This window comes from Rhinichthys klamathensis, unplaced genomic scaffold (assembly GCF_029890125.1).
Source record: "Rhinichthys klamathensis goyatoka isolate OS25496 unplaced genomic scaffold, OSU_Roscu_1.1 h1tg000229l_1, whole genome shotgun sequence".
NCBI classification, from domain to species: domain Eukaryota; kingdom Metazoa; phylum Chordata; class Actinopteri; order Cypriniformes; family Leuciscidae; genus Rhinichthys; species Rhinichthys klamathensis.
This window is the reverse complement of record NW_026606753.1, coordinates 1,904,876-2,049,054: the sequence shown is the minus strand read 5'-3', so window position 1 is coordinate 2,049,054 and position 144,179 is coordinate 1,904,876. Positions and strand designations below refer to the sequence as shown.

Genomic DNA, 144,179 nt, shown 5'->3' with positions numbered 1-144,179 from the left:
GGTTAATAGTGATCTTTAGATCCTAAACTAAAGTGTTACATTTTTTAATTTTTAAAAAAAAAATCATATTGGGGGCTTAGCCCCCCTAAAATGAAAATCCTAGTGACGCCCCTGCTGTGAAATAAACTGTTAAAGGGGATTTAATGATGATGCACTAGTGATTGTACGTGGATTTGATCTTTAATGTACTTTTTTTTTTTTTACCAAGCAGCTGATATTGCCATAGCAACAGCAAGAAGCTATGGATAGTTATGGGAAGTCCGGCTCTTTTCAAAGAATCGGCGAGCTCGTTCGCGAACGACACATCACTAGTGGACTGCCGCAGCACCTGAGACGCGCTCTCTGCTCCTCACCACGGCGCGTCTCAGGTGCTGCGGTTATCACTCCGCCCAAGTAGCAGTGCTTCGCCTTCAGAGAATATAGTTCCCAGTATTTATACGGTTAAAATATGTCTGTGTCTCATGTGACTTTGTTTTTTGTACACTCTGTGACTATACAAATCACAACATGTAAATAGGAAAATGTTTGCGTTATTTTGTCACTTATTTGGATTAGTATGCTAGCTGCAACCATTTACATCCAGTCTTTGTGCTAAGCTAGGCTAGGCTAGTGCGTCAAACAGACTTATAGCACGCACGGAGATGAAAAAGGTATGTATGGACTTATCTAACTCTGGGGGATAAGGTGAATAGGCTAAAGTCCCAAAAAGTCGGAGTGTTCCTTTAAATATATGAATACTATTGTTTTGAATTAAGTAATGTTTGTGGTTCTTTAAACAGATAAGTTTAATTCTCCATTCTCAAATAATTTGATAGAAATTTCACAATATATTAAGTGTATTATAACAATTGGTTAGTCAAATACTAAATTCTTTTAGTGAAAAAATAAATAAATATAACTGTACATTTTAGACAAAATTAATTGTTGGATTTTTTTGTCAATTAACTCAACCAATCAAGTAAATGATATGCAGAGATTTTACTTAAGTTAATAAAGTTATTACTGTGATATTACTAAGCCACTGAATATTTTTTTAGATGGTACCCTACACATGTTACTATGGCTTAAATACTAGCATTCACATTTTTTTTACAATATACAACCACCAAAATGTTTTTGGCCTGAACAAGGTTGAAGTAGGCCTACCCTGATCGATATAATGTTCAGGTACCAGTAATAAAACCCTTACAAGTTGTCTCTGCTTATACATTTGCAGGAACACATTGTCCCATCTCTGCTGCATCATTTACGGTTAGTTCTGATTCAGACAGTGAGTAAGAGAGGGATTGTGTTAGCTTTTATTTGTATAGTGGACTGTTATCTTCATCTCTGAGGAGGACCTTGATCGGATAAATATCCTGCAGCAGTCAACAGTCCCTCACATCTCAAGGGTACACCACACAGATTTCAGGTCCAACATGGCCTCGTTAACGCATGTGGTTGCTTCCATCCTACTGCTGTCCACAATAACGTCAGCGGTGAGACACTGAGCGTTTTATTTTTATTATTGTAATAGTAAGTATGTTATAATGCCTTTTACTGATTGTCTTTTCTCCCTTTTTCACCTTAAGCAAATGAGAGGGGACTATTCACCGTCGCAAGATATGTGTAACCCAAATGATGGGTTTGTAAGTAGGGATTGTCTGATCTGGATTGTTTTAAGTTATAAACTCACAATTAAATTGCTAAATTGTAACTGTCATTGGTTTAACAGTCACTTTCCGTCCTTGCTTTCTCAGGGGAAATACTGCCCTACCACATGTGGAGTTGCTGATTACCTACAGAGGTACAAGCCTGATATGGACAGACAGCTGGATGAAATGGAACAGGATTTGGAGGAGATCGCGAACCTTACCAGAGGAGCACAGGACAAAGTGGTCTACCTGAAAGACTCAGAAACACAAGCACAAAAACAAGCACCAGGTAGCACAAATGTTCATTAATTATCGATTAACAAAAATGCAAAATGTGTACAGAGGTTACAGTTGTCTCGGATGAGCTTTTGAGATTTTTAAATCTGCTCCTGGGTTAATGCAGGTTTCTGTTATTTGAAAATTATAGAAAAGGGCCCTGAATGTCATGAAAATTGTCATGTGGTGTAAGCAAGTAGAACATATTTTTCTAACACCTTGAATACACATGAGTGTGTATGTGTGTGTCTTATTATAATTTTTTTTTTTTTAAGTAAATATAATGGTTTATTTATTTATTTATTTAAAATGTTCATCTTCATTCATTCATTCATAATACAGATTACGGGAGTCACACAACATAGCTGTTTACAACCCAATATTATATTAAATCTTAAAAGACTGACCTTTATTGTTAAATAACCTTAAATAACTTTATTGTTAAAAAACAATATAGATTGTTTCAAAGCAGCTTTACAGTGATGATAGGAAATAGATTGTTTTGGCTTTACAGCAGATCTAGAATAAAGTTATTGTCCTGCTAAATTTAGTTTTGATTGATTCACTTCCGTTGCAAAGATCATTGGTTATTAACTTAAGGGCCGCTAACACGACACCGTTCTAACAGAAAACCCTTAATGCACTCCGGCCCGTCCATTCGCACAACAACAGTGGCTCTGGTGGCTCGAGAACGCAAACCTTGAAATAGGTTCCAAGGTGCAAGCTTTGAAAAATTTTGAAAAACGTATCATCTCAGTGTAAAATCCAAGAACGCAAATCTGTGAAAACGCTGACGGCGTGCACATGGGTATTACGTGTTTAGTCTATAGGTATGCGCGTTTGAATCTATATCTTCATAATACAGAATTCTTTTGTTTTTTTGCTTGTCATAATTTATAAAACTTAATTTTAATACAGAAAGAAAAAAAGTGCTTATCATTGAATAGTCATTGTATGTGAATTGAATCTTTTAAATACATGTTAAACTTTACTTGATTTTCATGAGGTTAATCACAATCCTTTTGTCAGATACATACATCAAAAAATCTTCAAGCATGCTGGATGATGTACTGCGATTTGAGAAGAGCATTCTCGCTCAGGAAGATCAAATATAGTGAGCACTTTTCCTTGTTTTTTATACCACTTTTATTGTCCTGATAGTTTATTAAATGTCATTATATGAATCAATAGTCTTATTAAATGTACTTGTTTTTTAATTCCCCCTCCACAGTCAACTGCAGTCAATCCTACAGGCTAATGAGAAACGAATAACTGATTTAAAGCAGATGTCTCTCCAGCTGGACCAGTTGTGCAAAGAGCCCTGCAAAGACACTGTGGAGATTCAGACAGTCACAGGCAAAGGTAAAATCAGCATGTAAACATCTTAATGACAACTGACATGGTGAATTTACTTTACATATACGATCAGAGAGCTGAATTATACATGTGTACTTTTCCCCAGATTGTCAGGACATTGCAAACAAAGGTGGTAAGGTCAGTGGGCTCTACTATGTGAAACCAGCCAGGGCTCCTGAGGCGTTCCTGGTCTACTGTGAGATAGACAGCTTTGGACGTGGATGGACTGTACTTCAGAGGGTACGCAACACAACAGACAATGAACAGTGACTCAATTTCCTTAAAGCAAATGTAGAGATACATGATCGTTGGTGCCGTGACCCAGATGAGAGTGAGGTTTAGGGTGGTGAGTCCAGCTAGTAAGAGTTGTTCAGGTAAACTTCACTCCCCTGACCTCAAGAGGTGCACAAAAGACAAACTTTACATGCTTCTTACATCCTTTTTACCACACCTGCCTCCCATGCCGGTTGACGCTGGCTCTAATCCCACTTGATGTGGTGTGAGTAGGACCAGTTACAAATGCGTGCTACTTTATTGATCAATCAAAATGAATTGTATGTTTTCAGAGACGGGATGGCAGCGTTGACTTCAACAAAAAGTGGATTCAGTATAAGGAAGGCTTTGGGTACCTCTCACCAGATGACAGAACAGAGTTCTGGCTGGGGAATGAGAAGATACATCTGCTGTCGGTTCAGTCCAGCGTGCCTTATGTGCTAAGGATAGAGATGGTCGATTGGGAAGGCAACAAAAAGTAATGAACCATGGGAAAACATGAGTTTTTCTCACTCTTACTTAGGTTTGAAAGTGGAGTTCCACAATCATTTTATTTTTGCATTTGGAATACTTTTATCCAAATTGACTTTCTATGGTTTGGGTACAGGAATGGTGTTTCATATTGGACATCAATTTGGTGTCAAACCTAAGCAAGATTTATCCATGAATTCCAAATGCAAGCATTTTCTTTATCTGCAATTGTCAAACAGGACTTCGCTCCGCTAACAAAATTGATCTTTGTCAAGTGACATTTCATGAACTCTTCAGTCAGATCAAACACGCTGTTGAACATTAGGGTGCACAGCAATCAATAGGCTGAGTGTTTGTCACAAATTTTGTCTTGTAAAACTTGCCTTCTCAGGTATGCCGACTACGCCACTTTCAAACTTGGACCAGAAGTTGATGCATACCGCTTGACGTATGCTTATTACTTTGGCGGAGATGCTGGTGATGCCTTTGATGGTTACGACTTTGGCGACGATCCCAGTGACAAATTCTACACATCCCACAATGGCATGCAGTTCAGTACACCTGACAAAGACAATGACAAGTTCGGGGAACACTGTGCCTTGCAGGAAGGGTCTGGTTGGTGGATGAACCGCTGCCATGCTGCTCATCTCAATGGAAAATACTTCCAGGGTAAACCATTACACTCTTTTGTCTTCATAGGAGATAGTCTTCCTTCCAAAATCCATCAATATTATACTGATCTCATTACTTATGTATGGTTTCTGTCTTTACAGGTGGCAAGTACACAGAGAAAGACACACAGCATGGATATGACAATGGCATTATCTGGGCCACGTGGCACAGTCGCTGGTATTCTCTGAAGGAGACCACCATGAAGATCATTCCCATTAACAGAGTCGTTGCTGGAGGGCAGGAAAGCGGTGCCAAGCAATTTGGAGGTCTGGGAGACATTTAAAGACCTTACCAAAGCTCTCCCCATTGTTCTGAGATATCATTTTGTTTTTGTGAAGCAATTGTTGAAATACATGGGAATGACATGGGCAAAGTATTTTCAAGTGAGTGTAAACATGTCTATGGGTGTCTGATATTTTCCATTCTTCAAAAATTAGGTCTGCAAAAGCTTCGTACACAAGTCATGTTGGTCATGTTTTTAAGTTTGATCAACTCATTTAAAATGAAATGGTCTAATGCATTGCACCTGTCAATTAATTAATAAAAATTCTGTCTTTTGTAAATGAAAGGTATTCTGTAGTCCTCTTTACTTAATATAGTGATCACTGACAATGTAGGTGAAGTTAAAATTAAAATAGGTATATTATGTCACAAAGGTACACACATTTTATTTTCATTTTATATTTTAAAAACATAAATAAAACCTTCATAACAGAAAAATGGGTAACACTTTATTTTAATGTGTCCTTGTTACACAGGCTACATGTAATAACTGTTATAATACATTATACATAATTACAAGCAACTAACACTTAACCAAACCCTAAACCTAATTAATATTACTTTTAGTGTAATTACACTGTAATGAGTAGTTTCGTTAAAAAGGGTATCAAAATACGCTGTAAAAACTAGAAAATGTATTATTTCTTCTGTTTACCATTTTCTTTGCCTGTTACAAGCATACACCCTATTCAAAATGTGAACGTGGGAGTGTATCATTGTTTGTTATTCAGGTTTTGTGTAGGTGTGTTAACCAGGGGCGCGGCTCGAAATTTTGGGCCCTATGAAAGAATATGATCCCTACTGCACCCATTCTATTTATAAAATCCATTTCTGGGGGGCCCAAAAGTGTGTGGGCCCTTAGAATCGTCCTAACTTTTCCCCCCTTAGCGGCGCCCCTGGTGTTAACCTCTGTGTAGGAGTTGTGGACCACATGGTCAGTAAGTCAATATTGCCCCAGTTCTGTGATAGAACACCCTGATCAGGCTGTACTTCAAGCTCCCTGAATGATGCAAGGATTTCATCATCCCTGCTGTGGAGCATCAATCAATAAATACTGAGTCAGCTATTTCGACACAGGAAACAAGTGCCTTCTTGTTTGCATTGTGGTTTTGAATTTTTCCAGATCAGGCATAGCCTTATGTAACACTATCAGTCTTGATAAATGAAAATGTCTGGACAGTTTATTGCCATCAAGTTCATAGCAATGACTCTTTGTATCTCACCTATTATGAATCCATCATTAATGTTTTGATGGATTCATAATTTCCTCTCTAATGTTTTGCTTATATTAGGCGTAAACTGTCAAGACAAGGGGTAAGTTTAATCATTAGGTAATATGTGAATGATGATTATTACCTTCTTTTGTTGTACATGTATTCCCATTTTTATTAACCAATCATAAAAAAGGTGAGCTATTTGAATTATTTTACATGTAGCAAGATCATTTTAAACATTTTGTAATGCTGTTTGCTGAAATATTTGTCAGTTGGGCCACTGACACACTTTAAAGGTGCAATGTGTAAAAATTTTGAGTATCTATTAACAGAAATGCATATGACATCCATAACTATGTTTTCAGTGGTGTATAAAGAACTTACCTCAAACCCCATTGGGGACAAAAGTGGGCAAAATTATTTCGATTTTTTTTTTTTTAATACTTCCCTTGATCTGAGCGGTACAAGACTTGGTGACTTTTCCTAAGTTTGCCACCTGAACACACACACACACACACACACACAAAAAACCCTCCTTAATTGACCGTTCGCAGGCCCCTCCCACAAAACGGCCATTGTCCAATCACACATCATAGCAACCGTTACTATGTGAACAGGTCCGTCAAACATTGACTCCAAGCAAGATGGTGAAGCGGTGCGCCTACGGCGTTTGTAAATCGGACACTAGGTACCCCGAGAGATTGTCTCGAGGAGTTGTGTTCTTTCCGTTTCCAAAGCCAAAAACACAACGTGAGCGGTGCCTACAATGGATAAAACAGTGTGGACGGCCCCACTCCCAGTTAAATGTGTCGAACTTCATGGTTAACTCGCGTGTAGTCTCAGCCTCCCACGGAACGTTGGCTAAACGTCTGATGCATATGGTACACTTAACTGGAAACACTTCAGGAATGTTGAAGTCGTCATCTGATTGGTTGAATTTTATCGGATTTCCGGGGGGCGCGAGTGTCGCATTTTTTTTCGGTCCGCCCGGAAACAAAGCGCAGACGTGTGATTGTGGAAGAAAAACTGTTGTGTTTACATGAGTGACAATGAGCATTTATCAAGATCAGCTAAACGTAGGATTCTCAAAAGTATGCGCGGTTCACGGCATAGACTCTTGAAGTTTTCTTTTCCTTCTTTGATTTTCTATGCTGACTGACTTGTTGCACGCAGGTCTGTTGTTGTGGGGACATTCCCACGCACCGAAACGTGACGCTGAACGAAACGATCTGTAATTGGTTGTTTTACATGTCGGTCAAACGGCCTTATGGGCGGGCCTTGGCCAAAGAAAGCTGCTATGAATTCCAGACCTTCAGCCGTCAGTCTGAAGGTCTGGCTACGCGAGACTAACTCGCGTGCAGCTTGCGTGAGACTGAGACTAGTCAAAGAAACATAGAGAAACCAGATCAAGAGGATCCACAAAGGAATTACGTTTTCTAAAGGGTTGTTGTTAACATGATATTCTCAGGGGAAAATGAGTAGCAGTGAAGCACCCGTAGACTAACGTTACAGTGCACGTTCGCAACGGGGAAAGCATGAAGCTTACTTGACAACATCAGTTCATATATCAATATCGTAACGAATAGAAATAACCTTAAATAATATAACGTTATGGTTTTCTGTATCTTTCCGTCTCTTATGTTTAGTTACTTTTTAAACACGAAAATGGCATTCAGCATGACACGCAAGCGGTTGCCGTGGTAATGAACAACCTGCTTGTTAAAGCGAATAATCCTGTATCCGAGGCGAAATTACTAAATATGCAGCGCGAGTTATATATTTCTAACTCCAAACATTAGCCACTGAACCAGTTTATAAAAATCTTCTTCAAGGCTGTGCTGGTTGAATTTGAGGTAACAGGTCATGGGGTTTCTCAGATTTAGCTTGAGACCGGTATAAGCATTCGCCTCGATAGTAGTCGTGTCTCCTTCATTGCGTATTTTTATGTTTTGAATATATCCCTCCACTGCATACTGTGTAACCCCTTTTGCCTCGATCTGGAGGATATCGCTGAGGTATTGCTCCAAAAAAGGTCACTGACCCGCACGGGTATACCTCTTTCCGTCATGGCAATCTGTCGCGCTGGTCTTGTTTGACCATTTGTTTGACGAGCGTAGCAACAATAACTAGGGGGCGTGGCTTTTGCGAACGGTCAAATTGTTTGTTCGTGGACAAAAATGGGCACCCATAGGAATGAATGGGGAAAACTGTAATTCAGAGCATTCTTAATTACATACACACAAATGAAGGGCTGATCCTGTACAACATGGCAAAAACTCTCACTCATACCAAAGTCCTTTTAGGCAAGTCATGCCCCTCGGCCGCCATCTTAGCAACGCCTCCAGGCAGCTATTTCGGACTAACAAGACCAGGCTCCTATCTAAATGAATGGGCAGAGACCCAGAACTGCACTTTCACTGGTCACCGGGACATAAAAACTGCATGTATACAAACACTAATAAAATATGATAAAAATCGCTGAAAAAGTGTGATGACTTTGCCCCAAAATAAGGTTTAAAACGCCTTTTTCCCCACAGGTTATACTTTTACTGCGCATGCGCAAGGGTTCTCTCGCTCTCTGTCGTGCGCGCGCTACTGCTCGCTCGCTCTAGATTCCGGGAGATTTGAACTAATTTGCGGTCATCAGGGAGCCGCTATCAATCTGCGGGAGACTCCCGGAACTTCCGGGAGACTTGGGATGTCTGATATTTACACAACTAACACATCAAATCTGCCGCCTTTTCAAACAGTAACATATTTTCCGCTGTCGCAAACCTCAACTGTGCGCATGCGTCGGTGGAACCAGGCGATAGGCTTAAATGTTTTCCGGCTTGACTGTTAAAAGCAGACGATTGGCTTTCCAGCGGGAGGGGCGGGGCATGTGCATACAACCGCCATCTTTGGCGTTACGGGTTTTCCCTATATAGTTGTATTAAGGATTGGGGAAGTGGCATGTCTCTATATAAATAGTCTCTGCTCATACACATACACACACACACACAAACACACAAACAATGCATTCAATGAGCCTATGACAGAGCTGTTTTTTTTTTATCAAATAAAAACTCACTAACTCACACATACAAAAACAAAGAATTGAATGAGCCAATGTCTGACCATGTTTTTGGTATGATCCAATCATACACTTGGCTCATCCGACTCTCTAAATGACCTATACTTTGTCTTTTCCTTATAGCATGGTCATATTTATCTAAGCATATTTTGGCATCTTTGTATAGTCTCACCTATATATTTTTTTATTACAATTTTAACTTGTGATAGTCAAAAACTTAAGAGGTCAAATTAATTTTATACAGTGGTTCATAGAGTTCAGCCTATATGCAGCCATTGAGTACTATTAGCCACCTTGTGGCTATTGATTTTTTATTTATTTATTATTAATTTAATACCAATATAAGACACCAGATGCCAGCAAAGACACTTCATCTTTAGGTTTTAACTCTCGGAACTTTGTGGAATGGTATTTTTAATGTAGTTAAAGAAATATTAAATATAACATAAAAATAAGCATAATTTACATAGTAAAATGTGGTACTTTTAGAGGTAAATAAATTCATAAATACCCCCAAAATAAAAAAAACATATCCACCATAAATGGATAGTATAAATGTTATCGAAGACAGTGAACTAACATTTATAAAAAAAAAAAAAAAACATGGATCACACCTGAGACCTCTGTGCCCACATTTGTCCACGAACAAACAATTAAGGGCTTTTAAGTGAATAGGGCATGAGGGTTGATGTTTTTGATGATTACGGTTGATGAACCGTAATGTTTTTATTACCTTAGAATGAGACATTCATATCTACATAACCGCGGGCACCCCCTTCTATGAAGGTCGACATATTGTGACGTCATGTTTCTACTGTAGCCGACAGTGAACAAACAGCGCTACAGAGCGCATTTCGTCACTACCTTGAAAGAGAAGCAGCCGAAAGCTAGAAGCTAGCCCTAAACACCGTGAGTAGTGACTTTTCTTAGTTCTTCTCCCTCGCTGTGTTATGGCTTTGCTATGTGGGGATAAATGTGCTGGTTACGTTCGTGAGACAATCAGCTGATTAGTACTCTTTTCACTGACCGTAAAACAGTAACGTTACAGGAATCACCAACCCGTCGATCGCGGTCGACAAGTCGATCTTGGAAGCATTTTAAGTCGATCGCGAAGAGTTTTCAAAATCAGAGAAAAAAAGCCTATTGTGTGTAGTAACTTAAATGGTGTCTAGGGGATGCGGAGGCACGCGCACTGTTACAATCATGTCATCGCACCTTTGGGCTCACGTGGACACGTCGAGTTTAAACAAGGCTTTACGCTTTAACCAGCTCAGCCACAGCCCTACAGCATAACAGCTCATATTTAGCCAGCTAAACTTTTAATACTCTGTTAGAAAAAATATATAGTTGCATAGTTTCATGTGGTTCTTCTCCCTCGCTGTATTATGGGTTTGCTATGTGGGGAGAAATGTGCTGGTTACGTTTGTGAGATAATCAGCTGATTACTATTATTATATTATATATTAAGACCCTTGATCCTCACCTGACTATGACTTTGTAAACTTTATCCATGATGTGGTTTATAATGGACTGTGGTACAGAAACAGTGACAATGTTACACACTCTTGGCTTACTCTGGCCATTCTCTGCTGTCTCAGACGACGATATGTTTGTCCCGTTTTAGCCACCGTAGCTTCTTCGAAGGGGAGGGGTGAGCAGTGGGCTGAGCCCTTAGTGCAACTCGCAACCTAACCGCTAGATGTCACAAAAAAATACACACTGCACCTTTAAATCACAGCAACCATTTTGGAACAACTGCTTGACTTAAAGGGGAAATGAAGCAGTCAGTCAAGTTTACATAATTTACAAGATGGATTACCACTATAATCAAAAATTATATTAGAAACATGACAAATGTTAACATATAAAAGAAAAAAAAAACACCGTTATATCTTTCGAGCGGCAAGGGCGCCGCCATTGTGCAGTATTATAACTGGTGACGTCACGGGGTTGGTTGGCTCTGTGCTGAGTTCAGTAAAATACAGTGAAAGATGCATGTAAGCTGGTCGATCCAGAGAACAACTAACGTTAGGTACATTGTTAGCTAACAGCTGTAAGCATGAACTAGCTAATGATAACTTAGTGTTTAGCTAGTGAACTTTATTCCCAGCAAACAAGGACGTCCCCCGGACTTTTCAAACGTCCCCTTAGGTCCGCATTAGGTCCGCTTTGTAACGTTCCCGATCGGTCGTTCGGAGGACGTCCGCACTTGGTCCCATTTGTAACGTTCACTGACGGACATTCCGATGACGTTCGCATTTGGTCCGCTTTGTAACGTTCACTGAAGGACATTCCGATAACGTTTGCATTTGGTCCATTTTGTAACGTTCGCTGACGGACATTCCGATGACGTTCGCATTTGGTCCATTTTATAACGTTCGCTGACGGACGTTCTGATGACATTTGTCCGGGCCAGTTTGCGAACGTCCCTATTTCGTCCCTCACCTGGCATTTCCATGACAACACTTGCAAAATCCTGCCGCCCATGCGTTTGCCATCATCAACTGACACTTTGCAACTCAGACAAACGAATAATTAGACTAAAATATAAATGCAAATGTTTGCATTAATTGTAAAATTAAGTTCATGCTAAAAATGTTGTGTAAAAAAAGTGTTTTAATGTTAAGATAATAACTTTCATGTTACTTCATGTAAATTATATCACTAATTAAAGATGTAATAAAACCACGAGTCTGTTTTCACCCGTAATAATTTAAACATCAAAAACATGATAATTGATTCAATAGAATATGAGCTACAATTTATAAAGGCTATTCCACATGCACGAAGAAGTTGAATCCCAGGAGCTCTAAAAGAATGCATCGACTTCAAATGATGAATGCCGCCAAGGAAAACGTGAAGAATGAAAAATTTCTGGAAAGAAAGTGGAAAGTATACGGTAAGACAAATAACAGTATCCTAAACATTTACCTGTCAAACTGTTGGTCAGGCGAAGGTGACTGGTTTTATTAAAAATAATTTATTTTAGGAAAAATATTGTTCTAATTATTGCACTTAAAGGATAATTCCGGTATTTAACACTTTGAGTCTATTTTGTAGTTTGTTTTGGATGAACTAGAATGGTGGACTTAGAAATTTTGACGATGGGTCCTGTCTCGACTTTTTGACTATTTTAGAATCGCCTCTTGACCGCTTCAGAGTGGATGTCTATGGGCATGCTCAAACATGTCCTTAAAACAACCCTTAAAGGGCATATTGCAGGTTAGAGGACCCAACGAGTCAATGTATAGAAAAACAATGTAGTAATTAGATTTTCTTTAAAATATACTTATAAATACGTTACATTGGCTTCTGGAGTCGTTTTTGTGAGAGAATTTTACTTCCGCATCTGAAAATGGGCGTGACGTAACGGGCGGGAGAGCGGTCGATTCAAACCATTCAAACAACAGGAAAACAATGGATCGCAATGACATTTCGGACTTACTCGTATGACAGACCACGGATGACAGCCTTACAATTATGAGCCTGCTATGCTGCCGAGAGAGCAGGGACAGGCCAGGATTAATGTTAGACAGAACAACGGTCAGAGGAGAAACACATTATTGCAAAAGTATTATTATAAAAAAAACTTGTGTGGAGTGAGTGTGCGCAGCCGCAGTTTATTGCATCACTTAATCGCGTATTTTTGATTAGCCTAGCTGTCAGATACTGAGTAAACATTAAAAGAACAGGCCTATTCAATCTTCCCTGGATGTTTTTTTTAACGAAGAAATTAAATAATAGCAATCAGGAGAATGGAAGCAGCAATAAAAAAATGAGGACTAGTGCTGTCGGCAAAACATTATACCACTGCAATAAAAACTGCACTGCAACAAAAAGGTAAGGCATATGTGTTTTTATATTTAATGCCGTTCACTGTGAGTTTTAATTAATAGTGTAAGAGTTAATAGTGCATCGTTCATTCTGTTTGGTAAAATGTGAGGTGTATATCGTTCGGTAATGTCGTTGTTCTACATGCACAGAGGGGAATGCCATATTTGAAACGCCGCCACGGCAGGTGTCGTGGTGAGAGACCACTGCTAACTTATAGATATAGCCTATACACGTTCGCTAACGATATACATTGTGCTCACAATATTGTACAGATTATTACCATCGTATATCATTTAATAGCAAAGCTATTATTGGTCATCTAGGAGTATTGGAATTAACCAATAACAGAATAAACTATAAGCTTTGATCAGGCGCGTATGTCATGCTCATTAATATCCGTCCAGACTAACGTTACGTGATATAACTTAGCGTTTTCTCATCGAGAGACAGATAGATATTTTTATTCCTGATAGACACGTTTTTGTTCCTCCGATCTGGTGTACGCTACACACGATCGCATTTTTCGAAGCCGATGCAGAAGAGAAATCCTGTCTCTACAGCTGCACTAACCGCACACAGGCACGAAAGATATACAGCGCCGTCCCTTTACCATGACGATGATAAATTAAAATACAAAAACTACCGAAAACACTGATTCACGACCGCTCTTACTGACTTTTTTTTTTTAATTCGATGCCACAAGAACAAGAGGTTTTACATATTCACAATATCACATTAACATTAGCTGCCAGGAAATAAAAAATACAAAAAAAGTTTTACATAAAATCCTTTGCTTTCAAAGCATTACATGTTTTCATTGCTTTTTTGTTTTTAGTTTGTTCCAAAAGATGTACTGTGAAGTCATTTATAAAATGTGAAAAAAGCCCAATTCTTTTTATGTAGGCCCTATATGGTATTTTCCTAATAAAACAAATAACTGTATTATATGTTGTTCTTTACATTCCAAATTGTCATTCTGAGTATAAAAAAGCAAATTTACCAGCTCGTACTGAATACAAACCTATCTGCGCTGCTGAGGCTCCCTCCCTCTGGTGACGTAATATGACGCGATGTTGAAAAAAAAAAACTTTTTTATGAGCAGTCAAAGAAATGCTCACTTTATCTACTAAATTTGTGCCCTTATGTCGTTTTAAAACATTTTAAATCCTGCATTACCTTTTCATATGGTATTTTCTTACAAGGTTATATATTAATTTCGATTTTTTTTTTAACCTGCAATATGCTCTTTAACGTTCGTTTTCAAAACTGTGCAACTCACCGAGTGGTTAGTGGTGTTCGTTGATGTTCCAAAACAAGTAGCGTAGCGAAATACAGTTTCTGTCGTGTTTTATTTGCCATTTTTTAAAATCGCATTGATGTCTGCTGGAGGTCTCAGTGCTCGTTGATATTACTGCGCTACCGGAAACGGAAAGGGGTCTGTTTACATTTGGTTGTAGTCTTTTCACTCGGTTCTCCGTCTCTCAGAAGGCTAGCGTGAGCTGAGCAACTGCGGCAAAGTGGTTGTCGCCATCAAGTGGTCGGGAGTGTGCTCAAATATCGAGCGGAAGTTTATATGCGGTTGTGAGGTATCTGAAAAAATAGTTCCACTATAGCAAATAACACGGATTGAAAGCATACATTGCGCCGATATATTTGTTTCTAATCATCAACAAACACCACTAACCACTCGGTGAGTTGCACAGTTTTGAAAACGAACGTTAAGGGTTGTTTTAAGGACATGTTTGAGCATGCCCATAGACATCCACTCTGAAGCGGTCAGAGGCAATTCTAAAATAGTCAAAAAGTCGAGACAGGACCCATCGTCAAAATTTCTAAGTCCACCACTCTAGTTCATCCAAAACAAACTACAAAATAGACTCAAAGTGTTAAATACCGGAATTATCCTTTAAGACTGATAGCACATGCAGATCAAATAACTTTTTTTTTTTTTTTTTGGAGAAACAAGCAAGTGACGATCAAATCATAGGATCAAATGCACCTAAGCGAGTGACGTCATTCCTTATGTACGCGGTTTGTATCATTAGGTGTGTTCGACATCGGCTGCGGCTGGATGTAACTGATCGGCGAGAGTAGCCGCGTGCAGGCGGGGAGGAGCTGCAAACGGAGATGTGAAGTCGGACACTTTCTGGTTCCCGTAGTGACTGCTCACGTGGTGTTTGTATACTTTAGCACAGCTGAAGTGAAATAAATGCAATATTTGCCAAATACACAGATGTTTCAGAGACATTTTCATTCAATACTTTATGTACTGCTTCATACAGCGTTTGTTTGAACAAGAATAAAGTTCAACATAAGCCTACAGCTACTATCAATGAAGTGGAATCAACGTTTTTTAATCAGTTTTATTTTGATAAACATAACACAATACATCGCGACTACATGAAAAGAGTGTTTACTGTTATAAAAAAAACTGATTTGTGAGCTTTAGTGGAACTAAAGGTGTGAGAATAAACCGAATAAACACGAAACGCACGTGATCGTTGTCATGCGGTGAATCCGGCCAATCGTGGAACAGCTGTGTCGTCATCAGAGCTCGTGCAGCCCAGACTCAGAGCAGCCGCTCTTCAGAAGCTGCGCTGGCTGAGTTCTCCGGCTACTCTCGAATCGCTCTCGCGGTACTTTGATGGCATACGTCACAGTCACGTGGCGTCGGCGCTGTATCACGTCGGACAAAATTTCTAACCGGCATGCACTGCTTCAAGTCTGCCGCCGATCGGTCTGCGCAGAGCTGCATGAAGTCGAACAAGCCTACAGTCTATGGTTTGTATCCATGGCAACGCTCAGCTGCGTAGCGTAGTGACAGTTAACGGTCCTCCTCAGACGCAGCCTTGTATTTTCTCTGTCCGTCGTCTGTCTAAAGGTATTTTTAATTTTTAGGTAATTATAAATTAGTTACCATAACCACTGTCCGTCCCTTAACTGTCACCGTCCCACAGGTGGGACGTTTGCCATTATATTTTTAAAACAATAATATCTTAGTAAAATGTAACACGCCTCGCGGCTAGAACACAACCCCCACTCTCAAACTACGAAATATGCAGATGAGCATGAAGAAGGTGCACCGCTCTAAGATTTGGACCAGCGATCAGAAGACTAGACTCGCTCAAGAGACCGTGTGAACAACAAGGGGAAAGAATCAAGGACACACTTGAACTGCGTTAGAACAGGTAAGTATATTTCGAGGAATTAGTAAATAAAATAAAGAAATAGAAGAATGATAATAGGACAAGGCAGTAAAATTTCAAAACATTGTCACATAACTCAAAAGAGGAAAAATAATAAATAATCAGGAAGACGGCAAAAGTTTTGTTCTGGACAAGTGAAAGTGTGACTTCTTTACACTAGAGTTAAGTCCTATTTAGGTTCAAGCTAATAAATCTAATTTATTTTCCCTTTCTTTTATTTTTTTTATTTTTATTATATATATATATATATATATATATAAAGCTAATTTGACCTATTTATAGTATAATAATTTAGTTAATAGAATAATTTAATTCTAATTACAGTTAAACCTAATTTTAGCTATGTTTAAATCTAATTCTAGCTACAACTTTTTCACCCAATTACCCTTTAAATTCTCCTTTCAACTCTCGTTACCTTAGAAACAAAATAGGAAACAAATGAGAAAAAACAATACAATATTCAATCAGAATAAAAAAATATAAAAATGAAAATATAATAAAAATACAAAAGGACTTGAAACAATCAAAAAGAAATAACAGCAACGGGGAAAATTTGAAATCACACTAAGTCCAATTTAGTGCTCAACCAACAGTGTCAGTTATATCAGGTTACCGAATTTCAGCTTCAGTCTGATGATCCTTCCGCGAGATCCTTCTTCCGCAATTCAGGCTTAGTCAATACAGAAAAGAAACGTGTGCACAATCCTACCACTCAGCTCATTTCCTTGATTCAAGACTCAGTCCTTATATGGGCATGGCTCGCCAGTTCCCGCTCACAATGGCTTCCTTTCTGATGTGCAACGGGGACAATACACGTGCGAAATCTTCGTCAAACTCGTTCAGCATCCAGGAATGTGCAACGTCCGTCTCAGCAAATGAACATGGAAAGGGGAAATATAATAAAAGTGTCCAAAAAGAAAACAAGGGAAAGGGAGGGAAAAAAAAAAACCCAACCTTGCAAAAGACAAGGCCAAAGATACAATTAGTCATTTCTCTCAAAAATATACATCATTACAACATTTAACCTAAATATAAACACATTAAACATCTCTGACTTCAATTTCGTTTAACTTTTTAGCACATTAAATTCACATAAATGCACTGAGAGCAAGTTTCAAATGACGCGCTTAGGCCTCATCTGCTCGTATTAAATGTGCGTCACAATCGGCCATTAACTCATAGCTCGAATACACGACAAAATGTCGCCAGAATAATATCTGTTAACTGTTCAAAGTACTTTTAGCTCGGAAACATTAATTATTTGACCCATTCACGCAATATTTCTTCACATTTTAGACAAAATATTAACTCTTATAATCTCTTTTACATACGAATGCATATAACACTAGCATTTAATATTTAAACACTATTTAATCGACATTTAAACAAGGAAAACTCTTTGTGATAGAAAATATAATTATTTTGCTTACCAAGAGAACTCAATTTTTCGATTATGAAGGTTTTCAAAGGCAAACTCCTACTTTAGGCCCAAATCCTCTGCAGCCTAACGTGCAATCAGTCACACGTTCACCCGTACTCATTCACCGATGAAACTCAATCCTTACTTCAGTTTCAAAGTCTCTCAAAAGTTATTTCTCCAATACAACTGATAGTTATTCTCGGTTCTAATTAAAATTTCTTCTCTCTTCAGAATCGCACCATCCGCTTCTCAAGATCGCGCCATCTGCTCTCTCTCTCGCAAGGAGTGTTTCATCATCTTACGTTTTGGCTCCACCCATTAAGGCGGGGCTCATTCTCTGCTCATCAATTTAGAATAAAAATCTAAATGAATCTAAATTCATGCATTTTCTCATTTTTCCTCTTTCAAGATATTTAATAAAATAACTTTACATATATTCATGTTAAATGTCAGTGTCTTCTTTTTTTTCTTTTTTTCCCTTACGTCAACAATGTCTCTTTAGTAACCTGGGTTACACCCTCCCCTCTTGAATATATGCACGTCCCGCTGCATCTGCATATTTTTGGGGTTGAGTCACAACCACAGGCGCATCATCAATAGAAGCAGCATTCCTCTCCTCCAAAGTACTACTGAATGCTACACTCAGACCTTGCAACAGAGATTGAATCACTACGGTAAGTGGATTCCCTAACTGTGGATACTCAAGCCTTTTTGCGGGCCGTCGCTCTCTTTGCGAACGCCTGGGAATAACTCCTTCCTCGAACTCTGTGTCATTCTCTCGTTCACTCTGATCAACTCCAATATTCACAGTTTCACTCAGAACTGTATTCTCTTCAGTTCTACTCTCAACCTCACAATTAATTTCTGGTTCAGCCTCATGAGAAGGAAACTCAGAACAAAGATCAAATCCTGGCTCTTTCCTCACCGGAACCTCTGAATCAACACAACTAGATTCCATCTCAACAGGAGGAACTTCTACTTCTCCAGATTCAAGTAAGTTCTCTCTCACAGATTCCACTGGATGCTCCTCTGAGAATCTACAGGTAGGTATACTTTCTCGTACAGGTTCAACGGCAGGTAAATCAACTGAGACATTCTGAGGATTTTGGCAGGGTAAGTGCCCAGGGCTCACTAGAACTCGGGTTTCAAAATTCAACGTATCCCCACATACAGGATTAAAGAATTGATCAGTATCAGACCCATATTCACATTCAGACTCTGGTTCTTGTAAATCATCGTTACTCACACAAGCTCTAGTTCTGGGCTTGCGACCCTTTTTCTCAGATTGCTTCTCACATTGACCTGGTTGCAAAAATCCACAGGGCAACAACAAATCACGATGTACCGTCCTGAGAGGACCACTCTGCCCAACAGGTCGAATAGTGTACACCGGTAAGTCTCCCGCTCTCTTAACCACTACTTGAACACCTTGCTCCCACTTGTCAGCGAGCTTATGCTTCCCTCGCAACCTAACATTGCGCACCAGGACCCTGTCCCCTTCCTCCAAAGTAGAAACTACCACGCGTTTATCAAACCTTCCTTTGTTGCGCTCTGCTAACTTAACAGAGTTCCCCTTAGCTATCTCGTAGCTCTCTCGCAGTCGATCTTTCAAATCTTTCACGTATTGAGAATGCGATTTGACTGGAGCTTCTGCTGGTAGACCAAAAGCTAGATCCACTGGTAAGCGAGGCAATCGCCCAAACATGAGCTCATATGGAGCGTACCCGGTCGTGTCGTTGCGCGTACAATTGTATGCATGCACTAAGGGCTTCACGAACTCTTTCCATTTAGACTTTTTCTCATTCTCCAGCGTTCCCAACATTTGGAGAAGCGTCCGGTTGAAACGCTCTACCGGGTTACCTCTGGGGTGATAGGGCGTGGTTCGAGTTTTATGAATACCCGCAATATGACACAACTCCTTGATTGTACGGGATTCAAAATCAGGTCCTTGGTCACTATGTAGCTTCTCAGGAAACCCATAGTGCACCAAGAAGTTTTCCCACAGACATTTTGCGACGGTACGAGCTGTCTGGTTCTGAGTCGGTATCGCAACGGCGTATTTCGTAAAATGATCCGTGATGACTAATATATTCTTAGTGTTACTTTGATCTGGCTCTAGCGACAAGAAATCCATGCAGACCAACTCCAACGGCCTACTGGTCTTGATGCCGACCAAAGGAGCTGCTCTGTCTGGGGGTCTTTTTCTGCGAACGCAACGCTCACACGTCTTAATCTTCTTTTCAACAGTCTGAGACATCCTGGGCCAGAAGAATCTGGACCTCACCAAGTCTAGAGTTCTCTCAATACCTAAATGCCCCATGTCATCATGAAGGCTGCACAACACTAACTTCCTGAATCCAGCTGGCAACACTAACTGATATTGAGAGACTCCTTGTTCCTGTCTTCTCCTGTACAGCACTCCATTCCTTAGTTCAAGTCGACTCCATTCCCTCAACCACAATACCATTTCAGGTGTTTGACCCCTCAAAGTAACTGGCTTAGTCCCACTCTTCATCCACTCAATTATTACTTTAATCTCTGGATCTTTCCCTTGCCACTCTGCTAACTCCGCCTCTGAGAGATTGGGAAGGTCAGGTAGACCATGCTCAGCTTCGTGTCTTAACTCATTCGGCAAAGCATCGACACAATGAGTGAGGGACTCAACCAACGCAATTGAAGAGTGTGTCAACCCCAAACCTTCGGGTAAACCAATCACTTGATGTCGCTCACATATGGCTTTTACCACATCGGCCATGAGAACATCAGAGCTGTTTCCAGACTCCGCGAGGTGGTGAAGTGTAAACTGCCTGATCCTCTCCCTTTCTTTCTGGGAGACTAGGTCATCTAAAAGCTCACCGTGCGGACGCCGAGAAAGCCCGTCTGCGTCTTGATTCTGACTCCCAGCCCTATATTGGAGCTTAAATGTGTAGGTCGACAAACTAGACAACCAACGGTAACTGGTAGCGTCAAGTTTCGCGGAAGTCAACACGTACGTTAGGGGATTGCTGTCTGTTACAACCATGAAGTCTACACCATACAAATAATCATTGAATTTGGCTGTTACAGCCCACTTTAGTGCCAAAAATTCAAGCTTATGTGCTGGGTATTTTGCCTCACTTTTTGTCAGTCCCCTACTGGCGAACGCTATCACTCGCATCTGCCCATCTTGCTCCTGGTAAAGTGCCGCGCCAAGCCCTGTAGTACTGGCGTCGGTGTGGAGCGTATACGGAAGCTTAGGGTCAGCAAATCCCAAGATAGGAGCAGAGGTCAGTTTAGAAATGATAACATCAAAGGCATTCTGACATGCAATAGTCCAACGATCACCGAACTGCTCTTTAGTGTTAAAGTACTCACCCCCCTCTCGTTTTCCACTGCGGCCCCTACGAAGTGGAGGGTACCCTTCAGTGAGTCCCGTGAGAGGTTTGACTATCTTCGAGTAATCGCACACGAACCTTCTGTAGTACCCTGCAAAGCCTAAGAAAGCTCTCAACTCTTTCAAATTTGTGGGCCTTGGCCAAGTCTTTAGAGCTTCGATCTTAGCCGGGTCAGTCTTTACCCCATCCCTCGAGACAACATGCCCCAAATATTTTACTGATGTCTGGAAGAAACAGCATTTCTCAGGTGCCAACTTCAACCCATACTCTTTAAGCCGATCGAGGACCTGTACCAACCGCGACTCATGCTCTTCCAAGGTCTTTGAAAAGACTATCAAGTCATCAATAAAGACTAATACCTGCTTCCGGTGGAGATCACCCATACATCGCTCCATTAATCTTTGGAACGTACTTGGTGCATTTGTGATTCCCTGAGGCATCCTATTGAATTCCCAGAAACCAAGAGGGCACACGAAAGCAGTCTTGCACTTATCGGCCTCATTCATCTCAATTTGGTAGAACCCAGACTTTAAGTCAAGCACTGAGAACCACTTTGAACCCGTAAGTACCGAAAAGACTTCCTCTAAGTTGGGTAGAGCGTACGCGTCCTTGATCGTCTGGGAATTCAGTTTACGAAAATCGATGCAGAGCCGTACCGAGCCGTCTTTCTTTCGGACTACCACTATAGGCGAAGAAAAAGGAGATTCGGACTCACGAATAACTCCAGCAGTCATTAACTCCTGAAGATGCTTTCGAACAGCATCGATGTCTTGGGGGTGAATCGGACGTGCCCTATGCTTGAAAGGTGTCTCGTCAGTTAGTCTGATTTGGTGCTTCACTTGACCCGTACGACCAAAATCAAGATCGTGTAAAGAGAAAACTTCACGCATGGAATTCAAACGGTTTGAAATTCGCTCCTTCCAGTCTGAAGACAAAGGAGAATCTCCGAAATCAAAGGTAAGATTAGCAGAGGTGGGTGCTGGTGATTCTACTCCGCTAGGATTCTGGGCTGCGTTCTCTATCACTTTCTCTACAGCGTGTATCTCCGCAAGTACAGCTTTAGGAGGGATCGTTATGTCTGTCTGAGTGTCATTCTTAAGCAAAACTGACAGCTGAGAAAATCGTCTAGACGGCAATGCGTGTACACAGCTTGCAACTGAAAGACCGCTTAGTGATGGGGTTGACGGTGGTTCAAGAGTTACCCATTTCTCCATACAAGGCTCCCAAAGCTGAACATAACCATTCAGGACTACTGTGCTCCCGGCAGGCACAACCTCAGGGATACTCCCCATCAATTTCACATGCCCCAATGGCTCACTGCTAGCTTGTCTCCATCTTGCTTCAAGAACATTAAGCACTGCCTGATACCCATGGAGATTTGAACAAGGATTATTCTGCTTTTCTCTAATGCAGTGGCCATAAAGTACATCCAGGGAGTTGGTACCTACCAGAACTTGCGACAGACTCTTTAGATCCGGAACTACCAAAGCTAAGGTAGGGACTTCGACTTCTGCGCCTACAAACTCTTTCGGGAACTTCAAAGCCAGCTCGATGTAACCCAAATACGGCACGGCTTGCCCATTGGCCCCCTCTACCTCCAACAAATTTTCCAACGACTTCAGCGGGTGATCAGATAGATGTGACTCGTAGAACGACTGAGGAACTGTAGTAACTTGAGATCCTGTGTCTAGGAGACAATTTACTACTTTACCGCCGATAACGATCTGCGCAGTGCACTTTACTCCCACTAACCCCTCCGGCAGGTTCCTTAAAGGTATTTTATGCTGATTGTTCGCGACAGGTGCTTGCTTACCACACTTAGGGCGGGTTCTTTTACATCTCATCTCCGTATGCCCCACTACAGAGACGTCCCTTAGTTTAAAGGCAAAGAGGAATTCCCATGCATAGAGTCCCACTGAGCCTGTTGCTCTCTCAACTTACAGCGCTTTTCCTCAACTTTCAGGCGATTTACCGGATTATCGCAGGCAACAGCCAAATGGCCATCCTCTCCGCATCGAAAGCAATATCCGGGACGAGGTCGATTAGTCATTGGTTGGGCCCTTCTAACATCTCGGCCAGTATCGGTTTTCAACAAATTCTGAGGCGGAAAAATTTGAGGACTACCGGTCGCCCGAAAGTGATCTCTAGAATTCCTTTGAACAGCACTCTGAGCTTGCAGCTCAGCTACCTGTCGTCTTAAGTTAGCGACTTCTGAACTATCTGAATGTTCGCGCTTTACTTCTTGGGTCATGGAAACTCTCATGGCGGCTACCTGAGCGCGCAACTCTTCCACTACTCCCCTCAAAACGTTCAATTCTGCTTTCTCAGAGCATCCGCTCTGGCGTTTCTGATCTGGATTTCGACTTAGAGTAGCAAGTTGAACCTGAACATCTGCAAGTTGTTGTCTTAGAGAATCGCTTTCAGAAGTGCTAGCATTTGGTGCCTCATGTGAATATACTGACACTTGCTGAGTGGCCGCTCGTGGTTTCGGGTAAGCAACAGGAGTTTTCGACAACCCAAGATGCTTTCTCATTCGCTCTTCTTTAGAGGTACGCTTACTCTCCTCTGCTCGTATTAACACAACCAATTCAGCAAAAGTGGGTGGCCGGGTTCCGCTCTTCCCTAACTGAAGGCTGTCAATGAGACCATTATCCCAACATCCCCTCATAAACTGTTTCAAAAGACAACGGTCATGATCTCCCTCCGCGATGCCTCCCCTCTTAATCGTCGAACTTAGAAGAACTTGCAACCGGTGCAAGAAATCTGACGACTTTTCACCTTGGTTCTGTAAAGTGCCCATAAACTTGGCCAACAGTTCGTCACCATCCTCTACTGAACCATACACTGATTCTAGTAACTCAAGGTATACCGCAGGCAAAGCTGGAGGTCGCACATGCTTCACTACGTCTGCGGCAGGAGGCAATAAGCTATCTAAGATCCTACGTACCCTTTGTAAATCGGAAATGGCCGGATCACTTAACAGGAGCTCTACACTTACTCGCCAAGTGTCAAAATCAGGTTCATTTGGAGGGCGCGGGCACCTCCCTGAGAAATTCCTAAGGCGAACTGAGGTTTGCTGAAACATCGCAGCATCAGCCGACTTCACTATGTGCTCTACTACCATCCTTTGAATACCCGGTGGGTCTACAACGTTCATGGGGAAACCAGGGCTAGTAGTCACTGTGACACCATCAACAGTGGTCTCTGGATCTGGGGAGGCCATATGGGCCATCCGTCTCTTGGTTGGGCTTTTGGATTCTAAAATTCGCATCCCTACTGCTTCTGTATTGCTGAAATCATCACAGCTCACTTTTCGCGCTCTTTCTGGAGTACAGTTAGTGGAGTGAACTTCTTGGAGTTCGTCCAACTCCTCCTGAGACACATTTGAGAGAGGCTTTTCACTAGTCGTCTGGTTACAGACGCTAGCCAGAGCTCGTACCTGGAACATAACGCTTGGGTCCGAAAGGCATCCCAGAGTTAAGGGTAACATCGGCGTTAAGTTCAGCATCGCAGAGTTGTGAGCATACTCTACAATAGCCTGCTGATGGAACTCGGAAGTTTGGTCATCAATTATCAGATTGCTCTTAATTGAGCCGTACTTTTGCAAAAAGTTTACTAGCTCTTCGTCTACCTCGGTCAACGTGAGGCCTTTGACTATGATCGCATTTCCCACGTTCACGTTCTCTTTCTCTATGATCTCCATAACCACGATGTAAAGACAACACTCGGAAAAAACTGATTTCACGTCACAAATCTGCTTGTTTCCTGCCTCCCTTACCGGTTGCTAACTTGTTGCTAAGCAAAGGTCTCCTGGCTGGCTCGCCAACTTTCTGTAACACGCCTCGCGGCTAGAACACAACCCCCACTCTCAAACTACGAAATATGCAGATGAGCATGAAGAAGGTGCACCGCTCTAAGATTTGGACCAGCGATCAGAAGACTAGACTCGCTCAAGAGACCGTGTGAACAACAAGGGGAAAGAATCAAGGACACACTTGAACTGCGTTAGAACAGGTAAGTATATTTCGAGGAATTAGTAAATAAAATAAAGAAATAGAAGAATGATAATAGGACAAGGCAGTAAAATTTCAAAACATTGTCACATAACTCAAAAGAGGAAAAATAATAAATAATCAGGAAGACGGCAAAAGTTTTGTTCTGGACAAGTGAAAGTGTGACTTCTTTACACTAGAGTTAAGTCCTATTTAGGTTCAAGCTAATAAATCTAATTTATTTTCCCTTTCTTTTATTTTTTTTATTTTTATTATATATATATATATATATATATAAAGCTAATTTGACCTATTTATAGTATAATAATTTAGTTAATAGAATAATTTAATTCTAATTACAGTTAAACCTAATTTTAGCTATGTTTAAATCTAATTCTAGCTACAACTTTTTCACCCAATTACCCTTTAAATTCTCCTTTCAACTCTCGTTACCTTAGAAACAAAATAGGAAACAAATGAGAAAAAACAATACAATATTCAATCAGAATAAAAAAATATAAAAATGAAAATATAATAAAAATACAAAAGGACTTGAAACAATCAAAAAGAAATAACAGCAACGGGGAAAATTTGAAATCACACTAAGTCCAATTTAGTGCTCAACCAACAGTGTCAGTTATATCAGGTTACCGAATTTCAGCTTCAGTCTGATGATCCTTCCGCGAGATCCTTCTTCCGCAATTCAGGCTTAGTCAATACAGAAAAGAAACGTGTGCACAATCCTACCACTCAGCTCATTTCCTTGATTCAAGACTCAGTCCTTATATGGGCATGGCTCGCCAGTTCCCGCTCACAATGGCTTCCTTTCTGATGTGCAACGGGGACAATACACGTGCGAAATCTTCGTCAAACTCGTTCAGCATCCAGGAATGTGCAACGTCCGTCTCAGCAAATGAACATGGAAAGGGGAAATATAATAAAAGTGTCCAAAAAGAAAACAAGGGAAAGGGAGGGAAAAAAAAAAACCCAACCTTGCAAAAGACAAGGCCAAAGATACAATTAGTCATTTCTCTCAAAAATATACATCATTACAACATTTAACCTAAATATAAACACATTAAACATCTCTGACTTCAATTTCGTTTAACTTTTTAGCACATTAAATTCACATAAATGCACTGAGAGCAAGTTTCAAATGACGCGCTTAGGCCTCATCTGCTCGTATTAAATGTGCGTCACAATCGGCCATTAACTCATAGCTCGAATACACGACAAAATGTCGCCAGAATAATATCTGTTAACTGTTCAAAGTACTTTTAGCTCGGAAACATTAATTATTTGACCCATTCACGCAATATTTCTTCACATTTTAGACAAAATATTAACTCTTATAATCTCTTTTACATACGAATGCATATAACACTAGCATTTAATATTTAAACACTATTTAATCGACATTTAAACAAGGAAAACTCTTTGTGATAGAAAATATAATTATTTTGCTTACCAAGAGAACTCAATTTTTCGATTATGAAGGTTTTCAAAGGCAAACTCCTACTTTAGGCCCAAATCCTCTGCAGCCTAACGTGCAATCAGTCACACGTTCACCCGTACTCATTCACCGATGAAACTCAATCCTTACTTCAGTTTCAAAGTCTCTCAAAAGTTATTTCTCCAATACAACTGATAGTTATTCTCGGTTCTAATTAAAATTTCTTCTCTCTTCAGAATCGCACCATCCGCTTCTCAAGATCGCGCCATCTGCTCTCTCTCTCGCAAGGAGTGTTTCATCATCTTACGTTTTGGCTCCACCCATTAAGGCGGGGCTCATTCTCTGCTCATCAATTTAGAATAAAAATCTAAATGAATCTAAATTCATGCATTTTCTCATTTTTCCTCTTTCAAGATATTTAATAAAATAACTTTACATATATTCATGTTAAATGTCAGTGTCTTCTTTTTTTTCTTTTTTTCCCTTACGTCAACAATGTCTCTTTAGTAACCTGGGTTACAAAAAACCTTAAGTAATATTGACAAACTATATATCATTTGAAAGCTTACAATCTCTAGTTTCCATATTTGGTGATTGATTTTCAAAATAAATTACAGAGGAGCCGTAATTTATCAATTTGCAACAAGAATATTTTCATACTCCTAAGGCGTGTTCAGACCTTTATTTTGAAATAGCAATGAACATGAAAAATCATGAAAAAAATGTAGAAACCTAGTTTGTTTTCATGCCAAGAGTTCAAAAGATAGCATCCATTCAATTATTTTAGAAAAAAAGGTCTGAAAATGTTTTAAATATAAAGAAAAAAATAATAAATTCACCATTTGTGATGTGGCAGCGAGCTATGACGCACATGCGTGTTCTTTGTATGTGTTTATTAGAGGTTGAATTCATATCAAAATCTGCCAAACTTCCCATACTACTTCTGAATAGGATCTCTACTTCATAAATTGTATGAAAATTGTGGAAATAATGGTTCATATCCAGGGGTGCACATAACTTTTTCAGTGAGTTACTCAGGTGAGTACCAGGAGCTGGTGTTTGGTACTCACCCCATATGTAGAAGCTGTCAATCATGATGTCACATTCCCGGTTTTATAGCATCAAATAACTAACTAAAGACCAAACTTATTTTAAAAAACGAACACTTAAATTTACATCAGCGTGAATAAAACTACCTAAAATGACAGAAAACATCTTTGGAAATAATTATTTTGAAGTGTAATTTGATTGTTTAGTTTCCATCGCGTTCATTAGACTTCATGGTGAGGATTTTGAACAACTCACTGTCAGCGGTATTTTGTAAGTCAAAAATAGTCGATCTCCGAATGCAACTTAACAGGGAGGAGAGTAAAGATGGAAAGCTCCTAAAGCTTAGTTCCATTAAAAATTCACGGATAATTTGTTGTTTTGTCATAAGTGAAAAACAATATTGACCTTGTATTTGAAAAAGGATCCTCATAAGAAACAATACTAAAATTCAGAGTCAGTTCATTCGCATTCGGAGATCGACTATTTTTGACTGACAAAATGCCGGTGTTACTGTTCCGGCGGACACAGCTACAGTGAGTTGTTCAAAATCTTTCTTTTTAGTAAACTCTGTGTACACAAACAATGTTCTCAATGCTGGAGTTCATGTCCCCTGGTGATACTTTGAGCAAAGTTTCATGTTGTGTCGAGCCTTCTTAGTGTTTTAAAAATAGCAATTTTTGTTGCTATCATATACGTGCCCCTAGCTCTCCGAAAACGAAAATACGGTCAAACTTAAAAGTGGCGTTCCCATTCTAATTATGCTTTAAAACGAAAGTTTGCCTCGGGTAGATTAACAAAAAGACCCTAGGTTGCATTTTGGCGACAGTTACGCAAAGGCGCGTAGTAACAGAAGTGGCATTACGCATTCCTGATTTATGTCGCGCATGCGTACCTGCGTACCAGTTATGTGCACCCCTGTTCATATCACTCAAAACACATATGGAAATGGGGGCGCCCTTATATGGGCAGTAATGGAGTCTGGTTGTGACCTAGTGAAAAAGTTTGGTACTGCGCCCAAACAAAATCTTACTGAAAGCTCATTTTTTGAGATATCAACCTAAAATTTGAAACACAGCTTGTTCAGATTTTTGGCTTCGATTTTTCTGCAGTTTTAGAGTAGCCCAGGTTTTGAAAATATATATTTTATATAAAATATGAAGAATTAATTTTTTTACATTGTACATTTCCATAAACTCAAACTTCTATAACTTTTTTTCTGTTTCACTTTCTTAATTTATTTCACTTCTACATAAATCTGCCAAATGTCTTCTTTAAAACAAGACCAATCTTACGTCTATATTCCAAAGCATTCTTGAATTACAACCATTTATGTTCGAAATGTGCATTTTCATGTCAATTCAAAAAAAGGGGAGTGACAGTTAACAGGTTAAATTATATGAAAATGTTACCTTTTAAAACGTTTGCTGAAGTTGTCCGCACCGCTGATAACCGTTATGCCTCCTAGGGTTGCCAACTTTCTGAAATGGAAATAAGGAACGGGACGGGGGGGGGGGGGGGGGGGGATTCATACATTTTATATCATATTATAATGCAACTTATTAGGCCTATATATTTATAGAATAGCAAAGTAGGCAATATACAGGACTTAACCACATATATAAAGGCTATCATGATCATTTTGCCACAAATGAACCATGTATTTGTTTAGATTATAATACGTTTTATTTTTAACTTAAACAAATACAACATATAACATTCGAAACTCATCGGCTTAGACTGCATTTGAAGAAAAATAAACACAACAGTTTTCTGTAGCCTTGTGCGAACTTATTCAATAGAATTAGACTTCTAGAATGTTCTTTTCGGTGCAAAAAAATTGTAAAAAAAATTTTTAGAAGTTTTTCTTATCATAGCCTACAAATGTCTTCGGAAACACATTTTACTTGATTTACTGAAGCCTGTAAAATGCATTTGCAGCTGCACAGCTTGCACATTGAGCGTCTGGCTCGCTCAGGCTGCGCTGCGGCAACTGCACATCCAATGGCGCGGGCGCCTCTGACGTGCGACCAATGAGCCAACTCTACGTCATTACACGTCAGAGCCCGTCAAGGTGGCGCCAAGTCCCCGAATTTGCATGCAGCGGGTCTTCGTTCATTCATCATAGTCTGTCTGACATATATATTAGAAGTTATGCGTCTGTCATGGATTTGCACTGAATTGATTCTCAAAAATACGGAACAAAGTGCGTTCCGTATCAGTTCAATACGGAACAAGCCTTTTATGTGTCAAATACGGAACGATTCCGTATTATACGGAACGGTTGGCAACCCTATGCCTAACACTACGAAGCTAACGGTATGTAACGTTAGCTGAAATGAGACAACGTTATATTTCACTTGGATAAAATCATAACTGAATATGTTCATTTTGTTGTTTTAGGGCCAAAGGGGGAGAATTGCCATCGGATTAATCCCACAGCTGAGCTGACCGACAAACACACACACACACACACACACAGCTGCCAGCGCATTTGAAGACACATAACGTTATGTGAACTTCGTTTCAGCTGGAAACTTGGCAACTGGACCCGCAACTAGGGGTGGAACGGTACATGTATTCGTACCGAACCGAAACGGTACGGGCGTCACGGTTCAGTGCACGAATTTACACGGAGAATACACGGTATAAAAATAAATAAAACTCGCGTGAAAATTAATTAATGTAATGCGGAACTACTGTTAGATACGCGGGTTCTTTAGGGACACATAATCTGTACCATCGGCTTAGCTCTGAACGCGCGTTCACTTCAAACGTTGGCTTTATACGCGCGTCCTATTCGCTTTGGACTAGCGTCGAACTAGACGCGAATTTAACGCTCTATTCGCGTTTGGTGTGACCGCATAATGAACAGGCTGCGATGTCAACATTGCAATGCTGGAGTGTGTGTGTTTGTGTGTGAGAGAGAGAGGCGCGGCCGCGATCGAACAGTGGAAACATAAAAAACATACTCCGTCATTTTGTTCATACAGATCATTAAACCTGCAAAGTGTTTACTTATATTTGTGTATACTCGCAATAAAACACAACATTGTGCTTTTGTCACACTGTAAACTCTTGTCAAACTGTAACCTACAACTGTCACCCAACCAAAATCTCTCTCTCTCTCTCTCACACACACACACACACACACACACACACACACACACACACACACACACTGTTTTAAAAGCAAAACATATTTATCCAACTCCATTTCAAAACAGTCTGTGGGTCCCATCTTTTAGACATTCATCATATCGCATTGGTTTTCATTTCTTGTCCTCGGAGCACTAATCTTACACATTCTACATTGATTAAAAAAGAAAATCGAATGCGTTTTATTATTTTATACAGAAATCAATTATTTATAATTCAGATAAGAATAATGTTACATTGTTAATTAATAATGTTAATTAAAATTAAGGAAAACAAATATATTTATCTGAAATATAGCAAATTAATTTTAAATAAATTCAGGTACAATTACCAAACATATCGCAAGGTCTTTTTGTCTTTTTATTAATTTAATTAATAAACGAATTATATAAAACTATTGTCAGTGCACTACAAATAAACTGGTTCTATGCCTTTATTAATAAAACTTATTTAAAAAATACAATGCCTTCTGCATTTTTGTTTTGCTTTTCCCTCCATTGTACCGAAATCGTACCGAACCGTGGTGTCTGAACCGAGGTATGAACCGAACCGTGACTTCTGTGTACCGTTCCACCCCTACCCGCAACACACACGCACTTTTTTTTGTTTATGAAAATAAAACTATTTTTGTTTCCTGATATTCCTTGTTGTGTGTGTGTTCCTTGGTTGTTCGATTTTGTGTTATCAGACTAAAGGCCAATTTATACTTCTGCGTCGAGTGTACGCCGTAGTGTACGGCGTAGGCTACGCACGTAGGCGACGGCGTCATGAGCATTTATACTTCTGCGTTTAGGTCTGCGTTGCTCTGCAGTACAGCGCCGAAACGCTAGTTGGCGGCGGAGGGTTTTAATGTTCCACTGTGTTTAGATTCCTCGCGGCAAGAAGAAGAAGATTCCTCGCGGCTGTTTTGAGTTTAAGTTACTACAAGCAATGGCGACTGAAAGAGAGCAGATCATGTTGGAGTTGGAGCTTATCGAGGTGGAAAAGGTACATTTTTAGTTTTTTTAACAGTTTCGCTGTACTTAGAATTTAAAAATGGCGGGCGGTGCAGAAGAACACGCCGGAAATGCATAGGAGGAAACGCGATGCTACCAAGCCGACCAATCACAGATCTTGCGGTCCGCGTCGTCGCGACGTGTAGTTACATTTTTGAGGAGGTGCGCGTCAGGTTACGGCGAAGGGTACGGCGTATGGTACGCGTCTGTGCGTATGCTACGCCGTACCTACTGCGCGCACCCGACGCAGAAGTATAAATTGGCCTTAATGCTACACTATAAAAGGGTCTTAAGATGTTAAAAGGACTTCTAGTGAACGTTCCGTAAAGGTCCCCGAAATTAAAAATACCTTTAGACAGACGACGGACAGAGAAAATACAAGGCTGCGTCTGAGGAGGACCGTTAACTGTCACTACGCTACGCAGCTGAGCGTTGCCATGGATACAAACCATAGACTGTGATACAAACCGCGTACATAAGGAATGACGTCACTCGCTTAGGTGCATTTGATCCTATGATTCGATCGTCACTTGCTTGTTTCTCCAATTTTTTTGTGCTATTTGATCTGCATGTGCTATCAATAATTAGAATAATATTTTTCCTAAAATATATTATTTTTAATAAAACCAGTCACCTTCGCCTGACCAACAGTTTGACAGGTAAATGTTAAGGATACTTTTATTTGTCTTACCGTGTTACTTTCCACTTTCTTTCCAGCAATTTTTCATTCTTCACGTTTTCCTTGGCTGCATTCATCATTTGAAGTCGATGCATTCTTTTAGAGCTCCTGGGATTCAACCTCTTCGTGCATGTGGAATAGCCTTTATAAATAGCTCATATTCAATTGAATCAATTTCAATTGAATCAAGTTTTTGATGTTTAAATTATAACGGGTGAAAACAGACTCGTGGTTTTATTACATCTTTAATTAGTGATATAATTTACATGAAAGTTATTATCTTAACATTAAAACACTAACATTTTTAGCATGAACTTAATTTTACAATTAATGCAAATATTTGCATTTATATTTTAGTTTAATTATTCGTTTGTCTGAGTTGCAAAGTGTCAGTTGATGATGGCAAACGCATGGGCGACTGGATTTTGCAAGTGTTGTCATGGAAATGCCAGGTGAGGGACGAAATAGGGACGTTCGCAAACTGGCCCGGACAAATGTCCTCAGAACGTCCGTCAGCGAACGTTATAAAATGGACCAAATGCGAACGTTATCGGAATGTCCTTCAGCGAACGTTACAAAGCGGACCAAATGCGAACGTCATCGGAATGTCCGTCAGCGAACGTTACAAATGGGACCAAGTGCGGACGTCCTCCGAACGTCCGATCGGGAACGTTACAAAGTGGACCTAATGCGGACCTAAGGGGACGTTTGAAACGTCCGGGGGACGTCCCTTGTTTGCTGGGATGGGGGCGGGGGATGTCCCCACCAAAGCTGAGACCAAACCTACGCCCATGTGTTCAACTATAACTTCTTCATCGCTGGCAAACAATATGATAGATTTGCCGATTTGCTTTCACTAGACTGTACTGTAGGTCCACGGCCACTTCATCCAACGCTCTTGATGCTCTTAAATCTTCCTGTTACAACTCCCGAGTCGAGTGTGAATTGAAAGCGCTTAAGTGATTCAGTGCGTGCAGAAAACTGAACAGATCAAACAGATTCGCGAACCGATTTAGACAGATCTGCCAATTTGTTTGATGAAGTCTTTGAACAGAATCGACCAAAAAAAAGAGTGATGCATTTGCAGATTGAGCATCGCTCGTGCCCATAAAAAAGATACAGCCCAAATGGCCCAAATCTCGTTATATTAATGAATGATTCCACAGGACGATACATTCGATTTCATTTCATTCAGGTAATACATTTTACAACCAAACAGATTATTACGCCACGATAGCACGATCCATCTGCTGTCAAGACGCTGATCTTGACCATGGTGTTGACAAGAGACAGGAATATGATTGCAGACATCACGAACAATGTTTCCATGTGCAGTTTGTTAACGTTAGACGTCGTCTTTTTGTCTGGTACTAATAAAGTTCACTAGCTAAACACTAAGTTATCATTGGCTAGTTCATGCTTACAGCTGTTAGCTAACAATGACTGTACCTAACGTTAGTTGTTCGCTGGATCGACCAGCTTACATGCATCTTTCACTGTATTTTACTGAACTCAGCACAGAGCCAACCAACCCCGTGACGTCACCAGTTATAATACTGCACAATGGCGGCGCCCTTGCCGCTCGAAAGATATAACGGTGTTTCTTTTTTCTTTTATATGTTAACATTTGTCATGTTTCTTATATAATTTTTGATTATAGTGGTAATCCATCTTGTAAATTATGTAAACTTGACTGACTGCTTCATTTCCCCTTTAAAGGAGTAGTTCACTTTCAAATAAACATTTCCTTACAATTTACTCACCCCCATGTCATCCAACATGTCCAACTCTATTATTTACATAAATGAACCACGGTGAATACATTTAGACATATATTGTGAACCTTGTTTAGTTTTTAGGCAGTTGAATATAACTTTAAAAAAAGTCTGGTACAAACATTACTGCTGCTCATCAAACGGCAGCTGTCACAATTGCTAGGCGACAACAGTCCTCCGTAAGCAAACCAGTCCCATATAACAATGCTATGTCCGACCTTCAAAGGCGTGGCCTTAAGCCTTTAAATTGGGACACAGCACAAGACTAGAAGCCTCCAGGAACTGGGAAACACTGGTTTAGGTGATGTCTATACTTTAAAAATAAAAGTTTAAGAATAAAAAAAAAGTGAATAAAGTAAAAACCGTTTAAAATATTACTTTACTGTTTAAAACCTGATACACACAGCAGTATATAATGCACAAAAAATATTCTGTTTGAGAATGAGGGCACAAGAGGTTCAACTTTGTTCTTGAATTTATGCCTTTCATGAAATGATGATGATCAGTTCAATAGGATGAAAACAATGGGTTTTAAACTTAGGTTCTTTATTTTACAAAATGTTATGTCAGGAAATACAACATTTTTCCAGCCATGAGAGGTTTTTTCCTTTTTTTAAATTTCCAGGAATATGCTGTTAAAAAAAAAAAAAGTACATATGCAAAATTACATTTGTATTGTTATTCTGAGATCAGCAACAGTGCACAGATCCGAAATAGAACATTATTATTCTGTAGGATTTCTTGAAGTTCAGAATGAACAGATGGGCAGACTGTCACATAGACCTGCAAATGGTGTTTGGAGTAGACCGGGAAGAAACCTTTCCTCATGTATACAACCGCAATATTCATATTGTTATTTAGATGGGTAGAGCAAAGCAAAATGTCTCATCTGATCTCAAGTCTCCTGACTTCACTTAAATTGTTGTTTGTTTACACCTTAAGCAGACATTGCCATAGAAATCAGCCAGCTAAAATGTAACAAAAATGATTGAAAAAAAAAAAAAAAAAAAAAAACCTAAAATCTTTTTCTCTTCAGGATCTCAGGTTTCCAATTGACTGGGTGGGATTCTTCAGTCTGAAAGAAAAAAACATGTCCATCAATGAAAAATTAAAACTGAAAAATTGCAAAAATCACATCAAGGCAATTCTCTTCAATCTAGAATTAAAGTGTTGGAGAACTCTTCGAGGATTTTAAATTCACTATAACTTTTTTCCATCATAAACATTTAACAGTCAATGTGTTATTTTAATTAATTATTATACTTAGTTTTAAACAAGTATTCCTAGTGAACTGGGAACTTACAGCCGTTTCATCCTCTTTGTAGACCTTAATGGTTTTGTCAGCCTCTGCTGTTATGAGCCGACTCTCAGACTGATCAAACACGCATGCAAAAATCCCTGACTCGCTGTCCAGAGAACCGGGCTGCACAGCTGCATGAATCCTCTGGAAGTTGTAGCCAGTCCTCCAGTCCCACATGTGAATAGTTCCATTATCAGCTGATGTGAAAAACAATAGAAAGGAAAGTCAGAACAAGATGCAACAATTGAGGGACAAAAGTGAATAAAAAAAAGGCTGCTTTATGCCTTTCACTAACTACCCTTCGTCTCGTTCACGCGGACGACCATCATTGCTTGAGTTGCACGAGAGCCCACAACTGGCAGAACCCTTGCAATGGGTTTAAATGTAACATCCTAAGCCCTTGGTCACTTGGAATCTGCTATGGGTGAGATGTCGCAATCGTGTTGTATTGTGGTCTATGGATCTGCCTAAAGTATACATATCAGTAGACTCGCTCCCTCTGACAAAATTGAGTCGTCGAGGGTCTGTCCAAATAATCTTCCCTCATCCACTTGACGAAGCTGAACTCACTTCAAAGTAATTATGGAAGTTTGCAAGTATATGTGTATACTTATAAAGTGGAGTTAAATGCACCCCAGACAAGACAAAGGGGAAACAAATGTAGAAGATAAAATTCAATATGGTTTAAACACAATACATTTTTTTAGCATGACTGGCTTTGCAACATAAAAAGTTTGAAGGAGTATTTCACCTCCTGACACCAGAACACCATCTGAATTGACAGCCAGTGTGTTGATAATGGCATTGTGTCCTGAAAGATTTTGGATGAAGTTCCCATCAGGAAACTTCCACTGCTTAATGTTATCTGGAGAGCCAGAGGCAAAGGTGTACCTGTTGACGAGAGGATGTGATTTTAAAAAAACAAGAATACTTTGATCAGATCTGGGGAACTGGAACTCAGTTAGTGTGGGAGATAACCAACAATATATAACGATGATTTATTTGATTAGGGCCATACACTTTCTGTGATATGACAAACACAAACTGAATTAAATTGGACAAATTATGGCAAAAAAAAAAGGTCTTCAGTCAGAATATTACCAAAATAAAAGCTCTCTTTTAACTGGATGCATGAAAAAACAAAAAGCATTATGTAGTAAAATGTAATGTTCAATCTAAATACATTAATATAACTTTTTTTTAATAATAATTATATTAAATTATTGAAAGCAGCATCATATGTAGTATCATACTGTGCATGTTCCTTGCACACTGAGCCCGAAATTCTCGAACGTTAAAAAATAAATACGACCTCACGTTATGTCAATCACACTTACACACCGCCTCCTAAACTTTCGTCCGTCATAAAAAAAAAATCAGATTGGGTTCGATTTTCTGCGTTTTTCGACTCCATAGCAAGCATTTTAATAGGCGTTTAGACAATTCAGAGCCACCGAATGACGAATACGAAAAAACGCATACGAAAATTTCGGACTCAGTGTGCAAGGACCTTTACATGAGTATTTTTAAACTAACTGTCAGCACAGCTGTGATTTGGTCTTAGCCACTGTTGTTATTTTTAACTAAAACTATTACATTTTAGATGAAAAACTTAAACGCAAAATGTTGTTTTGACAAGTAAATGAGATAAGCTTAAATTTGAAGCACTAAAATTACAACTTAAAAATTAAGGCCTATATAAATATAAAGAAAACTAATAAAAAAGACAAAAGCACAAAACAATTTTTTTTTTATAAAAGACAAATATTAATAAATACTATACTATATGAACAATACTAAAATAACACTGATTTATACAGTGAAACTGCTGTAAAGCATGTTTGCAAAATTATGCTGTAAAGCTTGAATTGTAGAGCCATTGATCTGATAAATGAAATTTACGTTGTACATAATTTAAATAAACATTTTAGTTTGGTTTTTTTGTTAAAAATGAATGTTTTTTTTGTTAAATTAATGTTTTTTTACTGAATAAATTCAATTTAACAAAACACATCCAGTAAAAATTTAAATGTGGAATGGAAATGCAGATTATGGCAAGCTAAAAAAAATATGAGAAAAAAAAAAGTGCATTTCATAGGGCCTTAATTTATTACTTTATTCCGTTTACAGGTTTACCATTCGATTTATATTAGTTTACCATGTTTTTGAAAAAATAACTTTTTGTTCAACATACTGCCTGGGATGGAGCACCAACGCTCTGACAGACTTTTTGTGGTTAGTCAGTGTGGCTCTTGTCTTGCCAGCGATCAGATCCCAGAGTCTAATGGTGGTGTCATGACTTCCTAAAGACGGGATATAAAGCACATGAAACATGAATATAACCTAGAACAATACATGGTATTTCCATGAAAAATGCACCAGCAGCAGAAGTCTGTTTAAAAGGCAGAGTAAAAAAATAAAATGTATGCATACCTGTAATCACCTGTGGCTCGGCACTTTGACATTTGACTGTAGCCACTGTGTTGGTGTGTCCAGAAAGGGTGTGAACATTTGCCTTGGTCCTGATGTCCCAAACCTACCACACACAGAAAACATACATTACACTTTGCATAACATGTTCATGATCCGTTATAAAAAAAAAAAAGAAAAAAAAAAAAGTGTTATACTCTTGCTGTGGCATCTCGACTGCAGGTCACCAGTACGTCAATGGTAGGATGGAGGTCAAGGTCGTAGACTGCACTCAGATGACCGTGATAGTGCCTTATTACCTGTGGACAACACAAAACTCAAAATGTATCTATATCGGTCGGTATCTTTTAGGTAAAGCTTAAAATGAATGCACAATGTTTGTATTTGTATTTAAAGTTTGTACCTTGTTATACTCTAGATCCCAGCATTTAACCTGTTTGTCCTCCCCGCAGGAGAACAGGTAAGGGCTGCGTGTGCTGACGGCCACACCTCTCACCGTGCTGATGTGACCCGTTAGAGACAACTTCAGCTTACCGCTGGCAAGATCCCAGATCTGGCATTACAGAACAAAAGCTTAACACTATTCAGTGATGCATAATAAACAGAGATGCAATGCATCGGCCGATTGTTTAAAAACAGCCATTGATCAGGGCCAATTATATGTTCCAACTTGGAACCGTTTAAAAAATAACGATGCCATTGGAATTGTTTAGAAAATTTGTTTTTGATTCCGATCATCAGTTCCAAAAACGCGCAAGTTTTGGTCCATAGTGGCCACCGGATTTGTGGAAGTGCTTGCCGCGCCTGTTCTTTTGCAGCCATGGAGCACGGTAAGCGGCGCTCAAAAGTGTGGCTTTATTTCACCTTAATAAAGCCTGGGTCGGCACAGTGATTTTCATTTCACTTGAATACATATATAGATACGATTTGCGTGTGTACGTATTTGGTCCAGTGGCAGAATTTTTGCCACGCATGTCACAGGTTATGGGTTCTAATCCGCACTCGTATAGTTTTTTTTCTCATCAAAACCGAATGTGTTCATCAGTGGTTGTACATCAAGCAGGGAAACGTTTGTGTGCAATTTGTTTTGTGATTTCACTGGAACGAATATAGAGTCTCCGCAACGGATTGAAGCTCACGTCCGAGAGAAGACTGTGCTCGAGCCATAAGAGAACACTGTATCCGCACCACTGATCGCAGGCGGCAACGAGCACTTTGATCACTTAATTTAAAAAACACATTTTAGCACTAGATATCATCTTATTTAACAAAAGAACGAAATTAATGCTCTGCTAGTAAACTGGAGATTATTTATTTATTTCTAGTGGTACATCCATGCCGCGAGATGTTTTAAAAAGTGGTTTAACTGCGCAGGTCCACTGTCCCGTCGTCCTCGGGCAACCCTGCGCTAACCAACGTTAGTAACGTTACCTTGTCACAATCAGGTACGTGATTTTATATGGAGCTAATAATATGACAAAATGATTTGAATTTGAATTGTGTAAATTTGAATTATTTGCAAGTGTAATCTAACAAAATTGAATTTTAGGTGGTAGTTTAAACAGTTCTGAATTTGATTTTTATAAACGAATATTGAACATTTGAAATGTGACAAATTGAAAGGTTTTTATGGCTGAATTTTATAGACATGTATTTTCAAACAGCTAGTTTTTTTGTTCTGAATTCAAATACTGCAAATATTCAGTTTAAAAAAATACAGATTCAAGTTTTCAAGATGAAGAAATTCGGAACTTCAAATTCAGTTTTCTAAAATTCAATCTCAAAAATTCAGGTCTTACAGAAAGTGGGTCACAGGTCATCCACAGGGAAGAGTAGATGATCTCAGAAAAGTCGAACAGAGCATTTTGGTCCATTAGGGACTGCAGAAGGTTTCTTAAACATGAATGATTTTGTGTTTGTTAGGTAGCGTTCTCATCACGTGAGACATTTGTCTAAGCAGTCTCTGGTGTTTGTTTTAAAGTATATTTTGTGTAAAATTGATTAGAACGCCACCGTATCACCTACACAGACAGGACGCGAGCGGCGCGACGCAACGCAGTGCTTGAAGCGACTGTTGCAAAGAGCTGAGACTAGGTCACAAATAGGATGGGGAATCCGTGTGCTGTTGGAGATTTCACGGGTCGCGTCGCTCCGCTCGCGTCCGGGCTAGACAGCGTCGTACATGTAAGCATACGGTACGAGAGGGTGTGCTGTATCGTGAATACTACGCCAACCGAAGTGCTTGCAAGTTGCAACCCCTTCACGGCCGTTTCACACCGCATGCGTGAGCAGCACTTGAGCAGCGCGTCAGCGTAACTACATCGCCACTGCAGCTGCAGACGCGCGAGAGTATTCACGCTGGAAGCTTTTGTACAGTGTCACAGCAGCTCGGCTCCAAAGCTACATATATATGCGAGCAATTCTTTACAAAGAAGTTTTAGAAGTTGGTAATTTATAAAATTGATAGTCTTGAAAGTTTGTTATGGGGAGGTGTACAACATTCACATATAAATGTTAAACAACAAAACAACCCAGAAAAGAGCTCCAATATTCGTTTCAGTCATACTTTCGATATGTTTACAAGACTACAAAACATACACACACACAAAACCGCACACTTGGGTTTAGTTTGGGTTGTAGCTGTCTGTGTTACATAAACTAAAAGAAAGTTTAAATTATATATAATATTTTCTGGCTAGTTTACACTAGTTTTATATATAATACACCATTAATATATATATATATATATATATACATAAAATAAATATAATACACCATTATATTTATTTTAAATATAATATGTATATATATTTATATAATATATATTCACCCAAACTGAATAATTAAAAACAAGTTAAAACGGGTAGCCTAATCTTCTATAGGCCTAACTATTTTTTAGTCTTCATTTTCTTTTTTTTTTGCCAACTCAAGTTCTTGTTAAAACTCACTAGACATGCTTATTCTGTGCATTTTGGGCACTTTTTGTGTGAAATTTTGTCCATCAAAAGTGTATTCACTTTAATTGAGCATGGAGAAGTGCAGCAAAAACAGATCGACGCCGAAACCCCCGCTTCACCGCTGCTCACGCGCCGCTCCTGCTCGACGCTCACGCGCTGCTCCTGCTCCCGGTGTGGATGCACTCATTGATTAACATGCACGTGGAAAAAAATACGCGCTGCTCACGCATGCGGTGTGAAACGGCCGTCAGACGTGACTTATTCACGAGACAGCACTAGCCTTGAATACCTTATTGCTTTTCTAAAGCGATTACCACTCAATGATCATATTAAAGTTTTTTTTTTTAATTATTAGTGCAACTTTCATGAAGTAAAACCCCCAAAAGCCTACCTTCCGCTGGAAAAAAAATAGTCCCTGGCCGTGAACAGCAGCAAAAGTTAAAATATTTCACCTGTAATGTTAGATGGCGGCAAAGACCGTCTTTATTACGGAGTCAGTCATCAATCAGTAGAGAAGACTTTAATATTGAAGGACAATTGCATTAGGTAGGTAGGCTTATTGTAAGACATTTAATGGCTAATTCACACTCGTACCTTATGCTTACATGTACGAAGCAGTCTAGACCGGACGCGAGCGGAGCGACGCGACCCGTGAAATCCTCAACAGCACACGGATTCCCCATCCTATTTGTGACCTAGTCTCAGCTCTTTGCAACAGTCGCTTCAAGCACTGATGCGTCGCGCCGCGCCGCTCGCGTCCTGTCTGTGTAGGTGATACGGTGGCGTTCTAATCAATTTTACACAAAATATACTTTAAAACAAACACCAGAGACTGCTTAGACAAATGTCTCACGTGATGAGAACGCTACCTAACAAACACAAAATCATTCACCTTCTGCAGTCCCTAATGGACCAAAATGATCTGTTCGACTTTTCTGAGATCATCTACTCTTCCCTGTGGATGACCTGTGACCTACTTTCTGTAAGACCTGAACTTTTGAGTTTGAATTTTTGAGTTTGAATTTTAGAAAACTGAATCTGAGGTTCCGAATTTCTTCATCTTGAAAACTTGAATCTGTATTTTTTTAAACTGAATATTTGCAGTATTTGAATTCAGAACAAAAAACTAGCTGTTTGAAAATACATGTCTATAAAATTCAGCCATAAAAACCTTTCAATTTGTTAAATTTCAAATGTTCAATATTCGTTTAAAAAAATCAAATTCAGAACTATTTAAACTACCACCTAGAATTCAATTTTGTTAGATTACACTTGCAAATAATTCAAATTTACACAATTCTAGGGCTGACTTCTAATAGTCGAGGATTCGACGATTCGATTCGGAGAGGTCTGATTCGACTGTGAACCTCATAGTCGAATAATAGGGAAGTGTTATGTTACGTAACCAATAGGGGTGTATTATATTACCGTGAGACGACGGTTATAGGTGAACACCGTCATTAGAACACTACATAACCGCCAAAACCGTGCTATTCAAATATTTTTTACAAACATTTTTTATCATAGAGAATGTTTAAATACTAATATCATCTTATGAGGGAAGCGGAGGCGGAGTTAGTGGTGCATCGGAGGCTGAGTGCTGGAGATGATTCGGGAGAGGTCTGTGCCCCTTTACCGATCAGAGCGCGCGCTGACACGGAGTAAAGCCTTGTTTATACTCGACGCGTCCGTACGAGCGCGAAGGAGCGCGAAGGTGCGCACGGCAAAAAATGACGCGTTGGGTGCAAGACCGGCAAGACCCCATTTCGCTTGGCTGTGTGCACGGCTTTTTTGTAACAGCGCGCGCGACGCCGCATCCGAGGATTAACGACTTCAAGCCGAATCTGCCCGAGCATGTAGGCTACGTCTCACCGCACCGGCTCGCAGTTTGCGCGTCTAAATTGCAAAGTTCATTGCAAAGTTTTTTTGTTAAGGTTTTGTTTACTGTGTGTGATTTATTTAAAACAAAGCACGTTCATTGCAACGTTTTTTTTTTTTTTGTTAAGGATTCATTTAATGGAAAGCACATTCACTTCTAGTTGTCTTGCTGTTCATTTTAAATAAACGTAGAGCGAGTTGTCCTATAACAGACGAACAGTTATTCAACCGAACGTTCAGCTGCTATCTAAAAAAAAAAAAACGACTATCAGTCGACTACGGCAAAATCTAACGAATCAGATTCGACTATGAAAATCCTTAGTCGAAAACAGCCCTACACAATTCAAATTCAAATCATTTTGTCATATTATTAGCTCCATAATTGTAGTGTAACAAAGCACTTGACCAAATTGCTAATTGTGGTCAACAACAAAGTTACTGAAATTATTTTTTTCCCTCGTAGATGAATGTAGCGTAATGCAAATTGCCCACACTAGTAGCAGTCCTAATATTACTGTTTAGCCTATACATGTCCAGAGAGTCCAGACCAGGGTGCAAGTTCTGCATATATAAATTGTTTTTTGGTCTGGTGAAATTAGGAATGCCAGAGCCATTCCTGATTTTCTCCCACATGGGCTGCAGCTCCCAAAACTAAAACTCATTATTGAATCAAAATAAAATGTTCCTCTGTGAAATGAGCCTGTGACATGTTTTGACTCCACCCCTCAAATAATCGGAATCGAGATTGGAAAAAAACCCGGAAATCGAAAGGAAGAATCGGAATCAGAATCGTTCAAATCAAAACGATGCCCAACCTTAATCCTGTCAATCAAAAGGGTGTGGAAAAACATGTCAGACTGCAACTCATACTGTGAGGGAAGAAAATCTCTCGTGTTGAATTTAGGGAAAGTTAACGAGACAATAACGCTTTAACAGTTTAAAAAAATGGCGACGTTAAAGCAAGCTTTATTTGACCCTATGAATTAACCTGTAGTTCAAGCCAGGGTGCTCTTAAATGTGACGTGTCAGATCCGTTACTGAGGTAGTAGCGCCTCAGTTTAAGAACCAGTGCGGAGCACAAGTCTTTTTTTCTTCCACTTTAAGACAAATTATATCTAGAAAAAAAATGCATTAATATCAGAAGGTTTGTTGAAAGATACAGTACAACTTAACAAAATCCGTATCATGACTCGTGTAATCACTCAATCTGTTTCAACAGCGGAAAAACGTCAAAACAGCTTGTAAACAATATCACTTAATGTTGCATTTACCTCAGGAAAGTTATCCTGTGTGCACAGTTTTTTAGTTAGCTAGCTATAAAAACACTAGAGAAGAGCTTATTTACTGTTAATTATACATGCATGTTTGAATAAATTTGCCATGAAGTAGTATTATGAAATCTACCTTATGTGCAACTGAGGTCTATACAAACATGTCACCTTTTGAGTGTAAATATTATATCTGGAAATAAATAGCAGTTGAATATAACAGTAACAGCCCTGTTGTTAATTTTAACCTCTAATCTTATAGTGTGTACCAAATGAGAGTGTACTCTGTATAGTTTGCAGCATTATTTGGGAGAGATTTTTTATCCTCAAGTAAAATCAAACTATCGGTCTCAGCCAATATCATTCTGAATAATCGGCTAACGGCACCCTAGCTTGAACTACACGTGATTCATAGGGTCAAATAAAGCCTACATTAACGTCGCCATTTTTTAACTGTTAAAGCGTTATTGTCTCGTTAACTTGCCCTAAATTCAACACGAGAGATGTTCTTCCCACACAGTATGAGTTGCAGTCTGACACATACATACATACATACATTATATATATATATATATATATATATATATATATATATATATAAAAATCATGCAGCCCTAATCTGAAGTCACATAGATCACCTTTATTGTTCTGTCTGCTGATCCAGTCACAAACCACTGGTTTCCAGGCTCCACTGCTATAGATCTCACCCAGCCCAGATGGCCACTGATGACCTGAGAGACAACCAGAGAAGAACATCATTACCAATGAAACACCATCATTATAAACTGCCCTTTTGGACCTGTGCGATAATGGTCTTTAAAAATGGAAGCCACAGACATACAACATAACACGAAGCACAAACACAAATTTTCTATTCACGAGTACTCAGGAGTGATATGAACAAACATGCTGATTAACTCCTGGAGGTGGACAAAGCACTTACTCTGTACAGTTTCCATGGTGGATGCCACTGAGGTTTGGGCATGGTAGGAGCCTTTCTAGGCACCAGGCCAGAACTCTTTGTGCCTCCTTCCATAAGAGACTGCAACAGGAAAAGGAAAAGTTGATGCTTCATCTTTGTAATAATTTTGTACATCAGTATGTAGATGGTTGCAGTTTTTCAGTTTGTGAAGTTTAGGTAGCCTACTAAAATAAACATGGGATAAGGTCAGTTATCTCTCATTCATGAAATGACATGGAATCAAGGAAACAAGCTATCAAGAAACAAACAGAATTGAGTGGATGGAAGGTGCTTCTGATTTTTAAACAATTAAAATCATGTTCAGTAACTGAGAAAACTAATTAAAGTACATACAATTACGAAAACTTTTAAATGAAAACTGAAAATACAAAAATGAAAGGTGGTGCTCACCAGTGCGTGTTGTGGGGGGTGAGATCTCTCTGCACCTCCTGCATGTCTGTGGATATCCGCCACACTGGCTGCAGTTCGACTGGCTTCCTGCCTACAAAGCAAAGAAAAAAAAAAACTCAAAAGCCTATTTTACACTTTAATTGGTCTCAAAATGATCAAACAAGTGAACAGCACTAAATACAGGAGTAGAACAAGGTCCAAAATGTTTTGCGATTGAAACACTCAAACCACATTCAAAAACCCATGCGATTACATCACAATTACAGTGCAAACGCTAACGCACCCTTAAAGGGATTTTGTTTATCTTGAATTATCCACATATTAATTCACTTTTATCAGTTTAGGGCTGTGGATGGAAACCGAAACATCTCGTTTAAAAAGTTTTTTAATCAAGAACAGAGTAGGGGTGCATGATTAACCAAAATCATGATATTGCTTTAAGCAATTATTAAATTAATCAATATTAAAAATACATGTACTGGTTGTTTCATAGTGAAGCACGGCACCATGCTCTTTTACGGATGAGCAGCTCATGATCCGGTATTTTTAGTAGGAGTGCAACGGATCACAAAACAAGGATTAAATTACGTTTTTGAGTCACGGATCAGCAAAAAGAAAAGGAAAAAAAAACAGTGTTTTCTTTAAGTAAAAAATAGAAAGCAAAAAGTTCTTAAACCAATAACAAAAACTTCTAGCCGCCAAACTAATACATTTCAAACATTATTAAAGGCAAGTGTACAGTAACAAATTTTACATTTATTCATTTAGCAGATGCTTTTATCCAAAGCGACTTACAAATGAGAACAATGGAAGCAGTTAAACTAACAATAGAACAATATGCAGGTGCTATGACCCTTCCCAGTTTAATCTAACGCAGTAAGATTAAAAACTTTATTTTTTTAATAAAGTTAATAGATATAGGCCAAGAACAGAAGATAAAATGTTACTATTAATGGATCAAGTGTTGCCGAAATTAAGAACAAACTAAATTTCAAGCATAGATAATTGGCATGTGTAGCAAAAAGTTTGTTTTAGGCCCTGGAGATGGGTATTTTGAGAAAATTGTGTGTAAAATGGTAAATGGACTGCATTTATATAGCACTTTCACAGACCCAATGGCCACCAAAGCGCTTTACATATTGCCTCACATTCACCCATGCACTCACTCATTCATACACCGACGGTGGTGTCAGCCATGCAAGGCGCCATCCAGCTCGTCGGGAGACGCTGGGGTTAGGTGTCTTGCTCATGGACAACTCCACACTTGGTCAGGTGGAACCTGGGATTGAACCACCAACCTTCCGGTTTGTAGACAACCTACATGAACCTACATGAACCACTGCCGCCCCATGCGTATGCGTGTTTGTTCAAGCCATGGAAGTGCAAAAAAGCAACTCTCTCAATGCGCTACTCTCGCTGCCGGGCTCAGACCTAAAGCCCGTGTAAGCAAAGCCGCCTTTCAGACAGCATGTGATCCCAAATTCAGTTCTCCTTCACAGATTATAGAGCTTGAATGGTCAAAACCTTAGCATGTGTGAGTGAGTTGAGCACTTGAAAACAATGGTGCACTAGAAAGTGCAAATACAACAAGCACATCTATCCACGCTCAAGGTCAAAGGAATAAACTCCTTAAGTATACCTGGGCCTTTAAAAGAAAATGAGAGATTGTAGTTTGAAGTATTGGTGTTTAGCTTAGTACCTAGCTTGAGAGGGAGGAAGAGCCAAAGCCATGGAGTGAACACCTGCTTCACTGGGCATCTTCTGCATCTGTGTGTCTGCAGTGAGGGCCACTCCTGAAAACATAAAAAAAAAAAAAAAAAAAAAAAACTTGATTAGGCCTCGGAAGAAAATACAGTGTCAAATGCAGTTCAGCATCTAGGTTCTCAAGCTTAAAAGAAAGGACATTAAAAACCTCAAGTCTTACCTGGAGCAGATGGGTATGGATGAGTTCCCGTCACCAAGTAATCTGGACTAGTATCTGCATTAATAAAAGTAAAACAATTATGGCAAACTGATGAATCGATGTTGCAGATTTCACTAACAAATCTTTTAACCTGTTAACCGTCACCAGTGCGTGGGCGCTCTGAAGCGTTTTTTTTTTAAATAGTTCAAAGTTACTATCATATTTAATGTGATTAACTTGACAAACTATACATCATTAAAACGATATAAGACTCAAGTTTCAGTATTTGACCACTATTGTATTCTGTGAAACTTATAGTGACAGTTATGTCTTAATTTGTGTCAGGAGTTATGAAATACAAAAATGAGTCGTTACCTTTAATATGAATTATGAGCGTAAGCTGCTCTCATTCAGAAAAAAACTCCCGTGCGATCGTCATGACAGCGATTCACAAAACAACGTCCCTCAGGGCTTTTAGCTCAAACATGTGCAGATTTGGAGAAATATTGATAGATTCTCATAGGTTTACATCAGACTTCTATAGACAGGAATAATATTTATTGAATTTATACCCAAATGCGTCGATGTAATCATTTTGAGCGCTGTATACTCTGATGTACTGTGTTATCAATACTAACAGTCTGGGGCGCTGTTTGCACAGTAAAGTCCATATATGGATCACATGAAGAAGAGCCATAATCATGTGACATTCAGGAAGTCCTGACACATAAACAAAGCTATCCGAGATCGCTGTAAAGTGCAGATAAAGATGTTTTGAAGACAATAAACATGATTGCAATGATATTTGATTTACCTGTGTTCTTCGAGTCATGTCAGGTATTTTCATAATAATAGATTATATGTATAATGTAATGCTAATCGAGATAGACTTTCAAATTGTGCAGAATACAATAAAATAATATATTTTCTATCTGAAGCCAAATCAGATTACAGAAAGTTATTTAAAACACTTGACTTGCGCTATAAAGTAAGTTGGAGCACAAACATAGTTTTATTCTCATAAATTGTCGTGTATTGAGGGTGTGCTAAGCTAACATGCTAGCTAGTACTGAGCACCTGCTACCTAACTTCGATGTAATTTTTATGATTTTTTTTCTAAATAAGAATGCTTACTGAAATGTTTCGTTTTTCAAAAAGGGCGTTTGATACAGTTTCACTGTGAAGTGAGAACTTTTATAAAATAAATGAGGGATTGAAACAGTGTGAATTGCTAGTCGTTAGTGATTATAATGCAGACAAAAGAAAAGCATATTTAGAGCAATAAACAGGCTGGAGAGGTGTGAATATGTGCAGGGGAGCCTGAGACTGAATGGGACTCGTTTTTGCATCACAAAACAATAGAGGCAATAGACTGAATAGATGCTTATAAGATGACAATAAACACCAGTCTAATCAAAATAAAGTCATATGACATGATCTTGAAAAACATTGAACTAAATACAGAGTTTTAGACTTATCATCTTCAGATTTTAAATATAACATGGTTAGACATGTGGCTTTAGCTGCAGTGCATTTCTAGATTGCTACAATGCCAACTTCAATTTTATTTTCATGAAGATGTTTCATAAAAATAAATGTATAATAACTTTACAAAACTTTGAAGCTATTTATAACTATTTTTTTTTCATTATGACAATAATTAATTCTACATTTACAATAAACTTCCAGGTGTCAGCTTTCAAATGAGATCTTACTTGTGCTTTTAGTACAAAGGGTTCATGAACTGTATCTGTTTCAGTTTGGGAATGCCATATCTGGGGATTTTTCAAAAATGGGCTTGAAGCTTAACAGGTTAAGAGCTTCAATCACTAAAAAACAAAACAATATATCAAAGGCCAAAAAGAAAGAGACGTACCAGGCAGTGGGTATTGCGGCAAGCCATATGGATCAGAGGCATGGAGTGGCCCTTTGTCTCTGCCCTCTTTCAGCACAGGCATGTCTAACACAGGTCTGTACTCGGTTTTCATCTTCACTGCCATCTTCATTTTGAAGCTAAAAACATTTAAGGTACAAGTAATATTAACTAACATTGTTTACGCCACAATTAAAGAAGAAAAAAAACAAAGTAATCGCAACTTTCAATATCACAAAATTTCTTTATTTCTTCCCCCCAAACAACAGGAAGTTTACATCTCACAATTCTGACTTTTTTTAATTGCAAGTTTATAACTTGCATTTGTGTTTATAACTCAATTTACAACTCAACCGTGAGATTATATCTTGAAATTCTGACTTTTTTTTTAACAATTGCAGGAAAATTTCGAATTGTGAGATATAAGTAATTCGCAATTGGCTGGAACAGTTTGTTATGTTTCGTGGTGCGGGTTAGCCCAGTTTGTTTTTGTTGCCGTTTGTGGAACCTGGGGTGTCTGCAGAGACCGCGTTTCTTTACAGTGTGTTCAGGGGACAGGCAGCTAGCGGAGAGTGAGGAGATGTTTGCTGTATGTGACAAAACAAGTTTTGGCCTAAAAAACGCGTGACATCGCTTAGAGCACCTTTAAGTTACTAGGCCAGAAAGTTATACTACACTGCCTGAACTTTAAAAAAAAAAAAAAGAAAGAAAAAAGATATTTTCATTGGTTACATCCAGAGCCATTAAAAAATAGTTGCGACACTCCCATAGGAATTGAAAAATGCAGAGGCAATGCGTGTCGTGGGGCAACCATTAGTTCCAGCACTGACCCCCCCCCCCCCCTGATTTCAGTTTATGAAATGACTAATTTTGACATTTTAACTGTCATGAGTCGATAAATAGTGGTATTTTTATGTAGCTAGCTTTAGTTGTTTATCGGTAACGTTAATTAGTTAATAGCTAACGTTAGTTAGATTTGAATTGCAGTTATATAACGTGAGCTACTAGCATTTAAATAGATGTCAGTTTGGTTTCATTTACATCAAATACTGAGATCAGTTATCCCGTTCTACCAAATCCCTTCAACAGGATAGTGTATTTATTGTGTATTAACAGTTACCTCTGTTCGTCCAGCGCTATTGGTTTAGCATGATCCGACACAAACATATCATGAGTCCTTTTCAAAGAGCGAAACACTAGCGTGTGGACCGAGTGCTTCTGCACGTCCTATAGGAATAAAAACACAGAATATCAAAATCAGATCATCGGTTTAGTCAGATAAGTTACTATTAGATTTGTATATCTAGAATACCACACATGTGCAGAAATACACAGCACGCCGGTTTCATTCACAAACTTTTCACGAAACTAAGCAGCTTGACTACCGATCTGAAACACTCGCCAATTAACCAAATTCACCGCTTTACCTCAGTCATGTTTGTGGGTTCCCCAAAACACGAACACGATGCTAAAACTTAAATATAAAAACTTCGCCACACACCAAACAATCACAGCCTGACCCGGACATGAAAACGTAATACTTCCGGCCACGACAAACTGTCTTCCGGTCGAGCGTTACGTCAGAATGACACAAAAGTCCACTTATAATATGGAGCTACATGTAAATAATCTGGATTTATAAGAAATGCACACATTTATGCAGTAACATTCGGTTAGGTTTGGTCATCCTTGGTTACTCTATTTTTTTTTATTTCGGACGAATCTTTGTCTTATATGTAATTTTACAAAGCAATATTCAAACATATTTTCATATTTAATATTTTCAATTAATTTCAAGATTTAAACTTTAAAAGTACACTGCAACGAAATCCAGTTTTCATGTATTTATTCATTCAAGTACGAATAGTCTATTTATTTATTTATTTATACTGGCTGCAACTTTAGACATACCACATGAAGCATAGTAATGTTAAAGGTATAGGCTAAATCAGGGGTGTCCAAACTCCGCCCTGCAGGGCCGGTGTGGTGAATAATCCGGTTACTCGGTGTGAATAGTCCGGGCGTAGGACCCCATTAGTATGCCAGTAGTATGCCTGATCTGAATCTGTTCTCGCGATAACTTGTAGCTAACGTGAGCTGTTTTAGTGTTATTATGTGGTAGCTTTATGTAGAACGCTAACTCCCGTTGCTATATGCAAGGTAAGATGAAATTAAATTGCATATTGTATATGTAAATTGTGTATATTCTATATCTAATATTTAAAATCTCAAGTTGCGTCAATAGGCTTGTTGCATAAACAGAACGTTCGATATTTCCGGGTTGTAACGGTAGGCCGCACGACTTCCGGTTACTCCTGTCAGAGCGAGTCTGACAGCGAGCAGCTGCTTGTCAGAGCGAGAACGCTAACGTTAACTTTAGTTAGTCAACGAGGAAGATGGCATTTTACACACGATGCTTGCAGGACCTGCCAAGGACTACCGTTAACGATGTACATAGGATTATACAATCCTCAACATCAGCCCCAAAGAGCAAGCGGGAGAAGGGGTTTAAAATGTATATTTCCAGCTACATTGACCATTACGAAGGTAAGTTAATTTACTATGCTTTGTTTTAGTCTAGTAGCCTAGCCTATGAGCTATCTTGCTAACCGGTAACGTTAAACATTGAATGAGCCTGATGAATATTATATTGTTTTAATTGTTTTGATCATAACATGATATTATTCTTAACTCAGTGTCAAACAAAGAGCCAGAGACAGGGAGAGTGAGCGTCCGCGCTACCTGCCATAGGTCACTGAGGAAGAATGAGAAACCTCACGACCTCAGAGTAGGATCTAAGATAGTTCAGTTGTTCCAGCCAGTTCTGCTCCAAACATGTCCTGGGGATTTTGTGTTGCTAGGATAGGTTCTGTATCAGTAACATAGGCAGAAAATAGCACTCGGATATCTAACCTAGCCCCCATGAAAACTCCAGGAACTGCTTGTGACGGCTGTTGTTTATTATAAGTTAAGTTTAAGTTAAGTTTGTATGGTAAGTTAAGTTGTAAGTTTGTTGGAGTTTCAGTTATCTGTATGTTCAGTATTCATGTAACGTTTTTGACTTGTAATAGCCTACTAACATCTCACATATGTAATACTAACATATTTTAATGTTTATAAAAACAGAACTAAAAACGACCTTTTTTGGTCATTTGTTAACTAATATGATATGGTTAAGCCTACCATGACTAACAATCTGAAATGTTGATTTTGTTCCATTTCCTGTGCCTGTACTATATTTAAGATGGCAATGGTTATTGGTAATGTTTTTTTTTTTTGTTTTTTTTAAGATTACACTTGAGCACTCATTCCCGGTGCAACTGTATGAGGCTGTGTGTTCATGTGTGGCTGGTAAGGCACTGTGCAATCACAATGTTGCACTGCTCTATCAGACAGCACACTTCTCGCAGCTTCAGATCAGTGCTGTACCCCCTGTCCTTAGTTGCACTGAAACAGAGCAACGCTGGCACAAGCCAAGGTCTATGGTAAGTCTGAGAGCATTATTTACCACACTGTTTCATAGTGTAGTCAGTCAGCTGAATTGGTATGTGTGCAAAGCTTGCTTTCATTAAAGACCATTACTATCAACAGGGTGTGAAGCCAGGCCGGGTCAGAGACATGGTCGTGTTGGCAGCCAAACCCAAGCAAAAGACGGTTGGAAATGGTGTAAGGTAATAATGTTTTATGTTATTTCTATAATTTAGATAAAACATGATTTAAATATGAAAATAAACACATCTGAAACACAGCATGTTACCATGTACACAGGAGCACACTTTACAAAGCACTGAGGGGAGAACTGCCAGATGTGGACATGCTCAAAGTGGCTGAGGTGTATAGTGATTTCCCTGCGACCTTGGCACCACTCATCACCACCATGGCCATTAGTTCTGATGTTCCGTTAGTCCAGTCAGCACTAGGGGAAGTGCAGGAGGGAAGTGCCATCGCCTCTCAGCACCCAGTAGCACCCACCAGGACCATCCAGTTGCACTCAGATGCACCTCCACCTCCACTTCTGCCGTTGGCTGATTACAGGTTGGAGCCTACAACCTGTCAATTTGTTTGCAGTGAACAACAACAACTTCATCTGGTCTCCCTCCAGACAAGTATTGAAATGGCCAGACAGGTGGAGGCTTCCACACGGGACCAGAGCTTGTCTGCAGAGTGGCATCAGGTTCGTCGACCACGAATAACGTCCTCACACTTTAGAGAGTTGTGCCATGTTCGAGGTGAGAGTACAGCACAGCAGCTCGCTCAGAGGATTTGGAAGGGCACTGTTCAAACTGCTGCCATGAAGAGGGGCCTGGTACTTGAACCTGTTGCCATTGAGGAGTACTGCAGGATCAAGAACACAAACTATTGGCCTTGTGGGTTTATCATCCACCCTGATGCCCCCTGGTTAGGGTCTTCTCCTGACGGGGTTGTATTTGACCCAACCGAAAACCCTCCCTATGGTTTGGTTGAGATTAAATGTCCAAATTGCAAGAGCTATGTTGATTGCAAGTACTTGAAGTTGCATGGCAACACAATGCAATTAAAACGGCAGCACAGCTACTACTGGCAGGTCCAAGGCCAGCTTCTAATAAGTGGAATGGAGTGGTGTGACTTTGTGGTGTTTGCAGAGGATGACATGGTCATCCAAAGAATCTACAAAGATGCAGAGGTTGCACAAATCATTAGGGAGAAGGGGGATCACTTCTTTTTTTATTTTTACATGGCTGTGTGTTTGAAATAGATACTGTTACTATTTACTGTTACTCTTAGAATAATTTACAGTAAATCAGTTCTATTTTTGTATGTATTTATTAAATTGTGAATGTTTGTAAACAAACAACATATCAGTTTAACCCTCATTTATGTTGTCACTTGTGATCTTTGGGGTCTTCAGATACCCCAGACAATAACATTTAATTTTGTAACAGGATTATAAAAATGTTTTTACAAATGCAATTTTACTCTGTTTGTTAATGTTTTTCCTCAACATTTGTGTAGTTTTGGGAGGATTTATAATATCTTGTAAATTTCTATGAATAGATTAAAAAATATTTATTTAAATAGGCTTTTAACAAAAAAACAACAACAGTATTTTATGCAAATTTCACTTTATAAAAGACCCAGATATCTAACTTTCATTCATGGGGATAACATGGATAATTTTAAATGGTTTAATGTAACATTTATGCCCATTTTTGAAAAATCAATTTAACCACTAGATGGCTATTGTCACATTCACTGTCTGTCTTCATCTGTACTACACTTCCCAGTATCCTCCGTCATCATCATCACCTGTTCATCATCGTTGTCATCCCCGCCTTCACCTGTGTTTCACTCATCATCGTCACCTGTTGTCTTTGTCATTATCTCTGTGTATTTAAGCTCCCCCTGTTTCTCTGTTCACTGGCCGGTTATTGTTTGTGTTCATACACACTTGTTTCGATTGTTGGATTGTTTGAATATTAAACTTTAAGTTTGCTGCCTGAAACATTACAGCTACATGGCTCCATTATACTATTTGACTACCTGAAAGATATATTTTCACAAGTTGGATTCATATCTAAATGTTATAAAATGTTTAAAAAAAATGTCAAAATTTAGCATTTTTTGTACAGAAAAAAACTACAAAAAAAACGTTTCTCAATAATTTTACATTATGCTTAGAATCAAATCTGAACAAAGTGTTACAAAGAGAAATGTTGGACTCTTAAGATGTTATTTATTTCAATCATCTATTACTAACTGTAACAGAACAAAAATGAACAGAAATGAACAATTATATTACATGTTGGGTAAAAATACATGACCATCAAAATGGAATGAACTGAACAGCAATAACAAATGAGCAAGTATGTGTGTGAGAGAGTGTGTGAGTGCATTTACAAAGATATATATAGATTTGTAAAAATGAACAATAACATCTCTACATTTGTGTATGTTTGTAAACATACAACATACAGTATCAGTTCAAGTTTTGTATAGATTCGTAAAAATTAACAATAAAACTTGAACAAAGAAATTGGAACTGATTGTAAACTGATTCATAAAAATTCTAGTCCATTCATTTCTGTGTTGCCCATGCCTTAACCAGTGGTCCATTCTGGTAATTCACCAAGAGACAAGCGACGGTGAACAACTGGTCAATGCTCCCACACACTGACAGAGGAATGACTTTATCAAACAGTTTGTTCTCTTTTACTCGCCTGATGCACCTCTCAACATGCACTCTCACACGGGCAATAGACTGTGTCTGCTGGACATCCTCTTTGGTCATCTGTTTGTTTCTTGCAAGGAAAGCAGGTCGGTAAACCTTTCCAGAGAAGAGATTGTCCACAAGAAAGCCTTTGTCAACCATAATGGCCATCTCTGGTGTGAGGAGTTTGGCTATTCCTGACTGCTTAAAAATTTCCCGGTCACTCATGGAACCTGCATACAGAGGTGACACAAAGGTGATGGGACCATGAGGTGCAATGCCAATCATGGCCTTGAAAGTGGTGTGTGACTTGTATGGGGAGTAGACTTCGCTGTGCAAAAGAAGAGAAGAGGGAGTTTGGCAAAAGATTTCTGTGCAGTCAAGCACCACTTGTGTGTCTGGGAACAAAGCAAACTCAGGTGGTAGATGAGCCTTTAATTCCTCTGGTGGTATCCACAGGCGGATGGAACCCAGTAGATAATAGAGGAAATGTGTCCACGATGTAATTATTCTGCTTGCTGTGGTGGTATGGATGTTGAAGCGTTTGGCTAGGTCCCTCAAATGCAGGCCCACAGAAAGGTGCATCAAGAAAAGCAGTAACTCATCTATCGGTGCTAGTCTCTGTTAAAAAACAAAAACACACAACACACTAGAAATCACTTGTACTGTAGTATTAATGTGTGTTGCCCTAACAAATCATCTGAAAACACCCTTGATTAATAATGGAGCCTTTGACAGTCAAGATATGTCAAGTAAACTGTAACAAATGTTAAGACTAACAACATAACTTACTGATGGTCTCAGAAGGCTAGGTTCTTTGGAGGCAGCATGGACACTGGTGATCCGTACCATTTTAGTTGTTGCAGCAGGCTCCACCAATTGCCAAAAGGCCTGGAAATGCTTGTATGATGCAAATCTGCAATGAAATTATAATCACTTTAGAACTTTATGTTCATAATAATACAAAATGATGACTGACATATTATTGATGGAACAACATACTTTTTTAAATTTTACTTCAGTTTCTCAAAAAGGAAATTTTACTTTTACTCGAGTACATTTTTTAGGGAGTAATTGTACTTTAACTTTAGTATAGATTTTCAGTACTATAACCCCCACTGCAACCCAGACACACATAGAGTTAGCTACTACATACAATTGCATAATAGCATGGACCAACCTTGTGTAAAAACGAATATCCTCATCAGATCCTTGGAGGTGTTGGAGTCCAAACCGAGACAGCAGTTGCAGTGATTGGACTTGTTGTTGGAGCTCCTCTACCTTTCTCCTCAGGGCTTCGTTTTCATCTGCCAGATGATGTGTGACAAGTGCAGTAGTGGGGGTGACACAGTAGGCGTGATCACGATGTACAACTTCCATCTCTGTGACCACCTCGTTGTCAGACGCCATCGGTAGGTCAGGGGAAGGAGGCCTTGGCCGACGTTGCCAGACATTAAGCCGAGGTGCCGGGACGCTGAACTCATTCCAGGCAAACAAACAAGGGACACTGCCTTTCTTTAGTCGTTTCTCCCCTCCAGTCGTCGTTACAAAATCCTCAAAAAGGAAATGACAACTGCAGACTCGAGTGCATTCAGTTGGAGTGAAGCTATCCCTGCGGATCTTGACTAGCCACTTTGATCTCACCTCAAGATCCACAGGGAAGCGATGAAAACTAATCGTTCCATTGTATTTCGACGAATTTCCACATATCGGCACACAACAGTGTAAAGACGTTCGTCTGGATTGACGCTGTAATTTAATTCGTTTTTCTTTTAGTCTTGAGAAACTCATAATTGCCGTCTAACTAAACTATCACTCTCTCGCTCTCTCTGAGAGGAGATAACGTCAACGTAACCGGAAGTTGTGCGGCCTACCGTGACAACCCGGAAATATCGAACGTTCTGTTTATGCAACAAGCCTATAGCAGAGGAGAAAGACCGCGAAATTTAAAAATTACTGTTATTGTGTATGAAATGTAGTTTTAAGAGTTTTTCAGTCGACAATGTAGTTGTTTCAATCTCAAATATGTTGTTTGTTTATACAGATAGCGCCTATTTAAAATTATGATGTGACGTTTTCGAAGATGTGAGATCCAAGGGATCACCGGACGCTCAGCGCTCAAGTACCCCGCCTGGACCAGCCCACCTCGGCTAGTCCAACCATTCCTTCTTTCCTAGGAGACTCTTGTAGATAAAAACATATTGCAGCATCAAGCAATATCTAATGAATCATATCACAGTTACATTGTCCAAGTTTTGATTTTAGATTGGGAGAAAAATCTGATTAATCATCTGTCCACAGTGGACCTCGTGCATCAATGCCATGGCTATATTTCAGCTATAGTTCATACTTATACTGTGAATATTGTTTTTGAAAATACTTAATCTGCAGTGACATTTATGTAAATAAATGTATTTGTATTATTAGAATGTAACGTGGGAACAGAGAACATTACTCACTGCTCCTAACTAAAGAACTTTTGTAGCTTTAAAAAGGATTCATATATCTAATTTATATATTATGCAGTGCAGAGTGTTGTACGCTTTATTCAATTTCTTTTTATTTCCCATATTTATCAAGACATCAGTAGCCTTATTAGTATCAGTGATACTGGCCTTCATGTACATATTAAAAAAATATGTAATTAAACAAGTAGTTAAAATATAATGTCCCTATTTAGTTATTTTATGTTTTTCTACATTAATCTGGAGATTAAATGTGAAGTGATTAAATGATAAAATATAGTAAAAATGTATAGAGACTTGGGTAACACTTAATAATAATGTTCAGTTGTAGGCCATTAATAAGTGGTTAGTTAATGATGAACTAATCATTTACAAAACATGCATAAATGATTAACAAGTGATATACTAACATTTTATGTATGTTTTTTGTAATTTCCATTACACGTGATTAGTAAATGATTACCTAATTATTTATGAAACATGACTATGCGTTCATAAATGATTAATAAGTGATATACTAACATTTTATGTATGTTTTGTACATTTCGTTACAAGTCATTTACAATTGATTAGTTAATGATTAACTAATAATTTACAAAATATGACTATGCGTCTCATAAATGTTCATTATGTTAAATTTTTTGTATGTTTTGCTCACATTAGGTGCACAGTGGTTAGATTCTTGTGTTTCAGAGAAGACAGCTGTCTATACCCTCACCAGTCAGCACTTACATTGCAGTGCACACGACACTACACACTACAGTGTTCAACACCTGTTATAGATGTGTAAACGCATTAATAAATATTTTACAACACTTTTTGCATCCCCCAATCTAAAGTGTAAACTATTAATTACTTGTTAATGTGTTACATTTACCTTTTACAAATGACACTTACCCGTTAAAAATTATCTGTATGTGCATAAAAATTATCTGTATGTGCATTCAAGGCATTTACAACGCTTTCTGCACCCTCTAACTACATACATACACATTTTTATTTTATTTATTAACCCCGTATGAAACGCATATTCATGTTTTATAAAAGATTAGTTCCTCATTGGTAACACTTTACTTGAAAGGGTGTGCATAAGACTAACATGACACCGTCATAATCTTGACATGACACATGTCATGAATATGCAGGAGTTTTTATGCATGTTTATGACAACTGTCATTAAGTGTCATTCGCTCAATTATGACATTTTGAATGCAAATATGACATTGTGTGAGATGTCTTTGTTCAAACAAAAAGCTGCAAAAGGGCCAAATTTTAATCCCAAAATTTCACTGTATGCGAGTCTCTATTTGCCCCAATGGAATAAATGCTTTGTGGGATCTCCATATCTCAGCTCTGGAAGGCTCTAGAGCCTCCAATCATGCATTCATGTCTCGGCACCTTCTAACAGAATACAAGATTTCGAGAATATCCAAGAAACTTTTTTTTTAGACCCAAAATATCTATAAGGGGTACGTGTACCTTATAGTTTTTTTGGGTCGAAAAATAAAGTTTCTTGGATATTCTCGAAAACGTGGATTCTGTTAGAGGGTGCTGAGACATAGACATGAATGCATAATTGGAGAAATTTTGGGACTCAGGCGAGCCCTCCATATCCGTCCAATGGCAGCTTATTTGTATGGTCGTTTGTACAGGAACCTCCTATATGTACTTCTTATATTATTCAACAAAATTTTTATTGACATCTACTATTTCTTTTAGATTCTTGACACAAGGATTGCACAGCTCTGTAAAGCACATGGTGGAACTGCTTTACAGGTGCACACGTTCGTTCTCTGATGGCGATCCTTCACTATCAAGAAACATGTGGATGACAGTCACATTTCTTGTCTGAAGGTAAATGAAAATCTATCAAATAAATTTCAGGGGCAGGGGACACATTTACTTACTTATTTACTTAAAAACATTTTAAAGGACCTTGGTGAGATTGACACAGTCCTTATTCCAAGAATTGTTGGTGGACAGAGCCCCGAAAAGGGAAACCACTTCATTTTGTGGGTATGTATGGATAAAAAAAATGTTTACATTTTTGCTCAACAGTTGTTACTCTGGTTACAGCGGTTTCTGTTTATGTTCGTTGTAAAGGTCTTGGATGGTTTGCTGAATCGTATTCGCGTTTACGACCCCACTGGCAACTACAAGTCGATTTCTGCGATGGACCTGGCTATACTATGGTATTATGTGCTTTGTAAATGTCAAAATTGTTATCTTTATTTACTAATGTACATTTATTAATTTCTTTTTTCTATTTTACAAAAGCAATGCCTTCCGAAATACTTGGGACTTGGGAAAATGGACTGTTGAGTACCCAGAACAGTGGAGGCTGGCTGACTCTAACAACTGTGGGGTTTTGGTTTGTACAGTAAGTTAAACAAATGCTTTTATTTATTTATTTTATTATTTATTTTTAGCTACATTACTTTAACAACTGTGTTTATTGCATTAGATGGCAGAAATGGAGGTGAGGGACAAATGGACCTCTATGAAAAACGAGGTGATACAGGGAGACGATCTGTGGCATCTGAGAAGATATCACGCATCATCAATGGCAGCATATGCTGTTCAGCATATGACGTATAAAAGGTATGTGTAAAATGTGTGTCCTCATTCAAATAAATCAACATAAAAGTGTAATTTAGATCAAGTAGATCGATGATTTTTCAAATATAGGACAGTCGAGGAGGTGGAAAAAAAGGGAATTTGTTCTCTTGTCAGTGATACTGAAATTCAGGTACATATAAGACTTTACAAAACTTAAAATGGCTAGATATTGTTTGCTATATTAAATATTTTTTTCAGGAGTTGTTCCAAGGAATTGTGAAAGGCTCACTGAAACCTACGTGGAACAAATGGTGGCAAACGAAGACTGGGAAAATGTCACAACCAAAGAGCTTTCATCCAGCCTTGTCAGCACATGTTGAGGAACTTCTAGGACACATTGACAACATTGTGTTTAAGCAAAAGAAGGAAAAAAAGCTTGAACATAATTACCTTGTAATGTGTGAAATGATTCCTGAGGTATGCAATTTAAGGTATCATTTTGGTACAAATATATACTATATAGTATATATTTTAATTAAGAAATTGAATCTTCTGTTGTTCAGATCAGCCTTATAATACTGAGACGAATGGAAGGTTTCAGTCAATTTTGGGCTGAGATATCTTATCTTGTGGAGTGTGTCATTAAAATGGCCTTGTAATGTCACAACATCCTAACAGTGAGTGATGTTACACAGCACAACAGACTTTGCGTGTACAAATGCATGTGTTACAGGATGTTTGTGTGTTTTGCAGGTCACGACCCAATCATACCAAGGGGAAATGACGACAAGGTTCAGCGAGGTAACTACGCCTGCTGCGTTGTGCCTTCCAGTTTGCCCATCTAAGTAAAAACAGTGAGTGATGTTACACAGCACAACAGACTTTGCATGTACAAATGCACGTGTTACAGCATGTTTGTGTGTTTTGCAGGTCACGACCCAATCATGTGTTTTTTTGCAGAGTTCCCTCAAGCCAGTCCATCCATGACACCCCAGGTTCAACGAGCTAACTACGTTCTGCTGCGTTGCACCTTTGGGCTTGCAGATCCAAGTAAAAACATTGAAACCCATTTTTAACGTGGTTTTTTGCAGAGTTCCCTCAAGCCAGTCCATGACACCTCCTCGCCTACCAGGTCACGACCCCACCATCTAAAGGGGAAATTGACTGACTGCATCATCTAGGCCTTAGGATGGTTCCACAAAGAATTGACTGCATATACAACATGAATTTACTTCAAACTAAAGATTTGACTTTTCATACAGCAAAAGACACTGCATCTATTTGTGTCTCATTAGTTCTCAAACTTTAACCTTACAGTTCATTAAATATTTAAACACAGCTAACTCGACATTAATTGTTTTTAAATCTTCACAATGTATAGCCAGAGAACTATCACAAAAGTATTTAGGAAAGTAAAGACATACAAAAGTGTTTCTGTTTAAAGCTGCTTTGTATTGTTGTGAAAGCTCTATAAATGTCCTAAAACGATGTGCATTTTGCTTGTAGTTTTGTGTTAATAAAAATGTAATATATTACATCTCATAATTAATTCAGTTGAATTCATTATGTATTGTGAAATTTAATTACAATTTTATACAAGTTTTGGTTCACTAATTTTATTACATTAAATGTTATTGTGTTGTATGATGTTCTGTATTAAGATTATATTATGCCATAAATCATAATGCATTAGTACACAAATGACATGCTTGTAATAAAAAAAGCATATTATGCCCTATTGCTTAATAACAAATAACTTTGTCACAAAACACACTTAAAAATGGTATTTCTTTAAAATAAAAGATTATTATATGAATTAAGGTGTTTGATTACATTAAGATTTGTGATTCCATAATGTTATTATACTGTTCTTTAGTCAAGGCTTGACAACCAATTAAATATTTATACCCACAAAACATAGCTAGCATTCTGTAATTTATTTAAATGTCTAAACTGTTAATAAGAAAATAGTAATATACACAAATAAACATTATGTTATGGCTCTTTTAATAAATAAAAGTGTACCTGTAGCATATTGTGCCGATTATTGCTTAAAAAATAATGAATTATAATCGCACTATTAACTGCTGTGAATACGGTAAGGCAGTATCAGTGCAGTATAAGCTCATAGCACGATCATCGGATAACGTTAGCTGTATGCTATGCTACTAAGCTAACTAAAAAACACACTAACAACGAGAAATGTTTATTTTCACAATCTATAGCTTCGGTTAAATACTAGTATATGAAACGTATAATTTAAAATACATTAATGACTCGTTATACCGTAGTACAAACGTCTTCTATAATAAAGTGATTTTGTATGATTTGTAACCAGGCACCAAAGCGATTACCTATAAAACGTGCTTTGAACCAATCGGATTGCTTGTGTCCTACACCCGGACTATTTACACCGAGTGACCGGATTATTCACCACACCGGCTCTAGCCCTTTGGTTGCCCTAGGCGAGATTGATTTTTGCGCCCCCCCCCCCCCCCCCCCCCCCCCCCTTAAAAATAATGAGTATTTATTTAACTAAACAAAAATGCTCTTATAGTCACTCCAAAACTTCAACAAGCAAATTATGACTTGAACTGTAATAAATTGTTTATACAAATGCTAAAAAAGAACGTTCAAGGATATTTCAATCATCCTACATAGTTGCATTGTTATCTGCATATTATCTGACCATGTAACTTGTAGTAGATAAATTACAATTACTACCACCACTACTATTATTACTAATCCATTAGGCTGCTACAAGGCTAGGGGGGTACAGGGGCATGATCCCCCGTAAGAAAATTTTGTGCATTTTAATGTTAAATTCATCAATCTGGTGCACTTTGAGAGTTCAAAATTAAAAGCTCCAACCCATATTCAGTGTTCAAATTAAACAAAGAAAAATTCAAACCTCTTTTAGTTAGTGTCTGTCTACATTACATAATAATAGTTATAATATTAATCCCATGATAATACTCATTGTAAAACAATGCACTGAAAAATAAAGGAAACTTTCATAAGTTTTGTACTAATTTCTATACTAATAGAAAGAGTATTTTGCTGTACTTCACATTAAAGATGTGATTGGGCCAGCCCAGTGTCAATCAAGAAAACAACCAATGGGCCGCTGATCTACACGTTTCATGCGGTGTCAGAAAAAAAGCTTTTTTTTTTACCAATGCATTACACCAGCACTAACCCAGCGCCGCCGATTAAGCAAAACAAAACGAATGGGCTATTTCTATTTTAGCCCCCGGCCGCTTTTTTTGCTTTATTTATCTTTTTCGACGACAACTCACTACTCGTGCCTGTTCGCTCAGCGCTCACGGCGCCCGCGCCCGCTCGCGATATTATTGGAGGGGGGTCCCCTGTCAAAATTCTATGATGAAATCTTATGAGGGCGCCTACTCCGCTACACATACCGGTATACCCACTTTTTGCGCCACTGGCAGGCTTATGTAATTGCTCCACTCGTTGCAGTGTTAATGAAGTACAATAAAAGCGGAAAGTTCCTTACGCGGCTCTGGCGCCCCCCCTAGGGTTCTGCTCCTATGTATTAGATGCGAACTGTTGACTATTGAAAATTGAACAATAACTTCCAAAGACAACTTTCACAGTTTAACCTGTTAACTGTCAGTGTTCCGTACACTTGGTATCACACTCAAAATTCATTCTGTGCAAACCGTTTTGAAAATGGACTGCATTACCTTTTTATTGGGCTCAATTTTTGTGATATCAACTTCAAATTTGGAACACAACTTGGTTAGACATATTGCTTTTTCTAGAAAAGGTATAGTCCAAATTATTTTGTAAAATTATTTCCAAAGCATTTATGAGTTACCATTTAACCCTCTATGGTGGTGGCTCCAGGCAATATAGCCTATTTTATTCATTAAAAAAAAATTATACAGGCTATAGGCCTATATAAAATAAGACACCCATTCATTGGTCAATGCTATCTCAGGGGAGGAGAACTCAAATACTAAACAATAAAATTGCAGGTGTCCATTTTAGGCTTGATCAACTTAGAGCGGCGCTGCACAGACTGATCGGTTTATGACATCAAAGTTCTGTGAGAGTGATTATAGAGCAGACGGCTCCATAAGCTTTTGAATCGCTCTTGCGGTACTTTGATGTCATAAACCAATTGGTCTGTGCAGCGCCGCTTTAAGTCGAACAAGCCTTTTGTGTCCTCTTTCAGCACATGTGCACATGACTCCATATTTGTCCCAAGAAAAGTGTTTTTTCACTCGTTTTCGTCCAGATCATCACTTACCAAGAATCGGAGTCACCTTCATTGGAAAGTAAAGAAGTATTCTTCTTCTTCTTCTTTTTGAAATTTTACTGGCGGTTGACGAACAATGAAATGGTGTATTACCGCCACTGGTATGGAGTGCGGATCAAAATGACATACAGTAAATAAGTATTTTTGAAAACTTTACATTATATATTGTGGGAGGAGACTGGCCAGCAATCAGTTTCAGGTGCAGGTGGCTTTATCTATCATGCATGGGGATTTAGAGCTGATGGGTAACTGTGCTGCAGTTGTACTTTCACTAAAGGGCAGACCAGCCACTGTTTATTGTGTATTTAAGTTTTCTATTGCGGTTTATTTCTTCTTTTACTTGATATTGATGTTTAATGTGATTTATATTACATATTGTTTGTGTTATGTGCTTTTTGTTTCTGTGGTACTGCTCTCCTCTCTTTGTGTTACAGTGCTCAGTGACTTTGTACTGGGCCGGGCCTGATTGACACTTAACCTCCCTCGGTATAGGTGATTAGGGTGGTGTGGCACTGCTGTGTGGTGTGAACCAGAAGGTTGGCACTGTAATGATGATTAAAGGTTACTTCTTATTTGCGGGATGCTGTGGGTTTTCTTCTTTTTTCTTCTTCTGTCTCTTACAGGTGGCAGGAGGTCCATAAGAGCAGGCCTGACCCTCTTGCAGTCTTGAGGAGAACTATTTCCTACTTCCGATTTTATTATGGATACATGTTTTAATTGGTGTTTTAATCTTTGATGGTCTGTGTTGGAACAGTAAAATTGTGATTTTCGATTTTCTTACAAACTACTTTTGCTGCTTAGAATCAATGATGTGTGGAGGGCTCCTCCTGCCTTGAGGAGGTGGCGTAGTCACCTTATATTTCCTACACTACAATATCGTCAGATGTATCACAGGAAGTGATATGTGTCATTGAGGAAACATTGTACCGTAATGGAATCGCATAAGGCATACCAGGTATACTAGGTTGGAATTTTAATTTCTAAGGAAAAGAGTTCAAATTATTTGTATGTATTTGCATTTTTGCATGATTTTGTAATGCATTTATAAGAATATTAATTCACATACTGTATCTGCACACATTATGATTTACTGCAGGAGATGAATAAGAAGAACAACCTGAAAAATCATCCAAAAACCACTGTAGAACAGTCTATGCTGTAGAACCACAACTATTAACGCTGTTTGCTTTCATCAGACAGGTCATTGGATGGTTTGGGTTGAAAGAAAGGGGCAATGCAAATAACCTATGTGTTTTTCTGTTGAGAGGAATTGCTTCCTCAACTGTCACAAGCAGTGAGGAAGGAGATTTTGAGTGTATGCAGGTCCTTGTGAGTGTATGTGCATGCTTGTAAGGATAAGGTATATTAGAAGGAGGTTATGGTGATTTTTAATGTTTTACCATGAAACAACACTGATTTTTATGTTGATGATATGATGGTTTGGTAAATACTTGTGTCCCACGATGGTACGATGGCCAAAGCAGGCAACATCGTTTATTCAAGTGTTTGGTTAAAGAAATTGATATTTTCAATAAACATTTATTTTTTTTCTGCATGAAAATGTCAAATGTTTCAATTTGTTATAGGTGTGGTACAATGTTGCCTTGAGGCCACAAACTTTTAATGAATAAATAAATGTAAAAAATAATGAAAATGTTTATTGATCTTAAAGTGTCCAATTTTAAGCAGGAAAAACATTACAAATAATATTTTCTTCATTGATATCATATTTTGTATCATAGAGGGTTAAGTTCAGATCTATGTTAAAAAAGGAGGGTGTTCCAAACCGGTATGAATTAATTTCTTCTGCTGAACACAAAATAAGATGTTTTGAAGAATATTGGTAACCAAACAGTTGATGGGCCCCATTGACTTCTTCCATAGTATGAAGAGAGAGAAAAAAATGCTATGGAAGTCAATGGGTCACACCAACTGTTTGTGTAAAAACATTCTTCAAAATATCTTCTGTGTTCAGCAGAATAAATAAATTCATTCAGGTTTGGAACAACTTGAGGCTGAGTAAATTATGACAGAATTTTCATTTTTGGGTGACCTATCCCTTTACATTAACATGAATTACATTTAATAATTCAGCATATTTAATATTTTGGGGAGTGGTCCATAATGACTAATAATAGGCCTATTTCTTGTGAACACAATGTTCAAACTTGGTAAACATGAAAAACAGAACACTCTGAGAAAATATACAAAAATATTTCTGATGCAAGGGGGTCACAGCAAGTTCTAAATGATCAGCCATTTGTATCAATATTAAGTGACCAAGGAAGGCTGTAATACTAATGTTGTCCACTTGCTTTTCTCATATGTCTTATTGTTTTATTAGTCTCATAGTTTGGCATCAGTAAATAGTTCAATAGGTTCACATAAATAAATGTACATTTCTATGGCACACTTACAGTATCTCCAGAGTTTAATATAGGTTGGAAAGAAATCTCCATATATATCACTAAATACCTTTCTTTTACGGATCCCAATTATATACCAAATATATTTATCAGTTGGGTTGCCATGTTTTTTCTATTTTAATATAATATACAGCATAACATTCTATTAAAGATATAGAGGTGTAGAACATCTGACATATCTATCAGACTGAACAGCTTAAAAAATGATGTAAAAACGGATAGCACATCTTGACATCTTTTGACATCTTTTGTTGACATCTCTTGTCTATCACTCCCTCCACCACACCACTTGGGGCTCTCTAGCCCCACCACTCCCTGCCTAAAAGGAATCTGCAGGGTTTTAAAAATCAAATGTAAGGCTTTTTGAGGCTATTCATTTTATAGGTTCCGGTCTTAAAAAAGATCTTAAAAAGCCTTAAATTTGTTGTGGCCGGAGGACATTGTCTAGTAACGTACTAAACCAGGGGTTCTCAACTCTGGCCCTCAATGTCCACTTTCCTGCAGAGTTCAGCTCCCTAGTTCAGTAGTCAGGGCACTGATCAGGGTCTTTAAGGGCTGTTTCAATCTCAAAATCCTTCCAGGGCACTGAAACGTTCGCTCCCTGAAAAATTCCACAATGCCACAAGGTTTTTCCACAGTGCCACAAAACCAAGGCGCATCGATGCTCACAATGTTACAGAAGTTCTCAGCGTGAAACTTAAATCCTGTGAGCCAACTCACTACACATAACGACACATGATGGATGTTTTTAAAAATTCAAACCATTATTTTATTATATTTCAGCATAAACATACATTGCTAAACAGGTAATGGACATAATCATTATGTACGGCTGAAATGTTGCCCGTATGGTGAACGTGATTTCACCAACATGTTCCTGGATCAACATCTTTGTTGATCCTGGATCAACTTTCCAATCAACCAATCAGATTTGAGGGACAAGTTTACAGTTTATGTCCAGTTTAGGCTTAGAACCAGGGTGAAGTACTTACACATCAGTGTTATTCACCTTTTATTACCCTCTGATTTTAGGGAAAAGTTATGGGTAGGGTTAGGTTTAGGGGTAGGGATTGGGTAAGGACTACATTTTGGGACAGGAATGTTGATCCAGGATCAATAAAATATGTTGATCCAGGACCTTACTTGGCAAAATCACGGTGACATTGCATGTGTAAAAAGCAAAGTATTTATCATGAAATAACATTACAAGTCTCTCAGAAAAAAAAAGAAAAGCTGTCAATGTGGCGGTACCTTTTCAAAAGGTACACCTTTGTACCTAAAGAGTGCATATTAGTCCCTCAAATGTACAATTTTGTACCAAAAGTGTACATATTAGAACCTAAACGGTACATATTAGAACCCTTTTGAAGGGTACTGTCCCAGTGACAGCTTTTGTACCTTATTTTCTGAGAGTAATAATCATTATAATGTCAGAAAGGTATCTGCTCTGCTGTTGTTCATACTGTAAATAGGCCTACCAGTAGTGGTGTTGTACAATAAGGACATTGTCACAACACCGGAAATAGAGTCGCAGTGTCCTAGTGAGCCAGCATCCTTTACTGTCCTCACCAGTGTCCGCATTTGTGAACGTGTGTGTGTGTGTGTGTGTGTGTGTGTGTGTGTGTGTGTGTGTGTGTGTGTGTGTGTGTGTGTGTGTGTGTGTGTGTGTGTGTGAGAGAGAGAATAACGTGGACAAAATATTCAGTAAAACAGTGAAAGTTCCTTTTTGAGTCTATGCTATTTATTTTTAAATCTGAACAGTCACTGGATCTTATAATAGTTCTATGATTTTTCCTGTAACATCTAAAAAAGGTTTACATTTATTTGCCTAAAATATTTTGGATGATTCAATAAGGCATCATACGAAAATTTACCATGGTTTTATTATAGTAAAAGTAAAAGTGTAGTAACCATGTTTATTTTGGCGGATTGATTAACATATAACAGTTTTACAACAAATACCATTGTTAAAGGATGGTCATTGTAGCAAAACCATGGATAATTTGTGGTTTCCATGGTTAATTTTCTATAATATAATAGGCTATAATATAATAGGCTATAATATAATAGGCTATAATATAATATAATATAATATAATATAATATAATATAATATAATATAATATAATATAATATAATATAATATAATATAATATAATATAATATAATATAATAATCAGGGAATTATACAAATATAAATGGCAGGAGGTCGATCTTTTACACCTGCTTCAAGATACTGCGCGTCACGTGACAGGGAGAGTATTCAGGCGCGCGTGCGGCTCGACATTAGACACTTCATGCTGATCCTCTTCTCATGTGCCGCATTCAGCCCTACTTCACCGGGAGAAGGTGATTCTATATTGAACCTACACATACACACAGCGGAAGAGTGATGGCTGGGACGACACGGAGGAGGATTCGCCCCTGAAGAAGAGCGGTTTGGAGAGTGAACTTCAGCCCAAAGCTAGAGTGCGAAGACGTTGTTTCCTCGTTATAATGAATGTAACAAACCTATAGCCTTCTGATGTTTTCACATGAAGATGGAGTTTTACATAAGGACTATACTCCTGTTTCTCTCATTTACATTATTTTGTGAGGACGGTTGCGCGCAGGTGTTCAATCTCAGTCTCTCCATAGAGGAAGGTTTACCTGCAAAAACTATTGTCGGGGATTTAAGTGTTGGACTGCCGACGCAAACCCATATTTCTGGATTCTTTATATCTGAGAGCAAAGATTCAGATGTGTTCAGAGACTTTGAGATCGATGGAGACTCCGGGATCATCTCCACCGCCGTGGTGTTGGATCGAGAGCGCACAGATAAGTACGAGTTCGCGGCCGCCGCTTTAACAGGAGAGGTTATTAAAGTAAGCATCGAGGTGAAGGACGTGAACGATCATTCCCCTGTATTCCCTGTAAAAACAATCCATTTGAATGTGTCTGAATTAAGCCCTCCAGGAAGCCGTTTTGAGTTGGAAGGAGCTCATGACCAGGATAAGGGTGATTATGGCACCCAGGGCTACAGAATTACAGATGGAGACATGAGGAAACTTTTTCAAGTGGAAATCCGCAGTAGTGGAGGTGGTATGTCAAATTTAGACCTTATTCTGCAAGCAAGATTAGATAGAGAAACTACAGACTTCTACAATTTCACAATTGAGGCATTTGATGGTGGTGTACCATCCAAAATAGGCCAGTTGCAAGTACATATAACTGTACTTGATGAAAATGACAACCAGCCTGTGTTCAATCAGTCAGAGTATCATGCTGTCTTATTGGAAAGCACCCAATTGTTGGCACCAGTCTGCCAGGTATTTGCTACAGACCCAGATCTTGGCAGCAATGGTCGAGTCACCTATGAGATAAACCGCCGTCAAAGTGATCCAAATGAGTTTTTCATTATTGATATTTCCTCAGGTATCATTAGTGTAAATAAGCTTTTGGACTATGAAAACCAGTCATTTTTTGAGCTCATTGTGACAGCATGGGATTCTGGGATCCAACCTGAATCCTCCAGCACATTTGTAAGTATTAAAGTACTGGATGTCAATGACAACCACCCAAATATTAGCGTCCTGTTCCTAAATGAGGCCGGAGCACCTGAAGTATCCGAAGGAGCAAGACCCGGAGACTATGTTGCCAGGATTGCAGTCTCAGATCCAGATTTAGGAGATATCAATAAGATTAATGTACTTCTCCAAGGTGAGGATGGGATGTTCTCCCTCAAATCCACTGATGATTTTCTTTACGTTCTCTGTGTGGATGGCCCACTGGACCGAGAGATAAAGGACTTGTATGAACTCACTGTGACTGCCACAGATTTCGGCTCTCCTCCTCTGAGCAGTGAGATAACATTTCAGGTTCAGATAACAGATTTGAATGACAATCCACCCGTTTTTGATCAAAACATCTATGAGGAGAGCATTTCTGAGGATGTGCTTGAGGGAACAGCTCTCTTCCAAGTCAAGGCCATGGACAGAGATCTAGGAGGGGATTCTGGAATCACCTACTCTATTGTACAGTCAGAGCAGGAGCATCTGTTCAACATAGATCCAACATCAGGTCTCATTACTACTGCTGCAGTCCTAGACCATGAGCGAGAGATGGAACTGAGGTTCTTAGTGGTGGCTTCCGATGGTGGTTCTCCTTCCCTGTCCTCCACGGCCACTGTGACCATCCACGTGGTGGATGTCAATGACAATAAACCTATATTCCAACAACAGTTCTATAATGTAACCGTCAAAGAGCACACAGCTGTTGGGACATGCATCCTACAGGTATTTATTATTATGCTCCTTTTCAAGAAATTGTTCTGCAGCCAGTTTGATGATGGTGATAAAAAATACGCCACTATTATTTGTAAGAAGAAAAAAAGATTTAAGTGAGTATTAGTTAACCCAGAAATAAAAAATCTGTCATGATTTGCTCACCCTCATGTTGTTCCAAACCTGCATGACTTACTTTCTTCTACACAAAATGAGATATTTTGTAGAACGTTGCGACCAAACTGTAACCATTGACCATTATTTTGTTACAAAGCAGAAGCTGAAATGAATAAGACATGAAAAATAATAGTGGCATATTATAATCACCATCAAATTTGTTTTCATTTTTGGGTGAACAATTACAAACAAGCAAGAATAAAAAATTAAAACAGGTGCAATCAAAAAGAAGTTGATGAATGAAGCTGTTGCTCAACAAATAAATCATTGTAGGGATCAGAATGTCAAAAGAAACTCAGTTACTATCACAACAACAAACACTCACTCTCAAAACAGAGACCGTACTAAGACTTTTTGTTGAGACAAAGACAACAGTGTTGCAAAATAGCCACAACACACACTGCTCACTGTTTTGGCTCCTTGTGTGTGTAGCCTGGCACAATTGTACTTGACATGACTAATGAAATCATGTTTGTAGTTTAAATTTTTATTAGAAACACCTACACTACCATTCAAAAGTCTGGTGTTGGTAAGATTTTTTAAGTAAAGTAGTAGAAGTAAAAATAAAGACATTTACAATGTTACAAAAGGTTTCTATTTCTATTTCTTATAATATTTCTATTCATCAAAGAATAGAAAAAAAGTATCACAGTTCCCAAAAAATATGAATCAGCAAAACTGTAATATAATAATAATAATAATAATAGCATATTAAAATGATTTCTGAAGGAAATCATATGACACTGAAGACATGGGTGCCGAATTCAGCTTTGGGATCACAGGAATAAATTACATTTTAAAATACAATTAAAATATATATATATTGTACTAATATTTCACAATAATAATTTTTAACTATACTTGATCAAATAAATGCTGCCTTGGTGAGCATAAGATAATTCTTTCAAAAACATTTAAAAAATAATACAGACCCCACATTTTTATGTACCTTGTGTTCCACGTCAAGCTCTTTTCATTCATTTTAATAAATATACATTTATAAGGATCTTAAACATTTTAATTAAAGACTATTCTGTGGTCTCTCTCCAGGCACCCACATTGATTCTATGTCTCAAAACATTCAAACAATTTGTTTTTCTTGACATATATTGGATTTACAGCACTGTGCAAAAGTTTTAGGCACTATAAAATTGCTGTAGAGTGAGAATGTTCAAAACCAATAGGATACATTGAATATTTTTTTGTTATATCAGTGAACTTTATAAACTAAATCATATCAATATTTGGTGTGACCACCATTTGCCTTTAAATTAGAACAAATTCTAGATATACTTTGTGCTCAGTTTACCCTTGTGCATCCTGGACATTTTTGTCCTTTTCAGTTTTGTTTTTTGATCACTTTGCCTGTGTTAATGCTAACTGCATAAAATTTGGCACAGGTGTGTATTTTTATTGGAATTTTACTATTTCACCGCCACTTTCTTTAAAAAAAATCAATTTTGCACTAGGTACACAAAATGCGCCTTTTGGACAAAAATGTCCCCATTGAAACCCTAAAACTGCACCTTTTTAATCCCAGGGTCATTTAACTATAAAATGATGCAATCTTTGTTAAGAGGCTTTCATTCTGTTGGCAAGGCTTCAAAATTGACATTTTTACAATTTTTTTATCAGATGGTGCCATTTGTTCAGGTTTGGCCTATAAAACAAATACTCGCTTTATTCCTGTTTTCTGCTTAGGCATTTTATAGAGCCAATTGGAGAAATTATGCAACGATATTTGTGTGGGTGTGTTGGTATGGATGTCAGAGTGTGGTTAGTATATGTGTTATAAAAAAATATGTGTGTGTGTGTGTGTGTGCATGTGTGTGTTTGTAATATTGAGAGAGAAAAACTCAACTGCAAATAACAAATCCAATTACTGTGTGCACCAGTGGAGTTTTGCTGGCATCCAATGGGGAAAATCTGTTACTGCGCCCAAACAAAATCTTACCGAAAGCTCATTTTTTGAGATATCATCCTCAAATTTGGAACACAACTTATTTAGAATTATGGCTTTGATTTTCTAGCCATTTTAGATTTCAACTTGTTTTATAAAATATATATTTTATATAAAATAGTGTTCATAAATAATTTTCATAAACTTAAACCTATACAACTTTTTTTTGGATTTACTTTTTTTTTTTTTTTTACTTCAGCAATAATCTGCCAAGGGCCTTCTTTAAAATGAGACTAAACTTAAGTCTGTGCTCACAAGCTTCAAATTTTTATGACAGTTTTTTGACACAGACATTTTTGTCCTCTATGTGCATATGTGTAACTTTTTTTTAATTGATGCACAAGGGTTAAGGAAGTTTGTATCCTAGAGAAGTTTCAGCAGTTCTGTAGATTTAGGCTTTAGTCTCAATTGCTTCTGTCTCTTCATGTAATCCCAGACTGACTCTGCGATGTTAAGATCAGGGCTCTGTGGATACTGTACCATCTGTTGTAGGACTCAATGTCATTACAAAATTCTCTGGATTATTACAATATTTGCAAAAGGAATGTAGACATCTGAAATTGATATTTCCTACTGACATGCTGAAGCAGAATATATAAATAACCATCTAAAGACAAATGTTTTTGTATAAGATCTAATACACAGTACTGTATATTGTGAGAAAATTTCATACTAGGTATTTACTTTGGTCATAATTTCGAGAATATATTTTTAGATATCTCTTTTTGATCATAGCCGCTATCAGTTTTGCGTGCAGAGAGTGTTTGTAATTTATGATCTCAGACAGTTGCTTTTAGACTTTGACCAGAAGTCCCAGTCCTTCCACCCACCACTGAGATCATAAATGCTATAGTATAATATCTCTTTTATGACAGAAAGGCTGAGAATGAGATCATGTCATGAGGTGCTGCTAAAGATAGGACAGAACTCATACCCTAATGATTCAGCAACAGACAATTTGTGGGTGAAACCCCAATGATTTATACTAAGTAACATTTTATGCTGTGTGTAATCATGTTATAGCAAACTTGAGTGGAAAGCTTAAAGACCCCTTGAAAATGGCTTGACAAGAACACTTCTTGTGTTATAGTCCTTTCAGGTTCATCCCCTTTACAAAAAAAAAATACTATGTCACAGCACTTGAGTATGGTATTAAGGGGAAGGACTGTAAGTCTGTGTAGTGCAGTCATCAATATTTTTTATCAGATTTTCTGAAAGACAAACTGACCAGTCTGCATAGTGTTAACTATGTTATCAAAATCTAGAACACTAAGAATACATACATATGAGGTATAACAAAGGAAGCATTTTAGCTTTTAAGCTTTAGATTCAATAAAATATGTTAAAATTGTCTATAATAATGTTGTAGTAAGAGATAGTTGACTCTCCATCCAACCTGATCATATGAGAAAAAAATAAAAATTTGGTGAATTGGATGTGAGTTTGTATGAATGTGTACAACCCATGAAGGTCCACCCCAACCCTAAGCATAACTGCCAGAAGACGCAAGCATACTGTATGTAATTATATTAGTGAGATCATATGAATTTGCCACCAGTTCACAAAAACATAAAATTGTTATGAATTGCCATTAAAGCTGTTTGAAAAGATGCTTCTTCAATTAGTCTTGATGAAAACACAAAGCCCATTACACAGAGTCTTTCACCATGATGTTTTTCAGTGGTATTACAAGAGTGGGTTTTATTCATCTGAAAGAGTGAAGCTGGAAGTGTTAATCTGAGACACCCTTGCTGTGCCAACACCATAACCAAAGTTAATGAGATAAAGCTTGCCCGTATGGTCATTTTGGTGCTTCTAATACACAGATGGTTCATTGCAGGCTGTTTCAGAAAGATGGTCCAGTTCATTTACAAACTGCTGAATTGTTACAGATGAATAATTAATTAACAGTTAATTGTAAAAATGATAAATGTTTGTGAAATGTCTTAAAAAAGGAATATTAGTTGGACCACAACATTACATATGATTCTGAGTAATTCTAGAATTGGAGGCAAAAGAAATTGGATCAGTGTCAGTTATAAATAAGATTTACCTTAATAATAAATTTCTATCTGGTCTAGGTCACTGCCATAGATGCTGATGATGCTGAGTTTGGATCAGTGCGATATTCCCTCTATGATGGCTTCAGCAGCAAGGATGACCACCCTTTCTTTCACATCAACCCTGTTGCTGGGGAAATCTGTGTGTCTCAAGATATTGATCATGAAGCTCGCCTTGTGACCTTTGACTTGTTGATTAAAGCTGAAGATCAAGTGAGTTCAAATATGTTAATCCTGGTATCGTATAATTTTATATAAGAAGGTATTAATTATGTTGTTTTTTTATTTATAGGATGGGCTCAGTTCGCAAACATTTGTTCATATTGATGTGGAGGATGTGAATGATAATGCTCCTGTTTTTAGTCCTGAGAAATATGTCACGAGTGTGAGCATCCATACTCAACCTGGCACTGAGCTCTTCAACATTTTTGCTTCTGACCGAGATTCTGGAAACAATGGAAAAATCACCTATGAGCTTCTGCCTGGAGATTCTGCCTCTTTATTCACTGTGGACCAGTCAACAGGTAACATGCCCCAAGTTGATATGTGTTTATCTAGGGCTGAAATCTGTGTTGCTTGCCACAGTCATTGCAGATGACTTTTATTTATAGTACACGAAACCACAATGTTCACCTAAGAGAGTCTTTTATTTTAAATAAAATATAAAGCCCAAAAAATGATTAAAATGAAGAAAGTTTTTGTGCTGTCACTGTCACACAAGCCAAACATGAGCGATTTCATAGTCCATAGGACAACGAAGATAACTCATATATTCTGTTTAGACATCATAGTGCATGCTTATCTTGACAGTCAGACTGAGAGTCTTCCATAGCAGATATAGTAATTGCTTTTGTCATGTCCCGGTTGGAAGCCTGTGGATTTACACAGCATCTTCCTAAATCCTTGCTGGACATGGGTGCAAATGGAAAGCTGTGTGAAGTGTTGAAGTGGACTGTCATACAGCAATGAATGCCTGCAGAAATCTGTGATTAGGCTTTATATGATGACTGATGTACTCAGTTATCTTATTAAAAAATGTTAAGATAAAAACACAACATTTATTGGTGAAAAAAATTGTTTTACAAAGTGTTTCATTTTTTATCTGGCAACAATACGAATATACTGTGATATTCTGAGTAATTAAGTACAGTGAGACTGATATATATAAACATTTATTTTTCCTTAAGTTATTTTAAGCATAACAATCTATAGGATTGGACATGTTCAATAAAAATCACATTAAGTCTACATTGATTTGGTAAATACAGATAATTCTGCTTATTAAAGTAATTTGTATGGCATCTGTTACTATCACTGTCCTTGGTTTTTCGCACACATAGAGCTACTGTTGAGCTGTGTTTGACGTGACGCATTACAGTAATCAGATTACACTGTAATGAAGTAGGGGGTCTGCTCTTTATTTTTCTATAATCCCATTACAATCACAGTTCTGCCGTTAATGATGTTATATATATGATTCTCTCTTTTTTCATTTGGTTTCCTTTAGCAGATAGCAGTTAAGAGAATGCAGCAGTGACACAGATGAAAAATTCTTTCTGTCCTAAGTGTGCTTACTCTTAAGTAGTGCTCTGAAGTCAAAGTAAATAATCCCTCTTTTACATCGCCTGCATGCTCTCACTCGCTTAGGGAAATCCCTGCTAAGCATCATTGGTTTAGAGCTTTTTGACATGATGTGCCTTATATACACTCACCGGCCACTTTATTAGGTACCCCATGCTAGTAACGGGTTGGACCCCCTTTTGCCTTCGGAACTGCCTCAATTCTTCGTGGCATAGATTCAACAAGGTGCTGGAAGCATTCCTCAGGGAGTTTGGTCCATATTGACATGATGGCATCACACAGTTGCTGCAGATTTGTCGGCTGCACATCCATGATGCGAATCTCCCGTTCCACCACATCCCAAAGATGCTCTATTGGGTTGAGATCTGGTGACTGTGGAGGCCATTTTAGTACAGTGAACTCATTGTCATGTTCAAGAAACCAATTTGAAATGATTAGAGCTTTGTGACATGGTGGAAGTAGCCATCAGAGGATGGGTACATGGTGGCCATAAAGGGATGGACATGGTCAGAAACAATGCTCAGGTAGGCCGTGGCATTTAAACGATGCCCAATTGGCACTAAGGGGCCTAAAGTGTGCCAGGAAAACATCCCCCACACCATTACACCACCACCACCAGCCTGCACAGTGGTAACAAGGCATGATGGTTCCATGTTCTCATTCTGTTTACGCCAAATTCTGACTCTAACATCTGAATGTCTCAACAGAAATCGAGACTCATCAGACCAGGCAACATTTTTCCAGTCTTCAACTGTTCAATTTTGGTGAGCTCTTGCAAATTGTAGCCTCTTTTTCCTATTTGTAGTGGAGATGAGTGGTACCCGGTGGAGTCTTCTGCTCTTGTAGCCCATCCGCCTCAAGGTTGTGCGTGTTGTGGCTTCACAAATGCTTTGCTGCATACCTCGGTTGTAACGAGTGGTTATTTCAGTCACTGTTGCCCTTCTATCAGCTCGAACCAGTCTGGCCATTCTCCTCTGACCTCTGGCATCAACAAGGCATTTCCGCCCACAGAACTGCCGCTCACTGGATGTTTTTTCTTTTTCGGACCATTCTCTGTAAACCCTAGAGATGGTTGTGCGTGAAAATCCCAGTAGATTAGCAGTTTCTGAAATACTCAGACCAGCCCTTCTGGCACCAACAATCATGCCACGTTCAAAGTCACTCAAATCAACTTTCTTCCCCATACTGATGCTCGGTTTGAACTGCAGGAGATTGTCTTGACCATGTCTACATGCCTAAATGCACTGAGTTGCCGCCATGTGATTGGCTGCTTAGAAATTAAGTGTTAACGAGCAGTTGGACAGGTGTACCTAATAAAGTGGCTGGTGAGTGTATATATGGTAACACTTCACAATAAGGTTCATTAGTTAACATTAGTTAACTACTTTAGTTAACATGAACTAAGAATGAACAATACTTCTTCAGCATTTATTAATCTTAGTTAATATTAACTTCGACATTTACTAATACGCCATTAAAATCAAAGGTTGTGTTTGTTAACATTAGTTAATGCACGGTGAACTAACATGAACAAACAATGAACAGCTGTATTTTTATTAACTAACATTAACAAAGATTAATAAATACTGTAACAAATATATTGCTCATTGTTAGTTCATGTTAGTTCATACATTAACTAATGTTAACGTCTCAGGTTACGACTGTAACCCTAGTTCCCTGAGAAGGGATCGAGATGCTGCGTCGACGACGCCTTGGGAATGCCTCCGCGTGATTACGTCTGAAGCACGTATGTCAACTAGTCCAATAGAAAGAATGAGCGTCACGGGCAGGTGACGTCATGACCAGGAAAGGATAAAAGCACATCCGGTGCAACCGGCACTAGCTTCGAGAGCCGAAGCAAAGTCGATCACAGGGATGCAGGAAGTATGGCAGGGCGACGCAGCATCTCGTTCACTTTTCAGGAAACTAGGGTTACAGTCGTAACCTGAGACGTTCCCTTTCGAGGGGACTCGCGCTGCGTCGACGACGCCTTGGGAACGAGAATACCCAATGCGCTTCCAACGATAAACGACCAAAACAGTACAATCGAGTAAAAACTATTATTTTGCCATGTTCTGTTTTGCAAGAACACTCTTTTTTTGTCTTGTGTTCTGAATGACACGCGCACATCCGCCCCTCCCGAAGCCATAAACTCTCTCAGCTTGAATGTTTAAACTGATAAGACTTAAAAAGAAGTGAAAATGATCAATTTAAGTTATGATGTAATGCTGGCCCGATTGTGCTAGGGACAATTCCGTCATGTCCCGACTCCTAAACGCGAGAATGTTGTTTGCCTTGTCCAACCCATTTTGAGAGACAGAGAGAAAGAAGACGCAGCACCGCTGAACACTCGCAGAGTTTGTGAAATTGAGTCTTGGAGAAAGTTTTAAAATGATTGATTTGATTTTATAATCTGTGTGGATTAATTTAGCCTACTCATACAATCTACATGCTAAAGTCAATCAATGTTTGCGGGGGAATTTCCCGCATTCTAAGTGGTATACCTGTGGGAATTATTCAAATACTTATTGAAGTATTATCTGTTATATTATTTTTTTTAATAGTTAAAGTACAATAAATGTACAAATTTTGATTTTGTAAGAATTGTTGAAAGGTGTCTTTTTAATAAATGCAACACGTTCCCAAAGTCATGTGAAATAATCGTGTTACACCTTTGCTCGCACTGGACACAAAAGATTCAGTTTTTCCTGGTCCGAAGTGGCAAACGGAGGAGGACAGAAAGCCTGTAGCACAATAGGCCTCGGAATATTGCTTGGCACCTTAGGGACGTATCCCTGTTTAGGGTATAAGAATGCCTTGACCATCCCGGGTGCAAATTCAAGGCAGGTTGGAGAAACCGAGAGGGCCTGAAGGTCTCCGACTCTTTTGAGGGATCAAATAGCTAGAAGAAAGATAGTCTTGAATGTCAGAAATTTCTCTGAAACTGACTCTAGGGGCTCTAATGGAACCCCTGAAAGGCCTTCCAAAACTATTGCCAGGTCCCAAGCCGGCACCCTAGTGTGAGTTGCAGGCCTCAGCCTCAATGTGCCACGAAGGAAACATATGATCAGGGGGTCTCGACCCAATGATGTACTACCCACCGGGGTGTGGAAAGCCGCAATGGCCGCCACGTAGACCTTTAAGGTGGATGGACATAAACCTGATGCAAAGCGATCTTGCAGAAACTCAAGTACTGTACTGACTGAACAGTTAACTAGATCCCACTGATGCTGGTGACACCAAGAAGTGAAAACTCTCCACTTTAGTGCATATAATTTCCTCGTAGCTGGAGCTCTGGATGGTCTCAACAACCTCAGTTGAGAGACCACTCTTTATGTATTGGGCCCCCTTAGAAGCCAAACCCATAGTTTCCAAATCTCTGGCCGGGGGTGAAGTATTGTGCCCCCTGCCTGAGACAGAAGGTCTCTCCTGATCGGGATCTCCAAGGGAGGACCGTCGAGGAGATGAATTAGGTCCGCAAACCAAATTCAACTCGGCTAGCGTGGTGCTACTAGCAGTAGGCAAGGCAAGGCAAGTTTATTTATATAGCACATTTCATACACAATGGTAATTAAAAGTGCTTTACATAGAACAAATTAAAATAATCAAAAGTAGACTTATTCCGTAGACTTATTCCGTCCTGGCGGACTCTCTCCAGAACTCCTGGGAGCAGAGCAACAGGGGGAAATGCGTACAGACGTAGCCTCGGCCACGTCAGCACCATAGCGTCCAGCCCCAGGGGGGGCTGGGTGAGTGAGGGAGAACCATAGTGGACAGTGCATCGTGTACTGAGACGCGAACAGATCCACTTCTGGCCGTAAAATTCCCATATTTGCTCCACCGCCTCGGGGTGGAGTCTCCAATCCCCTGGCCTCAGCCCCTGCCTCGACAGGGTGTCTGCTCATATATTCTGGCACCCTGGGATATACACTGCCCTCAGAGAGAGCATTTTCCCTAGGGACCACAGGAGGATCTGGTGCGCCAGTTTGCAGAGTGGACGCGAACGCAGACCCCCCTGACGATTTATGTAGGAGACCACCAATGTGTTGTCTGTACGTACAAGCACATGATGGCCCCTCAGGTCTGGGAGGAAATGTCTCAAGACATTGAAGACTGATCATCTCCAGGCAGTTTATGTGCCAAGAAAGATGATGACTCCTCCACAGACCCTGAGCTGAGCGGCCTTCCATTACCGCTCCCCAGCTGGTGAGGGAAGCATTCTGTCGAGATAGCAACTCGATGGCAAAGAGCTCCCAACACCGGACCCTGGGATAGGAACCAGTGTTTCCTCCATATAACCAAGGCGCGGAGGCACCGCCGCGTGATCTTGATCGTACGAAGTGGATTTCCCCTCGGGGAGAACCCTCTGGTTCTGAGCCACCACTGCAAGGGTCTCAGTAGGCCAAAGGGTATCACATTGGATGCTGCTGCCATGAGACCCAACAGTTTCTCGAACTGTTTCACAGTGTGTGACTGGCCTAGCTTCAACTCTTTTGTGGCTGTGAGGATAGCAGCTACAGGAACGGGCGATAGAGGGGCTCGCATCGTGACTGAATCCCATACCACACCAAGGAAAGTGGCTCTCTGTAGTGGAGAAAGCACACTCTTCTTGGCATTGAGTCTCAACCCCAATTTCTTCATGTGAGCGAGGACGACATCTCGATGCCGAACCGCTGGCTGCTCTGATTCCACCCGAATCAGCCAGTTGTCGATGTAGTTCAGAATGCGTATGCCCTGCAGCCTGAGCAGGGCCAGAGCTGCATCTACGCACTTCGTGAATGTGCGGGGTGATAGAGCTAGACCGAATGGAAGCACCCGATATTGGTATTCTTTGCCCCCAAAAGAAAACCTCAGGAACTTCCTGTGTTGAGGGAGGACGGAGACATGGAAGTAAGCATCTTTTAAATCTATCGTGACAAACCAGTCCTCAGATCTGATTTGGGTCACAATCTGTTTGAGTGTGAGCATCTTGAACTTGAGTTTCATGACTGCACGATTCAACAGACGAAGATCTAAAATGGGAAGCAACCCCCCATCCTTTTTTGGAACAATAAAGTAGCTGCTGTAAAAGCCTGATTCTCTGTCGGGCGAGTACACCTGCTCTATAAACGAATCCGACGAGCGTTCTGTGTAGGCTGCCATCTTGTGGCGACGCCATTACTGAGCTGTTACCGGTATGTAAACAAACCTCCGTGATAACGCACCCTTGATGACAGCTACAGCCAGGCAGAATGACTTGTTGGGTTGATGATGTTAGACAGTGGCCTCCAGTCACAGATGAAGGTACAAACAATCTTACAGATTATTTATGAAAATAGCTTGGCAAGCTAGCTAGGCTAACGTTAGCTAACGAGGAACCTATAAAAAGATCTGTCCATTTGGCAACAATAAATAAATGAATGACATCAAATAAGCAAATTCATGTTTTTCATTTGTGTCCATTATTTATCTCATTTTCACATTGCAAAAGGCAAGGAGGTACAGCTAGAAAGTATACATAATATCGACCAATTAGTGTTTTTAAACCATGGAACGTCTCGGTTACGGATGTAACCCTCGTTCCCTGAGTAGGGAACGGAGACGTTACGTCGGATGACGGAGAATGGGGGTTTCGCCAGAAAGCCTATCATCTTCGAGTATTAAAAAACGAGCCTATGGCAATGAAATGCCATGGGTCTGCGGAATTTGCATAATGTATCTCCGCCCCACCGCGTGGGTATTTAAGGAGAGACACCTGCAACAGCAGATCATGTCTTCGCTGAGGAGCCGAGACTGAACTCAGGCGTCTACCCAGCGGTACAGCGGAAGTGGCAGGGAGACGTAACGTCTCCGTTCCCTACTCAGGGAACGAGGGTTACATCCGTAACCGAGACGTTCCCTTTCGTAGTCACTCCGAGTTACGTCGAATGACGGAGAATGGGGGTCCCCGTGTAATCACGCCACCTTCACAGCTGTCTTCCAGTGCCCTGCGAAGTCTGCCCTCCCTGTCGTGGTATAGGCACGGACGAAGGAGTCCTACTTAACACAGGAATACCAAGGTACACTGGGAAGCATATCTCAGGGGAGATATGCCGCAGCATGCCTACCCAAAGGGAGGACTTAAGAATACACATATGGCCGAGGGGGCTTCATATGGAGGAACACTGGAGTGACCAGCCCGTGGGGTGGCAACTTTCAACTCCAGGAGTGGCAAGGTGGCTTGCCGAGGGAAAGACACATGCTCAAAGAGGCTTACAGTGGAAATACACATGTGGGGGTTACTCAGAGGAGGAACCATGCACACGGAGGCACCTAGCCGACGCACAGGCAATAGACACTGGCGCCAGCGTCAACAGTGCTGGAGGAACTCAGGGCTTCAGAGAGGAAGGCTACCTGAGGAAATATCGCACGTATCCAGTCCGTGGATTGGAATGGCGAGCAAGCGAGACACCTAACGGCTCCCATGTTAGCTTGAAAAAGACGGAGACTGGCTCCACTCGGAGATTGTAAAATCTAGCGAAAGTGTTGGGTGTCGCCCAGCCTGCAGCTCTGCAGATGTCTGTTAGCGAGGCGCCACGCGCTAAAGCCCAAGAGGACGCCACACTCCGGGTGGAGTGGGCGGTCACACCAAGGGGGCACGGTCGACCTTGCTGCTGGTATGCCAAAGCAATGGCGTCCACTATCCAGTGGGATAACCTTTGCTTGGAGAGAGCCTTTCCCTTCAGCTTCCCACCATAACAGACAAAGAGCTGGTCTGAGGTCCTGAAACACTGCGTCCTGTCTACGTAAGCATGGAGGGCGCGTACTGGACAGAGCAGTGCCAAGGCTGGGTCTGCCTCCTCCAGGGGCAGCGCTTGCAGGTCCACCACCTGGTCCCGGAAGGGAGTGGTGGGAACCTTGGGCACATATCCAGGCCGGGGTCTCAGGATCACGTGAGAGCAGGCCGGCCCGAATTCCAGGCACGCTTCGTCAACGGAGAGAGCGTGCAGATCCCCCAGCCTCTTGATGGAGGCCAGTGCAACCAGGAGTGCTGTCTTCATTGACAGGAACTTAATCTCCACTGATTGCAGAGGCTCAAAGGGAGCCCTCTACAGGGCATATAAGACCACTGAGAGGTCCCAAGAGGGTACGAGAGGAGGGCGAGGAGGATTCAGTCTCCTTGCTCCTCTCAGGAACCTGATGATCAGGTCGTGCTTTCCCAGAGACTTACCTTCAACTGCATCGTGATAAGCGGTGATAGCGGCCACATACACCTTCAGGGTGGAGGGAGACAGCCTTCGCTCCAGCCCGTCTTGCAGAAAGGAAAGCACGACACCGATCGAGCATCTCCTGGGGTCTTCTCGCCGAGAAGAGCACCAGTTGACGAAGAGGTTCCACTTCAACGCGTAGACGTGTCTCGTGGACAACGCTCTAGCGGAAGTGATGGTAGCCGCCACCGCAGGTGGCAGGGTACTCAAACCTGCCTCGTCCCGTCCAGGAGCCACACGTGGAGTCTCCAAAGATCGGGACGAGGGTGCCATAGGGTGCCCCGTCTCTGAGAAAGGAGGTCCTTCCTCAGAGGAATTGGCCAAGGAGGTGCTGTCGCGAGGAGTATCAGTTCGGAGAACCAGGTCTTGGTGGGCCAGTATGGGGCGACCAATATGACCTGCTCCTCGTCCTCCTTGATCTTGCACAGAGTCCGTGCGAGAAGGCTCACTGGGGGAAACGCATAGTTGCGTAGGCCCTGCGGCCAGCTGTGCGCCAGTGCGTCCGTGGCGAGCGTGCCCTCGGACAGGGAGTAATACAGGGCGCAATGGGATGAGTCGTGGGAGGCAAACAGATATATCTGTGCGTCCCCGAACTGGTCCCATATCAGCTGGACCGACTGGGGATGGAGTCGCCATTCACCAAAGGTTGGCCGGAGCCGTGACAGCTCGTCGGCTGCAAGGTTCCGCTCTCCTGGAATGTAAATAGCACGAAGGGACCTCGGGTGCTTGGAGGTGGAGGTGGAGGTGCGAGTTGCGACATACGGCGAGAGCGTAGACCACCCTGATGGTTGATGTACGCTACTGTCGCGGTATTGTCCGAACGGACAAGTACGTGTTGACCCTGGAGCAGCGCGTGGAAGCGGTGCAGGGCAAGGCGTACTGCCAGCAACTCGAGGCAATTGACATGCATGAGGCGCTGGGGGGTCCTGTCCAGGAGCCCGCGGCTGCATGTCCATTGCACATGGCGCCCCAGCCCGTGGCAGAGGCATCTGTGGAGACAACAACATGCCTGGAAACTCGTTCTAGGGGAACTCCGGCCCGTAGAAAGCTGAGGTTCCGCCACGGGGTGAAGGACTGACGGCAGGTCGGAGTTATTGGAACTCTGAGCGTACCGCGATGCCATGCCCACCTCGGGACCCGATCGCGAAGCCACAGCTGAAGCGGTCTCATATGAAGCAATCCGAGTGGCGTTGCCGCGGCTGCGGATGCCATATGCCCCAGGAGCCTCTGAAAAAGTTTCAGTGGGACCGCACTCTTGCCCTCGAACTGTCGAAGACAAGTCAGCAGTGAGTGTGCGCGCTCGCTCGTAAGCTGCGCGGACATGGCGACCGAGTCTATCTCCATACCGAGAAAAGAGATCCTCTGCACGGGGCAAAGTTTGCTCTTCTCCCAGTTGACCCGAAGGCCCAGACGGGCTAGGTGCCGGAGCACTAGGTCTCTGTGTTCGCAAACCTGGACTCGAGAGTGAGCTAATATTAGCCAGTCGTCGAGGTAATTCAGGATGCGAACCCTGTGTTCGCGCAGGGGAACAAGGGCTGCCTCGACGACCTTCGTAAAGACGCGAGGAGACAGAGCCAACCCAAATGGGAGAACTGCGTACTGGTATGCCTGCCCCTCGAAAGCAAACCGAAGAAACGGTCTGTGTCGAGGTAAAATGGAGACATGAAAGTAGGCGTCCTTCAGGTCTATCGCTGCAAACCAATCCTGTGGCCGCACGCATTCGAAAATGCGTTTGGTCGTGAGCATCCTGAACGGCAGCCTGTGAAGGGAGCGGCTCAAGACGCGCAGATCCAGGATTGGCCGTAACCCACCGGTCTTCTTGGGGACAATGAAGTACGGGCTGTAAAACCCTGACCTCATTTCGGCTGGAGGGACAGTCTCGATTGCACCCTTCGCCAGCAGGGTGGCAACCTCCGCTCTCATGATCGGGGCATTGCCACCGACCAAAGTAAACGGACTCCCCTGAAGCGGGGAGGAGACCGTGCGAATTGTATCGCATAGCCGAGCCTGATAGTTCGGGCGACCCAGCGGGACAGGTAGGGAAGCTCTAACCAAGCTCCCAAGAACTGAACCAGCAGAAACATCCGAACGACAGACGTCCCCCCGGAGGGGCAGCGAAGCGGAGTGACCGGCCCAGGCGTGGGTGGCATAGCGGCCCGGTGCGGGGGCACGGTCATGCTCCGCGTCCTGACAGAGGAGACCAGGGAAGGACCAGCGTTCCACGGGGGTCTGCTCTGCCAGGGGTCTGGCGACAGAGGGGGACGAGAGTGGTGTGGTCCGGAGACGGCACACACTGTCATCCGCGCCCTCAGAGACAGAGGGGGACGAGAGCGGCAAGGCCCGGGAGCGTCGCGCACTGTCGTCCGGCCCTCTGAGGGCTCAGAGATGGGATGCAGCTCTTTGGTTTAGAAAAGATTCTCCCCCAGCCCTCCACCGGGGGAAGGAGTGGCCCTGCAACCACTCCCTGAAGAACTGCAACCCACATCTGAGCTGCCCGTAACGGGAGCGCCGCAAGCCTGGCCTTGGCGGGGCTGCGGGACCGGTACGGGCAGGGGCGCCTTCCTGCGACCACCTCCACGGCGCGGCCCGGTGCTGCTGGGGGCCGGGCGGGAGGGGGCGGAAGTCGCAGGAGTGCGCATTCGGCAGCAAGCGGACTGAGGCGTCTGAGCCGGCAGCTGGAGGCAGCAAAGCCGCGGGGTCAGACAAAATAGCCACAGTCCACTTCTGGGCGGCCGAGAACTGTTGGGCAGAGTCCTCGACCGCGCCGCCGAAGAGGCCAGCCTGGGATATGGGGGAGTTGAGGAAACGAAATCACTCAGCCTCGCGCACATTAACCAGGTTAGCCAGAGGTGTCTGACCACCTATGTGGACATCACCTGACTCAGGGAGCGTGCGGTCACCTACGTCGCTCGGAGAGCAAGGTCGGTGACGGCAGGCAGCTCAAGGATGAGCCCTGAATCAGCCCTACCCTCATGCATGTCATTGAACACCCAGGAGGATGGCAATAACACGCAGTGAGGTGGCAGCCTGCCCCGCAGCTCTATAGGTCCCCACCACCGGAGTAGACAAGAACCTACAGGCATTGGAGGGGTGCTTAAGAGTCGCCACGCCAGGTGGAGGCGCTGTGGGGACACATAAGTGTTGCCACAGAACACTCCACAGGGGGAACCCCAGTGCACCCTAGGCCGCGGCCTCTACAAGGGCAGAGAAGGCGGAAGAGGCCACTGAGCAGTCGCGAAAAGTCAAGGAGACTTCCACGATCTCATGATCTCTTCATGCACGTCCGGGTAGAAAGGATTTGGGTTCGCCACCCCCAAAAACCAATCAACAGCCTTAAGTGCTCGGGACATGGCAGAAGGTTCCACACAAGCCTGATACTCGCGGCAGCCCGGGAAGCATAGCTGTGCACTCTGGATCAAACTCGTTATGCTAGCACATCCGAGGACGGCAGCACAGACGAGCCATCATCTCTAGAGGACTCCAGCTCACCTTGTGATGCGGTGATACATGATTTCATCAGCTGGGGGACCGAATGAGACCGCGGGCGGGCCGGCGAACTCACCTGGGACCACGCAGGTTGCAATGTGAAAGACGGGGTGTGGACCGAGGAATTTATCGTCGGTTTAGTTCCAAACCTGCCGTCTTAGGTCACCCTGCCGTTACATTGCGATGGTCACGTTCCCAGTGAGAGAACGTGACACACCCACGAGCGCTGTCTGAGCGCGATCAAAGCCCAAACACTCAAAACAGCGCTCGCGCCCATCAGCTGAATCTATCAGAATACCACACTCAGAAAAACACGGGCAGATCGTCTTTAGAAAGACGCGTCTTTAAAAAGACGCAAAACTGCATTATATTAAAAATGCAAAAACTGCATTATATTTAATTTAATTTGTTATTTTAATTTGTTATTTAAAAAAAATTCTGTCACAGTCAAGCAAATCAAACATTAACAACAGACATTTGTACATCAGACATCAGACAACAGTAATGTTACTAACGTTACTGCCCCAATGCGCCCTTTACTGCCGCCATTGAAACAATTTAAAACGGAACATGTTTTCCCACTCGACATTATAAAAGTTGTAACGTTAGTGACAGTCGTAAATCGCGGGCTGTTTATTCCAGTGGACGCAAGTTGCAACTAAAACGATAGGAGGCAATGGCGGAACGCTACCCAGCAACAGCTCAGTTATGGCGCCCGCTTACTTCCGGTAGTTTCGCCGGATTCGTCTATAGCTCCCTTCGCTAATAGAGACTCTACTTCTTGCTCCATTATCAGAGCCTGCTCTGGGTGTACTAACCTGAGTAACACCCCGTTGTAACGAGGTGGAGGAGAACCAAACTGGATTCTGTAACCATTCTCTATTATCTGAGGGACCCATGGAGATATATTCTGCAGATTCTTCCACTCTGTCAGAAAATTTACCAGTCTCTCGAGACTGGCCTCTGGTGTTATTGTAACAGTCACTTCGGTGACCTAAAGCATCCTGGCAGGAAACAACCGAATTGACAGTTTTTGAACCCCCCTCAGAGGGCGCGAGTCTGACGCAATGTCGAGTTGACGCTGAGCCAAGACCTCGCATACTCACGCCCAGCATCCCCAGGGGGCTGGACTCGGCGAGGGAGAAATCTCTTAAAAGCCTTTGATTGTTTCTTTATTTCTTGAAACCTTTCAACGACTGTGTTCACTTAGTCGCCAAAAAGACCAGAAGGAGAAATAGGGGCATCTAACAGAAACGCTTGATATTTTTCTTTTATTCCTGCTAGGTTTAGCCATAGGTGTCTCTCGGTAGCTACGAGGGCTGCCATAGACCGCCCAATGGAACGAGCGGTCTCCTTCGTAGCCCTGAGAGAAAGATCTGTGGCCAGACGAAGTTCTTGAATTTCCCTCACTCTTATCCAGATCCCCCAACAGGTCTGCCTGGCTTGAAGCACTGCCATAGTGTAAAGACAGGCTCCAGCTTGACCTGCTGCCGTATAAGCTTTGCCCACTAAATTAGATGTTGTTTTTAAAGATTTAGTGGGCAATACGGGGGCCTTCAGGGACGATGCTGACCCGGGAGACAGATAGCTCGCGAGCGTCTGTTCCGCTGGGGGCATGGACCCATAACCATATTCCTTCAGTCCCCTTATATCTGAATATATGTGGACCTGGGGACTGAAGAGATGTGAAGAATATGGTTTATTCCACAATCTACATAGCTCACTATGTAGATCGGAAAAAAATGGAAGGGCCCGTGATGGAGATGATAAATTAGATGTTAAAAACTCTGTTTATGTTAAAAACTTGCTTTTAGGACGAGCACCTTTTCTCTAGCCAATCAATATGTAATTTATCTACAGCACAAGTTATCACCTACACAAAGCTCCTCATATGCAGGGGAAAGATATGGCAAATCCTCTTCCCTATTTATGATTGTGTCACATTTACCAATGCTCAGTACATCTAACTCCTCTGAGCTAAAGCACTGAAGCATTGGGCTCTCTCCCCGGGCGGAAGAAGTGCAGGGCGGGCTTCCGACACCGGCAAGAGAGCAATGGATTCCTCGGGTAAGGGAGGAGATAAGGCAGAGCCCGTCTCCGACCCGCCGTGAGATCCATTTGCGAACCCCAGGAATGCGTTCTCCATGCTGCCTCGGGAGCAGCGGGTCCTGCACCCTGAGGTTCGCGAGCCTGACCACTCTCATCAAACATGGACAGGCGGGAGCGCAGCATGCGGAGCGGGAGACGCTCATAATGCTGACAGTCAGCCCCCTCGAAGGCTGACATAGCATGCTCCACTCCCAAACAAACTACACAAAGTTCATGTGTATCCCCACCCGTAAGGAAACGAGGGCAGGGAGAAGCACACGACTTGAATAGTTGTTTCGCCATAATATAGATAGATGTGACAGACAACAATAAATATACAGACAGTTTGACACAGAGCGCTTTGCTGAGGCGCAAAAGCTAGCGCCCGTTGCATCTGATGTGCTTTTATCCTTTCCTGGTCATGATGTCACACGCCCATGAAGCTCATTCTTTCCATTGGACTAGTTGACATTCGTGCTTCAGACGTAATCAAACGGAGGCGTTCCCAAGGCGTCGTCGATGCAGCGCAGGTTCCCTCGAAAGGGAACTAATGTACCTTATTGTAAAGTGTTACCATATATATTTACAGTATATACTGTACCTCACTACTTAATTTAAAGACAGTAAATGTCACGTGCATACCTTTCTGCGCACTGGGAATTATATTTTCTCAGAAAGAATGCAGTGAATATGACATAGCCACTAAAACAATATAGCATAGGGCTCTTTGGAAGATCCCTTTGGATTCACCAAAGTTTGTGAGGCATTAAATGTATATTGGATACACAAAGACTTGTTTAAATCAAGTGTATTTTCTGAATGCAGATTCACTATGACAAAAGTATTTTAGTGTTTACCTTTCGATTATTAAACAAAACTGTTGATTAGTAAAGCATGCAGGTGCTATATGAACTTCAAAAACAAACAGCTAAATAAAATGCTCACAAATTAATCTTTCTTGCTCTTGCTTGCGTGCCTATGATTACCCTTCTGTGTGCCAGTGGGGGCATGCATGCCTAAGGTTACCCACCCTGGTTTAAATCAACAGATGCTAAGGATTTTAAGTTAGATCAAGGTGACAGAATCTAGCAGGACCCCAACCATCTGTCAAAAGTTGAACTAGCCATGGACATATCCACCATATCACCATCAGTGATGGATGGATTTAAAGTTTGTTTAGTTTATTAAAAGAAGAGAGACTGAGATAGGGTACAATTAAATCATCATGACCTTGTTCAACGAGATTCTTAATTATCTATCAGTCAAAGAATTTACTTTACGGTGTTAATCAACCTTAACATAGTATTTCATAGAATTAATCACTAAGGTTTTTCGGTAACACTTAAGAATACTGTTCCTTCATTAATTAATAACTACACAGGAACAAATGAGTAACGCACTATTAACATTCTAGTAACTACTATTAACTAACAAGAAACTCTGATTAACGAATTAGTAAGTAACAGGGCTCAGTCAAAATCACTATTAGCTAATAATAATAATTATTACTACTATTTTTCATACCTCACTGAAGACTACTAAGAACTACTATATACAGGTTCATAATTAATATTAATAATGCATAATGTATAATATAAGGTAATGGTAACCCATTAGTAATGACTCGAGTGTTACTACATCCTTCTAAAGGAACTACTAATAATTTGGATCAGTATTCTAAAGTGAAAAGCTTGATAACTACTTAATATTGACTGAAGTCACCTCCGCTGCGCGACGGACGGTTCACGCCTCGCGGTTGTCCATTAATACCTGACAATGGACACCTCGTCGGGCATTAACCCTACTTACTAGAATGTTAATAGTGCATTACTCATTTGTTCCTGTGTAGTTATTCATTAATGTAGGAATAGTATTCTAAAGTGTTACCGTTTTTTTTACTTCAGTTCCCTTAAATTTAAGTCTGTAATCTACGTATAGGCAAATATAAACTTTCTTTTCTCTGCAATAATAGCCAAGACCTTATGATTGCGTCCTCTAAGATGTTAATGTAGGTTTTGTGTGTTCTTCAGGTTCTGTTTACCTGAGTTCTTCACTTTCCCAGCTGCGCAGTAGCAGCGTGAAGCTGTCTGTCTCTGCTCAGGATGGAGGAGGTATGTCTGCCGTTCATCCTGCTAACATCACCGTGAACATCTTGCAGAGTGACCAGCCCCCTGCCCTTTTCCAGAAAGCCCACTACACCTTCTCCATCCCTGAGGATGCACCCATGGGCTCCACCGTTGGTTTGGTTCAGGCTGTTACCCCTGCCAGTGAGTTTTCTGTGCTTTTCTCTGAAATGTTATGGCTGTCACAATGTTCCCTGTTTGAAACTGGACAGTGTGATGTAGATGTAGTTGAAGATGAAACCTATTTGGTAAAACTTTATAATAAGTTTGTATTTGTAAACATTAGTTAACAGTTTAGTTAACATTAACAACTGAGCAACACCTGTATACAGCATTATATAATTTTTGTTAATGTTAACTTGTACATATACTAATGTATCTTTTAAAATTAATAGCTGATTTTGTTAACATTAGTTAATTCATTAGTCAACATGAACTAACAAAGAACAACATCTGTGTACAGATTTCAGTAAGGTCCAGCAATACCTTAATAAATGCTCTTTTCCTGATAAATAATGTTAGTAAAGAGCCCAAACATCAGAAACACATTAACTGATGTTGAAATAGTTTCCACTTTACAATGAGATTCATAAAAACTTAATTGCTTTTGATTGTTAAGTGCTGTTCATTGTTAGTCCAAGTTAACTAAGGCTTTAAGTTATGTTGAAGCAGAGCATATACCCTGAAAATGAAATGTAAATGTATAAAACATATATTAAGTTATGTTATTATGTTTTAAAGAGGTGTTATTTCATGTTAGTTCACATTAACTAATGCAATTTAACATTATCAGATTAAACATTAACTAATGCTGTAAACAAATCTAGTTTATTATTAGTTTGTGAAAACTAATGCATTAACCCTTGTGTTCTGTTCGATTTCTGTGTACACCCCTTATGGACGGGTCAAATTGACTCTAATTGGATTCAATACAATTCCTCAAAAATCACACTATGAAAAACAACAAAGATTTAGATACAAACTGTAAACATTTAATATCAACATTTGTCAAACATTACAAAAACATTATATCTGAAAATATGATTTATGAAATTGTTTTTAAAATTTTTTTAAAACAGTTTTGTTTTGACAAAATTGGAAAATAAACAGTATACTGATTTTTTTTTTGCATATATTTAAAAAAAAATTTTTTTTTACTTTTTTTTAACATTTTATGCTTTGAACATCGTAACTGAACAAAAAAAATAGCTGTATAATGAAATTTTTTCATTTTCCTAAGTTAACTTTCCCTAGTTTCCTAAGACCTATTTTCCTAGTTTCATTATTCACTCACTGGGAAGTGAGAAACCAAACATAACAAAAACATACATCAAATACATGTTTTTTATTTATTTATTGGCTCTGTGAAGCTACCTTTGAAAATCCTACATAAAAGTTTTGGTTAAAAGCTAGGTATTTTAGATATTTTGAATATTGAAATGAGAGCTTATTTTACTATCTGTGTCTGACAAAGATTTTCATCTGTAATTTGCAAATAATTCTGAACACTGTAATTTTAGCTTTTTCAAGTGTGTTTGGTTAGGGTTAGATCACTTTTAGATGCACTTGCACGTTAGAACTGGAGTTGAAGTGCCCTGACATACAGAAAATAAATGTTTTTATTTTGTGTCTGTACAGTTGCTTTTGAATGGCTGTCTATGAGGGTCAAATTGACCCGCGAACATCACAAACGTAACAGTAATTTTGTTTGTATATGTCAAAACACATCAGCATGTTGAAACTTTGCATGCATGTTCATCATGATAAATGAGAAAAAGTCACAAAATATCAAGAAACAAAACAAAAGTTAACCAGTATTTCCAACAACTTGAAAACCGAAACGGGTCAAATTGACCCGCAACATAACACAAGGGTTAACTAATGTTAGCAATTTAAGCTATTAATGTTAAGAAATGTATATACCGGTACAAGTTAACATTAAAAAAAGATGAACTAATGCTTTATACAGGCCTTGTTAATTGTTAGTTAATGTTAACATTAACAAATACATTAATGTAACGAGTTAGTAAGCAACACGCACGAACAAGGAATACTACAGTATTTAATTATAAATGCATGAGATCTTTTGATGAACACAGGAGTAAACAACACATTACGCATAGACAATAACTGATCAAACAGAACTGAGGGTATTATTACACAGGGAACGTAATCAAGGATAAAACAGAAGAGGTATAGAGCTAATTAATAACCAAGGTATCTAACTAGGAACTCAGGCAGGTAAAACAGGAACAGAACACAGAGAAACCGAAAGTAAAACAGGTTACACGTGACAATTAAAGTCCCACTAGTCAATAATTTTATGCCTTAAAGCTCCTGTAGGTAACTTTTGAAAACATGTATTTGCTAAAACTGTCATTATATCCTGACAGTAGAATATGAGACAGATAATCTGTGTAAAAATCAAGCTCCTCTGGCTCCTCCCAGTGGTCCTATTGCCATTTGCAAGAAATACACGCTCCCGGTCAGAAACAACCAATCAGAGCCAGGAGGAGTGTCTTAGCACTGTCAGTCACGCTCGTGTACGCGCTGATCACACCCCTCTCTTGCACAGCGCGAGCGCCGGAGCGCGAGCCGTCGTTCAAACTCAAGATTGCCGGCGTGCTGCAGCTGTGCTTATGACGGAGAAACAACCTAAACTGCCAATTCTCGAGTGACACCGCTCATAAAACAAAGAGGTAAAAGGAAAAAGACCGATGACGATAAACAAGCGAAAAAGAAAGAATTACACAGAGCCCATTGACTCGGTGTCAAAACTCTAGCCGCATAACATGTAGATAAAATGTCACGCACTCTGCTAAGCAACAATTGAAACCTGCTAATTCACTGGCTTGTCATGTTGCTGAAATAATGTACTAGCACACCTTATCTAGCATTATATATGGCTAGAATAATTACTTACATACTGTAACGTTAGTTACCGTTATATTAACGTTATCTTACTAGCTATTTATTACTTATAGAAAGAGTGCAACGTTATAAAGTTACATGTAGGCTATTGGAAAATACATAATGATTTGAGGACCAAGTTTGTAGTCAAAGTATGGGCAGGCCATAGTCAATGTAAAACATATTATTGACGTTTAGTCCCTATTAGTGAATGTGGCATATAACTTTTTATCCGCCGTCATCGGTGGCCCTGTTTACTAGCCGCTGCGCGTTGACGACAGGCTCCGCTGTGGAGGACGAGCTGTGGAGGGAGGGCTGTAGCGCAGCAGAGAGCAAGGGGGTGGGACCTGTAAGTTGTCAGGCTAAGTTAACGTTTTCTCAAAACTCCCTACTGCAGCTTTAAAACTCATCTTTGATCACCAAAATGATGTCTTTTTTCCTGTAAAAAAAATTCTTCATGCCTTAAAATAACTTGAATGTAACTCTACACCCTTGCTGCACAATGGCAAGTGGAAATACTGGTTTAATTCAGCCATATATGTTTGAATCAGAAACTGATTCAGAAGAAGTGGAAGAGTGAACTATACAGGGTCGTATACAAGTCGATGTATCAAAATGGTAATGCTTTTTATGCATCGCTCTCTACAATTTCGGACACATAACGGTAACTAATATGATCAGCCTTTTGCTTGACTACGGTATCAAACAGCTAATAATCAGTCCCTCCAGTTTTTCGCGATTCTGCGATCGCTGAATACAACGCAAAATCAACAAAATGTCGCATTTTTTTGCGATCCTGCATAATTCCTAATTTAACCGCAAAATAATCACAAAAATTCAAAACATGACCTCATAAAACATTAAATTATAATCACCCAATTGAAATGTATCTAGTTAAAGTTTCAATGCATTTTTACGTGGATACAGATGTTGCGCACGCGTGATGTCTGTGAGCGGTCTGTCAGAAACATGGCGAAAGAAAATGCTTCTCTCCTGCCCTCTCACATAACCGCCCATGTTTTCATTGGGATACGGCAAACTCATTAACGCATTTAACATGATTGAATGACATAACAAAAAGTATGATAATGCTCGATGGTACTACAAAGAATTCTTAAAAGCGCAGCATACCGTGAAAGAGAACTAATTTCAGCCAGTCGAGTGACAGTCTGTCTCTGACTGCAAGCGTGTGTGTGTGTGACTGACTGACTGACTGACTGCGTGTCACCGCCTGTCGTCCTAGTTAGAATATTGAATTCTCTTTATAGCGCTTGAACAAATACACATAGCTACAATTACTTCAAAATATGAATCTTGGCAAGTATTTACGTAAAACAATCAGTAATAACTGATTGGGACGTTTGTCATTACTGTAGTAGGTCTTAAAGTGACAGTAACCTAATTTACCTGCTGTTGTCAGTGTTGTTAATGTTATTCAAGCAAGCAACAACAATAGGCTACAGCACAATTTAAAAAAAAGAATTTGATTAGACCAAATAAACAAGCTTTATGCAATTTGTTTGTCATTTGTGTCATGTATGACTATTGTGCATCTGACATAATACTATTATGGTAAATGTGATGTCCTAATTATAAAATATAAAAATCACAAATTTTTTCACAAAATTCTGGAAATTACCACCACAAAATCAGTCATTTTGATCGCAAAAATCACACAAAAAAATCGTGAAATCCTGGAGGGACTGAATAATGTGCTGCTATAATGTTACACAAACCTTGATCCCATTCACCATCTCAGAATACGACTGCTTTCTATCGACTGCTTAAAATCAGTATCCTTAGAAACACTTTGAACAACTTAGAATGTCAGTGGACAAAAGCAAATAATTCATAATGACATTGTAATATACATCACATAATTCGCCCACTATATTGCTATATGTACCTGATTTTTCATATTAACAGAAAAATATACTGAGATAACTTATTATTGTTAATGATATGCTAAAACCCGCCTGCATGTTGACATGATTGGTTACAAGGTAGTTTGTGATGTAAGAAACACCGGCAATTTCAAAACCGTGTTTCTTTGGTTCACTGCCGTTTTAAAGAGAAAATACTCAGCAATGGTGTTGACATGAATTTGCACATGGTTTTTCTTAATAATAAAAATACCACATAGACATATAAACAACATTAAAAACTTGATTTCACCACAGTGGGACTTTAACTAATGTTAACAAATACCAGCTTATTGTAAAGTGTTAACATACAGTATTTTGTTCTGTACAAGTAGATTAGAGAAAATAGACAAAGTATTGAACCGTGTGTAATTTATTTCAAGAAATGGGTGTTGATCACTTGAAATTATTTATTATTTGTTGAAAACTTTTTTTCCAGTATCAATAATCAATAATAAATATGAAATCCAGTTTCAAGTCAAGTCAAGTCACATTTATTTATATAGCGCTTTTTACAATACAGATTGTTTCAGGAAAACAGGAAAATAATGCAAAAAGGTTTGTTTCCAGAAGAAAATAGCGTCACAGTCCAGTAAGTTCAGTGATGTTTCATTTTTATTTTTAAAAAAATTATTAATTTAGTTCATTTATATATATATATATAGCCGCTCTGGAGTAAACCGTGATGTCATCGTCCAGCTCAGTTCAGTTCTTGTATAATAGTGTCAATGCAGGCAGATCAATATTATTGTTGAATATTAAATTAAATGTTAAATTTAATGTCCCCAACTAAGCAAGCCAAGCCAATGGCAACAAAGGTCTAAAAAAGCGACAGTGGCAAGGAACCAAAACTCCATCAGGTGGCAGAATGGAGAAGAAGAAAAAAAGCTCTATAACACCAAATCGCAAATTGCAGTTCAAGGTTTCAAAACACGTCGTCCACCCTTTTTTACACCTTTCCTTTCCACTAGTAACCTAGTATTCCAGACATTGTTACCCCAATGACTAATCCAGCTTGCGGGTCAGGGATTAGCTGATCAGAGGGTTAAATATCAGTCTAGTTGACAGGGTTGTTAGAGTAGATAATAAGATTTGCTGTGCTTTGTTTCTTTTGGCTCTCTTAGTCTACAATCAAATGTTTTTTAGTGAACATCTCATGCGCAGTAGTTGGCTATGGTATAGGGTTAATCACACATTCTTAAAGGGTCATGAAACCCCAAAACATAATTTTTCTAAATTGTGACCAGATATGAACAGGCTGCACATCACTGAAAACACTAAAAGCACTCATAAATTTTACCAACAAGTAGAAATTGGTTATTTTTGCGGTTTTCTGAGCAATTTTCAGAGCGGTTTTCAATTATGCAATTTCTTCCGGGTTGAAAAGCAAAGTTGAAGCAACGTCATGGAATGTGAGGTAGAAGAGTGCTTTCAGAGTGTGTGACTATGACTTTATCCGTTGGGTCTGTATACAGCACTCTGATCCATTGCACACAATTTTCACCTAAACCAAAATTTTCCAAAACAAAGAAAAGATAGAACCACTCAATATGGTCAAACGCCTTCTCCGCATCCAAAGACAGCACTAGCCCATCTATGGATTTCCCTTTAAATGCATAAATAACATTTAAAAGGTGTCTAATATTATCAGGTGAATTCCTAACCTGGTATTAATCCTGTTTGGTCAATCCCAATTATTGTAGGCAGAATTTTTCAAGGTGCAATGGTAAAATTTTGGAAAGCAATTTCCAGTCCACATTCATTAATGCAATTGGCCTGTAAGAAGAACATAAATCAGGACTTTTTCCTTTCTTTAATATAAGAGAGATATTAGCTTCTCTAAGGGTCTTTGGTAATTATTTAACCTCAAACGAATAATTAAACATATTAAGCAATGGGTCTACAAGCAACTCTTGAAACTCCTTAAAGAACTCTCCGCAAAACCCATCTGGCCCAGGTGGTTTACCATTCTTTAGAGCATTAATAGCATTAATAACCTCTTGTGTAGTAATAGGGCCAATTAGCTGTTATTTGGTTTTGCAGTAAGAGTCGAGCAGTTTGAATCATAAAATGAAGCATAATGAGTATTGAATCACTCATTTTAAACACTCCATTCTTGATTTATTAAAGTGATTTGTGATTAGGCTTTGGTTCACACACATGCACACACACAAACGTTTAGCCTTCCACTTTAATAGTTGAACAGTAGACAGTCAATTGAGGTTAACGTTTAGATTAGCTGATTAACCCTCTCTTCAAGTCAAATTAAGGGCCAGAATTTCTGAGTTTCTGAGTTGGAGAGGGGGGCAGATCCCTTAATCTCTGAGGGCTTTGTTTAGTCCAGCTGTATCAAGGTCTCAACTGCCAAACAATAGGATAACTGCAATACTGCTTTCAATACATATGGCAGGGTTGAGTATGTCAGTATGTTCTAAATTTATAATCATACAGTTTGTGGGAGTTTGACAAAGTTTTATGCGACAATAAAAAGGTTAAATAAAGGAAGAATTATTGAATGATCTTTACGTAGTTTTTTAAAACCATAAAGTAGTCCCTCTCTCTCTCTATGAAATGAAAACAAATTAAACTAAAAGTCTATGATAATGAATATGCTGTGTAGATGATCGACACGAACAAGATGATGAAGAGGAAAGTCTATTTAATTAATCCACAGTCATAAATCCAAAACAGAGAGAGAACTACTCAGACACACGTAACGTAGACAATACCCAACAATGAACACAAACAGAATTGAACTTAAGCGCGTGATAACGAGGTAGATAATGAGTGCACAGCTGAACATAATGGGTGACCAAGACAACAAACGACTAACTCAGGCAGAAGGTGCTGAAACACAAAAAGTCCAAACTAACAGAACCGTGACAGAACGCCCCCTCCCGAAAGGCCATAGAGAGAAGGAGGCGTGGAGGATGAGGAGATGGTGAAACAGGCAGAGGATACAGGAGGTGGTTCTGGAGGTGGACGGCTGACCGGGAGGAGGCAGTACAGAAGAGTCCAGGGTGGTGATGACGGTGGAAGGACCCATCGGATGGCCTTGAGCAGGGGCAGGTAGATGATACCCCAGTGCACAACCAGGGCTGCGCTCCACGGCGGCGTAGCTGGAGGGAGGAGCCATGGGGGAAGACAGCCGGATGGTATCATGGTGACGACAGGAGGCGATGACAACGTAGGAGGTGGAGCCCACCGTGTAGCCGGAGAGCAGATGGAGTGACAGGACACTGATGACCTAGGCGACCGCGATGGAGCCACAACGATAACCCCCCGAGGTGGAAGCAGGGATCCGGAGGGCTGAGGTTGAGCAGGAGCGACCATGGGTGGAGGTGGAGCCTGAGGGAGGGTGGAGCAAGCCTCAGCTGAAGGGGTGGAGGGCTAGAGGGCAGCGAATGGCCCGCAAGTCCGTGGCGAAGGTGGTGCGCAGTCCGACCCAGGTGGAGCCAATGTGCCGAGGGAGCCCAGCGAGGCTGAATGTCCGATGGTCACTGCAGACATCGAGGGTGGAAGGAGCGCAGGTGTGGGAGTCAGGGCGTCGGGTCGAGGTGGATTAGAGCACACAGAGGCTGGAGGCGGAGCCGCGGGCTCCCCACGCCCAGGATGAGATGACTCCCAGCAGTCCAGCCGTGAAACCACGCCACTGAGAGGAGGCTGAGGTGGAACAGAGGGGCTGATGGGAGAAAGCGATGATTGGGCGGCAGAAATGGTTGGGAACTGGGAAGGAGCTTGAAGGGCCTGACAAATATCACCCAAACATAAAACGGCATCTAAAACAGCAGAGTGGGGTTGGGCTGGAACAGAGAATTTGGGACATGATAGACAGATTCAGATGATAATGGGGCAAACAAGTAAAATTCTCCAAAATAATGAAAGTTTTCCCGTGCTGGAACCAAAAACTCACTCTCAGTGGCGAGAGGCTGGGCGGGGCTCACTTCCATGCCCTCGAATTCCACGAGAACTCCCTCGGCAATGGATGGTGCAGCCGGCTCGCACTCCGGGTCCAGACACAAGCTGCTCAGGCTCCTTGGCGATGTTCAGCTCGGTCGCTCCTGTGGGCACTGCCTCACGTCGCGGTGGAGTCTCTCACGTCTGCAGTGGGCTCTTGCTGTCGATCCTCGCCGTCTAGGTGGTCTTGGTTGTGCACTGGGTTGCGAGTGGGGCTGGTGTCATCGTCAACGGGTCCGACGGTGATTGGTGATCCACATGTCGCCAGCACCCACTCCACGAAATCCTCAAAGCTCCCCGAGGTCCCTCCCCGGACAACTGCCCCTTAGTGGTGGTGTTTAGGCCTGCATAAAGGAATGTTCCATGCATAGAGGCAGTTATCCGGGAAGTTTGACAGATTGGCTACAAATATATAGTCCTCTAAATATCTCTCGAGGGAGCGATTTCCCTGCTCAAGGCAAATTAACAAAAAATCGGGATTGTCCATGATGATGAGAGGGAAAAAAGGGGAAGCCAAAAAAAAAACACGATGATGATACAGACACTAACTAAATGCACCGCGTTAATCACTTTTTGGTCGGGTATTCTGTCACATATGCTGTGTAGATGATTGACACGAACAAGATGATGAAGAGGAAAGTCTCTTTACTTAATCCACAGTCATAAACACGTAACGCTACTCACACACACGTAACGTAGACAATACCCGACAATGAACACAAACAGAATTGAACTGAAGTACACGTGATAACGAGGTAGATAATGAGTGCACAGTTGAACATAATGGGTGACCAAGACAACAAACGACTAACTCAGGCAGAAGGTGGTGAAACACAAAAAGTCCAAACTAACAGGACTGTGACACACAGTAGTTTACTGCTCCTTTTTTTTTACTGCTCCTTTTTTCTTTTCTTTTTTTGCTGTGAATTCACATTATAAAGTTGTCTTTAACCATGCCACTGTAAGAAGTGTAATTGTTTACCACTGAATTTGTTTCGAAGTCACAATAATGGTGATTAGTGTTCCATTTGCTTGGGATCTTGGACCTTGTATATTCATATTTAAATTTCTGATCTAGCCAAGTCAGAACTGTGACAAATCAAATGAAAACAACACAAACGGCTAAAAGTGAACAAAAATTAAGTTTAGCAGCATAGATACAACCAACAAGAAATATATAAAAAATAATCTGTACAGCATAATATTTTTATGCTGTATTGAATGCTGGGTGCCTTCATGGTACATATGCACTGTAGAAAGTAATGCAATTATTAAACTGTAATCTATTTTTATAGTGTTGGAGCTTATGGTCCTTTTCTGAAAAATCTGCAGAAAGTCTCATTTTGTGTTCCATGGAAAAATTAAAGCAAATGGTTTTGGAATGGCATGTGAGATAGTATATATTGGCAGAATTTTCATTTTTGGGTCAACTATGCCTTTACCTGTAAAAATTGAATGTCATATTGATGATATTTTGCCGATATGTGTCTTTCTAATTGCAGATTCAGTGGAGGTAGTCTCATACGTCATATCCTCAGGTGATCTGCAAGGGCTTTTTTCAGTGGATGCCCAGACGGGCATCATCACCACTGCCCGACCCCTGGACCACGAGTCCCTCTCTTATGTTCTTTTGACCATACAATTCCACACAGGAACCCATCCTATCTACAGCAGTGCTCAGGTCAATGTTACCATCATTGATGTCAATGACAACCCTCCTGTGTTCCATAAAACCTCAGAACACATCACCATATCCCATAACACCCCTCCAGGAACGGGACTCTTCATTGCACATGCCCATGACAGTGACAGTGGCCTTAATGGCAGAATTCACTATATGTTACGTCCTGAGAGCCCATTGTTTATTATTCACCCACATCTTGGGACTCTTATGCTGAACGGCGACCTTTCAAGAGAATCCAGCCAAAGGTATAAGCTCAGTGTTATAGCTGAGGATGAGGGTCATCCCTCACTGAACTCTACATTAGGGCTTGTGATAGAGATAGATTCATTAGGCTCTGTGCAAGACACGCTAGCCTTTGAAACTTTGGTTTACCAGGTGGAAATCGGAGAAAGTGCTTCAAAAGACACCAGAATGATTCAGGTACGTGCTCACGGAACCAGATCCCAGCATGAAGGGACTCCTGGAACAGAGCCCCCTGTCATCACTTACTCTCTTAAACCCCTCTCTGGAATCCCACCTTTCAGGATCCACCCAGAGACTGGTTGGATGTTTGTATCTCACAGTCTGGACTATGAAACTGAACCCATTTATAGATTTTGTGTGTGTGCAAAGGCACATAATAGCAAAACAGAGGCCACAGCAACGGTGGTCGTCATGGTTCAGGATGAGAATGACAACAAGCCAGTGTTCAGTAGGGATGTGTACTTCTTCAGTGTGCAGGAGGGACCGTCTCCTCATGGCTTGATTGGAACAGTAAAAGCTACAGACAGAGATTCGCTTAACAATGGAGTGTTATCCTACATCCTGCTGTCTGATGGAAAATACTTTCACATCAACACCAGAACAGGTCAGAATTACTGTCGAATTAGTGCTGTATTTCATTCAGACTTATTTGTCAAAATAGCATTCCATAAATTCATAAAGCAAAAAAAATTGGTTGAGGCATTGAGTTCTGCTGATATTTCGTACACAGACTTAGCCAAAGCTTGAAAAGATGAAAATTGTTCCCTTTATTTTTTACATTATTTTGTATTTTGAATAAAACTAAAACTTAAGCAGACTGAAATAAAATAAAACTAAGTAATCATATAAAATAAAATAAAATAGTATCTATCTATTTATTTATTTATTTTTCTAAATTCTGAGAGAAAATTGTTTCCTTTAAATCTTAAACTTTTTTTTCAGTATATCATTCTCACTCTGTCTTCTTTCTCTTTCTCTGGCTGTAGGAGAGATCATAAACCTGGTGGCTTTGGATCGTGAGGAGCAGGCGCAGCATGTTTTAAGGGTGATGGTCACAGATCAGGGTCAACCTCGTCTCAACACCACCACTATCGTTCGCATCCTTGTCACAGATGTCAATGATAACCCCCCACAGTTCACACACCTACCTGCGACTAAAGAGCTAAACGTACAGGTCATAATACTTTTCTAGAAAACAAAATATACTAAATATAATTTTACATTTTAGAATTGAAGTTAAATGAACCTCTGGTTTATTATACATTTCATGTACATTGACAATTTATGACAGGGGTCGGCAACCTTTTTGTCATGAAGTGCCATTTTTAGGTTTTCTAGTTAATCACTGACCATTATCGCCCCCTCCCCCATGAATAAATGCACATAACCATATTTTAAAAGTTCATAACGTAACAGTTGAAACCTGATGATCAAACATTACTTGATCAATCACAAACGTGCTTATTTGATTAGTAACATAGAAATAGTTCAGAACCTTAAATATAACTGATCCCATTTTCCTTTTTTTTATTTGTTAAAATCCTACAAGTTTGTTTGTTTTCAGGCTTAAATTAGACTTTGAATAACAGATTTCCAAAGTGATTCTAAACCCACTATGCCTGAATGGAGTTTGCACATTACCAAACTATTATTGTGATCTATTTAATAGGACTCTATATACTTAGTTGAATATCTCCGAAATGTATAGCATTAACTGCTTTTTTTTCTAAGGGCAATACACAGCAGAACAAACTGTATGCTGTCAGTCAAACTTACTTAACTTGTTTGATACATCTGCTGTTTTGATCTGCATCAAGCTTTCAGATGCTCATGATGCGCAGTCATCTCGCTAATGGTTTGTCAGAGCTGGACGATTTCATTGACTTGTGTAGTTTTATTCTCATACTTTAATAGTATCTCTGTCTCCCAACTTAATAAAATGCCTCTCTTTTTTGCGCATGTGCCAGTGTTGGCCTGTGTGCCATAGTTTGTCAACCCCTGATCTATGATGACATGGTATCCTCAAGAAGTAAACTGTTTCAGTGACATTTTCTATGCAATTCTGAGCGCACATGAATGTCTTTACATTGTACATTTATACTACCATCAAAAGATTGGGGCCAGTAAGATAATTATTTTTATTTTATTCAGCAATGGTGCATTAAATTGATCAAAATTGACAGTAGACATTTTACAGTAGACATTTATAACTTTGGATAGCAGCATCTAACAAATGCATATATGGTATGAAAATATGTATATGGCTTTTTGTGCAGGTGTGGGCAGGCATTCCTGTGAATTCTGTTGTAATCAGTATGTTTGCTAAAGACCTGGATGCTGGAGAGAATGGAACTGTCAAGTTCTCCATGAAAGGTAAACCGATGAGGAGATGACAAGTTATTTGTAATTCATGGCTCATTTGTGTTTATATCCCTCTGAATGAAGGAAACCCATATTTGTGATTTAATCTGAGATGATTAATCTTGTTTTCTTCCACATTCTTTTAGATAATCAGCTGGGCCACTTTAGTATTGATAGTCATAATGGTGATGTCAAGGTGACATCACGATTCTCCTCAAACACACAGATGCGCTACACCCTGAGAGTGGTTGCCACGGACAATGGGCTTTTTCCTCTGGAGGAAACCGCAGTTGTTCACATACAAGTTAGTGAAGCTGGTTCGGGCATATAACAACACTGTATGTGTCAGAGTAGGGCTGAAGATTTACTTAGATTTTTCTATTTTGTGTACAATCTAGAGAAAAGTTGCCTCTTAAAGTGCAGTCTCATGTATCGTTTATCTGTGAATATTTGTGAGCTAAATCCATTTATTTAAATGGAAATGGTCCTAAAAAGGAATTTAACTTTATTTAAATGTAATTTCCGATGCAAAAATTTCATGCCAGGTTCAAGTTTGTTGAACTTTGACATGCAGTGATGCCAAATAACAAGCCTCTTGGTTCGGCAGAGACCTCTGTGTGGGCGGAGATTCATAATTTAGCAACAAGCTAAAACACCACAATGAACGAGACGCTTATTCTGGCAGTGTCTCAGACAGTTTTGCAAACTACACTTCAATAGAATTAAATAAGGCAGCACGATAGATGCTAAATAAAAAATATATATTCCCACTATTCTACACTCATTAGGCACTTTTTTTTCCACTTTTACATTTTTTCCTTAATTTTCCTTATTAGCAGGATTTCTTTTGTAATTGTATCTGGCTCAATCAGACAATTGGTGGTCAGAGTTACTGTAAATAGCATTTGCCAACAAGGTGGGCTATTTGCACTTGGTGTGAATAGACACTTATATAAAATAATCCAAACTGAAGGCTGTCTGGGAAACATTTATTTATTATTTAGGTAACACTTTATTTTGATGGTCCACTTTAGACATATAAGTAACAATGGTAATAATACTGTCCCCACTACTGTTATAGGCAAGGCAAGGCAAGTTTATTTATATAGCACATTTCATACACAATGGTAATTCAAAGTGCTTTACATAGGAGGAAATAATTAAAACAGTTTAGAATAAAAAATAAAATAAAGTACAGTAAAAACAGTCGGACGAACATTGGCACAGTGCTCAGTTATGCATTATTCACAATTATTACACGGCTCTGTGGAATACTTGATTCTGATTGGTCAATCACGCCATCCAGCGGTATGTTATTCCCACATAACAACCGCTGAAAACAGATAACACAGGCTCATCCGGGTTACTGAAGTCAGCAGCGCTATACGCTTGCTAGGAACGTTTTTTTCTTCGTGGAAGTTTTGCATTTGGTGAGCTAACAAAAACATTAAAACTCAGTCAAATCAATATTTTGTGTACAGTTATTTAATTATGCCATCCAGTATCGTGGACTCGCTCTCTCTTGTTTCATACAAACGCAGCTGCTGCCGTTTTGTAACTATTGTTTTGTACACTGTTGGGTTAGATGCAAACAGGTACAATTTTAAAACAGTTTAATCTGAAATCAATATCTCTTATCTCCATAATTATTCATGTGGCGAAATGCTGTTTATTGAGTGGTATAACTGTATACCGTATCTCTTAAATGTCTGTCTAGTTTGAACTTGCCACGCTAGCAACTGCTCTCTCCGCGGAAGCTTTGCGTTTAAAGACCTAATCAAATATTTCAACTTAGATCAATATTTCATGTCAAATTATTGACTTATGTGTCAAGTAGCCGTGTAATAAGCAGGATAATGTACTTCCAGCTGGTTGTTATCTCAGAATAAACCCTCTTCAGGCTGATGCAAGACCTCATCACCCTGTCGGGGGTTAATTCTGAGATAACAACTGGCTGGATGTACATTATCCCTTACTTATAACCCAAAGTTTTGATTAGATGTCCTCTGGGAGGTATGAAAAAAAATGTAGTTACTGATTAGTTAATAGTGAACTACCTTATTCAACTGAGCGCTATAATTACTAATAAGTTAATCAGAGTTTCTTGTTTAGTTAATAGCAGATACTAGAATGTTAATAATGTTGTGTTACTCATTTGTTCCTCTGTAGTTATTCATCATTAATGATGGAACGGTATCTTAAAGTGTTTCTGTAACAATAAGTAACTTTGCAACCACATGTGGACTAACTCTCATTAGAGTATTAGTAGAGCTACATAATTCTGGATAAATTGAGAATCAAATTTTTTCGTTTCATACAAAGATCATGATTTTTAGATCACAATTATTTTAAAAAAATCGGTTTTGAATGAATGATTGAATGACATCAGTGTTTATATATAAATATAAACTTTCTTTTATGTTCTTCTGTGTTCCCAGTTCTTCTGTGATAATATGAATATGTGTTACAAAAAATAATGATACTGTGTTTGTGAAGCTGTTTCATACCTAGATGTGCTCTCTCTGGCTCAGCAGATTTGAATGTAACAAGTAATCGTGCTGCTCTAGTAGACTTAATATCTGCTAAAACTTAATTTTGATGGGCCCTCAACAGACATTCTACTTATTATAAGTAACTTTGCAAGCACGGCCGTCCTTAGGGCGATGTAACTGGTGCACGCCTTAGGGGGCCCCTTGGCAATCGCAAAAGGAACACGGGGGACCATCATCCCAAACCCCACCCCCGAGGAGGGCCCTGCTTCCTCTGACCTGCACTGTCTACAAATAGTTTACTACAGTCTACTAATACTCCAATAAGAGTTAGTAGATATGTAGTTGCAAAGTTACTAGTTAGTAGAGTGTCTAAAGTGCACCATGGAAATAAAGTGTAACCAGTATTTATTATATAATTTGTTTGTTTTCTCTTTTGTCTGCTTTCTTTAACCTGCAAAATTTTGCTGAGAAAGGATAAATTGACTGCACCTGACATTTAGGTGCTGTGGCATAGTGGTTGAAGATCTAATTAAATTTGCAGCATTTTGCATACATTTCCAGAACATAAATCTAAACATAGGATAAATTCAGGTTCAAAATTCTTGTTTCATTTTGTTGACATTTTAAAGTTAAAAGTTTTTACAGGGGAGATTTTTCAACTTAAAGATTTTACCAAGTTTTTGGAATAAAGTGTTATATAAATCTGGCAAATTTTAAGAATAGTTACTCAAATTTTGTTTTATTACAGGTTTATGTCTTAGACCAACAAAATGGGAACTCCAAGGATTTACAGAGCCTTAAACACTTTACTGTGCTGGAAGACGCCAGACTTGGAACTGTCATTGGAACACTTGGGATTTCTAATACACCAGATATGCAGATACGATATTCTATTGTTGAGGGTGATGGTAGTTTGCAGTTTGGCATCAAAAGTGCAAGTGGCGAGCTCTATGTGGCACAACATCTGGACTATGAAGTCACACAGCGTTACTTCTTGGTTGTACGTGCTGAGGCCACCCCAACTTTCAATGTCACTGTATTTGTGGCGATCAGTGTTGTTGATGTCAATGACCACACCCCCTGGTTCCCTGGCAATGACAACTTTGTTGTGTTTGGCGTTTATGAAGATGTTATCAACGGAACGGCGGTGTATGTCTTTAACGCCCGTGATGGCGATGGAAGTCTGTGTAACAGTGAGCTTTATTATTCTTTGACCTATGGCCCTGACTCTGCCATAGAGGGACTGCCTTTACACATCGACCCTCGCACTGGAGTTGTCACAACAAATGGACAGTTGGACCGTGAGCGCACTGAGAGCATTGTATTCAAAGTGACTTCCAGAGACAACGCGGAAGAGCCTAACAATAGGAAACATACATCAGTCATCACTCAGCTGATTATTTTGGATATCAATGACAACAGCCCCGCATTTGTTTCCATGGAAGTAGCTTATGTCTCAGAGGATGCAGAGATGGGACTGTTGGTTCATCATATTATGGCTAAAGATGAAGACGAAGGAAGTAACGGACACGTCATATACAGTGTTATTTCAGGCAATGAGAAAGGCTACTTTTACATAGAGCACACAGGTAAATATTTTACTGTTAATTATTTTATGTTTTAAGTCTCTTGTGCTCACCAAGGCTGGATTTATTTGACCAAAATAAAAGCAGTAAAATTGTTTAATATCATTACAATTAAAAAAATAACTGTTTTCTATTTAAATGTACTGTATTTAAGAATGTAAGTTATTCCTGTGATGGCAAAGCTGAATTTCAGCATTATTACTCCAGTCTTCAGTGTCACATGAGCCTTCAGAAATTACTCTAATATGTGGATTTTGTGCTCAAGAAATAATGAGAAAGAAATAATTGTTACGGTAAGTAGACACATGAGAGGAAGATGGATGGTGAATAGTGATTTATTGATAACAAAGGTGCAGGGATGAGGTGAGCAGGGTAGTGGAGTCCAAAGGCTGATCTTGACTGAGACAGGAGACGCTGAGGGAAGGGATACGCTGGAGACAGGAAGATCGCTGGAGACAGGGAGATCGCTGTGTTAACATACGTCTGAATGCTCTAGAGCAGCAAACTACTGCTTTTATAGAGTTGACCACACTTGCTGATGATCAATTAATCAAATGCATTTGATTAGAAATGCCTCACTGCTACTTACCCTCTTAAATCCTACGGAAGCAGTCCATTTTGGCCCAGTTTTTTTTTTTTTTTATAAACCATGATACGGTGTAATATGTCGTGTTATTATTCATCTGAGGTTGTATTTAACATATTTTAAGACCTGCCATGCAAGGACCAGATGATTTTTTATGATGTCCTGATAAAACCATATAATTCAAAAGGGTGTACTTTTTTTTCACATGACTATAACACATTTCATACACAATGGTAATTCAAAGTGCTTTACATGAAAAGTATTTTTTTAAAGAGTTCTCCTATGCGCTTCCCAACTCTAATGGCTCCCAGAGCCCATCACCCCTAATAGAGCACATAACCTATGCGCTGTCTTTCTCTGATGGCTTCCAGCGTCGTCCTCTTTACTCCTAAAAGAGTGCTTAAACCTTAAACACCTGTTGTTACACAGATGTACTGTATACTTACAACAAGTATTTACAACAAGTCTTATATATATATATATATATATATATATACACTGTGTATATATATATATATATATATATAATATTTTCTCTCTCTTACAGGACATCTGTACCTGAATTCAACCCTGGATTATGAATCCCAGCATGTCTACATTCTGACTGTCCAGGCTAGAGACAGCGGTGTTCCCTCTATGTCCTCCACTCAGACACTCACAGTGGAGGTTTTGGATGTTAATGACCATCCTCCTGTGTTCCAGCATCACATTTACAATACCACTGTCATGGAGAACAGAGAACCAGGAGAGATCATTGTCACAGTCACTGCAATCGACCTGGATTCAGGTAGGCTACCGCCTTTAAAAACTCATGATGCGACCTTGACAAAATTTCAGCTCAATTTAGTTTTACATTTAACATAGTCAAATATAATATTGCCAGTGAAATACTAGTTGGTAGTCAAACTGTTGTGGAAATCACCACAAGATGGCAGTATGGTTACTCACAGTTTCCATCATGCTGTTGTCATACCCAGAAACAGCTTTGCATAAAGCTTCCATCTTTCCCTCTTTCATGGGTTAATCATTATTGCCTTAGTGTCTGCATTTTATAATGCGGTCTCACCTGCCTAAAGTTTGCCTTATACACTCACCTAAAGGATTATTAGGAACACCATATTAATATTGTGTTTGACCCCATTTCGCCTTCAGAACTGCCTTAATTCTGCGTGGCATTGATTCAACAAGGTGCTGAAAGCATTCTTTAGAAATGTTGGCCGATATTGATAGGATAGCATCCAAAAGTTAATTTCTAATTTCATCTTAATAATGCAAATTACTAATACTGCATTAGTAATTCTTCTGTTCGCTTCGTCTGTTTGATACTGGTTCGGCTATACTTGGTTATTCCAAACTGTTGTGAAATGGAAATATGTGCATAATGTAGGCTGTGATTCAAATTAAACACTCTGAATATGTCCCTTCAATGTTCAACACAAATTGGGTTGTGACCTTTGATCAATGGCTTGTCACTTTAAATGCATCTTTTATCTTACAAATGCGTTTTTCACTTCTGTAAGTGATGTTATGAAGTGATTGAGGTTCTGCATAGCACATACACTATATTGCCAAAAGTTTTGGGACATCTGCCTTTACATGCACATGAACTTTAATGGCATCCCATTCTTAATCTTCAGGGTTTAATATGGAGTTGGCCCACCCTTTGTAACTATAACAGCTTCAACTCTTCTGGGAAGGCTTTCCACAAGGTTTAGGAGTGTGTTTATGGGAATTGTTGACCATTCTCCTAGAAGCGCATTAGTGAGGTCAGGCAGTGATGTTGGACGAGAAGACCTGGCTCACAGTCTCCGCTCTAATTCATCCCAAAGGTGTTCTATCGGGTGCAGGCCAGTCAAGTTCCTCCACACCAAACTCGCTCAACCATGTTTTTATGGACCTTGCTTTGTGCACTGGTGCATAGTCATGTTGGAACAGGAAGGGGCCATCCCCAAACTGTTTCCACAAAGTTGGGAGCATGAAATTGTCCAAAATGTCTTGGTGTACTGAAGCATTAAGAGTTCATTTCACTGGAACTAAGGGGCAAAGCCCAACCCCTGAAAAACAACCCCACACCATAATCCCCCCTCCACTAAACTTTACACTTGGCACAATGCAGTCAGGCAAGTACTGTTCTCCTGGCAACCACCAAACCCAGACTCATCCATCGGATTGTCAGACAGAGAAGCGTGATTCGTCACTCCAGAGAACACGTCTCCACTGCTCTAGTGTCCAGTGGCGGCATGCTTTACACCACTGCATCTGACGCTTTGCATTGCACTTGGTGATGTAAGGCTTGGATGCAGCTGCTCGGCCATGGAAACCCATTCCATGAAGCTGTCTACGCACTGTTCTTGTGCTAATCTGAAGGCCACACGAAGTTTGTAGGTCTGTAGCTATTGAGCTACCGACCTATTGGTCTATTGGTCTGTGTAGCTATTGGTCTGTAAATTTCACGAATGGACTTATTGCACAGGAAGCAACCTATCACGGTGCAACACTTGAATATACTGAGCTCCAGGGAGTGACCCATTCTTTCACAAATGTTTGTAGAAGCAGTCTGGATGCCTAGGTGCTTGATTTTACACAACTGTGGCCATGAAAGTGATTGGAACACCTGAATTCAATGATTTGGAGGGGTGTCTCAATACTTTTGGCAATATAGTGTAATATTCAACTAGTCCACAATGACATTATTACTTGTCTGGCTTGTGCAAAGTTCACTTGCCAAATTAAAACATGCATTTCCCTGGCACAAACACTCTTCGTGTTCTTTATGTTTGTTCATGTTTTCTGTCACTTTAGTCACTTTTCAAAGAATATCTGTATTAGACCAAACAAGTCCTATGCTGGTCAGAAAATCCAATTTTGTGTTGTTTTGTTATTTGACGTGACTCGTGAGATTTAATTGGGTTTTACACAAAATGAGGTACACGTTTCTGTAACAGTAGCCTGTAAAAACCTCCATGTAGCAAAACATGTCAGCACTAGTAACTTGAGTTAGTAGATTTCTTTTCATATTTGTTCATCATGATTTCAGTCTAAAAGTCCAGATGGCCTTGGTCATCAGACTCGAAATTCATTTAGTTAGCAGACTGCTGTTAAAAACATACGTCCACCTGAATTATGTTTCGTCGAACTTGATTGCTAACATAAATCAACGGGTCTTTGTGTTCTTTTTCGCACGCCGTGTGTTATTCTGTGCGTCTTGTACCTTGTCCAAATATTCACAAATCTACCAGGCCCTTTTAAAATACCTCAGCCTCAATATCAGTGTCTGCCTGTCTCTGTGTTTCTGACGTTATCCTAGAACAGCAGTCAGGCTCCTGCAGGATATTCGAAATTGTGTGTGATGATTCACTAACTCAAGCCATCTGTGCTAATAAAGGCTGGTTATTTTTTTCTCCCAGAATTCACTCCTTTCAGCAGTGTGGTCTATGGTTTGTTCTTTGATTTTATCTTCCATTACGTTAAACCTCACGAAACCACTGTGCCAAATGTTCATCAGATGAAGATTGATACTGTTAGTAATTGATTCAACTATCTCTTACTTTTGCATTAATTGTCTGATTTTAGTACACTCATAAAGCTGATATATGATGTTTGTGGCTGCTGGTGAAGTTTCCAGCATCTTTCAGTTTCAGTTGCTCTGAGTGTGTCTGTTTTGACTTTGAGTGTGTGTATGAGGGTCAATGATTTTTTTCTACAATTGATTAATTTATTTAAAAATACATTAACATTAACATTTTAAATTTAGAATTAAAATTCATGTTTACATTTTTGGGAAGGGAAACCTCCTTATGTGTGCCATAATATGTAACGTCACTCTGATGAAGAGAAGGCGAGAGGCGTAGCGGATGTAATTGCAACTAAAAGTTGTTAAATCAAACAAAATGATAATGAATAACCGTGACAACCAAACAAAAAGGAAGAAAACAGGAAATAAGGATAAATACATTTTACCTTGAAAAAAAACTCTTATATAAATAATGAATGAGATGTGTGTCACAGCATGGTTGTAGCAAAGGATGAAAAAGCAGGATCTATGTGCAGCAGTCTTATTTATTAAAAAAAACAGAATAACAAAACTCTCAGAATTTTCTCAGAACTTTTTTCAGTAAACTCAGACGGAACGACCTTAAATAGACAATAAAAAAGCAAGAACAACTGGAACTGAGGGCAATATATACACAAAGAAACTCTACGAGACTAAAGGGACTAAATGAGATTATTAACTAGACACAGGTGTAACAAATGAGGGCAAATCAAAAACCATGGCAACCAATGACGCCAAAAGTGGCGTTGCGTTATCACTTTTTATTCTGCGTTTAGACGAGCGTTATGGGTGGGAAATCTGCGTGCATATGGTGACGCAAAAGTGTGTGAAATTCGATGTAGTATGCACTCCAGGCGGCTAGGTGGCAATGTGAAGCACTGCCACACAACAACAGCATACTAGCAGACTTTTGCGTTTTTACCCTTTAGACGGTAACGCGACGGTGGAGCATTTTTAAGATTTCCACTCTGGAGGGTGGTTTCACTTTTTTGCGTTTTTAAGCCCCAAAAACGCCGTCGTCGTGTAAACGAAAGGCACATCTGATAAAATAATTTTATGTTTTCACCCGCGAGCGTTCTCGTGTAAACAGGGCCTTAGCAAGTGTGAACAGCAAAAAATCACATAAAATGTGACTTTTACAAATCTGTTTCGAGCTACATTCATATGTGGTTTGAAAACCTATTCAATTCGCATTTCTGGAAATCCGTTTCAATCTGGCTGCTCTGATCAGATTTCGCATGGTTTATGTGACTTTCCTACGCCACGTAAAATGTAAACGTCAGCCATTGTTATAAGAAACATGCTGAAAGTCACTGCAGAAAGTGTTGTTGCAAAGTGCCGGACAAGCAGAAAATGACTATATACTGTAACAGAGACATGTTTTGAAGCCGGTGGAAACAACAGCATGGAATAAAGCCACGCATACCAGCCTCTTATTACGTTTTGTCCACTGCCTCATAAGACCCAGTAGTCCAGTGCAGCGGCTACTCATTGTCATGTTGTAAATAAGACAAATCCTGTATTGCAAACCCCTACATGTTGCAGTTGTTGTTGTTTTTGGCATATACCTACCAAAGCAACGTCATTGTCATATACTGTATAAACCAATGCAGATATTCCAGAAAACGGAAGAGCAGCATGGACACACATATCGGCTCTTGACAGTTGCGATACACAATGTGGACTACGATAATTTTAGATCAGATTCCAATTGGATACACAAATAATTGGACTTGGACTGACAGTGTGAACTCAGTCTAAGACACAGGAAACATGAACTAACTCAGAATACTGAACAGGAAACAGTAAAAATGAAATAAGATAAAAACTCAAACCCCGAACAGACGTGATAGTACACTAGTGAATTATACTTAAAATAAAATGTCAACCTTTTTTGTTGATAATGGTAGAGAGTTTTTTAAAACCTCTATGAAACCAGCATAAATACAAAAACTTCTGTTTTAAAATAGATTTTTAATCTCTTCTCTCACTCTTATTTGTCATTGACCCATGCCTATATGTATCTGTATGTGTTTTTGAATGAGTGTCACTGTGTGGGCAAACTCTCTTGAGTAGGTACTTATTTTGAATAAGTAATTACGTATAAGTAAAATACAATCAGACATTTTTTGGTCCCCATGAGGAAAACAGCTTATAAATCATATTGGTGATGTTTTTTTTTTTTTTTAATGTTAAAAGAAAGAGCTTTTTTTCTGTGATGTGTGTGTTTAGGGGTAAGGTTATTGTAAGGGAATAGAACAAATAGTTTGTTCAGTATAAAAATCATTATAGCTATGGAAAGTCCCCATAAAACATGAAAACACAATGGGTCTCATTCATGAAACATTCGTAAATATACGAGTAAATATGAGAGTGATTTGCGCGTAAAGAGACCTTCCCGAAAACTCATCTCCTGATTCACAAATACTTCGTAAACGTCAGATGTGATAGTGAAATGTGTGTGTGTGTTAATGAATTCCAATCAATCGTAAATGGGACGCGTGTGCACGCTCATTCTCAATTACCATAAATCCCGCCCATATATCCGACTGACAACTATATATGCCATGGTCATCATATTATGACACGAAACGAAGGATTTCAACGTCTTCTCAAAAGCGAATGAAAAAGAAAAATTTCTCAGATGCAGAAATCGAAGTTTTATTATCAGAAGTTCATTCAAAACACCACATTTTATTTTCAAGCATAGGCTACATGGCGTATCAGGTCCTAAAAAAAGCAAGCTTGGCAGCATATTACAGATAGCCTGGATGCCAGCCCGAACCCCGCCCACAACATTTTTTGGTCGGGAAGTTGTTATGTTCTGTTTATTGTACTTGCCCTTTAAGAAATGTACAAGTGCGCGGGTAAAAAGAAGTTACTGACATGCGCAGAACAGTTCAGTAAAGTGAATTCTGGCTTACAACAATGTCTCTTTATTGACTTGCACAAACATTACAACAAATTGGCGACGAGGATGGCTCTTCTTCCATTACATCCACCATCACCGTTCCTGGAATGCCCTGGTGAGCCAAAGCTGACTTTTAGTGCTTGGAAGCGGCAATTTGACAATTATTTGCTGGCTATCGGTGGTGACAAGTTTCCGGATGAGCGTAAAAGAGCGTTGCTAATCCACTGCTTAGGCGCGGAAGGACAACGCCTATACAATACACTGCCACTCGAAGACGATGTATACAGCGGGACTGTGACTGCATTGACAACCTTCTTTCAACCCAAGGTTAATGTGGTAGCAGAAAGGTACCGGTTCAGACAACGAGCTCAACATGTGGGTGAGTCAACGGATCATTACATGGCTGCTCTTCGCGAGCTAGTTGCTACTTGTGCATTCGGTACATTTGAAAATGAAATGTTGCGCGAACAACTGATTGAGAAGACATCTGTACCGCGTATTCGGGAGAGACTACTGCTTGAATCCGATTTGACTCTTGATAAAGCCCTGGACATTGCCAGACAAATTGAAACTGCCAGCGCTGAGGCAAAGCGATGTTGGAAGGAGAACCCAAACCCGTGAGTGCAATACAATTCAAAACTACTCAAAAACGAGCTGGACCACGAAAGAAATGTTTCACCACCAGTGAAAAAAAATCAACCCATACTTACTGCTATCGTTGTGGCTCTGCCAGTCACATGGCAAATAATGCATCTTGTCCTGCCAAAAATGCTAAATGTAAATCCTGTGCAAAAACTGGCCATTTTGCTAAAGTATGCAAATCCAAAGAAAAGACAGTTAACGAACTTGCGGTGCCAGAAGTGACTGTGCTTAGTGTGCAACATAATTCAGCAAAACAGGCAAAGCTAATATGCACTGTTAAAATAATGGCACAACATAATCAGAGCTGTGTTCTTGACCTACTTATTGACACAGGCTCAGCAGTGTCCATCCTTCCTGAATGTGTTTACAAGACAACGTTCTTTAAATGTCCTCTCACTAAACCAAGACTGCAGTTAGTAACATATTCGAAAGAACAACTGCCAGTCATTGGATGTCTGAAGGTTGATGTTTCTCATCAGAGTGTGACTGCATCATCAGAGATTTACATTGTTGAAACAGGAACCCCTATTCTAGGAATGGACCTAGTGTCAACACTGAATCTGCAGATATCTGGTGGTCAACTCTTGCCAGGAAATCAGCCTACCTGTGCGATGCTTCAGTCTGCTGTGGAGCCAGTCGTTGAACCCTCTACTGATTTAGGTTGTGCAAAAGGCTTCATCCATAAAGTGAAGACCCGGCCAGAGGTAAGACCAGTCCAACAAAAACTCAGACGATTACCACTGTCTGTCCGTGATGCAGTGTCCGCAGAGCTCCGCTACCTAGAACAACATGGAATTATTGAGAAAATTGACTCCTCTGAATGGGTATCCCCTATAGTAGTCACCCAAAAGAAAACAGGAGGTATACGCATGTGTGTAGATCTGCGGGAGCCTAACAAAGCAGTAGTGGTAGACAGTTACCCACTTCCTCTGATTGAAGATATTCTATCTGAACTGAGAGGTGCAGTGATGTTCTCCACCTTAGATCTGAAACATGCGTATCATCAAGTTGAACTGCACACAGTTAGTCGAGATTTGACTGCTTTTGTAACACACGATGGGCTGTACAGATACAAAAGGGTACCATATGGCTTGAGTTCGGCACCAGCAGCTTTCCAGAAAATGATGTGCACTATCCTACAAGGCTTAAAATGTGTACAGTGCTACCTTGATGATGTAATCATTTTTGGCTCAACACAACAGGAGCATGATGAAAACCTGAAAGCTGTCTTGCAGAAAATACACCAATCTGGACTGAAACTGAATGCAGAAAAATGTTGTCTTCGGCAGACTAAACTGCAGTTTTTAGGGTACACTCTATGCCCAGAAGGTCTTCTTCCTGATGATACTCACATCACAGCAATTCTGAAGGCGCCACCACCAAATGATGCACCTAGTCTGCGTTCTTTCCTTGGCCTCACTGCATGGTACAGTAAATTTGTGCCAAACTATGCCACAGTGGTTGAGCCACTCCAAGCACTTTTGCGGAAAGACAATGCTTTCTCCTGGCCCACCACTGCTCAAGCTAGTTTTGATAAAGTAAAGCACATGATTGTAAACAGTTCTGCTTTAGCTCTGTTTGACCCTAGACTGCAGACTATTCTTTCCACAGATGCCTCACACTATGGCTTGGGAGCGGTCCTCACACAAGTCACAGAGCAGGGGACAGAACAGACTGTTGCATTCGCATCACGAAGCCTGTCGGAAGCTGAGAGGAAATACTCCATCGTAGAAAAGGAGGCCTTAGCCTGCGTCTGGGCTGCAGAGAAGTGGAGAACCTGGCTGTGGGGAAGAAAGTTCATACTCCGAACAGACCATCAAGCTCTCACAACTCTTCTGACCACAAAAGGTAACAACAGAGCTGGCCTACGGGTGGCGAGATGGTCTGCCCGTTTGCTTGAATTTGATTATGATATTCAGTACAGAAAAGGAACTCTGAACCAGGTCGCTGATTGTCTCTCAAGACTACCGCTCTCTGATGCAGCTGAGAACACTGACAGTAAAGTGGAGTCTGTGGCAGCAATATTGACTGACCTCAGTACAGTTTCAAAGGATGATTTCAAAGCTGCATGTCGATCCTGCCCAGAGCTCACAGAACTTCGGACCCAACTGCAGACACAATGGACATCATGGAAGTCAGGTAACCAGAATGTCAGAGCATATTACCTGATCCGAGATGAACTTACTGTGGTGGATGACTTTGTTGTCAGAGGTACTCACCGCCTGATAGTTCCACTGGTGATGAGGAAAAGGATGATAGAACTTGCCCATGGAAGCCACCAAGGCATTGTTCGCACAAAACAACGCCTGAGAGAGATGTACTGGTGGCCTAAAATGGATGTAGAGACTGAAGCTTATATCAAGCACTGCTCTATCTGCAGACAACATGATAAGACCTCAGTTACTCATACTGCTCCACTCACCCCTGTCCCTCTTCCAGATGCAGCATGGGAAAAGGTGAGCGTGGATATTGTGGGACCTTTTGACATAGCTCCACATGACTGCAGATATGCAATCAGTCTGGTAGATTACTATAGTAAGTGGCCGGAAGTTGCTTTCTGCTCAAAAGCAGATACAAACGCCATAATCTCTATGCTTACCTCAGTCTTCAGTCGAGAAGGAAATCCATGTGAACTTGTGTCGGACAATGGGAGCCAGTTTGTTTCACATGAGTTCTCAAAGTTTCTACAGAAAAGGGGAATACGACACATCAAGTCCTCTGTGTACTATCCTCGCTCTAATGGTGAAGTGGAAAGATTCAACAGAGTGTTAAAAGATTGCTTACAAACGGCTACTCTTCAGGGACAGCCATGGAAGCCCTTTACTCTTCAGTTCCTCACAGATTACAGGTCCACTCCACATGCCACCACTGGGATTCCTCCATCTAAACTACTTCATGGGAGACAAATGAGAACAAAGCTTCACATAATAAACCTTCTTAAGTCTGATGAGGATGAGGATGAAAATGACCTGCGTGAAAAAGTGAAAATGAAACAAACCAAGGTGAAGGAGTATACAGATAGACACAGGAGTGCTTGGCAATCTAACTTTCAACCAGGTGATGAAGTGAAAGTGAAAAAACCCTGGATGATCAAGAAAGGTGAGCAGAGATACACCAAACCACAGAAAGTGATGGAAAAGACGGGGCCAAATACTTACCTCCTGGAGGACGGCAGAAACTGGAATGCCTCATGCCTTTCAGCAGTTCCAAACTCTGTTCCTGTGGAAAAATCAGATGAGGCACAGAGAGACCCCCCTTTATCCTCTGAGCATGTGATTTCTGACAATACGGACAGAAGAACCATTAGACAAAGGAGCCCTCCTTTATGGATGAAAGACTTTGTGACTTAAAGTTATGAGTAAAAAAGAGAAATGTCTTATTAGTGCACGCAAGCGATTTATCCAGTTATTGATAGAAGTAGAGTAACCGCTATTATTAAATGTTCTTCTCTAAGGGTTTTGATGTGGTTAACGCTACAATGTTCATAGGACATGGTTTAAAAAAAAAAAAAGGGAAAATGTTATGTTCTGTTTATTGTACTTGCCCTTTAAGAAATGTACAAGTGCGCGGGTAAAAAGAGAGCGCGCTGCACAAGTTACTGACATGCGCAGAACAGTTCAGTAAAGTGAATTCTGGCTTACAACAATGTCTCTTTATTGACTTGCACAAACACAGAAGTTCGGTCTGGACTCGCTCCATTGAGGAGTAATTATGATCAGTCAAAAAATGTTCGGGCCAATCAAATTGCCAGGGCGGGCTTTATACGATGATGGACAGATGATCTGCAGGGACGTAATCATTACGTTATCAAAGAGCGCTTAACTGGTTTCCCTCAGAGATGACTGCCGCTGGAGAACTGAGATGTATAGATTCCGCTATCGCGTCTGTTGTAAAAGAAATCAACAGCGCATTCATTTTAATAGACGAACAGAGAACTGCAATCAAGGCATTTGTCGATCGGAAAGATGTGTTTGTCGTCCTTCCTACGGGATTCGGCAAAAGTTTAAAGGTGACCTATAATTCAAAATTGAATTTACCTTGGTATAGTCAAATAACAAGAGTTCAGTGCATGGACATGACATAGAGTGAATCTCAAACTGAACTGTTTTGGCGTTCTCATTTAATTCACGTTTATGAAAAACACCCCTGAAAAACGGTCGGTTCTCCACACAATACCGACTGTGACGCAATAGTCGGGATCATTAATATGTACGCCTTCAAATATTTGCATAATGCCAGCCCTCAATGCCAGGCGGAACTGCGCAGCCGAAGCATGGCAGTTGCTCAGTGTGGATGTACACATGAACACAAAAGTATTTTTTAGTTTCTTCATCTGAGCCTCTGAAGAAACAATGGGTCAATTTTATTTTCTCTGGAAATTTCCAAACATTTCACCGAGTGTTTCCTCAACTTGGGCCAATACAGAGCTGGCCTCGGATCGAGCTACCAAGCAACACTTTCTGATGTGTAATTGTTCAAGTTCAGACAGGTAATCTTTCTCTCAAAATCGTTCAATACTGTTAATGCATCAGTAAGTCAAGCCAGTGACTAAAATATCAGCTTCACATCGTTTCTTTTAGTAGGATGAAAATAATCGTATTTAAATTGTGAACAAATTATATACAGAAAGCGATCAAAGAACAATCTTTCCACACAGCGCGAGTTTATCTGGACCCTTGCCAAACTCGTTATGAAATCAATGACGCACGTTACTGCACAACGAAGCTCTTACTGTATTTACATCATCGTGTTTGCATTGGTGAAAGCAGAGAGAGTGCAGAAACTGCTTTGCAATGATAAGATCTTCATTCTCGCGATCAACAGACTGTCATCTGCTCAATGCTCACCATGGCAACATTTTATGTGATGGGAATAGATCTAGAAATACTTTAAAAACATCTCACGATTCGTTAATCTCGATAGCTGTTATAGTAAAAACGTATAATAGCAGTAGTAAAAGTATTCGGGAGAGAGTTTCACATGTAATGCGTTGCTATTTCATATGCAAGCATGTCAGCCAATCACAGCAGTGGCCGCGGTTACACTGAATCCCACAGCAGACACGCCCCTTCAAACAGAGTGTTCAAATCAGAGGCTAAAAGCAGGCTAGGAAAAATGCCATTTATTTCTAAATTATGAATATTTTTTATCTAAAAAACATACTAACATTATAAGGGTAACCCAGGAAACATTATAAAATAATAAAAAAAAACATTCTAGGGCACCTTTAATTTATCAGCTGGCTCCGATGGTCACTAAGAAGATGGGACGCAATGAAAACCCTGTGGTCGTTGTGGTTTCTCCTTTGGTCGCACTCATAGAGGACCAAGTAAAAGAAGCAACACTCGTTATTTTACTTCTTCCAGCGTGCATTTGAGTTCTGTAGTTGACAACTGTGCTATGCAAAGTAGTTGACTTACTGCGTTGCTCTCATTGGTTGTAGGTCTATCCAATTGAGTGCAGAGTTTTTTTTTTTTTTTCTGGTTCGGTTAAGACACGCCTCATAATCAAAGCCCTATGGAGCAGTATCAGACTCACATTCTGACTAGAATATGAGTATGACGAAGTCAGGCTATATTACAGATGCAGTTAATGGATTTTCATCTGTTAATCAAACAGTCCCAGAAAAGAAAAAACGTATGTAATTACTATATATAATATTTGTTCAAAATGCTGTGTAAATATGTATCCGATTAAGGTGAATTAAAATGCAGCCTTAGTTATTAATGAGCAAAACGTTCGGATGTTAAACTCACTATTTACGCGTGGCTTGGAGCAGGTGTAGATTTCTTTCGTACCAACTAACATTTGGAAAACACGAACATTTTAATGAATCCGAAAATTTACGCCAGAACCACTTTACACACGATTTACACAAAAATTCGTTCTGTTCGTGTTTAATGAATGAGACCCAATGTGTGCGTGTGTGTGTGTGTGTGTTTATTTTAGGCAATGGCGTTAATTGTACAGGATTTAATTGAACCAGTTTTATTTCTTTAGCACTGTTTTCAATTCAGAGATCAGATAAGAAGCTCATAAATAGCACTTTGCCAGACAGGAGAGTAAATAGACCTTATTCAGCTATCAAATGCTCAACTCTCCTGCATTTGTGTTGGAACCCGCAACACAAAAGTGGAGGAAGGCACACATTAAAAAGACAATTAGTTCAATAGTACGTCAACTCTCTGTCATTATGTCATGCAATCAGAATCAGAAGATGTTGGGGAAACTTCTTGTAGACAAACTCATTTTCTGGTCTGATGACCAATCTGTGAAGAGTTGTATGAAGAGTATGTGTGTGTTTCCCACAGAGGTGAATTCTGCTATTAGCTACAGCTTGTTACCCGGACCTGGATATGAGCTCTTCACGATAAACACTCACACGGGTCAGATCAGCACCTGCACTCGGCTAGACAGAGAGATCCAATCCAGGTTTACTCTCAGAGGTGAGATCTTCCATCTGCCTGAATCCTTCCTCCCTGTCCTTCCTAAACCTTTTTTTTATGTTTCAGTGTTCAGAATCTACAATACACTATTTAAGTTATACAACTGTTTAGCAATTATTGAATATTATGAACTCACACGGTCACACTGTCTAATCAAACTTGCTTCTAAAAATTAGACATTGAAGGACAGGATAGGTAGGATTATTGATTGACAAAGATAAATTTAACAGATCTTTTTTTTTGCTGTATTAGTATTATTTGTAGAATTATATGGTTTGGAATAGGACTATTAGCATGGTAAATGTTTTTTAGATGTTTTACAAGTCAGTGTTTGCTTACAGAGTGTAATGGGTAATTATTGCTAATCATCAAATACAATAACAGAAATCTGTAGGATAACATGAAGATGGTATAAAGATGGCAGTTATAAAATGATTATTGTTAAACACAAATGCAAATATCAAGCCACAGTGTTATTTTAGAACAGGGGTTCCCAATTCCAGTCCTCGCTGCTCCTTGCTCTGCACAGTATGGCTGAATCTGAAATCGCCCCCTATACCCTCAAATATCAAATTTCAATCCCACATTGCACTGCAATAACGAGTGTACAACCGATGTATGCTCAACGGCTGTCCGAATTCGCTCTCTCTTTTTTTTATTCACTCCTTCAAGTGAACAGTATTAGTGGACTAACGTAGGGAATAGTGAATGAGAGTTTAGGGGGCGATTTCGGATTCAGCCTATCTCTCTCTTATCTAACACACCTGATTCAGATCATCAGCTCATTAGAATAGAGCTCCATGAACTCGGGTGCATCCCGATTGACAGGGTCCCTATGCAGTGTTCACTGCTCCCTATATAATAATATAAAAATGCCATAATAATATAATATAAATTACCATACTTTCATTTAATATACATGTGTTACAATCCCTGTGGGGGAATCAAGTAGTAAAGGGGTGTAACATTAAACTCGGGAGAAGACACATATGCAAACACGTCATAACCAGGTGAGGTATAGAGGCAAGGACGCAAGTCTAAACTGAGTTGCAAACAAACAATATATTTACAGTATGTTAAAGGGTTGGTTGATTATGATTTCACTTTTCTAACTTTAGTTAGTGTGTAATGTTGCTGTTTGAGCATAAACAACATCTGCAAAGTTACAAAACTCAAAGTTCAAAGCAAAGGAAGATATTTGCTTTTAAAGAAATCGTTTTTTAAGGACTGCAACAAATGGCTGGTAGGGAACTACACGACATTCCTCCTGGGTTAGTGACATCAAGAACCCTAAAATGTACATAAACCCCGCCCCCGGGAACGCAGTCCATGTTGAGAAGAGGAAGAGTTGTTGTAGTAGAGCACATTTGTGAGTCTGCTCAAGCTGTCGCATCCGTCTTTTCACATGCAATACAGTACATAACACAAATGCAATAGCATGTCACTTTATAGGCATCTTACAACAGTTCTCACACAAGCGATTTTATAGATTAGCATGACAGAATATGCTAATTAAAGACTTGAAGATAGTTAACTCCAGATCAGCAACATACTCATCAACTAACCATTCAGAAACGTCCTGTTGCATTCTACATGTTGTCACTTCTTCTTGAGTCTCTCCACCATTGTCCGACTCCAGTTTAAACATAAAAGGCAGAACAGTTTCTGAAATTCCAGTGCATGTCTGTGTGAGGTAATAGAAGATGGTAACACGAGCTCTTGAAGATCCGCCCTCTGTGCCGGGAGCAGCAGCTCGTTTGCATTTAAAGGGACATGCACGAAACGACACGTTTTAGCTCACCCTCAAAAAGGGACAATTTTAATATGCTGTAAAAAATAATCGGTGGGGTATTTTGAGCTAAAACTTCACATACACACTCTGGGGACATCAGAGACTTATTTTACATCTTGTGAAAAGGGGCATTATACCACCCCTTTAAGGTGTGAGAGTAGCACGTGAATGGAAAATATATTTACAATAAAAAAATAGAAGAAATAAACAAGAAAATATAGATACTTTAAGAAATAAACAAGAAAATATAGATACTATTTATTCATATATACAAAAAAGTATGAATGGAAAAGCAAATTACAAACGAGTAACACAAATTGGGATTTGGAGAAGGGACAAGGGCGGCATCCAAATCAAAGAAATAATCAAAACCAAAATCCAAACTACCTTACAGAACAACCTCTAACCTAACTCCAAAAATAAAATAAAATAAAATGGATCTTCACGTCTCAGACGCACCTACCTGCCCTACACTAAGCTAGCCAAAAGCAAAAATACAGTAGGTGGAGCTCGCCCCTAACCTAGTGATCCTATTACAGAGTGAAATTCCTTACGTGTGCACAATGTTTGTCGTGCAACATGCTTACGTGTCCCTTTCTCTAACCTCAAGTGTGACCAGTGCACAGTAACGAGAGGTAACATGAATGGAGAGGATGTACAGTTACACAAACTGGGAGCATACAATTAGCTACCAAACACACAGGGTCTACTCTACGCAGTATTCACTAAAACACACACAAATAGAGGCTATCACACAAAACAGAGTTTCAGGATCTCTAAGGCAGAATCTAAAGATCTCTGATGTATAATACATCCATATAAATATTAATTAATTACTGCCACGAGATGCACACAAAAAAGGTAAGATCCATGTGCAGTTTAATAATCCATAATCATAAACCAGCCAGGCAAAGGGTCAAAAATCCATACAAAGACAGTCCAAAAATAAAACAGTAATGGAACTCAGAAGTGCAATCTGACATCAAACAAGGACTCGATGACAACCACAGAAACAGACAGGTTATAAATAGACAGATACAAACAATGTGAGTGGGAACAGCTGTGTGCAATGATCAGTGATGAGTTCAGACAAAGGATTATGGGAAATGCAGTTCATAATGAGGTGGTGACGATCAGAGGAAGAGACCTCTAGTGAAAACCCAGGGAACACAAACCAGACACTGTGACAATTATAAATTAACATAAACATAAGAAAATAAAGAAAATAGGATATAATTTGGTAATTTTTCTTTATATCTTATTTAACCTGTAATCATGATAGTTGATTTGTTACTGTCGCGTCTCACATACTTTACAACCGTGAACAGCCGCATACAAACACACCTGCTTCAGATGGGAATCTTAAGATCTTGAAATACCCTTTTAAGTCAGGGTTAGCAGTGCACATATGGTCGAATGGATCCCACCCCTCAACTGAGCGTTTCAGATAAGAGAGACACACAAAATATGCAGAGCGGGGAGGCTCGAGGACTGGAATTGGGAACCCCTGATTTTTAACTGGTTATATTACTCTGATCTGGCCCCTAAACCTGCATAGTGCTGGGGGTACTCCAGGACCAGGCTTGGGAACCACTGTTTTAGAATAATTTTTATACTATTATATAGTTTTTATTAATAATTTGAATTAGTTTTATTTTTATATTTTCCTTTTTTTCGATTTAATTTCAGTTAAAGTTTTAGTAAATTTGTTGTCTTTTGTCTGTATAGTTTTTATTTTATTTATTATTTTTAGTTATTTTAGGACATAAAGTTGAACTGAAAATTGGAAATGTTGCCTAGGCAACTAACAAAAAAAATGTGTCTGTTTTTATTTATATATAACAAGTAACAAAAAAGGTTTCAGGACATTTGCGCAATGTTTTTAATATTCTGTAATTGCATGTTCATTAAAAATACTTAAACCACTGGAAAGTGCTGTTGCAACCTTCACTTGTCAATGGTTCCCTGATTATAATAACCTGGTCACCTCCTTATGTGTTTTTGACTGCTTTACAGTTCAGGCAGAGGACAGTGGGACTCTGTCTCTCTCCGGCACTGCAACAGTCCTGTGCTTCATCCTGGATGATAATGACAACACTCCAGAAATCTCTCAGCCTGATTTGCACATAGTTATCCCAGAGAACTTGCCTCCTGGAGTCATTCACATCATCCAGGCCTCAGATGTTGATAATGGACTAAATGGAACTATTCAGTACTCAATAGAAGGTAAGTAAATTAATCTGTCCTTCACATTATTGACATTTACTGGTTTTACATCTAACTGATTTCATGATATTTTATAAATTGATACAAGGGATTAGAAAACAAAATGTTTTTAATTTTGACTGAGTAGAAACAATACTTTTACATTCCCATTCTGGAATTCCATAACCTACTTTTCATATAGTATAATTTATTCAATTCAGTTCAATTCACATTTAGTTATATAGTGCTTTTCACAATACATATTGTTTCAAAGCTGCTTTACAGAAAATGCACGTCTACATTACAATTTAGAGTGATCTGTTATCAGAGGTGTGTCCAAGTTATGTAATGTAGATATACAAATCACACAGGTTAGCTAATAATGTATTAATTTAAACAATGTAATAATTTAAGGCAGAAACAAGGAGCTCATTGAAGTAATGAATACATGTTCATGGCATGGCAGTTATTATATTATAGATATATACAGATATATCTACTGCAACTGAAATTATTTATTTGCTGTTTACAGTAGCTGTTGAAGTGTCCTGTTGAAGTGATGCTCCTGTGTACAATGAAAGGATTGGACTAAATATTAATGTTATTAACCGGTTATTTTATGAATTTCAATATAATATAATCAAATATATAGCAAAATAATAAAATAAAAAACAAAAGTAATTTCACTCTGAAAAACTTGAAGGGGAACTAGTCCTTGATTTCTGCAAAAATGTAGTTCCCCTCTATCACTCTCTTTGACGTAGTGTCGATATAGTGACACTAGTGGTCACACTTAGGAGCCCCAAACACCTCTGATACTTTGAGAAAAGGCTAATGAAAATAGGCAAGTGGAATTTGCATGCTCCACTCCCCCGGACATATGCGTATAAAAGGAGCTGGCATGCATCCACTCATTCATATTTGTTCAGACTCGGCTATGCGATTCAGTTCGCCAGGCGCCTGCCCTGGTTCAACGCCATCCTTTTTACTTGGTGGCAGGAAAAGATGCCCCTGTCCTGTGTGCAGAAATTGCAGTCCTCTTGGCGAAGGACGCAATAGAGCCTGTTCCTCCAGCCGAGATGAAGAATGGATTTTACAGCCCTTACTTCATACCAAATAAAGGCGATAGGTTACGACCAATCTTAGATCTACGAGTTTTGAACTGGGCCCTGTACAGGCTTCTTTTCAAGATGTTGATGCAGAGGTGCATTTTGACAGGATTGGTTCACAATGATAGACCTGAAGGACACGTACTTCCATGTCTCGATTTTACCTCAACAGAGAGCATTTCTTCGGTTTGCTTTCGAGGGTCAGGCATACGAGTACAAGGTCCTCCCCTTCAGGCTTTCCCTGTCTCCACGCGTCTTTGTGAAAGTCGCAGAGGCTGCCCTTTCCCTGCTAGAGGGCATCTCACAAGCGAACCCATCGAGTCGGCGCTGAATTGCCTGAAATCATTCAAAAAGAAGAACAGCGGTCCCACTGAAACAATTTCAGAGGCTCCTGGGGTCTTATATGCATCAACCTTATATGAGTGGCATTACTACTGCAGAGGACGCCATATTCCTCTGTGGTAGTAACGCCACTCTTTTGCCACTCAACACTCGGCTTCAGACTTAAGTCCCGAGATGGGCATGGCACTGTGGTACACATTGCGTGGCTATCATGCCGATATGTCGCTGTACGTTCAGCCCTTGGACAGACCTTGCATTTCTATGGGCAGGGGTTCCCTTAGAACAAGTGTCCAGACATGTTGTTGTCACAGCAAATGCGTCGTCCAAGTCTGGCTTGGGGTGCTGTATGCAACAAGCACGCAGCCTCAGCCTCATGGACAGGACCCCAACTGCGTTGGAATATCAATTGCCTAAAGTTGCTAGCAGTATGGCTTTTCGCATGTTGCAACTCGCCCACCTGAAGTTACTGCGGGCCACTTACATCCCAGGTGATCTCAACTGTGAAGCGGACGTGCTGTCATGACAAGTGACGTTCCAGGGAGAGTGGAGACTCAACCCCTGGGTGGTCCAGCACCCATCTGGGGTCGATTTGGCAAGTTCGAATCTGCCAAGAATGCTCCCACTGCCCTCTGTGCTATTCCCTGACCAAGGCCCCCCTTGGCATGGACGCACTGGCACACAGCTGGCCCCGGGGCCTGCGCTAATATAATTTTCCCCCAGTGAGCCTGATTGCTTAGACGTTGTGCAAAGTCAGGGAGGATGAACAACAGGTACTGTTGGTTGTGTCGCATTGGCCCACCCAGACTTAGTTCTCCGAGCTCCCTGGTAAATCCCCCTGAGGAGGGACCTCCTTTCTCAGGTACGGGGACTTCTGAAACCTCCACATCTGGCCCCTGGATGGGACATAGAAGACTTGAGTGGGCTATCACTCAGGAAAGAGCCCTTACTATGAGTTGAAGTGGAGTCTGTTCGTTAACTGGTGTTCTTTCCAAAAGGACGACCCATAGATATGCCTATTCGCGTCAGTGCTTTCCTTCCTGCAGGAGAGGTACGGCTGTCCCCCTCTAAAGTAGATCTTAAGGAAAGCACGACCGATAATCAGGTTCCTCAGAAGCACCAGGAGGTTAAATCCTCCAAGACTGTGCCTTATTCCCTCATGGAACCTCTCTATAGTCTTGCTGGGCCTACAGCTTTTTTAAGCCCCTGGAGTCAGTTGAGCTAAGTGCCCTTTCCTTGAAGACGGTGCTCCTGAACGCGCTAACTTCCATCAAGAGGGTCAGGGACCTGCAGGCGTTTTCTTCCAGTGAAACATGCCTTGAGTTCAGTTTGGCATACTTGTCCAAAGTTCCCACTACCCCTTCTAAGGGATCAAGTAGTTAACTTGCATGTGCTGCCTTGAGACGAGGCTGACCCAGCCTTATCGTTGCTGTGTCCAGTACGCGCCCTGTCTGTTTACTTGGACCGAATGGAGAGCTTTAGAACCTCTGAGGCCCCTTCCACACTACTGCGTTTTCGTTTAAAAACGGAGACCTTTTGCTACGTTTGCACCTCCCGTCCAGACTAAAACGGAAAAAACGAAGACCTAAAACGGAGAAGTTTAGAAACGCTGCAGCTCCGTTTTGCGTTTTGAATATCCAGAGGGCGTTTTAGTGAAGACGGGACAAAACGTAGGACTTTAGAAACGATGACGCAGAGGCTCACGCTCGGCTCTATGATTATCCTTCCCTGATTCGTCAGCCACCCATCACATGTCAATCCGTTTCCTGTTTACACCAGCACGCGCATGCCCAGTGTTGGTGAATGGTCACGTGATCCGCGTTTTCAGGCGTTTTAATGTGGACGGAGATCAATTCTAATACGCAGATAAAAACGCTGGTGTGGACGGAGATCGTATTCGTTTTAATTCTCCGTTTTTAAACGAAAACGCAGTAGTGTGGACGGGGCCTGAGACAAACCTTTGTTTATTTAGGGGTCAGCAGAAGGAGGCTATTTTCAAACAGAGGTTGGCCCACTAGATAGTTGATGCCATTGCCTTGGCTTATCAAGCACTGGATGTGCTCTGCTGTGCCCTTTTGGCCCTTTTAGGAACTACTGCAGCGACTTCTTTCCATGTGTGGTACTTCCCCGTTGATAAGTCCATGTGATGTATTCTCCACATATTAACCTCCCCTTTGGCAGGATGTGGTCTCCCTAGTGGGTTTTTTTCCTACTTTGGAAGAAGAGCTCTTCCCCAGCTCTAAAATCTGGTTCAGATGTGAGTGACAGATGGGCGACGTTTTGGTTACTATTGTAACCTCCATTCCCTGATGGAGGGAACGAAACATAGTGTCCCTCCTGCCACAACATTGAACCACCTGCTGAAATGGCCGGTACATACTCTCGGCTCCTCAGCACAAACCTGAATGAGTGGATGCACGCCAGCTCCTTTTAGAAATATCACTCTCCAATTCTCATTTGTCTTTTATCAAAGTGTCAGAGGTGTTTGGGGCCTCCAAATGCGACCCCTAGTGTCACTACATCAACACTGCGTCTCGTTCCCTCCAGCAGGAAATGGAGATATTAGTACACTATAAAGTAACCTCTTTGGGTTACGTATGTATCTCCCTGTATCCCCTGCAGTATTATTGGCTGATGGCAGTCCTGCCCATCATTATTATCTCTGTGTAAACTTCAAAAACGTGAATCTATGAAAACGGTGACGGCATGTACATGCGCATTACATATTTAGTCTATAGGCATGCACGTTTGAATGTGTATGTAGTCAGGCGCAAAGTCTTTCTTTACAAAGTGACTTTGCCAATTACTTGTCTGGCATGCATAATATAGCTCTACTGTGTCAAAAGGCCCCACTATTACCTTTGACTATTCTAGTAATGGGCACTAACCCATTCACAAGAGAGCATAACCCTGCTTAATCCCCAAATCTGTTGAATTGGGGATGACAACAGATGAGAGAGTGGGCTGTTTACTTTGACTTAGTCCATGCCAGCTCTCATCTGACAAGCTCTACACCCATAAATATGTTTATCAAGGAGCATAACCCTGCTTTAAACCCCAATCTAATAAATTGGAAAGGGCAACAGATGAGAGAGTGGGACACAATTTGTGGCTTGGTGCATCATCACCTCTTTTCTCACAGTGTCTGAAACGGTTCGACAAAGAGATTCGGTCTTTCTATAAACCCCTCTTTTCCGAGACCCTACTCTGCTCTGATTGGTCAGGTGGTCCAGTCTGTTGTGATTGGTCTAATTGTTTACAGCAAGGAATCAGTTTCAGAAATGAAACTCCAGTTACCATATCTGAATTTCATCTCCAGAGGCTTCCTTTCCACTTGTATACATAGTAGTGATGCGTGGATTGCAGTTATATCCGCGGATGCTGCGGATAATAACATTCCAAAAATTGTGGGCTGATGAGAGATAAATCATTAACTCTCATCTCACAGTAAATGCAACAAACTTGCATCACTCTTTTTCTTTAGTTTTCGACAACAACATTTAGCCTATCTCTTCAGGGAAAACCAATCAAAGAAAACATGCCTAGTGCACATCCTAGTAGTCATTATATAAAACACAAAAGGAACCTACATGAGACATTGCTTAAATAACTTGACAGGTTTATCTAAAAATATACACAATCTTAAGATAAATTATTCTAAAACAGTGTTTCCCAACATAATGGTGGAAGCAATTTTCCATAAAATTAGTTTTAATTCTCAAAGCTAAGCGCAACAAGTAGCGGATCAAGCTGTAAGCTGTCAGTCAGTAACTTTTAACGTGCTTTCAGAGCTGCTCGCTTTTGTATTTTACATCTCACACTTTAATAATATTTATAGCTCCTAACTTAATAAAACAAGCTGTGTTACTATGATGAATGATTACCTCAAAATGAAGATCTATATGCAGGTACGATGTACTTTATCTTAATTAAATACACATATCTCACTTTTGCTCACGTGCCAGCAATTACCCCTCTGTGTGCCATATACGTAGGTTGCCGACCCCTGGTAGGCTATTTAAGAAATTTTGCCAAAGAAGAACTTTTGCTTTAAATAAATGTTCATTTAAAAGCAGCCTACTTCAGTGTAATATAATACCATCATTGTGCTTAACACTGAGAATTTGAATAATTGTAATGTGACGATCGGGTGTGGGTCGGGTGCGGATATCTAAATCAGAGAAAATCATTAGTGCGGGTAGGTGGCGGTTGGATGATTTACTTTTAACAGTGGATTTGGGTGACGTTAGAGCTGATCCGACATTGTGTTACAAACACAAAAAAGCCCGAGTCCTCATCCTTTGGGAGTGCATGCAAAGTGGATTTGATTTCACATAACAGAAAACAGTGCATGTCAACAACACAAACTAAACTCTTCCAAGCCTCAGCTAGCACTATAGTGTTTGAGGGCGTGTCAAAGTAGACATTATTCGCGGGCAGCTAAGACATTAGGCTGGCATTATGCAAATTTGTTACAAACCTATGTAGGTCAAGACTGGAAAGACTGACAACTCCTTTCAGGCAGTTCAGAGTCGGTTCTTTCTTTTGGGAGAAAATAACTCTTTTATCGAGCACTTTGATCTTTGAAACTTTGCTGGAGAACTTTTACAGTCACAAACAACTATATTACACTACATGAAAGGTAATATCTGAAAAAGGATAATAATGGCACTTTAATATATTTTAAAATGTAATTTATTCCTGTGAAGGCAAAGCTTAATTTTCATTACTCCAGTCTTCTGTGTCACTTGATCATTCAGAAATCTAAATCTAAAAATAAAAAAAATAAAATCTAAATCTAAAAATTAAAAAATTCTTTCTGATCCAAAACATTTGAATAGTGTTTAATACAAAAAATGTATACTTAAAGAAAACCTTTCAGGGTCTGAATCAGTGCTTATGTCTCTTTTTCATCTACTATTATAAGCTGAAGAGTGTTTCAGCATTGACGCTGTGACTGGGGCGATCAGCACCATTCGATTCCTGGACAGAGAGGAACGATCTAACTACTCCCTTCTCATCACTGCTACTGACCATGGGCGTCCACCTCTGAGCTCCACTGCACTGCTGCACGTCACCCTCTCAGATGAAAACGATAACAGCCCCTCATTTACTCGGAAAAGCTATCGTGCCAGCATTAGTGAGGGGCTCCATGTGGGTTCAGAGATCCTACATCTGATTGCATGGGATCCCGACGAGGGGCCCAATGGTGTAGTGACCTTCTCCTTGGAGGAGGACAATTCTGGAAACTTTTATGTTGATGGTTCTACTGGTGTGGTAAGGCTCACAAAGCCATTGGACCGTGAAACTCGTTCCCAGCATGTCTTCCGCGCTGTAGCTACTGACGGCTGCAGCCAAGGTCCACGCAGCTCAATCGCTACAGTTACAATACATGTAGAAGATATTAATGACAATCCACCTGCATGTGTTAAGGAACCCATGCGGGTGTCAGTCTCTTCCATGGCCACACGTCCTAATCGATCCATCATAACAGTTACAGCCCAAGATCCAGACCAAGGAGACAATGGGACAGTAGTGTTTAGCCTAGCAGAAGAAGATGAGCTGTTTCAGGTTGATGGGTCTGGAGCTGTCAGGTTGAAAGTCCCCCTGAGTAATGAGGTGTTTGGGACAAAGCTGCTCCGGATACGGGCTGTGGATTTAGGTAAACCTTCCCTCACCTCTAGCTGCCTTCTGCTCATTCACCTTAAGAGTGAAGAGCCGGCATTGCAGTTTACTGAGGAACTCTATGAAGTCACCATACCAGAAAATAGCAAAACAGGTATACTTTGAGCAACTTTTTTTAAGCTTACAGATTTTAGATGTTTTTCCATCTTTAAGATATTTCTCTTGACATTTCAGCATTGATTTACTTTAATGTCATTTACTTAGACGTAATTTTCGAAAAAGCTTGTATTTCTGAGAAGGTCAGTAATTGTGGATGCTGAACTGACTGTGTTTGTGTGTACCACTTATCATTTAAGGCTCTTGGGTTGCAAATGTTGTAGCTCATGACCAGACAGCAGATGAAGGAACGATCAAGTACAGTATTTTCGGCGGCAGTGAAAATGAAGCCTTCACTATTAACCCAATTACAGGTGAGAATTGTATAGGCATCATCATAGTTTAAAAGTGTTAGTAAAATTTACTAATTTCTTTTCATAATTATTATTATTATTATTATTATTATTGTTGTTGTTGGTATTTGCATTATTATTAATGGTATTTGTAATGATGATGATAATACAGCAATACAGCAATACATTATTGTTATTAATATTATTATTATTATTATTAGTGGTGGTACTTGTAATGATGATGATGATACTGCAATACATTAATATTATTCATGAATTTTATGTATGATAATAATAATAATACAAATTCTTTCAAATAATTATTCAGTTCTTTTGTCAGTTTTGTTGACAGCAGAATAAAAATTTAACTTAGAGACCTTTCAGTTAGGCACTTCTAAATTCTAAATATTTCCAGTATTGAGAAAGTAAATGTAACAAACAGCTGTAGTAGAAGTTGTAGAAGAATAAAAAGTATCATGCTTTGTAGTATACAGTTCTTTGTAGTATGAAGTATGTGGTCCTGGGGCATTGTCAAGTTTTTAATTTTCTATAATATCACCATTGACAGGTGATATCACAGTTAAGGAGCAGAGACTGATAGACTTTGAGGTACAGAGTAAAATTTACCTAGTGGTTCTGGCTGAAAATGGACACCAAACAGCCTATGCCAGGGTGGCCATCACTCTGCAGGACATCAATGATAACGCACCAGTTTTCAAGCAAAGCTACTACAGAACAGCTGTATGGGAGGGTCAAATTCACAACACCTATGTCATGCAGGTACAAATTTTGGGATTTGTTTGACCATGCCATGATTAATATGGTAATTATTATGAAATTATCTTGTAACTCTGATCCACACAATAACACAAAATGACTTTATATAACTAATTTGTAATCAAAAATAAAATATGTTGTGTATGATCATCAGTTTAACCAAAAAGATTTTTAACTTGCATTTCAGATCCCAATTTTAACATTATATGACTGTAATTTTGTAGGTTTTAGCGACAGATTCTGACAGTGGTATAAATGGGCAGATCAGTTACTTCATTGTGGATGGGAACCACAATAATGCGTTTGTGATCGACTCTGTTCGTGGGATTCTTGCCACCAATGCTGTCTTGGACAGAGAAATTTTCTCATCCTACAAGTATGGCAAACTTTCTTGACTTCTTCAATTTCTTTCGCAATTAAGTTTATATGGAAATGGTCTATTGGAACAATCATGGAAGTCCTTTAGACATTATATCCTTATTATATATTTTCCTTTTAGCCCTAAAGGTTATGAATTTCTATTTTTAATTAAAAAAAAATTTTTTTCAAATACAGATTAATTCTTCAGGTCAAGGACATGGGAAGTCCTCCCCTTACAGGCACCTGCACTGTCCGTGTCCAGGTTGTAGATGTAAATGATAATAGCCCTACAATTCCATCCATGGAACCAGTGACCATTGCAGAAAGTAAGAAACTTATTTATGTTTACTGATACAATGTGCATTTTCACACCTTTCTTATTTGTTTTAAAGAGTTTTAGTATGTGTTCAAAATGTTAAAGTACAACACACTGAACATATTCTTTCCTTGCCATCTCCACAGATCTTCCTGTTGGCTACATTGTCACCCAAGTGATTACAAATGATGTAGACCTTAGTCCTTCAGCGACATACAGATTCAAAGATGAGGATCGGACCAGCAGAAGTTTTGCAATTGACCAGTACTCTGGGGTAATTACCACAACTAAAAGCCTGGACTATGAAGATCAAGCTGTCTATACATTGAGAGTGGAAGCATCAGACTCTGTCCATCAAACTGAGGCCGAACTTTCCATCCATGTGTTGGATGTCAATGATAACCCTCCAGTCTTCTCTCAGGAGTCTTACCAGGTAAAAATATTATATTAAACTATTTTAAGAGGTCACTTGATCACTTTTTAGTATCATAGGTCACAATCATGCACTATTCATGCTCTTCTTATGTATTGACCATCTTTTACTGCTCACATCCAGGTTTTGTTGCCAGAGCGTACATCAGCAGACACATATGTTGTGTCTGTATCGGCAACTGATAAAGACTCTGGCCAAAATGGAAGAATTTCATACAGACTTCTTTCCAACCCAGTGAGAGGGTTCTACATTGATCCTGACAATGGTAATTTTCTACAAAAATTATTTGCTCACAAATCTCTAACTAAAGTAATACAATAAAGCAAGCTTTCTTTTATACAAATATATAAAAAAAAAACTCTGAAAACTATGTTCGGTGACACAACTGTAGTATTTGTAAAATGATATTGGGTTTGCTCCATCGCCATTGACGCTCGCTGTAAGGAATGCTGTTAGTATAGATGTGGCATAAACAAGTGGCATGATACAAATTGTGAAACGATTTCCGTGTGAAATTATCACATGCCTGGAAAAGGCTCTAAGCCAATCAGACAATTCGAGAACCAGAACTGTTGAATAAATGCTAATAAAAACTGAAAAATGGAGCATATATACAGTATAATATAACATGTATCTTAGAGATATACAAAAGTAATTATTTTTATTGGGGTTTTATTCAGTTATGTAAATTAGAGTGGTTTTAGTTTTAACATAGTTCAATTTAGTGTGTCTTGCTGTAATAATAAAACAATCCTGTGTGTAGAATTGCATTTCTATTGAATTTTCTACTGCCTACAGGTGCAGTGTTTACGAACAAGCCTCTGGACTATGTTGCAAATGGAAACATGTTACGGCTACTGGTGGAGGCACATGACAGTGGTGACCCCAATCTATTTAGTGTCACTTCTGTGGACATAGAGGTGGTGGACTTTAACGATAATGCCCCCTTCTTTACACAGAACTCATACCAGGTGAGTGTTCCCGAGGATGCATCTGTTGGAAGCACTCTACTCATTCTATTCGCAGAGGACAGTGACTACTCAAATATGAACACCCATTTGGAGTATGCAATCATAGCTGGAAATGACGAAAGGCGGTTCTGCCTTGAAGTTGTTAGCATTCCAGCTGAAGCCCACAGCCGAACTGTTGGCCAAGTAGTGCTCTGTGATACATTGGATCAAGAGACCACAGACACTTATTCATTGACTGTGACTGTAACAGACAGAGGAACCCCACCCCTGAACAGCTCAGCTGTAGTGTCAGTCAAAGTCCTTGATATTAATGACAATGCACCTATTTTCAGTAGTCCAGAGTATCATGTACAGGTCACTGAGAACAGACCCATAGGTACAGTTCTTATCCATATCTCTGCCTATGATCCTGATCTAGGGGCAAATGGGACTGTAACGTACAACATCATATCAGGTAACAGCAAAGCCTTGATCAGAATGGACTCTGCAACAGGTGTCCTTGAAGTTAATGGGACACTGGACTATGAAGAGAATAAAAAAATTACCTTAACAGTCCAAGCATCAGATTGTGGTGCTCCAAGTGACAAAAAAGTATCATTTGCGGTTGTTTACATATTGGTACTTGATGAGAATGACAATTCCCCATTCTTCATGTTCCCTACCTACAACTGCTCGCTATCTGAAAACCTGCCGGCTTTGACCCCTGTGTGCACGGTACATGCTGTTGATGAAGATGCAGGAATCTTCGGACTACTTACTTATTCCATTTTAACCCCCTGTTATGTAGACTATGACAGTAGCAACCCAGACAAGAAAGAAGCCTTTGGTATTGATCCTTTTACTGGAGACATCTACACCAAGCAGATGTTTGACTATGAAGGAGAGAGTGAATTCTGCTTTGTGGTAGAGGCACGTGACAAAGGAGATCAAGTGGCAACCTTGAGACTACAAATCGAAATTGAAGGCATTGATGAGTTCAGCCCCATTTTCACCCAGAATGTGTACCATTTCTCTCTGCCGACTAATGCCAAGGTTGGCCAAAGTATAGGCAACCTGATGGCTATGGATCATGATGGTGGTCTGGATGGCTCAGTGGAGTACTCTTTAGTCAACCCATCCCCATTTTTCAATGTCAACAAAACAACTGGCTGTCTATATATCTCAAACTCTGTGTATCAGAGAAGAAGATCGAACTCAAACGAGACAACAGAGGACCTGATAGTTCTAGCAAGCAGCCCCAAACTGAACTCCAGGTCATCAACGTGTCATGTTGTTGTGAACATATCCAGTTCAGCAAAGTCTCTGGCAAGTGTTGATCTCAGTGTCCACACTGCCAGTCTCAGTGTGTCGTTGATAGTGTTACTCCTCCTTTTAATGAGCTTCCTTGCCCTTGTTCTAAGGTACAGGACCAAAGAGAATGCCGTAAAGAAGGCAACCTCCTTATCTGCTAACCTTAACCTTGAGACTGACTCTTTAGGAACAACAGATGGCAACCTTAACAGCAGTATCCATGGTATTAACCTCCAAAATTTACAAGACCCATTAGACACATGGGGAAGATTGGACATCCCAAACCCTTCAAGAAACTCAAACTCAAAAGCCTCAAGTGGAAGAGGATCTACTGAGGAAGAGACTGCTGAGGATCAAGAGATCAAGATGATCAACAAGTTTCCATGTTACAAACACCTTGGCTCTGTAACAACACAACAGGCATCAAGAGTCTCAGACTCAGGGATTCCTGGGGACTCAGACCAACTCTCCTTTCACTCGATAGATAAAGACCCACTTTCTGGTGCCAGTATTGGTATAGTCAGAATAGTGGATATCCCCAGTTCTGATAGTCTCCATAATTTCAGAGATGAAGGAGGAGGTGAGGGAATGCTTCCTCAGGTAGTCAACATGAAGGAAGTGGAGGAGGTCATAAGAAGGTGCATGTCTATGCCTGATAACCAGGGTTCAGTTGAGGGCTCACTCACCAATCTGATTTCCTCTGAGGAACAGCTACATGGGAGCTACGGTTGGGACTACTTTCTCAATTGGCAGCCACGCTTCCAATCTTTGGCCTCTGTTTTTACAGACATTGGGATGCTTCCAGATGAAGGGATGAGGGCCAGAGATGTGGAGCCAGAGTCACAGAGCCTTTTGAACCCACCTCCTCTCATCACAGCAGTTGCCCAACCAGGAATTCGTGCTGTCCCTCCCAGAATGCCCCATAGAAGATTGCCCCTGGTCAGATTGCCCACATACACCAATACTTGCACTAGAAACACAGAGCTGACCCATTCAGCAATGACTCCTAGTTTTTCCCCTTCTCTGTCGTTACTTACTGTTAGGACACCCAGTACCTCCCCAGTGGTTTCAGAAACCGGTTTGGGATGCTATACAAAAATAGCAACACTGCCAAGAGATATCTTGGACGATGCAGAGATTCAAGTGTAATCTTGTGTTTCAAATATATATGTACATGTGTAAAAATCTTCACTTTTACAAAAAAAAAATTTGTGTTTTCGTGTTGTATGAATTATTATTTGGTGTTGAATGAAAGATTACTGTAATGACTGTTTTTTTTTTTTAAATAAATAATGCTAATAACCAAAGTTATAATCATAATATTTTATTGTTATAAAAATAAAAGACACAAACATTTTTATTATGTGAGTTTTTTATCATTTCTAATTGTTTTAATGCTGATTCACTTAAAATTCTCTCATTTTATTTTGGCAAATATTTGCATTGGAATTTCTGAATTGTGGTGGTTAGGAAGCAAAAAGCTATGCAAGGATCTCTATAAGTACACTTGAGTATATATAATAATAATAATAATAATAATAATACATTTTATTTATATAGCGCCTTTCCAGGGCTCAAGTACGCTTTACAATAAACAAGCAACAATAAAGGCAATGGACAAAGACAGCAGACAAAACAACAGTAGGTAAATGAGAGTGTAAGTACTGAAAATGAGAAATTAGATAGATGGGTCGGCACCCAGCAGAATACATTCAGATATAAAAAATGCAGTACAACTTGAGAATTATGACATTCAGAAAATAAGTGAGTTTTGAGCATGGATTTGAATTCAGAAATAGTATTAACAGAGCAGAGTGATCGGGGGAGAGAGTTCCACATTTTGGGTGCAACAACACTGAATGAACTACCCCCCATTGAAGCAAGGTGATGCCGAGGGACAACGAGAAGGCTAGGGTCAGAGGATCGTAAATTGCGAGTCGGGGTGTAGGGGTGGAGCAGGTTACAGAGATAGGGGGGAGCCAAGCCGTGCAGAGATTTAAAAGTGAGAAGGAGAATTTAGAATTTAATACGGTAAGCCACAGGAAGCCAGTAAAGATCATGCAAAATTGGGGTGATATATGTGCAGAATGCTTGGTATGGGTGAGTATTCTGGCAGCAGAGTTTTGAATGTATTGCAATTTGGAAATGGAGCTAGCGGATGGGCCAATAAGAAGTGCATTGCAGTAATCAAGACGTGATGTGACAAATGCATGGATGACAGTTTCAGCATCTAAGATACTGATGAAGGGACAGAGCTGAGCGATGCGACATAGATGAAAGAATGCTGATTTAGTGATAGAATTAATGTGAGAGTGGAAAGATAGAGAGGAGTCGAAGATTACATGACATGCAAAGTTCATCCAAAAATGAAAATTGTCAATTTTACTTGTGAAACAGAAATTATGATTTAATATCATAATTTAATATAAATATTGAATGAGGAAATAGTTTGTGAGAGAGGACGTTGGCGGCTGCCAATGTGGATTTGCTTTTCGCTGTGAAATCTGCCCGGATTTCTAATATTCGCTATTTGGATTATATCTATTGACAATATTCGACCTTGCTGCTTTAAATTTATTATTTGCATACTGATTTTATTTAGAGATTAAAGGGGACCTATTATGCCCCTTTTCACAAGATGTAAAACCATTATTTGATGTCCCCAGAGTGTGTATGTGAAGTCTTAGCTCAGAAGATTTCAAAGGCAATTTGGAAAACAAACGCGTAATACTTCTAGATGTGTAGCTGGATCACGAACAGTTGGCACTGCTACATCCTTCAGGAGCAACTTTTTTGCAAAACCTGCTTTATACTGAGCCTCATTCAAAAAGCTGTCCGGTGTAAAATGATTCGAGCAGACATAAATGAATTTTGGTAGAATTGAGGGAGCATTTTCTTCAAAAAACAAAATTAATCCACCTCGCCTTCAGCGGCTCAGATATTGGGATTAAATAGATGGAGCTATGTGGATTAATACATCCAGCTACACAACACCGACAACGCTTGGGAGACATTCTCGTCAGTGCAGCAATGGTGGATGTGTACAACTCTCAACTCGCTGTGAACTCGATCAGGGCAGTTCTATGTTAAAACGGCAGTGTCTGTCAACACTCGTGGGCGGGGCCTGTGGCTGTAGTGACGTCACTAAAGCCGCATTCTGAAAAAAGGTTGTTGGAGACACTGCTTATTAGCCTGGTTAAAACCAGACCATTCTCAGTTGTAACTGAGTTATGGTCTGGCAAAGCGTCATAGACAAATCATTTCCAGAGGGGCGTCACCAACGGACGTCGCAGATAGACCTAAAACCAATCAGAGCGATAAAGGAGATGACGTATGCAGAGCGGCGGAGAAACATCTCCGTGTGTTGTTCTTTGCTCGGTTTTTAACTAAAAGGAAAAGTTCAAATCGCTTAAAACAGACGCGATAGCTGATTCGAACGAGTGATGTTCGACGGCGGCATCCATCTTTGTAATGTAGGCTACAAAATCTGCTTCAAAATCCCAGCGCTGTCGTCATCGTGTAAAGCCCGCCCCAACGTTTCTTATTGGTGCCTCGATTTCGACGGATTGGAAATGGGCTTGAATGAGCTCTTTGCCAGATTAACTTTCAGAGAAAATCTCAATTTGCCGGAAGTTGTCTGGGTTTTCCCAGGCTAACTGCTTATGATTTATGGGGATTTTTTTTTTTTTTAAAGGAGTGAGTGGATTTTTATCAATGTTGGGTGGTTGTGTACACACACTGCCAACACACATTTAGGTATTATGTCCAAACACCATGCAAAAGTGAATTTTGCATAATATGTCCCCTTTAACACTAGAAGTGCCAGAATTCCATACTAGAACTGCCACAAGCGGTCATTTTGACCGTTAGATTGCAAACTCTATATCTTGATAAATACCCAATTGAGAGATTGATGCATTTATTGTATTAGGATATCTTTCAAAAACAAAACAACACCAAACTGTACATTTAAACTAGTTTAATTATACATTTATGAATAATAATATCAGTAGCCCGTAATTATCGCATATTCACAACAGATATAGGCTAGGCTATATATTTCCATATCCATTCAACATAACTCAGAACAAGATAATAACAACTAAAAGTATCTTATTTGGATATTCTTTTGACAGTAAGAGAGACAATGTCACGGTTTATGAATTCGCTGTCTCCTTTCTCGTCTTGTTGTGTGTGTGTGTGTGTGTGTGTGTGTGTGTGTGTGTGTGTGTGTGTGTGTGTGTGTGTGTGTGTGTGTGTGTGTGCGTGTGTGCGTGGTCGCTGATCATTGCCGCTGATCAGCACGCCCGCTGCTTCTGATCAACGCGCCAGCTATATCGGATCAGCGATATGTTACTGTACATCTTCTCCGCTGGCCCAAATATGTTCAAAGCTCCCTTCGAAATCTTCATGCAAGCTGTGTTGCTATAAACTCAGTTTGGTCTCAAACGTGCTTGGATTGTCATCACACAGCTACATGTGGTATCTGTTCCACTAATCTTAAGAAGTCTACTGCATCAGGGGAAGTGTCTGCCTTGATACAACCAGGTTTGCACACTTGAACACCGTTCCATAAACAATTTATTTCTATTGACTATTTCAATCTGAATATGAGTGCTTTGGCTACACTTATATTGACCGTAAATTGTAAGTGTATGGATATTTTAGAATGTTTTAATTTGACTTAGTATGTTACCTTTCCAACACACAAACAGTCATACATTAGATCTAGTTTGCAATTCAGGTGTAGTTATTGACCAACTTGTACCATGATGTATGTATAAGTGACCACAAGCTCCTCACTTTTAGTTCGATTACTTCTTCTTCAAAAATGGTAGGCTATATTACTCAACTATTATCAGTAGTGGTGTTTCTAATTCTAAAGTTCTGTTAAGAACAACTAAACCTACTAGTAACATTAACTGTTCCACCACTGAGCAGTGTAACAATTTTCTCATTTACATTTCATCTAAAATTGCTTGTGCTTCTGCATCTAAATTAGTTGAGTTGCATCCTATGAATTTTCCTGTATCTGTTTTATTCAAGTTTTACTGTTGTAATATATTTCTAAATTAGTCTTAACAAAGAATTATACTACTTGAATACCTGATCCTCTTCCAGTGTTGGGGAGTAACGGAATACATGTACCGGCGTTACGTATTCAGAATAC

General features: G+C 39.9%; 4 protein-coding genes across 4 annotated transcripts; 2 read left to right on the top strand and 2 right to left on the bottom strand.

Moving 5' to 3' along the window:
- The first annotated feature begins 1,368 nt into the window (after positions 1–1,368).
- fgg (fibrinogen gamma chain) lies at positions 1,369–5,250 on the top strand. Its single transcript, XM_056265164.1, has 9 exons — positions 1,369–1,478; positions 1,572–1,628; positions 1,740–1,923; positions 2,940–3,024; positions 3,142–3,272; positions 3,373–3,506; positions 3,833–4,017; positions 4,402–4,679; positions 4,784–5,250. The coding sequence occupies exons 1-9, from the start codon at positions 1,419–1,421 to the stop codon at positions 4,963–4,965; spliced, it is 1,296 nt and encodes a 431-aa protein (XP_056121139.1). The 5' UTR covers positions 1,369–1,418; the 3' UTR covers positions 4,966–5,250.
- Positions 5,251–35,188: 29,938 nt separating this feature from the next.
- Positions 35,189–50,728, bottom strand: plrg1 (pleiotropic regulator 1). Its single transcript, XM_056265163.1, has 15 exons — positions 50,594–50,728; positions 50,287–50,393; positions 49,170–49,306; positions 47,315–47,368; positions 47,090–47,183; positions 45,391–45,481; positions 44,962–45,060; positions 44,657–44,749; positions 38,319–38,468; positions 38,113–38,214; positions 37,919–38,021; positions 37,680–37,788; positions 36,237–36,376; positions 35,489–35,682; positions 35,189–35,260 (listed from the first exon to the last, which is right to left on the bottom strand). The coding sequence occupies exons 1-15, from the start codon at positions 50,600–50,602 to the stop codon at positions 35,201–35,203; spliced, it is 1,542 nt and encodes a 513-aa protein (XP_056121138.1). The 5' UTR covers positions 50,603–50,728; the 3' UTR covers positions 35,189–35,200.
- A 4,443-nt stretch (positions 50,729–55,171) lies between these two features.
- LOC130099373 (uncharacterized) lies at positions 55,172–56,319 on the bottom strand. Its single transcript, XM_056265045.1, has 2 exons — positions 56,146–56,319; positions 55,172–55,974 (listed from the first exon to the last, which is right to left on the bottom strand). Exons 1-2 carry the CDS (start codon positions 56,203–56,205, stop codon positions 55,222–55,224), a joined length of 813 nt encoding a protein of 270 aa, XP_056121020.1. The 5' UTR covers positions 56,206–56,319; the 3' UTR covers positions 55,172–55,221.
- A 13,048-nt stretch (positions 56,320–69,367) lies between these two features.
- Positions 69,368–140,210, top strand: dchs2 (dachsous cadherin-related 2). Its single transcript, XM_056265103.1, has 20 exons — positions 69,368–71,361; positions 75,568–75,759; positions 75,839–76,070; positions 91,958–92,194; positions 102,342–103,370; positions 103,753–103,940; positions 105,043–105,139; positions 105,274–105,431; positions 108,368–109,208; positions 110,339–110,578; positions 123,209–123,343; positions 127,152–127,361; positions 133,716–134,567; positions 134,770–134,883; positions 135,431–135,642; positions 135,864–136,015; positions 136,195–136,325; positions 136,462–136,748; positions 136,872–137,013; positions 137,547–140,210. The coding sequence occupies exons 1-20, from the start codon at positions 69,622–69,624 to the stop codon at positions 140,156–140,158; spliced, it is 9,801 nt and encodes a 3,266-aa protein (XP_056121078.1). The 5' UTR covers positions 69,368–69,621; the 3' UTR covers positions 140,159–140,210.
- Positions 140,211–144,179: the final 3,969 nt, after the last annotated feature.

Bases quoted from the DNA above. Each gene is read 5' to 3' on its own strand.
- fgg (XM_056265164.1), top strand. From the start codon at position 1,419: ATGGCCTCGTTAACGCATGTGGTTGCTTCCATCCTACTGCTGTCCACA. The intron at 1,479-1,571 runs GTGAGACACTGA...TTTCACCTTAAG, and splicing joins TGTCCACAATAACGTCAGCG to CAAATGAGAGGGGACTATTC. The intron at 3,273-3,372 runs GTAAAATCAGCA...ACTTTTCCCCAG, and splicing joins TCAGACAGTCACAGGCAAAG to ATTGTCAGGACATTGCAAAC.
- plrg1 (XM_056265163.1), bottom strand. The intron at 44,750-44,961 runs GTAAGTGCTTTG...GTTGTCTCTCAG, and splicing joins CACCATGGAAACTGTACAGA to GTCATCAGTGGCCATCTGGG. The intron at 35,261-35,488 runs GTAAGTTCCCAG...TTTTTCTTTCAG, and splicing joins ACAAAGAGGATGAAACGGCT to ACTGAAGAATCCCACCCAGT.
- LOC130099373 (XM_056265045.1), bottom strand. From the start codon at position 56,205: ATGGTACGGATCACCAGTGTCCATGCTGCCTCCAAAGAACCTAGCCTT. The intron at 55,975-56,145 runs GTAAGTTATGTT...GTTTTTTAACAG, and splicing joins CTAGCCTTCTGAGACCATCA to AGACTAGCACCGATAGATGA.
- dchs2 (XM_056265103.1), top strand. From the start codon at position 69,622: ATGAAGATGGAGTTTTACATAAGGACTATACTCCTGTTTCTCTCATTT. The intron at 134,884-135,430 runs GTGAGAATTGTA...CACCATTGACAG, and splicing joins CACTATTAACCCAATTACAG to GTGATATCACAGTTAAGGAG. The intron at 136,749-136,871 runs GTAAAAATATTA...GCTCACATCCAG, and splicing joins TCTCTCAGGAGTCTTACCAG to GTTTTGTTGCCAGAGCGTAC.